Source organism: Astatotilapia calliptera, chromosome 1 (genome assembly GCF_900246225.1).
Source record: "Astatotilapia calliptera chromosome 1, fAstCal1.2, whole genome shotgun sequence".
In the NCBI taxonomy this organism is placed as follows: Eukaryota; Metazoa; Chordata; class Actinopteri; order Cichliformes; family Cichlidae; genus Astatotilapia; species Astatotilapia calliptera.
The window spans coordinates 24,202,375-24,343,027 of record NC_039302.1 but is presented as its reverse complement, the minus strand read 5'-3'; the positions used below and the strand labels follow the sequence as shown (position 1 = coordinate 24,343,027).

Genomic DNA, 140,653 nt, shown 5'->3' with positions numbered 1-140,653 from the left:
TCTAATACATGTGCAATATTTTGGCTATTTAATCTAGACAATTCAGTGTGTGCACTGCTTACTTGAGCCTGTCAATGAGCTTGACCTTCCTCTTTGCCAGACACTGTTTGATCATCATCAGTAGAGTTGATGCGTTGGAGGGAGTCAGTCCTGCAGAGAACAGATCTGCCCGTGGGCGCAGGCGCACCAGGCACAGGTGATCATTTGGAAGCTGAGGAGAGGACGAGGGGAAATGTCAGTGCGCCCCAGGGCAGCTGTGGCTACAATGTAGCTTGCCATCACCAGTGTGTGAATGGATGGATGACTGAATGTAGTGTAAAGCGCTTTGGGGTCCATAGGAACTAATTAAAGGGCTATACAAATACAGGCCATTTACCATAAATATAAAATACAATCAAGGTTACCCAATTACAGTTATTGAGCCTATTCCCTTCCTTACCTTGCCTTTAGAGCTAGGTACGCCTTGCTTTGATGACACCACAAATGACTCCCACGGCACCTACACAGAGACAAAAATAACAAACATTTCTATAAAACATCTGTTTAAATCACTGGTTTTTGCCCAACTGCATTAACAGAAAGTGCTCTGCCTCATACTGTACCTTATGCAGTAGCTCAATCTCACAGGCCATCTGCCAGAGGACGCCAAAGGCTCTGTAGTACATCATTTCACCAGGGCGCGCCACCAGTTTCTGATGGAGAGATAACCGTTGTTGGATATTTTACACAAGGATTAAAGAAAGTCAGATTAATGATTAATGAGTGAGCAGACACTCGTCGCAACTACAGGTTGTGTTATCAGCATAAATATGATAATGCAGGGAAGACTAGTACAGATGCAACTTAGCTTAAAGCTGCCCCTGAAAAACATCAGGAAGTACAAGAATATGTTTAATCTACATCATCCATCCAATTAACACAAAAATACAGGCTAATTTGTACTCTAACAGTCATTTCTACACAGCTTAAAATACTGTTGTTCAATTACCAGGTACTCCTTCTCGCTTACGAAGAGGTTGAGCTCTATTCTTCCATATCTGTAGACAGACAGCCGCTCAAACAAAGCATAAACCATCTTCAGCAGCATGCCACGCTCATTACGCTGTGGCAGGATACCCACCACCTTCACTGGGATGTCTAGACAAAGGCATTTTACCAAAAGACACACTTTAATGGGCTGGTACAAAACTCATGCAATGCTGTAAAATGTGTTAAAAGCTGTAAACAAAGTATGAGCTTATTCCTTTTTTAAAAATATATATTTCAAGACTGAAAAAGTTCCTGTTATGAAATTTTTAAATTTTGTCTGCTCCAATTAGGATTCAAGGCACTATTGAGCACAAAAGTAAGTAGTTTGCAGTGAGAGGGGGAGGGATAAAAATCCTTTATGTTTTTCCTCACCATCAGTCCAAGCAGATTCTGAGATTCCCAGGTCAGTGAAGAGTTTATCGGTGAACATAGCTGGGGGTTTCACATTGCCAAGACCAATGGGGTCTAGTTTAAAGTAGTCACAGTGAACTACTTCCAGCTGACCATCAAGCCGGCCTTCTAGCTCCTAGAAAGGGGAACATTTATTTGTGTGGATTATACATCAACGAGAAATATTAACTGTTGACATATGACACTTTACAATTTTTAGGTTAATACAAGGGACTTTGTAAAGATACAAAAACCAGTATTATGAGATGGAGATGTTAAAGTTACCTGCAGGTCATGTAGAAAAGACCTATCACCTTCAAGAGCAACAACTCTCTGAGCTCCAGCATTTAACAGAGTCCTAGTCAATACCCCAGGACCTGAAAAAGACAAGCACAAATGCATCAATAATAAGAAAGTATAACATTTGAATATATCAATGTGTTTAAAAAAATTACAAAAACAAACAAACAAAAAACACTAAGTTTGTCGTCATCATCTGTGCAGAGATGGAAGAATGCTGCACAACACTGTAGAGATAAACCCATACCTGGATTACATTCAAAGATAACAGTTTTAGCATCTTGTAGATCAGGTCCTAGATGCTGTGCTACCAGATTAGCCAGGTCCGGGTCCACTATGAAGTGTCTGATTTTTTTGCAGCCCTGAGCCCGTCGTACATTCTCCTCTACCTCCCCAAGGTCCAGGAAATCATACTGGCACAGAGGACGACACTGGCCCTGTAAGAACACACAAATGCACACAGTGGGTGAACAGCACTGTCAGTATAAAGAGCTCAAGTTATACTAAAAAACCTGAGTTGTTTTCAGGGCTGAGTTGTTTTTCATTATTTTATGAAAAAAACAAAACAAAAAGCAACTGATGTATGCATGCATTTTCCAGGAACGCATACTTTTTTGTACACATTGAGTGGATCAAGTAGCCTTAAAAAGCTACAACAACCTCAAATCCAGCAAAATATGCTGATTTTGTGCAGATTGTATTGTACCTACAGGAATGCAGATACTGTCAGATAATAGCAGTAAAAAAATAAAGTTGATCATAGACTACAATGCTACATATAAGTATAATAGATACAAGTATGAAAGTGAAACATACAATTACAACCAATATAAATGCAGTATACGGCTATCGTCTTCAATCAGAGCCGAAATAAATTATCTACCTGTACAGCTACAGCAGACAGGTTCCTGTGTGCGAGTGCAGAAGAAGGGGACGTCCTTTCTGAACGGGGCTGTTGAGAGTTTGGACCAAGTGAGGGCCGACCAGGACCCAAAGACAGGGAGTCCAGACTGTAGGCCCTCCTTTGAAGCACAGACACACCAGAGGCACAGAGGCTAGAGGGACCCACAGGGGTCCACACTGCCTTGCTCAAACAAGATTGACCTCTGACAGTATGGCAGCAAGCAGAGCGGAGCAGTAGCTCCACCACTCTGCAAATCTGGGTGGACATGGTGGATGACCTTTATGAGAGGCTACAGCACAGAAGGAGAAAAGAAGAATCACAATAACTATAATGACATGAAATATTATTAAAGGCAATAACACATTTGATTTTAGGGCACACTCAAGGTCACCTTATGCAGAAGAGTTAAACACATAAGTATAAAAAAAAAGAAAATATCAAATCAATAAAACAAGTTAACATATAAAAAGGTGGAAGACATTAAGAGTAAATATGCTCGTTTAAACAGGTGCATTTTCAGACAGGAAAGGGAATGGCATGGATGGACTTCAGAGGAAAACCAAAGTAATGAGTTGCAGTAATCGATGCCAGACGTTTCCAAGGTGTGAACACTCAGGCTCTTAACCCCACAGGGATGAAGGAACTGAGAAGTTTTCAAAGGGGAGGGAAAAAGTGTAACATTTGGAAAAAAGTCGGATTTGGTGCCTATGAGGGGAACCTCTCAAAGACGCTGGAGAACAAGGATTAGATTTCCTGAAGGCAAATACACTGGGGCGTGGGTGAGAGACCGGTGGGAGGTTTGGTAGACCGTTAGAGCTTTGTCAGAAACATAACTATGGAAATTGATATTAAGTTTAGGGAAGATGAGACAATAAGGGGAGAAGAAAACAAAAAACATACGTACAAACACGAATACGTTGTAAGACTAAATGTCATTTCTCACACATTCTTCTTTTACCTACTCTTGCTCAGCTTGGTGGTCAAATACCCAATTTCAAGAGTGTATAATAAAATAATCGACCGCTAGCATAGACAATTTCACGATTGCACTGGCAAACACCGGTGCACCCTAGTCAGAACAATCCCATCTGATAGCACGTGGGTGGGTTTTCATAAGCAAGCACACGTGCTGACTATTACTTAACCTTATCAACATCACAGTAGAGTTTACAGTGGAGCTCACACATATTGTTTAATTGTCAAAAGGGCGCAAAACAACCTGAACCCGAGAGACATTTTTAAAACCTAAAGTTGTTAGCCGAGAGGCTAGCAGTGCGCTAGCTACCTCTCTTAAAGCTATCATATCAAACGGTTATGTAATAGTGAAAAACGCGAGCATACCTCACTGCAGATTATCCAGCAGTTGCTTCAAATCTGAAGACATCCAGACTTTAACGTTTACTCTCGTCTATCTGCTCGCTGGAAAAACTCTGTGACATTGAGCCCACCGCATCCTGACCTAACCCTGCGTGCCTTGTTTTTGCAACACTCGTGGTGTTAAAGACGCAGCTGCTTTCGTCACTGACAGGCGACTACTGCGTAGGCCAATCAGAACACTCGCGGAAGTAGTCGGCCTAATATGGCTAGCGTAGAAACACTTTCAAAAACAGGAATAAATCAATATAAGTTACACATATTTCGCAGAAAACTAAACAATACATAGAATTTTGTCCTAAATATAATATAATAACTCCAGTTCCTTTGGAAGAAATTGTTTAAACAGCTAAAAACTCCCACTGCTGTCAATATCTACTAGCATATTAGCATATTATCCTGCTACGGAAGTAGACCAAGGAGCGCCGTAAAAACGCACGCAGTCTGCCAGGCTGTCAGACTGGATCCAGGATCCTGGTGCAAGGGCTGCAGGTGTCTGTGCGAGCTTGTCTGCTGTCACTATGGCGCGTGTAGAAACATCTTCAAGCAGGCCGTACCATCTGGTTATCTTCGGAGCCTCCGGGTTCACGGGCCAGTTTGTGGTGGAAGAGGTAGCCCGGACGGCGTCCGAGGGTCCAAAGGGGAGCTTGAAGTGGGCCGTGGCCGGTAGGAGCAAACAGAAGCTGGAAAAAGTTCTGGAGCAGGCCGCCGGAGCACTCAGTATGTATCCGATTGATCCCATAAGCTGTGCATATACAAGCAAATAGTCACTAAAATAAGGGTATTCTTGTTGACTTAAACATTTTAATTAAATGAAATGAAAATTAAAACTGGAAAAACACAAATCCGTACTTACAGACTGTTTACATAATAAAATAAAGATATAGATGAAATGCATGCACTACTTCAATTTGTTACCGTAAGAAGCCTGAGGAGGAGAAATGAGCGCATATGCTTATTGACGCTGGGATGTCTTCACAAAGGGTTGTTTGTGTTGTTTGCAATTTAAAAATAATAATAAAAAATGCAGGGCTACAGTTATTGTTTTCTTAAAACATGGTTACATTGCCAGGGTTACATTGAATTTGCTGTGACTTTGACCCTCAACTCAAAGTACAGTAAAGCTGATGTTGCAACCAAAGGTTAATCCTTAATAATTCTTCTTCTACTATAGATAAGATACGTTACTCTGTTAAAATTCAAAATCTATGACTATATTTTGTTACATGCTTAAATCAACTTGCAAATAATCAAATGAAAGTGTTTATGAAGTAGTTTTGCCAGTTGTTGAAACAGTAAGCTGTAAATTGTTCTTATCTCAGCCTCTTATTGCTTGATCAACTAAATAAACATTATTTTAATTAACATTTCAAACAAAATAGTGCAGTTTAATTCCTTCAGAGGAAGAAACTAGGAATGCATCGCATGATTATTTTCTTATCTAACAGAATGTCTTATTTTCCCAAACAGAAAATCCAAGTAAAATATCATCAGTTTATATGTCAAATAATCAATAGCACGTGGAATTCTGCCATTGCTGCTGCAGTCACAGAGCAGAAATAGAAATACTATTCACAGGAATATATTCAAAAATGTGGTGTGGAATAACAGATATATACTAAACATATTTAGAATGGCAGTAAGTTTCCAGGTTGATGATTTGTATCTATGCAACACGCTAAACATGGATAATTGAGTCCATCACTAGCTGAAGATCAGGGAGCTATTCTGTTGTTGTTATAGTGATTCAAGTTTCCAAAGGATTAGATTGTTATTCTATTGTCCAATCCTCTTCGGCTTTCTCTTCAGGGAGTGTGCAACAGCTGATGGAACATACCAGTTCGCTGTACTATCCCCGTCCATGACAGCACTCTAGTCCAGCCTCTCAGTGAGCACTGAAGATGGCTTATGTGTTTGTTTGTCTTCTAGAGGCTTTCTATAGTTACAGTGGCACATTTTAAAATTACTCATGCTGTTTAATGTCTTAGTTATTCAAGATATTTCTTCCAGCCTGTGCAGCATCTGCATTCTTTTACACTATGTTGTCCTCGTTTTCACTCGAATGCTGTACAGAGTTCTCACACATTTGCACGTCTATTGGTTAAAACTCAAACTCAGGAATAACAAAACAGTATATTTTACACATAAGTAATATTTTTCATCTTCATTCTCCACAGATGTGTGTCTGTGACCACTTGCTCTTCTGTCAGACTGTAAAATGACTTGGGGCTTTTTATATTCATTTGACTAAACTAGGCTAATCTCATCAGGGCAAAACTTTTAATATTCCTTTAGGAGGCTGGCTTCATTTTTTTTACCTGTTATAATCATTTACAAGTTCATGTTTTTATTCATAGACTTTACTAGAGTAGCTTTTTCCTGATTCCCAGTTAACACAGTTCATGTTCTGGACCTTTATGCAGTCCCTCATTTCATCCAGTTTGAAACAATCATCATAGCTCCTTGTAATTTTAACAGTATGACAGAAAATGTTTACACAGACAAAAATAAGTGACCGACTTTGCATATTTGCTCGGATAGTAGTGTGATAGCTGGGGTGTAATAGCACTGCCTGTGAATATGCTGCCAGACATATTCATTGGACTTCCATATAAACCAATGAAAATGCTGTTACTTATGTGACTTTGTGTGTGTGTAGGTAAGCCTGAGCTGAGGGCGGAGGTGGACATCATCGTCGCAGATGTCGGGGAACCAGACTCCCTTGCAGCCATGTGCAAACAGGCTGTGATTGTTCTCAACTGCGTCGGGCCTGTAAGTTGACAGTTCCACAGAAGCTTGTGTTTGTGTATTATTACTTGCTCCATGTCATGACATAAACTAGTTTTCTCTCACACAAACTGCCAAGATTAGTGTGATGGCATCCTGCTTTGGCATAAGAATAAGTTATCACCCCCATCTCTTTCTCTTTCTCCTTCTTTGAATCTCTGTCTTTCTTTCTCTCTCTCTCTCTCACACACACACACACACACACACACACACACTCACTCACTCACTCACTCACTCACTCAGAGCAGCGTTCACTTCAGCTTACATTCACACAATGAAGGCTACTGACATGTAGCACACAATAGCTAGCATTATGTTAAAGTTGGAATGAAGAGTGGGTTTCCAGCACCACTGAATTGCATCCTGTGCATCATTCAGGTTTGTTTGTATTATTTAATCAAATTCTTCGACTACAGTAACCACAATTGTAATGCACAGCAGCACCCTGCCAGCTTTCTTCAAACTCAGACACAGAAGCCTGTTGTTTTTATATTAGGTTTTGCTTGCGTATCTAAAATAAACCAGTGTGTTAACACCTGGCAACGAAGTGAACACGTTCAACAGGATTTGCTGCAAATTGTTTTTGTGTGGAAAGCCAGGGAGGGATCGTTTCATGTTGAACAATTAAGGGGAGCAAAGACACTGGTACCTGAGAGCAAATGCTACGTGATGTGTGTTGGAGACGATGGATTTTCACCTGTGTAGCACAAGGATTTCGCAGTGGGGAAAATGGCCAATTTTTAAAATTGTGAAAATTAAGTAATTCAATTAGTTTCTGTCTGTGTTTATAGTACAGATTCTATGGGGAGCCAGTGGTCAAAGCCTGCGTGGAAAATGGAGCACACCATATTGACATCAGTGGGGAGCCTCAGGTTTGTACTGTAATGTATGAAGGTTTCCTCGGGTTTGATGTTGGCTTGAGGAAAACACAGACACACACACACACACACACTGGTAAACATGATTTAGAACTGTGCACTAGGGGTGGGGGAAAAAATCGATACTGTGTAGTATCGTGATATTTTGTTTGCTAATAATGTATCGATACAGGGACAGCAGAAATTGATATTTTGTTCCAAAAAGGTTTTTGTGCTCTGACTTCAGAGCATGTTGATCCTTTTTCTGAGCAAGAATCCTGACATTCCTTCACTGTCCAAATGTGTTTAACTTTTTTTTGGCAGCAATAAACATGACAGTTTACTTATTTTAAATTAAGACATGTTTTATTTTAATTAAGTTTAAAACTTTTTTATTTAATGTAAAATTATATTTTGTTTTAATTTACTTTCAAATTCTTCAGTTGCTGAATGGGCTGCATAGTTTTCATAAATAAATAATAATAATATAATATATTAAATAATAATAATAATAATAATAAAAAAATAAAATTGCAATAATATTGTATCGTGCGTTAAGTATTGTGATAATATCGTATCGTGGGATGTATGGTGATTCCCACCTCTACTGTGCACAAAGCTAACATTCAGCTCTTGTTTAGAAATAAATGGGAGATGTGCTGAGTTTGATGCTGCAGCTAGTTAGACAAAATTATTTCTCACTGGGTCCCATGACAGCAACAGCTGCCTTACTGTCAGGTGCTCATGTGTGACGCAATAAGTCCTACTGCAACACAGATGCAGACGCTTTGGTGATCCGAATTTAGTTTTTATTAGGTTTATGTGTATTCCCTGACTATTTATCATTTCCAAAAGGTTGCATGAAAGCTACATGAAATATAACCCTCCTTAAGAATTGAGAACATGGTGTTTTTTGCATTTGTAAAAATAAAAAAATCTTTCCTCCAGTGACAGTATATTTAGGTGTTTTTGGCAAATTGTCTTGTTCATGCTTTAATTAAGAAAATGCAAAAAGGTTTTTAAAAAAAATCGTAGAAATGTAAGACTTTTTGTGCGTGCGTGCATGTGCATGCGTGCGCGTGTCTGCGTGCGCCTTAACTTGAGTTTCTTTCTGCTGTTATCTAGTTTCTGGAGGGCATGCAATTGAACTACAGCAGCCAGGCAGCTGAAAAAGGTGTGTACATCATTGGGAGCTGTGGATTTGACTCCATTCCTGCAGACATGGGGGTCCTCTACACCAGAGACCAGTTCAAGGGTATGCAAATAGTGACACAGTCTACACATTCAGTATACATGTTCATATACACAATATTATTCAAATTTAAGCTCTCTTTGACAGGGCTATGGAGTTAATGATTTAATGATATAAACTTGTGTATTTGTTTATCCACAGGCACACTGACTGCCGTGGAGAGCTTCCTGACTGTCAGTGCAGGAGCTGAGGTATGAATCTGTGAACCAGCTTGTTGTTTAAGCTTCATTACACACGTTCTTCTGTACTTGTGCTCAGTAATTCTTACGTATGGTCTCCATATTTTCTTATTTCACGTGTGTGTGTGCGCGTGTTTCTGTTTTCTTCTGACAGGGTGGGTGTATCCATGATGGCACATGGCAGTCAGCCATCTATGGATTTGCTGACAGCCAGAAGCTTCAGAATCTTAGGAGAAAGTTTAATCACAAACCTCTCCCCACGGTTGGCACAAAGCTTAAACGCAGGTACACAAAGCTAATTTAAAGTATTTTTTTGATTTGCATCAAATTGCCTGCCTCAGAGTAAATATTGCAGTGGATGAACATAAAAAAAACAGTCTGGAGACAGTATGAAGGATGGTTGTTAGAATTTTATTCATTCTTATGTCAATACCAGTACTTATCAGTACTCCGAAGCTGATACTATTCAGCAGTATGTGTTACCTTGACTTGAGGCTGAGATGGCTTCATGTGGAGGTATGAGGCTGCATGGAAGATGCCGGTACAGCATCCATGTTCAGATATTTAAAAAATGCAGTACTTGGGGCGTTTCTACATTTATTGTGTGCAACTACATTTTTTCACAGAGGATACTAAATACTTCTGTCTGCCGCACAGCATCTTTAAATGTTATCGCTCAACCATATCATAACCATGTTAAATGAATTAACATTACATATAAATCTTTAGCAACACCATTTGGATAAGGGATTAGCAATACTTTGGTACTGATTAGTATATACCAGTATTAATTTGTTACCTGTCCCATTTCAAGAGCATAGCTGGCAGCAGTTATGAGCCACTGTGTGCATGCAAGCAGCTAATAACACAGATGTAATGATCCCACTGATAGGATGTAAACTGATGTGTAGATGCATATATGAGCGTGTGTTTGATATAACAGAAAGATCATTTCTGTTAGATTCTACAGTCCCATAGTGCACAAATGCATGTATTACACCTTGCCCCACACATAATTTTGTGTAATCCCTGAAATGCTTGTATTTGTAGGGGAGCGCTGTTCTACTGTAATGAGCTCCAGCAGTACTCTGTGCCCTTCATGGGCTCAGATCCCTCTGTTGTGAAGAGAACTCAGCGCTTCCTGACAGAGGAATGTCAAGCCACTCCGGTCAGTCTTTTATTTATTTACTAGCTAGTTTCTCTTTAATATCTTTTTTTAAAATTTTTTTAAATTAAATTTAACATCCGGGGACCGCTTTACACACATTGTACTTGTGTTAAATGTCTGCTGATTCACTTGTAAAATCTCATGTGACGACGTGGTGTCCAGGACACAACAACTTTGTTTTTTCACATTTGTGCCGCTTGTATTTCACTGCCTCTCATCATAAACTGCAGGTCCAGTATGGCGCGTATGCAGGAATAGGAGGTATCGGAAACATCATCAAAATGTTGTTTGCTGGCATGATGTTCTTGTTCTTGGTCAAGTTCAGTTTTGGACGGAATCTGCTCATCAAAGTAAGCTAACACAAAATGTGGTTTACTGCATTTATAATATCAGTCGACTGTAACTGTACAGTATAAAATACATCATGGGTGTTTGGAAATGCTGTGACACTCATCTGTTTTTAATCTTTGCCTTTAGTACCCGGAGTTCTTCTCCTTTGGAATGTTTTCGAAGGCTGGACCAACTAGGAAGCAGGTAAAGCACAAACAGTCTACAGTTAATCTTAAATCCATGTGAAAATAAAAACAGAACAAAAAAGGTTATGTCTGCTAAAGAAAGTGTTCTGTTTTCTGGCATGTTTTAGATGGAGGCTTCATCCTTCCAGTTCACCTTCTATGGAGAGGGCTACACTGAGGAACAGGACACCTCCCAAGAAAAACCTAGCGCCAAAATCCGCACACGGGTTCAAGGACCAGGTAATCTGAAATTAAGGGTCATCAAAGACAAGATTTTGTCTTTGATGCAATCACCATGCAGCAGACTCTTAAAAGTCCTTGAAAACAGGAAACATGGCACCGTTTCTCTGGAGTGAAAGGAATACAAATTAGCCCAGGTAGCCAGCCTGGCCTTTCTTTGCAATCCAAGTCTAATCCAAGTAATTTTTCTTTCTGTTATTCAGAGGCTGGATACGTGGCCACGCCCATCGCCATGGTTCAGGCTGCTCTAACCCTTCTCAACGAAGCTGCAGCCTTGCCTAAAAAGTGAGTCAACACTCCCCCACATCTACCGCCTGACCTGGATGTGACTTCACACTCAATTACAAAGCACAACATTCATCCACCCAACCTCCCTCTCCAGCTTATAAAATTCAGGGTCACAGGGAGGGGCTTAAGCCTATACCACCTGGCATAGGATAACTAAGAGAGACAGACAACCATTAATAGTCATATTCACATGTAAGGTCAATTTAGAGCACATGGGGAACATGCAAACTTCGCACAGGAAGCAGTGCAGCATCACTGTGCTGCTCACTCTCTGTGATAGCCCTGCAATAGACTGGCGATCTCTCCAGGATGTACTCTGCCTTTATCACATGACAAAACATCAAGTATATCTTACCAGTCTATGTAAATAATAATTTAAACTCACTCCCAAATAAAATGGATGACTGAATTTACTCATAAACCAGATGGAAGTCTGCATGCTGTTAAATGCTGCTGTGAAATGTGAGTGTGTATTAGTGTAAAACGGCTTCAAAGTTCAAAATGTGTGCGTGAGACTGTGAAAAATGTCATATATTGCTTCACCATTTGAGTCACTGTCATGATTCAATATTAGTCAATGCACAAGCGTAGTGGTTTTATGTATAAGTGAATCTCACTTGGTGACATTTCTGGGACTTGGTCTAATACAGTTAATTTTGTACATTCTCCAGGGGAGGAGTATATACTCCAGGAGCTGCGTTTGCGAAGACCACACTAGTCGACCGCCTCAACAAGCACGGCATCCAGTTCTCTGTCATCTAAAGTTTGTTCTCTCCCTGCTGCCGTTCTCCAGGTTTTTGTGAGCACTTACTAATATGCATAACAGGAAGTAAAAAGTTTCCAACATTGGAAGAGAGCTGTTTAATCACAAGACAGATGAGTTTCAGATGAAGTCCTGGTATTGTTTTTTGGGGTTTTTTTCTAGTGTTATTTTTGACATTTATTCTTTTCACTTAGTCAGAAACTTGCCTGTCTCTTTTCAGCTTGAATGTATTAAAGTTCTGCTTGCAAAACAAAAAAGCACAACTGTGGCAGTGTTTTCTAGCCAAGGGCAGTAAAACAAATGGGTTTCGCATGGTCCTCCACTAACACAATTTCTGGCGACTTGAAAAAGGAATTCTGGGAAGAACCGGATTTACTTCACATCTTTAAACACAAATGGTAAAGAAAGCATGTTAAATTATAATCAGACTAAGAGAAATTGGTTAGACACATTTTCTATGTGCAACAAATGGAATAAAAAGAGTCTTGTTTAAGTTGCCACACAACTGGGATTCACTTTAAACAGAATGGGACTAATTGGACACGAGGAAAGGGGAAAAACTGCATGCTCCCTTCAGTTTAAAACAAAGTATTACTATTTGCAGTAGATTTGTAATGATTTTCAAGGACTGCAGCTGTTGTGAACTTCATGAAACACCTCTTTCTTGGAAAGTCAACTTCTGCACTCTAAGCGTTGTAGCATACAGTAGCTTTATATGTACAGCAGTAATACTAAGTAGCATTAACATGATAGCTGTACATATTTTGCTCTGGTTGTGTGAAGTAAAGCCAATAGTAGAGGACAGAGACCTGCTGTGTGTTTATGTACACGCCTGCCTTTCCTGGCCTGTCACTGTAGATAAAATCTTCCTTGCTTGTTGGACTAATTGCTTGTTTTATTTTTTTAAAAGGCTAGTTCCTTTTAGCCTGAATTTCCAGGGGTTCACCTTCAAAACGGTTACCTTTGAGCATTGTCAGAATAATGAATCCAGCTGCCTGTGCATCAAACAGCATGAGTTACTCCATGAAACCAAACAGGGCTTGTAAACATCTTTTCCTTGCTCCTTTGACTGGATTAGTTTCACCTGCAGTGATGATTTTTGTCAGCGTAGACTTGTTTTTCATGTTTGGGCGTTATGTGCACGTGGCAAGCTGTTTTGGGGTTGTTTTGGTGTGCTTTGCTCAGAAATAAAGCCAACTCCGCAAATAATTACAAGTCTTGTATCTTTTTCATGCGTCACAGAAACATCATCTGCATTTCCTGTGAAGTCAGTTTACATTGTAGAGTATGCACTAGTAGTACAAGAAAGTTTAAGAGCTCTTCTACGAGCAAGTCCTGCCACTTGGCAACTATCGTGAAATGTCTTGAGATGCCTATTTGGGCAGTTAAGTATTTTCTAAATTACATTTAACTTCAGAGACTGGAATCACAAGTGAATCCTGATTTTAAAAAAACTGAACTGATACCACCACACTTTGGAGAGTTCTCTCATAGACTATCTTTGCCACACAAGTTCACTGTCTCTCTTGTGTATCTGGAGGTTTAGTTACATACAAAGTGATCAGTTTTATTACAGCGGTCTTCTAGTACACAAACATCCCTCAAAAACCTGAAATAATGCAGGTGATTCTGATGGGCTTTAGGTATATTCAATTATTTTTACTATTGGTACAGTAATGTCTAAAATATGTATTATGATTGTTAGAAAAGCAAAGTTTTCATGCAGTAAACCTCATGTGGTTAACTTTTTTTTTTTTTTTTTTTAAATTTAAGCAAGACCTGAGCTCAGTGCTGCGTACTGTATTTAATGTGATCTGACAGATGATATTGGTATTAACTAAAGAAAAACACCCCTGACAGGGGAAAGGAGATGACAAAGCTCATCTCCTTTCTTTCTGTCCTTGCTTCAGATGTCTGTCTTGTCAGCATCTGTTCATAAGAAACCGGACAATTTAATAAGAAAACCTCAACAGGACTGTAGCTTGTGTAGTGATGTCAGTGATAAAAATCTAATGTGGAGTGGGATTAAAGAGAAAAGAAGTTTGTGCGATTTCAAACACCTTAAACGGCAAAAGGTTTAAACAAACAATCACAAAAGGCATTTATTCATAAAAAAAATCCAATTATCCTGTTTAAACAGCGACATATTCACAATTCCAAATTGTAGGAATGTGAATTATTTTACAAACATGTGTTCATCTCAACTATTGCTTCAGTCAAGGTGGAGCATACAGTTTTGTACACGCCACCTCACATTAGGCGGTTGGTATTTCAGTTTGAGCCGTCTTCCCTTGATCTTTTTCAGACCCATGCAGTCTCTGGGTTCAGCAGCTGATGAGAGTAGATGGCATCTTCATAGTGGTATTTTTCTGCTATGGCCATGATGGAGTCGTGGCATCTGATTGTACTCAAAACCTTTAGTAGGTCAACCACAGCAGCCCTATAGCAGAAACACATGATTCTGATTACAACATTTGTTGGGTGGGGGTGGGGAACATCTGCACAAACGTATGAAGATAATGACTTTATAGAAATATTGCTGTCACACAGCAGGAAAGTCTCCAATAGCTTGTGTATCAAGTGAAACAAAAAAATCTAGCAATATAAAATTAATTTAAAAAGGGCATCTATTTGATGTTGACTTATCTTACTGTTTTCTACAAAAACATGCTTTATTACCTGGTGTTGGGATCTGTGGGAGGCTGCTGTTTACAGATGGCATGAACTTTCTGAACTATGTGGTTTCTGAAATTGTGGAGCTGAGGCAAACAGGTGCTCTCCCCTTTAAACCAAGACGGGGGTAAACCATCTGCTATCTGAGGAGGGAGCGAGGAGTGATAAAGCATCATTATCAACGTCAAACTAATATGTAGAACACCAACAACTGTGATGCATTCAAATACCTTTTTGCATGCATAAACAGCATTGTTGGACAACGTGTGACTGCACAGTGTGGTCATGAGGTATCGGTTCAACAGCTTGTCCAGCATCAGTTCCTTCAATACAGACTCGGGGAGCAGTAAATCCCACTTCCCCATATTGCCTAAGAGCTAAATGAAAAGCAATGCAATTGATATTAGCTTGAGAAGTTTCAAAATACAGTCAAAATCTGACACAACACAAATGTCTGAGCAGTACTTTTACAGCTGTCCAGAACCGCTGATCTCTGAAGTGACGCTGAGGTGAAGACGCCTCTTCAAGAAACCTGAATAGAAGATCAGACAGTATAAATAAAGTGCAAATACAACAGGTTTAAATGACCATATCTGACTATTATCTGACAATTTTATCTAATGACTGAAGAGAGTTTTAGATACATTTCCTTATTTAATACGAGGAAGTACTATACTTTGTATCAAATAAGGAACAAAAGGATACAAAATGCAGGTGTTGTACTCAACACCTGATATTCATTTTTAAACACATCAAACAGAAACTCACTTTTTGGGGTACAGGGGAATAAAGACATCTTCATCTACACAGCTTCTCAGCCTGCGAACCAGAGCCTCTGTGAATGCCTGAGTGGGAGACAAATACACAAAATATGTATCTGAAAGTACGACCCAGTAAATAATAGGCACGTTTTAAATGGTAAAAGACAACAGCAAAGGTGAGTTTTGTTTTGAAAAATGTGTAAGTGTTGGCTTTACCTTGACTGGCTTGCTATGCTCTCCTTCAAAGACAGAATAGTCCTCCTTCAGACTGTGGCACACATCAGTCAGACAGACAGACTGTTGGTGGGACATGGGATCCCACACCAGCTCCACATAAGCTGGAAACAAAGACACACAAAGACAGGTAGGGTCAGTATTTGACACATCTCGTGTCTGTAGTTGAGGTCATTATAATGTGCATATGGATTTTTCAAAGACCAGCAGAGAGCAATCAATATAAAAGGCTAAGAGGAATTCAAGGCAAACCTTCGTTCCAATATAACTATACCAGGCAAGGGAGACCACTGTAAAATATTAGTTATAGGCAGAGTGACTTGGTAATTCATTTGGTATGGACTGTTAATTTTGCTGCATAAAGCTATTCTAAATCCCTAAGACGATTCATACATTCTGGACCTAAAAAATGATTTAGATTTGATTATCCACAGCACCTGAAAAGCTGAACCAAAAAGCAAAGTAAAAGAAAAAAATGCTCAGATAATACTGCCTCAGATTAAATCATGAAATGGATTTTAGTTTAAAAATGAAAAAGCAATGACCCCTATGCAGTCCTGTACTTGGATGTTTTTGCTTCTTAAATTATGGGGAGCACAGATCATTGAGTCCACAGTACCAGTCATTTTGGGTACGACGGTCCTCTCTATGACGCTGGACAGCGTCTGTCTGTCTGTGTGCTCCAGCTCTTCGTGGCCATGTCCATGACAAAAGGTCTCCACTGCTGTGAACCATGGGAGGTTTTCAAAGTCTCCACTGGTATCCTGAGACACAACAATAAATCTATGGTTATTGCTGCATATTATAACATCATAACTAATGGCAGCTGTGTTTACAGTTCAATTCCCCAGACATGGATTAAGCCTAGTCCTGGACCACAAACTTTTTTTTTTTCTTTCTTTTTTTAAATGCAGGTCTTAGTCTGGGAGTAGCGTTAATCCATGTCTAAAACCTCAAACCCTCTGTATGCGTACACAAGTTCAAGTACTTTTAAAGGGTTCCACGCCAGCAGCTGATGCCTGATGATGGGGTTCAGCAACTTGGGCAGACACAGAGAGATATAAGCATTGTGGTAGGACTCCGAGTAGCATTCCCTCCATTCTTCAAAGCGAGACAGAATCTTTTTAACACTGCAGAAGTCTTCTTGGACATCAGAAAATACTGCCTTAGACCTCAACAGTATGTCAGCTGGAGCAGACACAGAAAGGGGAAGAAAAGAGAGACAGATAAATACACAGGCATCAAGCAAATCAGGATTTTCTCAAGTTTATAGCCTAGAAACTAAAAGAGAAAGCCACAAAGAGAGAAGAGAGTTGCCGTAATAAATAGAAAATATTTATATTGCAGTCTTGCAGAATTTAATTGTATTATACTTCACTGTGTTTAAGGTACACCATTTTAGCAAAGCCTTCGCCTACAAATTGATGCTCATACAGAGAGCTGAACAACCACGCCTCACCTATGTTCTTCTGCAGCTGCTCCTGCTCTTCTGCTGAAGGTTGTGTGTCTTCAGCCATATCAAAATCTTCCTCAGTTTTAACACCGACGTTTACCTCACTGGAACACAGAGACAAATATTAAACCCATATCTGTGCAAGACTAGAATGGAGTACCTGCTCAAATGCATGCATATACTTCCTTTTTCTAATACATGAACAGAATAAATTAGAAAAGTAACAAAGCAAACCAGGAAATGTAATCTTGAAAGGTATTTCATTACACTCACCACTGAGTTTCTGATCCATTGGCTGAACTTGCACTCTGCTCTGCTATGTTATCTACAAATTACATCCAGTTAATTTAAATATTACATCCTGAGACACACTGCACAGTAGGTTTTAATATACGTGGAGAGACACACACACACACACACACTTCACTCACAGCTAAGCTGCTGCAGGTGGTCTGCCTGCTCCTTAATCTTCTCTCGTCTCTGAGCCAACAGCGCCTCCATCTGGTCAGACAGCAGAGTGTGCAACTCCAGCTCCAGAGAGTTTATCTCAACAACCTTCAGCAAATAAAAGGAGAGTCACCTAAATTATTGTGGGATTATTTATCTGGGATAATTTAGTCAAGTATTGAGAAAAAAAAAACAGATAATGCTGTACTGGTTTATATCATATGAATACACAGTAGAACAATTTAAAGCTTAAAGATAAACTACTCTTTTTTTCAGTTGTTGCTTTAAATGTTAACTTTTCTTTTCTGACCTTCTCCTGCAAACACTCCACCATGTTGTGGGCATAAGTCGTCATGGTCCTGTAAAACTTAAGCTGCTTCTCTGAGGAGCTTTCCTCCAGATTCTCCAACGAGGTTTTAGCACCCTCAACATCGCCCTCCATCCTTCTGAGCTCTGCCTGGCGTGCTCTGTACACCTCCTTCAACGAATCAAGTCTAGGAAGAAAAAAAATATTACAAAGTGGAGGAGTTAAGTGTACAATGGGGGGAAATGTGTGTTGCATGTTTTGGCAGCATGCAGTAATAAAAGCACAGTGTATAAATGTAATGTTTATTGGCCTCTGGAATCATGCTAATAGGAATTACTACTGCTGTACAGTGTATCATTTAAACATTTAATCCTAATCTGTTCTGTCATTAATATTTTAAATCGTTATAGTGTGTGGAATAAAGAGCAAACTAACTTTCCAGCGATCCTTCTCTTGACCGTTGAGACAGTGACAGGGGGAAGCATCTTTGGAACTTTGACTCCTGCAGATTTCTTCTTCTGTCTTCCTCTATCTCGCCTGCTTATGCTACTGCTGCTGTAGCTGCTGGACTCACTGCCAGATGGGCTCTAATGAAAAATATCAGGATAAAAGGAGGATAAAAAGACAAAAAGCAATGACAGCAGAACAATGCAAAAAGACACGCATAAAGGTATAAAACAGGTGCATAACTTACAGTAACAGCATTTATAGATATGTGCTAACAGAATAATAAGAATCAAAAACAAGATGTTAATTGGCCCTCATACCTGCTCCCCTGGTCGTCTTTTGACTCCCTTCCCAATTTGTGTCTCTTCCCAGAGTTCCTGCTCCTCCCCATCAGTCCCTGACCGACTGCCATCACTTTCTCCTAAAACACACAGAATAGGACAATTAAAATTCACGGTTTGGTTAAAATCCATACGAACTATTCAGACAGGCCTATTATGACAAATTTCACCTTTCTTTTTTAACTTAAACAGCTTTCACATTTTCATGCTTCCCCACCGTTCTTCTTCTCTCTACACCTGCCATTTCTCTCTCTCTTTCTCACCTCCTCATACTATTTTTTCTGTATCCCGCCCTCTCATACCAAGTTTCTCAGCAATTCTTTCCCTGATGCTCCTCATCCGTGGGGCAAACTCGATTCTCCTCTCATGATCATCCAGCTCATTATCATCATCATCGACTCTGTCATCTTCATCCTCCCTGCTGTAGTGATCTGGTGTGCTGCCAGCTGAACTCTGGCCATCTCTACTGAGGGGAATGAATTCTTTCTGGGTTCGATTGGCACGACGCCGTCTCTTGGCTGCCTCGATCTCTCTAGCATTGGGGATATTTACTGCAGGCACAAACAAAGCAGAAGAAATTTAAAAACACAGCCATGAATCCAGATTAACAACTGATGATTTTAATCATATCATGTAGTCCTAACAATCTGAGAGTCCTTCTCTTTGACAAAACATACCGGGCGTATAAGAAGAACTGCTAGAGTCTGAGGCTGAGCTGGCTGAAGGAGATCCCACTCCACGTTCATCGCTATCACTGTCATCATTGCTCCCATTATCCTTGTCATCATCATCATCATCTTCGTCGTCATCATCCACAGAATGTGGTGACGCCTGACTGCTATAATCTTGCCTGGGTGAAGCAGATGATGAGACAGCACCACCAGCCCCTGAAGGTGGAAGAGAGAACAGGAAGCCATTGATTTTAGCTAAAAGGCATAAAAATGTTTATTCTGTCTACTCACCAAAAATGTGTTCTGGTATACATTAGATATTGCAAAGAATCTATATATGTAAACCCTTAACAGTATAATCTTAAGATTAGAAAGGATTAGAAAAATAGTCATTTTGGTTTATTTATGACCAAAAGGGATTTGAAAACACATCAATTTCTGTCAAATAAGTTATCACAGCCTCATTGCCTCTACCAAAATCATCTCTAAACTGCAGAGACTAAACCAGGAAAAAACCTGTGAACACATGGATCTGTTGCTGTCACTTCCCTACTCATCACCTCCTATGGAATGGATGCATTCTTTTGGATACACATATCACACCTGTCCAGTGAGTGTATTTAATGCACATATACTGTATTCAAGATCTGTTTCTAAGAGTTCTTGTTCCCATCATGGACCTACCTGTGCTGACGATGGTCTTGGCAGGCGGAGCCTCCTTCTTCCTAATTTGGAACAGAACTGTTTTCTCAGATGACTTCTTCAATTTAAACGTAGACTCCTCAGCTATGAGAAGGTGAAACAAACCAGAATTATATGCCGTTACATTGGGCAATCACCGCCAACCGCCATCCTCTGTTAGGATGATCAGACCACTACAAACTAAATGTTGGGTATTCCAGCTGCAGCTCTGTTAGATAATCCTCACTGGGTTTCAATATGGATTCCCCCATAGATCAGCTTTTCTTCATAAGTCACACGTTTTTAGGGGGGAATCGTATGTTTTTACTTTTGCAAAGTAGAGCCACACAAAATGTGTGACATTGTCTCAATATGTGGGAAATGGTGTCTATTGTCACCTTCGGGTCCAATAAAGTAAAACACATGGGGTTCAAGAGGCATCTGGGCAGATGATGTGGACAGATGACAGGGAAAGCACTGACAGTGGATAAAATCATTTAGGAACTCTATGAACTGTCACTGTATCTTTGAGGTTTAGGTTCTTCACCTCTTTTACCAACAGATAACAGGAGATTAATATTTCCAAATTCCTAACGTTGCTCTAAAGTTGTCAGTGAGCTGAGGAGTCAAAGATATTTACCTTAAAGCGCCTCGTTTACATTTACTTACCTTCCTTATCATCGGAGAAACTCAAAACAGAGGTTTCTTTCTTTTTGGTCCCCTCCTGGTCTTTCTTTCTCTCTTCTCTTTCTTCTGTCATTTCCACGCTCTCCCCGTCTTCTCCGTCACTGGAATCCGGCTTCGGAGGCGTCGCTTCCCGCTTGGAGCTGCAAGTGATGCCGCGGCTCTGCGCGGCTTTAAGGGGCTTATTTACCACAGCTGGAGCGGTTTTCTCCGGGTTTTCCTCTCCTTCTTCGCTCTTCTTTGGCTGGTCCTCATCGTCGCTGGAGCAGTCTTTTCTTTGCCGAAAGTTTCTCCGGGGTTTCTTGTTGAACATTTTGCTCCACTCACCATGGAGGTAGCGAAGTTGTAAACTAGCCGTAAACCGCGAAAATCGTTTGGAAATGTCGCAAAGCTGCCGCAAGTACGCCTCAAGGGAATATGGGTAATAGAGTACATGTTTAGTTTTTCAGAAGAAAAACGCTTGCACATTATAGTAAACTAAACACAAACGATGATATTCCACAGAAATAAATAATAATAATTAACAATAGTTAGTCATCTCATTAAAATTACTACATAAAGCAGCGCTCTGTGGGAATAAACTGGAGTCAAAACAGAACCTGGGATGAAAATAGCACTTTTTTAAAACTTTACTAGGTTAGAGGAACCACACGGACACAAACAGAAAAACACAAACTATTGACAATGTGTAGCAGTGAATGATATACACAGCATCGCTATTATAGTTTTGTATTATTTATTAAGTTTTTTTTAGATATCAGTTAAATAAAAATTCGTTGTACTTCTTAGCTGAGTTTTCCATGACCACAGTAACCAGTCATGTTCTTGCGTATATCCACTGAAGCAGTTTTAAATAACATTACATGAATTAATGTTAAAGAACATCACATGAAGTAAAAACTATTGGTTTAACTGTAGGTGGAAAAATATATGTTTGTAGGTTTTAGAAGATAGACTCCTTATGTCCTTCACAGTGGTCCACTGCCTATTATTCCCCATATTTTGCAAACGATATACAAAAGACCAGACTATAATTCATTGTCTTAGTTACTTAGTTACTGGGATTAAATCGTGTTTTTAAATGCAACTGCTATATCAGTAGTGGGCATGTATGGTACGTAATGAGTGTTCATGGAGGCAGGAGATCTGTTAACATTAAAATTATCATCCACTGAATTTTCTATAATTTAAAAAAAATCTCTTTGCAGCCATCATGCATTCCCTCAGAGCTTGTGATCTCGTCCCACTGAAGCAGCCAAATCTGGCCAAATTACAGTCCAGGTAAGTTACTAAGAAATTTCCAACCAGTTTTGGAAATGACTGATTGCTGGACACCCAACTGCCACCCACATTAAACAAGATGTCTAATTTAAGGCAACAGTGTCCCTTCAAAGTCTGGATTATTTGGGTGTTATCCCAATTCTGAGCTTTGGAAATTTACACAGCTAAACCCGGTTAAAAACAGGCAATGATTTGATTTACCGATCTAATACAGTACATTATTAGTTGGCTATATAGGCTGATCCAAATTTCCAAAGTGAGCTACTCTTTGTGACTTTAATCGCAGAGGATTTCTGAATTGTTTCTTGCAAATGTGCAATTGTGTAATCTCAGAATATATGACTATATAATCTCAGAGTGTATGGCTGTATAATCTCAGAACACATGACTGTATAATCACAGAACGTGTACCTATATAATTTCAATATATATGACTGTATACTGTCAGAATATCCTTATCTCATAATTTGTCATGAATAATCTCCAAGTCATACAAGGATTTTAATCTCTTCTCCATTATTCTCCTAGTCTGGCTCCATATTGTATAATATTACCCTCACTTGTCTCTTATCTGCCTCCCATCCCATCGATTGTTCTCCTTCTCCATCTGTTCCACTTTTATTCCTCCCTTTCTCTCTCCTCCCACTTGCCGGACGTTAGCAGCGCCTCACAGGCTCCAATCACTCGTCGTCAGCCATGTTGTTGGTGTGACACACCGAGCTGTCAGCAACAGGTTCTCTTGAGCAGAAACGTTAACAAACTTAACATATCTCCTGAAAACGGCAGCTCTCCGCGGATACTAAACTTTGAGAGCGTGTGTGGGAAACCGTCCAGAAGTGGTGGCTCGTCATTTGCGGCCTCTCGAAAGCTCAGAAGTTGATGTTTTTGAACCGTAGCGGTGAGAGAGGTAGGCAAGCGAAACTGCTTATCTAAGCATGGCCGTAAGTTTGATGTTCTCATAATAATCCTTTATAGACTCCCTGTTGACTTTTCGATATTTTTAATGACTTTTCCGTGTTCGTGTTTCCTTGTGTACCTTGTTTAATTTGAAAATTTGAAAATATGAAAGGAAAAAGTGTTCAGAGGTGATGCTTCACCGTGGGTGCCAAACAACCTGGGACCGTCAGAGTTGGGTTAGCTTGCTAAGTTGTGTGTTTTCATTAAATGTTTTTTGTGGACAATCAGATGAGGAGTGTTTGTTGGCGCTTATTTTATGGCGAAAGTGTATCTGGGAGGTTTGTGAGAGCAGATTTGCAGGAAAGTCTCCTAAATTCCTTTTGGTTCAAACTAGTTGAGCAGGTTGCAGGCAGGTCTCAATGACTGGTGACAAGTGATCAGGGAATGCGACTCTTTCGGTTTATCTAGAGACACATAAACAGAGATGAAGGTTGTAAATGACGTTACCGTCCCCAAGTGGAAATGTTTGTATGAATTATTGGCCTGCTCGGTCTCAATTGTGCAAAGTGACCTAATTGGTGAAAGCCGAGGCCCACACAAATATATTTAATGAGCTGACAGGGTTACTTCACCATATTTATTATAGGCTACTGTAGATTGGTGCTGCTGCACCCAATCGTTCTTCCCTGCGAAATCTCTGTTTTTACAATTAATTAAGACCATGAACAGTGAGCTTGGGGGGAGCTAACTGAAATAGTATTGGGATTGTAGAAAACTATTATCCACACATCTATGCATTTTCTGAATTGCTTATCCAATTCAGGATCGTGGGGGTCCTGGAGCATGTCCCAGCTGTAATAAGATCAGCGGTGGGGTGCACCCTGGACAGGTCGCCAGTCTACCACAGGGCTAACATTAACACCTACAGCCAGTTTACAATCAACAATTAACCTAACATACAAGTCCTTGGGCTGTGAGAGAAAACTCACGCAGAAGGGTCCCAAGCCTGGAGGGTAATCCCATTCCTTCTTGCTGGGAAGTGCTAATCACTGCACTACTATGCCGCTCACTAATAATAAAAATTATTAAAAATTAAAATATAATGAGGGAAAATTCTTTTAGTTTTTATAAGTCTGGTCAAACTGGGTCAACAAAACTTAAACCAGGAAGTATTTGTGCATATGATCAACTATAACTAAAGTGAAGGTAATAAAAACTTAATTGAAATAAGGGAACACAATGTGGAAAGTAACTGAACTGAAATAAAAATTAATCTGGAAACATGATACAATCTACAAATAATATGAACTACTGTGAGTGATGATTGCAAATAAGTTTAATTAAAAAACTTGGGGGGGGAAATGCAGGATAACATATTGCAGCATTTATCTTTCTAACTTGGCAGGATGTTGTTTAAAAACCACATCAGCACAAAAAATTATCATCATTTGCTCCGGTGCTGTCTATTTCAGTGCAAATATTTTGTTATTGCATAACACTGATAAGTTGAGAGATAGTTCTTTTAGCTTTTTTTTTTTTTTTTTTTTAAAGAGTCTTTTACCCGAAGGCCAACCTTATTAGAGAGTTGCTTGGAAAAAAAATAAGTGACAGAGATTTAGAGAAAATGCTTGAAAGGTCTGGAATGAAGTGCATGCTGAGTGTATCTGCTGTTCTTTTCTTTTGAGAAAAGCAATATTCCACCAGTGTAGCGTTTATCCTACCAGCACTGGGTAGTCATTTTGTTCCCCTAAATTGACAGGAAAATGCACAAATGTCTCTCTAATAAGGTAACAAAGACTTATGGCCTTTAATATATGTGGGCACATCATGTTTGCGTACATCATCACCTACCAGAGTTCTGTTGTAGGCTATTAAAACCCTGAAATCAGCAAAATATTAAAGTGGTTAACATGCTGAGTTAGTACAGGGAGGAGTCTTACCAAGCTGCAGCTCTTTGTGTCCAATCCTAACTTGATGCTTGTCATTTTAATACTGGACACTAAGCAGCAGCCTACCGTTTTCCTCATCCAACTTCCATTTATTATATAAATATTGGTCCGACATTAACTTGTCAGTCAAACCAGACTCGCAGTCTTTTTTAAGTTGGCAGTGGTGAAGCATTGCCATGTTCCCACTGAGCCACATGCACAAGCCAAACAACAAATTTAGAAGTGTACGTTCTCCAGCCCTGTCATATTCAGATAGATGGACAAATCAAGGTGAGTCAAACCCAGGCTAAAAGAGGGAGAGGTGTGCCATGCCTCTTAAGAAAACAAAATCTGGCATTGCAAACATAGTTAATCAAACCCAATCTGAAACGCTGCTGGTTTGCTTTGCAGCCCTGAGCGTGGTAGATGGGTGTTTACTGCAGAGCGGGTGGATGCTGAAGTATCACTTTAATAAAACTACCCGTTAGTTGTCTCTGTATTGTGGGAAGGAATTGAAAATACACATTAAAAACAGCTGAAGAGAAAGCTTGGGTAATTTTACTGTACACAAAGGAGGACACAGAGGGGAAGAAAGGGTGTCATCGGGCAGAAACAGAACTGTGGATGGAGTTGATGTCATTGGTGTGAGGTCAGTGAGCGAGGCGGCAGAAAATCAATCATTCCTTAGAACGGCATTCACGCAGTGTTTGACCCTGAAAAGAGCAGTGATGATGACAGGACTGGCAGGGTGCAGTTTTACATGCAAAGTTATGAGAGTTGGTGAGAAAGTTGGGGGGGGGGGGGGGGGGGGGTTGCTCAAAAGATGGTCACGAATGAGGAACTTGAGCAAGGAGAATATGTTTCTGTTCTCAGTCTCATCCCTATCCCTGACAGTGTTACGTCATGTTTGTTATTTCTTGATTCACTCTAAGCAAGGGTGGAATGGCAGTGAGGTACACAGTAGCACAAAGCAAAAGGTATAAACAGACAGAAAGAAAGGCACATATGGTTCAAAGTGTCTACTGAAGAAGCTAAGGTCAGAAACAGTCATGCCATTTATCCAACAGGTTTCACTGTTGTGTATGCTAACTGATAGACAAGCAGGTCCACAGCAGAACTCCAAAGAGCAAATTGATATGCATATAAACACAAAACCTCTTGATTGTAGTTTGTAAAGAAAAGCTCTTTCCGCAATGGAATTTAGACTGTTATGGTCGAAGAAAAATAAGATCTAATGTCCCACTGTTCATTTTGATTATTTCTTTCAGTATACAGTGGTTATGTGGTGTTATGGACATCAGTGTTACTGTTTTGCTGGCTGTTAGCAAGTATACTACAGTGTTTCAACACCTCTCCACCATTGTGAAAGAGCTGTTTCATGAACTGCAGGTTGGGACACTGAGTCACATGTCTATTTATGTACCGAACTATGACAAAAGCAATGGCTATTGCATGTGTGTTCACACCAAGATGAGTGGACACATTAGGCAGACTTATGTGTTTTGCTACCCAGGGGTTTATCATATTTTCCACTTCTCAGAATTCTAGTTATACAGACAAGCTGTATAACAGCTGTTCTTTTTTGGGTTGTTTTATTTTTAAATCCAGAACTACACAAGGTTTTTAAAAAATATTGTTCATGCACACACTGTAACTCAAAAACAGCATCACACACAAATAGAGCTAGAATTAGGAGGAAGTCAAAGTGTTGGGCATAGGAACATCAGTAGCTTGGATTCTTGCTGTTATTCAGATTTGAAGACATGCATTGCGGTTGCTGCTCTATTGTCATTACAGAGAGCTTCTGTTCACTACTACTGTAGTGCATTCAGAGGTTTTTAGACATTCAAGTTTTTATTTCAGTTTTTTTACAGAACTATGTACATTACGCCACACTTATTGTAAACTTTGGTAAATCAATGAAAATATCAAATTTTCTTTTTCATTTATATGTTGATTATAGCAGCAGTAACAGCCTCAGTCCTTTGTGGGAATTATCACATATGTTTGACACACCTTTCTTTTGGACGTTTCTACGTTTTCTATCGTTTTTCAAACTCAACACAACTCATAAGGAGTGTTGGTCCACAGTAAATTCACAGTCTGAGAGCTTTGTTGGGTTTGTGCCCAGATTGTGGCAGGGTCAGTTCAAGATTGTCAGTGGGGAGCCACCCTGTGTTTTCTTGGCAGGATCCTTAAGGTTGTTGTCTTGTTGAAAACCACAGATCCTGAGCGCCCAGTCTCTGCCTGGTGTCTCCTGCAAATGCTGTTGGGAACTGTGGCTTTATTCAAAAGTTCATATTTCAAACCATAGACAGTATAAAAGACCTACCAGGATGTCACCTTTTGAAGTTTTGTTTTGAAGCCTTGAGATGAACGTCAATAAAGGTAGCTGTTTTCCTAATAGACCAGGGGTGTCAAACTCAAATACACAGTGGGCCAAAATTCAAAACTAGAACAAGGTTGCGGGCTAACATTAATATTTATTGAAAAATATCTTCCTCCAGATTTAAGAATGAATCTCTTCTTATGGACTCAAACAAGTTTTGCTGAAAAACTGAATGTGGAACAAGCAAAGCTTAATACTAAACAATGTATATATTAGCTGTATAATACCAGTAGGCCAGCTCTAATAGTAATTTGGTATGGCTTCGCGGGCCAAATGTAATTAGGCTGCGGGCCAGAGTTTGACACCTATGTAATAGACTTTTATAGGATTAGAAGTTTTTTGCAACTACAGCTATCGCCATCTGGTGGCCACTAGGTAAAATCCACATTTTTTTTTAGGGGCTTCTTATTTTTGTAACAAGGAAGCTATGTCCATCCTCTTTATGCTCTCTGAGTTAAATTCAACAAACATAAGTAGAATAATATATAGCTCACTTAACTTGTCACGGTTTCCATTGGATCTTTTTTTCTTTTGGTTTCACAAGACTTTTTTTCAGCTTTGCGAGTTTCTCTTGTTTGTCTGGTACTAAGCTCACCACCTTTCACAAATTGTATCTGCCTGCCTGTCTCCTAAATGTAGTTAGAGGTGCATTTTTCTGCTTTCGTATTTGATAACTATCAGCACATGGCTTCTAGGTGAGTTATTTCGCCTGCTTGCAGTAATGGCACATTCCATCTACAAGGCAGCTGTCTCCTTGATAGAGCGATTCAGTTGTGTCAAAACAGTGCATCTAGCTTAGAATCTGTTTTTGCTTTTCCTTTTCCTACTTGTTTTTAGATGTTTTTAAAAGGTTCTGTATCACTGGTTAAGTATAGATGAGGTTAGTTTTTAAGTTAGGTGGAGCTCTGGTTGTTGATCTTCACTCTGATTTTACCTTCGGGGAGTCTATGCAAATGGTGGAGCAGAGGTATTCATTTAGCAGCACAAGGCTTCTACTGAGGCAGTGTGTATTTATGTGGAGGGCGACTCCAGAAGGTATTTGCATGAAGTTTGCAAAGCTGACTCTGCCACTGAGGTCACTCCTTTGTGCTAGCCAAGTCCGACGTTCAGTCGGTCAGTTGGTCAGGCAGCCGCCCTGTGAGGAAAGTTAGACTGCTTGCTTACTGTGGAAACAGTAAACCTTAAAGCCAACAGTCTGCTGCTTTCTTTCACTTATTCATTCAGATTCCTGTAGTGTTGGGTTACCAGACATTAGATTCCATGACTTCAGTGTCAGTGGCTTTCAAATACCTCCATAAGTAAGTACATTTCTTGAAAGGAACAACCAAACCATCCATTGTCACTGCTGATGGCAATATAGAGAGTACAATGATATGCTCTAAATTCATTTAAAACTAGTACGATTGTATTTGATGCTCTCCATCTAAACAGCTAGGAAAATAGATGGGAGAAGCAGAGGAAAGAATGGATGATCAGAGATATCGAATAAGAGTATGGTCTGACTCGGGAAAGGAAGGAGAGAGGGAGAGTGACAGATGGCAGGCAGTAGATTAGCCCTCTCTTGTTATTCTCTGCCCTTGTAAGAGTGTCAGCCAGGCACTTTCTTTCTGTTTTTTTTCTCTCCCTCATTCATATTCTCATGCACAGGCTTCTTGTCACCAGATATGTCAGTAATCACCTATAAATGACTCTTTAATCTGGAATACTGTGTCAGTTTCAACCACAGCTCTCACGCTTATTTTTTAGGACATTAAAAGCTGCCTCTCTCTCGCCAAGATCTGTGATCACTTCCTGTCAACTGATGTTGATTAAGGAAATGCTTCTGTTCGTAGGTTAGGCAGGAAGTGCTGAGCGGAATGATTAGAATTTCTCTCCTGCTTTTCCTCCTCCACCTTCATCATGTGAATCTGAGCGGCCGATGGCAGTGTGATGATAACAGGGAAAGTTGTCATTCTAAAGATGCGAATATGAAATGAAAAGAGAAAATGTGAAGAAAATAGTTGACGTACCAGTCGGACAGTTAAAGATTACATCTGTATTCAGTGTTGCATTACTACTGTTATTAATGGTTCTATAAATAAGTTCACACGACATTCATAACTGTCTCAGATCTAAACAATTCTGTTCTGTTGTGCATGTTGTAATGATCATTTAACAGGAAGAGTGCTACAGCAGCCACAGATAAGACCTATAACTATTTCTCCAACCCAGCATAAAGCTACTTACCGCCTTCTGTCAACAAGGAGTTCATATGTGATACATGAGACAGAGTCTGCTACATTTACCCTGTTATTTACATTACAATCAACCCCTGTGGACTGTCCCTATATAATAATATTTTAGTCTGGACCAAAGTACTGGGACAGACCTGCCTGATCACACAATCACATGCAATTACTTGAAACTTATAAACCCCAACCTTCAAGAAGAAGCTGAGCCTCCTACTACATAAAACAGGTTTATGCAACAATAGGCCAATTCCCACACTTTGTTTGCAAGTGCATGACTCAACAAGAGCGGTTTCAAAGCCTGATGAGATAGAGAAAGAGTCATAGTCACTGCTAACAGGAAGGCAGGTTTAAAGTCATTGAGAGTATTGGTTTGTCGCTTTAGTGTAGTAGCTTGTCTTTACTCATTTTCAACAGTTGAATGTTGAGCTACAACTTTACTCTAGATGGACATATTGTAATCGTATCTATAGCTACAAATTGTGGACAAAGACTGAAAGTGTATAAGCAGCAAAACAACATCTGGGCTTAGTCTTAAAGGGCGTTCACACAGGAAACAGTGTGCTTGTTGAGCGTTGGTTTGTTGCTGAATATTGGTAACCAGTGGAGTTCGTTTTGTGGTTGTCTAGGTAAAGCTCGAAGGCAGGACTGGGTCATTTTCCCCAGGGGTCACACAAGAAGCTTGCACCATTGTAGAGGATAAACTCATTCCTGGTGGATATTAACTTTAAAAATTAATTACCCACCCCTGTGCTAAGGTGTCTTTCACTGTCGTATTTCAACTAATGCTATTCTTTGATTAGACTGTTGCCTTCATGACCTGGACCCACATAAGCTTTAGAAAATAGAGAGCTGGAAATATCCTAACAGGATTGATTCTTGTATTGTGAAACTTATAGATTTTTCAAGAGTCTACAAAAACCTTTCTTCTATTGCTCTTAGGAAAAAAATGTAAATGGTTGTAAGTTTAACATTTGCTATAATTAAGTAGTCCTATCATGGACTGCAGTTGAACAAAAACTTTGTGTCTATAATAATAACTTGATGGTGTTTGCATCACACTGGGGAATAAACATGAACAAAGTATAACATCGGTACATCAAACGTGGGCAGTTTTTTGAAGAAGTGGTGTCTGTTTAACACCAAAGGGCTGTAGATCCTTTGTTCAGTCTACATTAGCTGATCAAACAGAACTGAACAAGGGTTTGTATTCCTGGACACAGTAAATGTTAATAAGTGCGTGTCGGTTTAGCTTTAGTAGTAGCATGGATTGCACTCTGGCCGCTACGACGTCAGTGTTGATAGTAGTGAAAAAAGTCCATGTGGTTGAAAAGATTTGGGATGCGGCCAAAGTGAACAGGAGAAGCCCTGTTTGACTCTGCTGACCGACCAGAATCGCTCTCTCTCTCTCTGCCTGGTCTGTCTCTGTACCTCTCTCTGCCTTTTTATCTTCCTGCTCTCTATGACAGTACTGTCCTCTCTTAGCTACAGTATTGACTGATTACTGGACCGTGCTTATGTGTGTTTTGCAGATGGCTGTGAACAGTAGCTGAGGACGTCACTGGGAGTTCTCCACCTGCGAAAATGAATGGTAAGATCACTGCGTTTTGTGTGTATAAAGGACAGTGTTAAATCTGTGTGGAGAATGAAAGAAAGAGGGGTGTGTGAATGTGGCTCTGCAGAGCTGCTGAGGCCAACATAAGGCTAGTTTTAGTGATAATTGCTGGGTTGTGTTTGGCCTACGTTTGTGTACATATTCTTGACCAGCTTCTTTATAGTTTGACACAGTTGTGCTAATTTTGAAGTCTGGTCCATATATTTTCTTTTCTTTCTTTCTTTCTTTTTTTTTTTTTTTTTTTTTTAAACCCACCAGGTTTACTGATAGCTTCAGTGACAGGATTAAAGTACCCAGATTAGTATATTTTTGGTGTTGGTGCAGGTTATATATGTTGTAGGGCTGTGCGATATGACCAAAATCTCATATCCCGATATAAGAATTCTATCGTCCCGATAACGATATAAATCACAAAAATGTAACATTTTCTGTAAATTCTGTGAATCTCGGGCAGCTCGACTTGCGGGAAGTGTTTCCAGCTGCGCGTCATGTAGCTGGAGTCGAGTGTTTTAATAGATGCATGAAACTATACATTTTTAGATATAAGTTGTAACGGCCGCTGTTTTCTTTGTGAGTATTTATTACACAGCGTGCTGCGGGGAAAAGCCTGTTCTAACGTTTGAGTCTAAGGTTTATTTTTTAACACCTGGCGGCTCTTTTTTACTTCTCTTCCGTAAATAATCTGCTCTTTCACGTGATTCAGTTTATTTTGAAAAGTCTCAACAGGATCTTGAGCTTTATTGTGAAAGGTTTATGTGGAACATAAACAAGCGGACACGCGATGGTGTTACCGTCCTTGTTGCTAACCACAAGGCATAAAAACAGGCGCTTGTCCGTCTGTAGTGTGGTTATATTAAATATAAGAGAAAGAGAGAACTTTAAGAAATTAATATAGCCACTACAGTGACCATCAAAACGATGAAAAAATATTGCGGTAAACAGTTTATTTTGCAACATCACGAAACAAACGATAGCGTCAAATGAAACGATAGACGTTTTTATATCGTCATCCGATATATATCGTTATATCGAACAGCCCTAATATGTTGGTGTTGTTGATATATCGTGGAGTAAACAGCCTTGGTGAAGAGCAGTAAAAGTGTCTTGTTTTGCACTTAACAAAGTGAAATTTGAGCTTCATTATCACTTTGTCAATACTGGTGGATTCCCAGTGTCTGACTGCTGCTGAGGCTGACGTCAGGGTACTCTTTATCTGTGTCAGTTGGTCTGTGTGTGTGCACCTGTCTTCCTGTTTCCTTTTTTTTTACGCCTGTGTAATCTTGTGAAGTGAACTGAATATCTGATAAATTAGCTGACATTAATTAGAAAAATTAAGCCTGCTACTTCTTGGGGTCTATTTGCCTGGTATTATTTAATCTCACTGGCTATGACTGAAACTTTACATTTCCTTGCCCCCCTCAGGTGGTCCAAGTGTGTGGGCAATCTCCCCAGAGGAGAGGGACAAACATGATCAGATGTTTGACTCCCTCTCCCCAACGATGGGCTACGTCACAGGTACAGACATTTAAACATGCTGTTTGTCCATGATTCACACAGTGACTGGATGCTGGTTTTCAGAGTGCTATTTTATCATGATGAAACTGGAAATTGCAAATGGCTGTGACTCAGTTGGTATCCCTAATCCCCAGCCCCTCCCCATGCTGAAGTGTCCTGGTGCAAGACATTGAATACTAGGTTCCTTCAGATGGCATGCCAGTGCCTGTGTATGGAAGTAGAAAACATTGTAAAGCGCTTTGTAGCACCAATAAAGTTGAAAAGTGCTTTATTAATGAAAACATGTGGTCCGAGGACCAGAACCGGCCTGTGAGCCATCTCAGTTTGCCCTGCAACATCCTAAAAGGAAAAAAACAGGTGGCAAGATGCATATAAATTTTGATGAAATATTTGGATGGAATTTTAGTGAGTGTCTAAACGAGGGTGGCCTGCTGGAGAAAATGTTACCCACCTGTGATTTACAGTAATAAACAGACACGTACAAATACAGACGCGACGAGGCACATGTAAATATAACCAATATAACATATGTATTAAAGTCCAGATAGTGATGTACAACCTCATACTTGTAAACTGACACTTTTTTGTTTTCTTCCCTCTCTGTCTTTTTATAGGAGACCAGGCAAAGAGGTTTTTCCTTCAGTCAGGGCTGCCTGCATCAGTGTTGGCTGATATATGGTGAGAGAAACACAGACTCACAGTGGATAAGATGCTGTGCTTGAGAAGATCTTCCTGAGAACCCATCACCGTTTCCTTGCTTATGTTTTGTGTTCTGTCTCCCAGGAGCCTGGCCGATATGAATAAAGATGGAAAGATGGACCGGCTGGAGTTTTCTGTTGCTATGAAGCTTATAAAGCTAAAACTTACGGGTACACCACTTCCCTCATCGCTTCCAATCATCATGAAGCAGCCTCCAGTGCGTGCTCCCACCATGAACAACCCCACCAACCCTGCCTATGGTACGATATTATTATTATATCGTACACTATAGCAGTGAATTTGTTAGAAAATTAACATTTTACTATTGGCAAATATGTGGAGTTTTCCTTTAATGGACATGGCCCACAAAAACGGGAAAGAACGAGCTGCTATGGCTCCTAGGTAGAAGCGAAAATATGATTTTTAAAAAAAAAAAAATGTTTAAATGAAGATCCTCCATTCAAAGATTTCGGAGCACTTAGACTAATCTAAACTGTGTCTGACTGATTGTTTCCATGCATGCATTTAGTCACTGTGATCAAAAATGGTGTATCTAATTGTGTCATAGGAATTGGCTCTATGGTGCATGGAACAAACCTTGCCATGTTGACTCCTATGGCCGTGTCACCTATGACACCAATGACGGGCCTCAGCCCAATGGTTCCTTCATCATCAGGAATGAACCCACTAATGATGTCCACTGCCCCCACGCCCCTGGTTCCAATTATGGGAAATACCACAGTACCAAATGGCACCATGGGTCTCCTCCAGCCAATTTCTTCTGGAGGTTTGAATACTGGTATGTGTAATTCTCTTATCCATTAATCAGTTAGCTGTCATTTTTGTCTTTTTCATCTTGTATCTGAGAGACTTCTAACAGGAAATCTATTAGGATATTATTAAATATGCTACACTTTAAATATTCCAGGTTATCATAGCGCTTTGTGTTATCTGATCAATGTTTATCATGCTAGTTGATCAGGTTGTCACGGCTGAAAACTAACTAAAGAAGCAAGTCCATGAAGCAGCAGAACTTTGTTCTGAAGATTTTCAAAGTTTTTCTGTTTTAAGAGAAGGTTTTGTCCAACAACTTGAACAACTTTGGTTTTGTTTATTTTTTTTAAAAGATTAGTACATTTGGAAAAAAGTGTATTAAATATTCTGTCAGCTTTTGAACATGATAAACTTGCATTAGCTAATAGTGAGCAGGATTTGTATGCAAACTTGACCTGGATTGGAGTTTGGCCCAAGCAGCTTGGTAGTGCTTAAGTTTTGGAGTCCACTTAAAACTAGATCTAGATCCACAAATTTTGCATCACGTCGATGCTCTTAAGAAAATACCTCAAACTAATCAGAAACTAGATATTGGTTGGGGGACTCGAATAATGCATGTTATGGAGGGAATGTTCATCTTTGTGTGTGATCTGTTAGACAGCTCTTGTTTGTCTTTTTGGTTATTGCTTTCTTGATGCTTATCTGCTGTTTGTTGTAGTATGAAAACTGCTGAGGAGAAATGCTGGCTGTTCTCTCATATTAAATACTGTATATTTGCTGACAATGAAGCAGTTCTGGGTATTTTAAGGGAAAACCAGGAAAATGGAATGGCTCCTGTCCTGTTTTGCAGAGTCAGGTTTCTGTCTCATCTCCATACAAATGGCCTCCCTGTCCTTGACAAGGTTACAACAGTGATCACAGTACAGGCATCTGCCATTTAAGAAAACTGTAAAGACAGAACCCTCAACTTTTCCACCAAGTGAAAAAAAGAACATCACATTTTGTAATTGTGGTTAAGTGTGTGAATAACATTTTGTGCCCTATTGTTGAAATATGATTAACGCGCATGTGTGTCTCTGCTTCAGGCCTACCTCTATCTGCGACCTCTTACGCCTCTCCGCTTGGACGCGCCTCTTCGCCTGCTGGTATAAACATGGCCCCAACACTGCTAGACCTGGGATCTGGCAGGTAAGACCTGCACATATACGTAAGCATGTCTGGGCAACCTCTGACTTGTTTACCTTGTCAGTTTCTTTTAGCCCTTTTCAACTAGTACCTGCTCATCTCGACTGGGTCTGTAGGGTTTCCATTAAGTGTTAGAACTCGGTTCTAGGTACTTTTTTAGTAACTACTCAACCAGGGTCCCAAGTGATCTGAGTCGACACGAAAAATGTGACAACAACAGCAACAGACTGCCTGCCACTGACTGCCGATTCAATGGTGTCAAAAGCGACTACTCACAAAAATCCACTCCGTGATGCATACAAATGACATTACAGGACTTCTGGCTGCATTGCTATATGTCAGAAAAATAAAATTTCAGAAATTGAGTTGAGTCAAGCTGAGTAGGTATTAATGGGAAAGGGCTATTATCTGTACAAACATAAACATTTGGTGTATTGTTTTTCAGCTCCGGTTCTTCAACCCCATCTGTGATGTCCCCCATGAATGCTGTTCCCAGTGACTGGGCTGTGCCACATGCTTCCAGACTTAAATACAGACAGCAGTTCAACAGCTTGGATAAACAGATGATTGGATACCTCACTGGTATAATGCATTTATGTGTATGCTCACTGTATAGGTTATATAAAACCAAACTATTTATGGAATTTAGGTGTGGAGACAGTCACTGATGACTTCATTTTCCTCCCTCTTTTTTTCCCCTGTATCAACCTTTAGTTAGCTTTAAGTAGTGGAGGCTATAGTAGCGGGTGTGTTCAGTCACAGTGTTTCTCAACACACACATGCACACAGTCAAGTATTTGTTTGTCCTTTTGTTCTGCAAACCTTGTAAAACCTGTTCTTATGAAAAAACAAAGATTTATTGAAATGACAATGAAGGTCAGATTTTTTCCCCCCAATTTTCTTAGTAATGCAACTTGACTGTTATTACGCAGTCTGTATGGTAACAAAATTACACAAAGGGCTTCTTTTATTCCTTCAAATTTTGTGTCCTTGTAGACCTTTGTAAAAAGCTGAGTGTTTTCATGCTGTCACAGACTGTTTACCATCATCTGCTTTTTAGAATTTTGAAACTTTGTACAATGTCACTCTAGGAAAAATTGGTTATGGTGTTGCAACTGCTTCCTGTCTTCACCACACGTTATATGTAGATTAATTCATATATCATCAGCCACTGTACTATTTCACACACACCACTCCTTTCTTCTTCCACACCCCCACACCTCTGTGCTCCACAGCTCTGACATTTGTTCCTCTTCTTACCAGGTCTGCAGGTGAAGGGTGTGATGGAAAGTACGATGCTGACAAAAATACAACTGGCCTCCATCTGGTAGGATTATGTGTGTATTTTGGTGTGTCTGAACATGTCTTTTGATTACTACAGTCAGGTTTGGCAGCCAGAAGTATGAAAGGTCATGCAGTTGTATCATTATCACAATACCGCTTTCATTATTAAGGAAGTAATTGTTTTTTGTTTTAAGAATGCTGTTCCCAGTATCTATTACTTGTTAAAATGGGTTAAAAAATCTGACAATAGATTTGCTGGTTTTTTTTCTTTGTTTTTCTTTTGTTCTACAATATTTTTTACGCAACTGAATACAGCAGGATTTATCAAATCAAATGGACATGTTTTCTACAGTTAGCTACTTAATGCTATAACTGTTAATTGTTTTTATTGAATTTGGTTGAGTTAGTTTTATATGATCATGCATCTTGTGCTTCAACACCTAGTCTGGTTATGTCAGAGCAGCAAGTCCAATAGCTGTAATATTGATGTTGTAATTGTAAATATGAGGTCCAAATATTCCTGAGTGACAATATTTATTTCCCATGAATATTATTCTGCTGAATTTAAGTATGATAAGTGTACATTATGTTCTATAAAAGTCCAACTTGCAAATTTCCTGCAGGAATTTAGCAGATGTGGATAAAGATGGCAAGCTACAAGCGGAGGAGTTTATTCTGGCAATGCACCTCGTGGATTTGGCAAAGAGTGGTCAACCACTGCCATTAACACTGCCAACTGAGCTGGTACCACCCTCACAGAGGTATGTGGACACACATGTTCTGCTTGACCAAAACCTCTCCAACATTCTCTATATATAAATGCGTGACGTAACGTTTTTTGCACAAAACCTTGTTATTATGTGAGTGATGTTGCATGCTGTATTTTCAAAGAAACTGATTGAAATCTGTATTGCAGGAGTGCCACGAATGGCCTCAGCTCTTCCCTGATTGATAACTTGGAAATTGAACCGCCACAGAAACCAAAAATGAACAGTCAGTACTACCAATAAACACAACCAACTCACACAGGCAGCAGCCTTTTTAAACTGAGGGTTCATGTGCAGCCAGCAGCTATGGATCATAAATATTTATTTTATTTTTTTGAACACTGAGAAATACTAATATAATGGGTGTAGTTTGAGTTTCCCCTCTTCTTGTAACTGCATTTCACATCTCAGCTTTAACCCTCTTTTTTTCTCTCTGTTTCCTTGGTTCACTACTATGGACTTCAAATAAGATGAGTTACAAAACTTGCAGCTCATCTGTGTGTTTCCCATGTAGTGCATAGATTTGACTACCAAAAATACAAAAGAAAATGATGCACAGATTAAAATGATTTTATCATAAATATGAGAGAAGCTGCGCATAGTAAAATGGAAACAGTCGGTCAAACTCTAGTAATAAGTCTGAGTCTTTAAAGAACAGCATCTGGAATGTGGTGCACGTATTGGTGACTTAGGCTACAAGTAGCAGCTGGAATGTTTGGACGTTGTTAAATGCTAATCCTCCAAATCTTATAAAAATCATTCACAATTTTTTTTTTTTTAAGACATGATCTCAAATAAATAATCAGTATTTAGTCACATACATGTTCACAATTCTTTTCTTAATGTTACATGAAAAGTACAGTGATCTGTCATGTCTTCCTACTTTATTTTTAGTATCATTTGAAGATAAATTCAAAGCAAACTTGGAACGAGGGAATGCAGAGTTGGAGAAAAGACGACAGGCCCTACTGGACGCTGAGAGGAGGGAGCAGGAGCGGCGTGCTCAGAAAGAGAAAGAAGAGCGAGAGAAGAGAGAGAAAGAGGCTTGGGAGGCTGAGGAGAGAAGGAGGAAAGAGGAGGAGAGGAGGCTCGAGCTCCAAAGAGAGCTGGAGAGACAGAAAGAGGAAGAACGGCAGAGGGAGATAGAGAGAAAAGAGGTGAGGTGAACGTCTCTGAATGAGTTGGTTTGTTCGCAGTGATGCGTGGTGTACTTACTTCTGTGTGTCCGTTTATTCTAGGCTGCACAGCGGGAGCTCGAGCGTCAGAGAAAAGAGGAGTGGGAGAGGAGGAGGAAAGGAGAGCTCCAGTTAAAGAAGGAACAAGAGCAGGATGAAATCACCAAACTGAAAGCTAAGAAGAGGAGCCTGGAGTTGGAGTTGGAGGCAGTGGTGAGTGCTGAAGAGACATTTCAGTCCAACATAGAGCAAAAATACTTTCTGTCTACATGTTGTGGAGGTTTTTTAAGCTATCTCATCTCTGTTCTTCTGTCTCTACCTCTTTTAGGGTGACAAGCACCGTCAGATCTCGGACCGCCTGCGTGACTTTCAGAACAAGAAAAAACTTCAGAAGACTGAGCTTGATCTTAACAATCAAAGGAAGGAGGCACGTCAGCAGGATATTAACAATCTGCAGAAACAAATTGAGGTCTGTGCTTTTTTTCTTCCCCATTTTTTTTCTGAGATCATTTCTGAGTTTCATTCAGTTCCTTGTGTATTTCTATAATATCCTAATATTATGACATTTAGTGCTGAAAGTAGCAAGGATAGTTGTTTAGTAGTTTACCTATGTATATGAGTATTGCTTTATTGAGAGGGTGTGTGTCTGTTAATCTTTTTTTGAAACTCCGCCCCCCTCCAGTGATGCTTTTTTTTTTTTCTTTTCTTTTCTTTTTTTTTTTATCCATTAGGAGTTCCAGAGAAAGTTGTCCCACTTGACTCCGGAGCAGAAAAGACTGACTGAAAAGCTGAAAAATATGTCTCTGAATAACCTGCCTGGTTAGTAGTGAAAAATTAACATGCCAAGCTTTGGACCATCAATCATAAAAAAATGGAAAATAAAATGAAAAGAATACCTCTTATATGGCAAATTGACTCATTTTAATTATCACGGTTTTCATTATACCTGTTGTAATTATAATTACTTAATACATGCAACCAGAAGAAGTAAATGCAAACAATTTATGGATTGTTGTCTGATAGATGTACCACCAGTTACCGCAGTGACTGTATTTTATCTGCTTGTAGCATCGACAGTGTCCACCCTAAAAGTGAGCATGACGGAGAAAAAAGGGACGTGTATGAAACTGCGAGAACAGCTTGAAGTTCTGGAGAAAGAGACGGCTGCCAAACTAGCAGAAATGGACCAGTATAACAAAGACATGCAGGTAGGAATCTGTCACTACTTCAGTCTGCTTTTTGGCCAGATGCGTGTGGAGCAGCAGCAACACAGTAAATACAGGTAGAAGGTGCTGTGTTCTCGTCTTGTGGCTAATAAACTAAGCAAGCCTTAGTTTATTTTACAGCTAGTAGGTACAGTTTGTGTTCTTTGCATGTGTGTGGTACCGAGTTATGTTGGATTTAAACGGACTAAACACTGCAGGTGTGAAAACAGCCTTAGAATACTCTCATGAGAAAATGTTGAATGCTTGTTTTTGCAGTCGTTGAGGTTCATGGCAGCCGTGTCAGGGAACAATAGTTAATGTCTTCTTGCAGTTCTTCTGGAATGTGTAGGATGGTTTCCATCCTTGATCAGTTAAGGGCCAGAATCTCAAGCTCTGTGGATTATATTATTTTTTTGCACTTATTCTCAGCAGTGCAAAATCGTAGAACTGTAAAGCTTTGATAAAAAGGGGCTGCTAGTTTGGATCGACTTCCTTGAAACATATTTATTTAAATTTTTAAGGAGACTGTTTTCCTAATATAAATTTAAAAGCAGTGATTTATCAAATTGAATATTAGACTGTGTCCTTTACAGCTGATCACTAATATTGCTTCCTGGCCCTTGAGGCCTTTTTTGTCTTTCTCATTCCCTGCCATACTTCCTACTTTGGCATCTGATACGACATCTTAAACTTTGATTCCTCTTTTTCCTCGTCTTCTGGACATTTCTGCTCTTCCCTACACTGGATCCTTTCCTCTCTTCCCATTCGCCCATTTCATTCCCCTTTTCAGTGTGTGGGTGCTGAGGAGTCAATACTCCAGGCTCTCCTCTCTCTGCTGGCCTGCCTCCGTAACCTCTTCTACCTACTAAAGGTTTTTGCTTTAGGTCTCATTATTGTTCTTGCCTTGTTGTATCTTGTGTTTTGGTCCCCTAATTTATCTCTTTCTTTTCTACTTTTTCATAATATTTAGTCAGGTGTTGGATGCTGTTTGTTTATAGGCCTTAGACTGTGCCCATGTCCGTCTTGCATCCTTTAATTCAGCCATTTATCTTTCAGACTGCTAGTAATTATGTGAACTATCTTTGTTTACACCAGGAACTGAGAGAGAGCCAAAGAAATCAGCAGGCTGCACTGGAGAAACTGCGCAGCATAAAAGAAGACAAACAGCGTGAACTCATGCGAAAGAAGGAGCAAGAAGAGGAGATGAGGAGGAAGGAAGAAGAGAGGAAACGACAAGAGGAGGAAAGGAGGCGCAGGGAGGAAGAGGAAGAAGCTCAGAGGTACACTTTGAATTTACATTTGTGTGTTATAAATATTAGTCATCAGTTATACAGCAGATGCCATATGCTCTTTTTCCAACCAACACAAAACGTATTAAGATGTTATTGAATACTGGATATAATTTGTTATTCAGTCAAGTTTGATGATGTTGTTTACTTAAAAAAATAACCTTTTTTGTCATGATCAAAAAGATAAAGAGACCAATAGAAAAAAATGTAACAACTCCATATACTGATAATTCACACAATTCCGAGATGAAAATAATGTCATCAGTTCAAAAAACAAAACCCCAAAATAGGCAGGATCCATATCGAACAATTTACGCTGAGATTGACACTTTAGTACAGCGGTCCCCAACCTTTTTTGCGCCACGGACCGGTTTATGCCTGACAATATTTTCACGGACCGGCCTTTAAGGTGTCGCGGATAAATACAACAAAATAAAACTAGTACCGGTACCAAAAAAAGAAGATTTATTCATAACACACATGAAAAGACCCAGGAAAACCGAGTTAATGATAAAAACGATAACAAAATAATGCTGAAAACCGATAAAAACCCTGAAAACCATACATTTCACACCCGAGCCCCAACTCTCGCGGCCCGGTACCGGTCCGAGGCCCGGGAGTTGGGGACCGCTGCTTTAGTAGATCCAAAACTTTTAGCCTAGAAAAGGTTCCCGTGCCATGGCCAGCGTCTTCTGTTTGTCCTCAGACGTTTTTTGCAATTATGTTCTTCAAACCAGTTGAAATAGCTTTGGATTAATTTTTGAGATATTTTTCCTACATGGCCTCTTCTCAAAACATTTAAATCTTTCTGCCTTTTCTTCAGTTATCTTTATATCAGTTTAACTTAGTAATAGTTAAATACATAATGACCAGTTAATAGTGCGTTAATTTGAGGTGTGTATGCCTTATAAACTCAACTTTCCAGTCCTCTGATCAAATTCTTCTGGGCTGGGGTGGAAGGTGTGGTGCACCCTGATATATTGGTTGTTTTGAATATTTTCTCACATCATCACAAATAACTTTTTCATTTTAATGTTCAGACTTTTAAAGCTTGTTTTTTTTTCTCATTTACAGGCGTATTAGGATGGAAAGGGAGCGTCAGAGAAAGCTTCAGGAAGAGAGGGAGGCCAAACAGAGGGAAGAGGAGGAGAGACAGAGACAGGCTCTCATCCAGGCTGCCAAGGAGCAGGCAGAACGAGAGCTCAGAGCAAGGGAGGAGGCAGAGCGGAGAAAACGAGAGGAAGAGGAGAGAAGGAAAAGAGAAGAAGAAGAGCGCCAGCGCCAAGCAGAGAGGCGGAGGCAGGAGGAGGAGAGGCGAAAGCTGGAGGAGGAGAAGAGGAAGCTAGAAGAAGAGAGGAGAAAACTGGAGGAGGAGAGGAGGCAAGAGGAGAAGAGAAGGAGAGAAGAGGAGGAACGACGCAGAAGGGAGGAGGAGGAGAGGAAGAGGTTAGAGGAGGAGCGGAAAAGGTTAGAAGAGGTGCGAAGGGAAGAGGAGCGCCGAAGGGAGAGAGAGGAGGAGGAGAGGAGAAGACAGAGGGCTGCTGAAGCAGCTTTCCGAGACGCAGAGGAAAGGCGAAAGCAGGAGGAGGAGGAGAAGAGGAAGCGGGAAGAAGAGAGGAGAAGGCTTCATCAGCAGCAAGAGGAGGAGAGGAAGAGGCGTGAGGAGGAGAGAAAAAGGGCAGAAGAGGAGAGGAAGAGAAAGGAGGAGGAAGAAAAGAGGAGGAAAGCTGAAGAGGAGAGAAAGCGGAAGGAGGAGGCGTCTCGTCAGCAGAAGCAGCAGCAGCAACCACCTAAAACAGGAGGGAAGATTGATATTCAAGCTCTGCTGAGAGGGCTGGAGGAGCGGAAAGGTGTGAGGGACAGTTGCATGTTTTGAAACCTTTATCAGCTTCTGTTGTCTTTGTTTTATAGATCACTTCACTTTATGATGTCTGATTTGGTGCTACAGGCGGGCAGCCGAGGGCCAAGCAGCACAGGAAGTCAGCATCGCTCACATCCTTCAAAGCAGTCTACCCATTTACTGCACGAAACAACGAAGAGCTCAGCCTGGAAACAGATGACATCATCGAGGTAGGAATAAAATCAGGGGTTCACTCTTTTCTTTTCTTTTTTTTTCTTTCTTTTTTTTTTTCTTGTTGTTGTTGTTTTTTTGACCCTCAGCTTTTAACTTTCCTGTCTCAAACCTTCTCTCCTCTGCTCAGGTTGATGAGACGACAGAGCGAGAGGAAGGCTGGCTGTATGGCAGCAAGCAGGGGACGATGGGCTGGTTCCCAGAGAGCTACGTCGAGAGAGTGGGCCCATCGAATACAGCTGATAGCACTGCTCCTGCTCCTCCTGCTAAACTACCGCTGCAGTCACAGCTTAGTAATGCTCTTAAGGCTGCCAAAGTGTCCGGGACAAAATCCGCCTTCACACCAACACATTCTCCAAACCCTGCAACTTCTGAGAGTCAGGAACAGGTGAGGGCTTCACACAGCACTTACTGCTCCTTACAACTGTATAATTATTATGTGGATAGGTTCAACCTCTCTGTGCTGTTATCTTTTCATCAGCGGGTGGTGGGTACCCTGTTAGCCCAGGCGCTCTGTTCCTGGACAGCAAAGACAGATAGTCATCTGAACTTTAATAAGGACGATGTGATTCAGGTATTGGAGCAGCAGGAGAACTGGTGGCTGGGAAAACTGAACGACGAACAGGGCTGGTTCCCCAAAACATATGTGAAACCTATTGGAGAAGATGAGGGTTCAAAGTAAGTACTTGCTTATGTGTGGATCTTTACTTTTTCTAAGACATCAGCAGCTTTTTCCTTCTTGGATTTGGATTCAAAATCTCAACAGTCTTTTATAGCCTTGGAAATGGAAACGCTTACTGTTATTTTAGTTTCTGATAATACTAACAAACCTCATTGAGAATGATTTTTTTTTTTTCCCTTTCCTTTTAGGAGACACTTTCTTCCTGAAACTTTACTGTAATGAAATACGCAGCTTAAAGAGTAATTCAGGCTGCAAAAATGTTAATATTTGGTTTATTATGGTTTACTCTTTAAAAATGACTCTTATTACTATATCACTCTTATTACCATCACTATATATATGTATAAAAGGGGAAAACACATCTCTTCTTGTTTAACATTAATCATTTTAGCATTTTAACTTTTAGTTTTGAAGCAGATTTAATCTGAACTTCAGCCTTCATGACAATCTGAGGTTGTACACTTTGTATAATTTAGACCTCTTTTAGACCACTAATAAGCAGAAAATTCCTGTGTGGATGAACATTATTCACTACTGACACACGGCTGAATTCAAGTCTTAGTGATCATGTGAAAAATACAGTTTTTCACCTTTCACGTTCAATCAAATGTAAACATAAGGAGATATGTTTTCAAGGGTTGGCCAGCCTGATTTAGTCAGTCTGTTGTATGGTGGGAACGTTGGCTTTGTGTACTTATGTAAAATCAGTAAAACAGAAAAACATACTTCATTGTCTTTTGTTTAATTAATTAATCTCCATTAATTTGCATAAACTCTGTAATCCTGTGTGCCTTCCATATGTAAACTTTGGTGCCATTATCTCAAACTAAATCAGTCAAGTCAAGCCGCATGATAACATGACCAGTCACCTACATTCACAGGTGCAGCAGGATATGCACTTTGATTCCAGCTGGTATTGTAGGAAACTGAGCCTGAAGTTTAAGCTCTTGATTTACTAGTCAGTCAAGTGCAGGTTCATCTGTGTTTGTGACATTTGGCTGGTGACCAAAACAATGAGACAGCAGGTTTACGAAGGCCTGAGCAGATTCCCCAATGACTAGAAAGGTTTGCATTTCTTTAGTTAAACTTTGCGTGTGGCGTCATAAGTTTTGGGAGATGCATGGGTGGATTGCCAGACTACTATGCATGTATGTATTGTAATATTGTCTCTGTCTTTACAGTGTGAAGAGCTCCTCTGCTGATGCTCCTGATGGGGATAGCCTGCAGCTTGAAGGTAAAGTAAAAAGTCTTGTGAAATGTAAACTGCGCTTCCTGATATTGAATACAACTAAGAGTCCAAACTGTATGCAGTCTGTTTGACAGTCTGTTTGAGGAAGTCACTTGGATAAGCAAAGAAACATTTCTCCCACTGAAAACTCAACGTCCAGATGAACAGAATCAACTTTTTGGGATCATATTTTAACATTTTATAAAGATTAAATGATTGAACAGCCTAAACTACACAATTTTTCCCTCCTTGATGTCGATTTGTTTAGCTTTTCACATTTATTTAGATAATATATGCTTCATTCAAAATTCAACATTACTGTTCATCTGCTATCATTCAGGATTTGTTGACTCTTTTAATTGGACTATGATGGAGGTTAGTTTATCGATGTAAACAACACGTGGGCCTATAGCTGTATTGTTGTGTTTTAGTCTTTTTGATTCTTTTTCTTTTCCAGAATTTGTGGCCTTGTACACCTACGAGTCTCCACAGTCCGGTGATCTGACATTCAAAGAGGGAGATGTGATCCTGGTGAGCAAGAGAGATGGAGAGTGGTGGAACGGCTCGATAGGAAACCGCACGGGCGTCTTCCCCAGCAACTACGTCAAACCTAAAGAGACAGATGTAAGAACACTCAACATAACACACACGGGGCATGAACTGGTCTGCTGCAATAAATAATTTGGGAAGGTCTTATTTAAGACTTCAGTTTGTGACAATTTCATAATAGATTGCATTATAACATAAAGGGTTATAAAAGAACACATACTAAAATATAAACCCATCTTTTATTTTCAGACATCGAGCACATCTGGAAAGAAAAAGCAAGGTAACGTTCTAAATTTCAAACATGTTTTGTTGAAGTCCTGATTGTACATTTTTCTGAAATAAGTTGTTTGTGTTTTATGTCCACAGAGGTCGCTCAGGTTACTAGACCTCACGCTTCTACTGGTCCTGAGCAGCTGAATCTGGAAAATGGCCAGCTCATCCTCATCCTCAGCAAGGATGTCTCAGGCTGGTGGCTTGGTGAACTGCAGGTCAGCGTTTAGGGGTTTTTAAAGTTATAGTCTTTTTTTTTTTTTTTTTTAACTAGGCTACCACAAGCCCAAAACAGATTCATCCTTGCTGACACAAAGGCACAAAGACAACTCGAATGTCTATAAGCACGAACAACGGTGAGAAGCCCATTAACCACAGGTCCTCACAGACTGAGTGGATTGGTCACCGTATAACAAGCACACTCATTTATAAAATTCCTCATTATTTAGCTTATAGATATTTCACACACACATATTCCACTATGAGTACATATTTCCAACATATAAGAAGTGTTTCAGTCACTCATCTTCCTCTTTCAGGCCTTGCACTCAACAAAGTCATTGACAGCACTCATCTCCAAAGTTGTGGCTGTACTCATTCTGCCTACGTTTCTCCTTCCTCCTTAGAGAACCACTTTTATCTTTTTCTTTGCTAAACATAATTTATTATACTGCTGGACAACAAACACACAATGATCACACAAGCTGTTGCACTGTTGACTTCAACAGGTTCCTGCACATTTTCCACATTCCTGCACATTAGAATTCCCAGCATGCCCATCTGCCTTGTTCAAAGATACTTGGTATCTGTGATACTGGGCCTATTTACTTGGTTCAAATCAGTACCAAGTTTTGCAGTATTGTACACAACTAGTCGCTGGATGTTGTGTTAGTAAAATGAACTGTGCAGCAAATCACATTATTTGTCAGATAATTTAACCAAAAGCTTCTAAAAGGTACCAGCAGTGAAAAGCAGACTGAGAGGTCTGTTTTATTGACTCTGACTAGCAGAGGTGTTTTTTTCTTTGGGAGAAAAATGAAATGATTATTTGCTCGGACATAAACATTCCTTTTGTTTTGGCATAACACTCAAGCAATCATGAACTTTGGAAAAAAAATTGTGAGTCTGATTAAAACCTCACTGAAAGCCAGTGACTGTTTGTATTTTCTGACTCCAGGCTCGTGGTAAAAAGCGTCAGAAGGGCTGGTTCCCTGCTACTCATGTTAAAGTACTGGAATCCAGCAGTGGCAAGTCCACACCAGCACCTCAACCAGGTAACGCAGACACACACAGACACCACTTTAAGTCACTGGGGGAGGACAAAAGTCAAAGCAGCATGCATTTTACAGCATTAATAAAATACCAGCGTGGACTAGGCAAAAATAATAACCTCACTGTCCTCTTCATATTCAGTCTGCCAGGTGATCGCCATATATGATTACACAGCCGCCAATGGGGAAGAGATGAGCTTCTCTAAAGGGCAACTGATCAACGTTTTAGACAAGAGTAACCCTGACTGGTGGAAAGGAGAATCCAACGGGGTTACTGGATTGTTCCCCACCAATTATGTTCAGATGACCACGGCGGACGTTGACCCCAGTCAGCAGTGTATGTAAATCTCTCTTCCATGTTGCTTCAAACCTGTATGACTAACTATTCTTAAGTGTTTGTTCATTTACCCGTACCTGCCTATCTGCGACCCTTGATAGTTTATTATCAGCTCGTCTGTCACACTTTTCTTCACACTGACCGTCTTCCCCCCCCTCCCAATCTGTATTTCTCCCTCTCTCTTGTTCTTCGTTTGTTTCTCTTTTTAGGGTGGTAGAAAGACTCTTCCTCCTCCACCTCTTCTCCCTCTTCACCTCCCGACTTCAGAGAGACCCACTATCACACTCTGCTCTGACGGGCTGAAGTGATTGGACACTTATCTTCTAACTTCTCCCATTAAGCAAATTTCATTTTGTTCACTATATTTAAGACAACCTCAAGCAGCAGGTGAAAAATTAAAAATGAGGGGGGCTTGAGTAAATTAACTTGGGAGTGAAGCTAGTTTTTCATGACTCTTTGTGGTGATTCTGTGACTTTTTGATTCCTTCGGTTTTGTTTTGTTTTTTTTTATTGTAAAAGTTGACGCTGAGTGATAGTGGGTTTCTCTGTGGCTTCTTCTTCCTTCGGTAGACACATTTCCTCCCTCATTCAGCCCAAACCTGTCTCTGTCATATGTTTCTCTTTTCCGTTATTGGCTCTCCAGTTTCTGGAGTTCTGCTCACACAAACCTAACTGTTCCTCAGAGATGTGTCTTTAATCAGACATGATGGTAAAGTGTTACTGCAGCTGCCTTAACTCTTGTTTCATACTAAAGATTGAGATCATGATAAACCTCAAAAATGTGAATAATTTTGAGGAGGATTGAAAAGGTCCGACTGCTGTCCTTCCAGTGAAATGTTATAAAGTCTGACCTGCTGTCTTAATGAAAGTGATTCAAAAAGGGAACAAAGAATCCAGTATGAGCATATCTGCATCAAACTTAGACTACAGCAGCAAACGTTTCTAGGACTTGCCTCACCGAGGTGCATTAGATGGTGCAAACTGCAAAGCTGATGGTGGGTGTCATGTTTCTACCTCCTGCATGCTTTTTACAGGCAGTTCACTCACTTAAATCACACCAAATATGGACTCATCTGAAGAAAAATATTTCCTGGAGTGTGCCATATGTGAGAAAGGAAAATATTCTGACTTAATTCTTGCTAAATTTCCCAAAGTTCATGTGGGAAAACAGCTTTAGAGTGAGTAAACCATTAAAGACATGGCCTGTTGTCACGCATGAACTCCAGATTGAAATGTTGTCCCTTGAAGTTTTCTTTCTTTCTTGTAGCACACAACAGAAAATGTTTCCTTCAGATGTGTTTGCACTGTCTGTTATCTCTCTGCTGGTGTTATTCCTACAAACATCAAGTGTCCAATCACATTTTTGTGATGTCTCGGTCTTGTAACTGGGGAAAAAGTTTTTTTGTTTGTTTGTTTGTTTGTTTTTTATGGGTTTCATTTGTTTGTTTGTTTTTGGTTTTACAATGCTAAACCGGTTTGTTTATCCTAAACTTAACCAAAGTGTGAAACTAATAAGTCCATATATCTAAAAGCAATAATTTCATGTTTTCTTTTGTTTTCTCAGAGTTAACTAGTGTCAGTTTAATCCTTTCAATGGCCACAACTTCATCTTTAGATGTTTTTTGTCAATACTTTTTCCACTTTATTGATTCAAAGTTTCAGTGTCATAACAACCTGATGATTCATTTGCATTTAAGGTGTTACAGGTGTTTTGTTTCAGTTGATGGTACAACCATCTGGTTAAAGACCAGTTTATGTTCAATCCAGCTGCATTTGGATTTTGCATTTTCACATAGTTAAGGTCTAGAAAGGTTCAGGACTGCGGTGCATGTGTAAAAAGGGTGTTACAGTAAGCCTTGTTTTTAGAGGTGATATTTAAAGATGAGTGCTGCACTTTATATTAATGAATGCTGCTTTTCTGCTGCTGCTCAGGGTGATTTTATTGTGGAAGGGAGTGAATGCATGTCTGCTGATAGTGTTAACCACAGGTTACATATTAAAATAAATAAAGAGGTACTGGTTAATGTTGGGATTGGGGATAAATTCAGATCAATGGGTGAAAGACTTTATATCCTGTGGATGCTCTCTTGGTGCACTGACTCCAGGGAGAAATTAGAAATGGTACAAAAGAGTTTGATGACCTGTAATGCAAGAAGAGCTAATCATTGTTAAAGGGTTTTTTACGTTTTTGGGAGTGGGGAGAGCCTGTATTTGTTTTATCACAGTTTATTTGTTGGGATTTCAGGTGAAAGGCTGCCATAGAGAACAACACTAACAGTGTTTGCACAACTGACTTTAAAGATATACCAAACATTTGTGCTACAAAGGTGATGGAAGATCTGTGTGGTATATTTTCTGAATCTGAAATAAAATAAATAAAATAAAGATTGTGTGAGTTGTGCTCAGTGTTTACATGTTCAATAAAATCCACACGATTAAGATGACCGAATAGATGAAAACCATCTCACCTTGTTTTTGTGATTTTTTTTTTTTTTTTTTTTTTTTTTTTTCTCTGTTTACATGCATGGATCTGATTTGTAATTTAGTCCCAAAGAATTGCTTCTTGAATAGTTGGGATTTGTTTCTCTGCTTTTGTTTAATGTTATCTATGTGACTTTGGCCAACCTGTACTGGGCTACCTTATCTAAAAACATGTGAATATCCACAGTTTTATAGACTTATTAATGGATGAAGGTGCAGAAAAATAGGAGAAGGTCAGGTTTATCCACCTTCTCCCCCCCCCTTCAATTCAAGGTTGGGAAAGAAAAAAAAAAAAAAGACTCCCTTTCCTGTTTTGGTACAAACGGATTTATCCCAGCAAGAAGATAACGGCACAGAAAGAGCCAAACTTGACAGGAGAGACAGAGTACAATCACACTGAGCGAACAGCCAGACAGCTACAATCAGTCGTAGCAATGGATTCACAGAACAGATTTCACTTTCTAAACCTTTGGGATGACACAGCAGATGAGAGTGAAACAAGAGAGGGAGAGGAAAGAAAGGAGTTTATAGGGGATGAGCAGTCAGTTTGCATGGGATCCTCACAGTGGATGAATGGGCGCCCTGTATCAGGTAAGTGTGTGTTAGACGGTTGTCGTCTGCCACCTGCTTTTTTTTAAACCTTTCTGAAAGTAATGTATGAGAGGGTACAGAGGAGGAATCATTTTTGTTTTCCTGTGCAGACACTTCCAGCAGGAGGCAGTAAACGCAAACCTGGGCTATCGGTACAAGCAGTCATTTGTGGGTTTTGTTGAAGTGGATGGACTGGTTGGCTGGTTTTCTTTTTCATGCAAACCTCTCCTCTGGGTGTTGCTCCTGTTTTGCAGGGTGTGCGGACTTGAACAGCCTGGATTCACTGAGCCCTCAAGAGAAGAAGAGGCAAGGTTACATCCATGAGCTGATAGAAACTGAGGAAAAATATGTGGAAGATTTGCAGATAGTGCTGGAGGTAATTTCACACAAATCTGCTGAATAATACATGTAAAAGCAAAAAGTAGCGTTCTCAAAAATCACACCAAGAAAAGTTACACGCTGCAGTTCTTACGGTGTTGTGTGTGTGAGTTGGGACTTGGTGTGTTTTGTAATATTTGTGGCTTTTTCCTCTGCTTGTGTAGGTTTTCTGCAAGCCCATGTCTGCGTCGGGCCGGCTGAATGAGTCAGAGATGAGCATGATTTTTGTCAACTGGAAGGAACTGCTGGCCTGCAACTCAAAATTTGTCAAGTAAATACCTTGTGGGCAGAGAAGAGGCGACAGTGTTTCTGATAGCGTGAGGAAATGCTGTGAAGAGTGTTTGTGCAGATTTCTTTTCAGTGTAAAAAAGCATGTTGGGGGTTTGTCTTGTGTATGTGTGCAGGGCGCTCCGCGTTCGTAAGAAGACGGGTGGAGAGAACAATCCAGTGGGGATGATTGGAGATATCCTGGCTGCCGAGCTGTCCCACATGCAGCCCTACATCCGTTTCTGCTCATCCCAGTTCAACGGCGCCACACTGCTGCAGACTCGCACTGACAATGATTCAGACTTTAAGGACTTCATGAGGGTAGGAGGGATTCCCACATCCTGTCCGCTTCCAATGAGAGCTTCATGTTTTCCATTTAGAGTTTGGGAATTTTAGGGGTTCCGGTTTTGTTGAAAGACAAGAATGTATCTGTTAATCTTTTAATGTTGTCTTTTTTCTCTTAGAAAATCGCCACAGACTACAGGTGTAAAGGAATGCCGCTGTCCAGCTTCCTGCTGAAACCAATGCAGAGGATCACTCGCTACCCACTGCACATCAAAAACGTAGGCCATCGTTTTCAAGTGTGGCCTTAACTGGCTGCATTTGACTTTCTGGTTGTTTTATAAATTCTGTCATAATTGTATCTATTATTTTATTGTTAGCTGTTTTAAATATTTAGACTCACATTAATATACAAAAACAGAATTTATAAGGGTGTGGAGAGTGACGGACTATGCAAGCGCTTTTTTCCAGTTCTACGATACTTTTACTTTAAGTATGAATGTTCTCCCTGGAGAGTATTTTCAGCCAGAGCTTTACATTCAGGGACGTGATCAGAAGTTATCACGGTAAGCTCTCATTCTGCACCAGGTATCAGCTTCCACTGCCAGAAGTAGTCAAAATTACGCTCCAATATCTTTGCAGTGCATGTTCATCGACAGAGTATCCAATGAAAGACACTCTTCAGTGACGGAAAATAGTTGTTAATAAAATTAACGTCAAATATGAACACGATTAGCTTATTAGTGTATTTACTTGTGCAGATCCTGGAGTGCACTGCAGAGGGTCATGCTGACCGAGGTCCTTTGAAAGAGGCGCTGGAGAGGGCGGAGGAGCTCTGTAAACAGGTTTTTATGATCATCATTTCCTTTATTAATGAACCCAGTGAGTCGCTTAATTAGAAAGTCTCTGTGTTGTGGTTGAAAGAATCTGATGTGGTGTTTCTGGGCGATTACCTTGTGCAGGTGAACGAGGGTGTAAGAGAGAAGGAGAACTCCGATAGACTGGAGTGGATTCAGAGCCACGTTAATTGTGACGGTCCTGTCGAGGTATTGAGATTTACGGTTTTTCCTTCATGGATCTTTGTGTGAAAACATTGAAACGTTGTTTTAAACTTTCTCGCTTTTTACAGCATTTGGTCTTTAATTCCCTTACCAACTGTTTGGGCCCCAGAAAACTGCTCCACAGCGGCAAGGTGAGTTTCACTGCAGGTTCTCATATTGGCTGGCAGGATGGGGCATAACGGATGATGAAATTTGAAACTTAATGGTTCAAATCCCAGGAAGTAGTGTTACTGGTTACAAGCCTCATACCACAAAGTAAAATCTTCAGACACCAGTAAGCTTTAAATAATTTAAAGTCGTGTTTTGCTGAAGATTTGCGAAAGTAAATCAGTTAATGTTGTTAGTTTTTTAAGTGTTTAATCATACATGTGCGGTTGTATCACTCTATCGTCACAGTTGTACAAGGCAAAGAGCAGCAAGGAACTCTGGGCTTTCCTCTTCAACGACTTCCTGCTTTTAACGTACGCGGCTAAACAGTTCACCTCATCTGGACCTGATAAACTGTTCAGCAACAAGAATAACGTACAGCTAAAGATCTACAAACCAGTAAGAGATGCACACGAGTGGAAATCTCCTTTGAGGCAACGTTAGACTTTGTGTTTGTGCCCGACCGTGTTTCATCTTGTGTTTCCTGTAGCCCGTCCTCCTGAACGAAGCTCTGGTCAAGCTTCCAGATCCTTCCAGCGATGAGCCCATCTTCCACATCTCACACATTGACAAAGTCTACATGCTCAGAACAGACAACATTAATGAACGGTATGTGCACACGTCGGCGTACGCACAGAGAAATGTGCCAGTGAATCAGTGGCTTGTACGAATTCCTGCGTGTTTGTGTTTTTTCAGGACGGCGTGGGTTCAGAAGATTAAGGTGGCGTCTGAGGAATTTATTGAGACTGAAAAGAAAAAAAGGGACAAGGTTTATCAAGGTTTGTGTCTACACTCCAAGAGCCACATTCGTGTCACCTAAACGCGATAATCTCAAATAATCATTTAAGCTTTCTGTGCACGTGTTTACAGCACGCTCTATGAAAGGCAGTGGAATCGGCAGACTGCTCGTCACCATCCTAGAAGCCACTGAACTCAAGGCAGCAAAACCCAACGGTGAGCATGAATGCACTAAAAACAAATCATCAGCTTTTTTTTCTTTTCTTTTTGTTTCTTTGTTTTATACTTTTACACTTTTATTTTTACTTCTTCCTTTTTTTCCTTGACTCTTCCTTTTTCTTTTTTTTTTTTTTGATTATCTGAATCAATCCTCAACTTGCTTTCTCTTTACCTGCTCTTACATCCTCCTCATGCCTGTCTGCTGTCTTTCCCTCCTGCAGGTAAAAGTAACCCTTACTGTGAAGTGACCATGGGAGCTCAGATCTTCACATCCAGAGTAATCAACGACACCCTGAACCCCAAATGGAACTTCAACTGTCAGTTTCACATCAAAGACATCTACCAGGACGTCCTCTGCATTGCCATCAACGAAAAAGACCAGTTTTCACCAGACGGTTAGTTACCGGCTAATTACATTATTTCATTTTATTAATATTGCTAAAGTTTGTTCAGAACTCTTTCCTTAAAAGCCCATAAAATAGTTAGATTATGGTGTAAATGTATACAAATTAAATTATTATTAACACTTGTTTGTAAGAAAACAGTGGAGTTCCCACTCCAGGTTGGGAATGAGCTGCTGCTCCAAGTGCAGAAAAGTATCTTGGGGGTCTTGTCTTTGAGTGAGGAGAGGGTGGAGTGGGAGATTAGTGTGGATGCTGTACCGGTCTGTTGTGGTGAAGAGAGAACTGGCCGTGAAAGTAATGCTGCTGTTTTACACTTCAGTCTACATTCCCACCTTCACCTACGGTCACTATCTCGGAGTCACGACTGAAAGTTTAAGGTTGTGGATAGCTGGAGCTGGTTAAGTCGTCTGATTAAGTTGCCTCCCGAACACAAACTATGAAATGGAGAACCCAACACATGTCATGGAGCAAGCTAAGTATTTATTTACGGCAATTTTCTCTATAAATTCATCTACAACTGAGTCACTTTCCAGCAACTCTCCCCTCTGAGCTGGGTCGGCACGCTTGTTAGCATTAGCTTCCTGTCTGGACTGCCCTCTTCTCCGGGTCACGGCATCCTCCTGAAATAGAGGAGGCATGATTAGATGACGATTACTGGCTGTTCCCAGCCTCCCCTGACACTCTCTGAGCCCACTGCTCCACCCCTCCCTGCAGCTAAGCCACAAACCACACCCCGCCACAGTGAACTACCAGGACGTAGCCCCAGGACAAACCAAGGACACAGCTGACAGATTATTTCTCTGCTCTGGCTTGGGAATGCCTCACATAAGCTTGAGGAGGTAGCTAGAGACAGGGGGGGCTAGGTGTGCCTCCTGCCCCCATGACACGAATAAGCTGTAGAAAATAGATAAATGGTTATTTTATTCAGTGGCAGAATGACAAATCCTCTTAAGACATGGGTGTAGGGTGGGAGTGTCAAACACGAGGTCAGAGGTCCACACCAGCACATGGATCAATTGGGGGGACTGTGTGAAATTAGTTGAACACACTGCTGTGGGGTTTAAAAGAAATATTAAAAGAGCATCCCATGTGTCACTGAAACTGTCTCAACACCCCCACTGGTTAAACGTTGGCTGTTGTTGGTGAATATTTTAGTTAAACTGTACACAGGATAATTACAAAAAGTATAAAAAGTTAAACATGGTTTTCTTCTTTAAAAACAGAAAAATAAATAAATATAACTTCCTCCGAACTCATGTGCTGTTCTGTTTTCTCGTGTCAGAGTTCCTGGGCCGGACCGAGGTTCCAGTGGCGACCATAAAGAAAGAGTTCGAGAACAAGGGACCAGCGACGCGTCGGCTTCTGCTGCACGAGGTCCCAACAGGGGAAGTGTGGGTCCTGCTCGACCTACAGCTCTATGGACACAAGTAGCCGCAAAGGAAGAACTGAAACAAGAAACTACATCCTCTGTAGAGACTTTCAAATAAGAACAGTTAACCAAATTTTAAAAGGCTGCTTGTTTTCACATTAACAAACTAAGATGGTTTCTCCTCTAAGCTGTAAGGAGAGACGGTCTCATTCATCAAGCCTTAATTAATTTAATATTAACCAGCAGTAATAATACCTCTTCTGATGTCATCCAAGTCCTGCAGTAGAGATGGCCTTACAACAATTCAAGCCACGAAATAGGAATTGGAGCTCATCTTTTGTTCCTCGGGATGACTTTAGATGGAAAGGGAAACTTGTTCACCTGCTCAGTATGGAGACTTGGTGTGTCCCACAGTTGAATGCGAGTCCTATGTAAAATTTACAACCTTCAGATGGATTTAGGACCAGACAAAAGCTGCTGAGAAGCAGATAATTCAAAGCAATAAAACTACATGTGCTCTCCTTTAGACTCTCAGAGCTCTGTATCTCAGTCGGTTTTTATTAAGTATTCACTTTGCCAAGTCTGCTCAGCCGAGGCCATTAAACGAGACACTGAACTAACTAGTGTTTTATCTTAACTGTCAAGAGATACAAGTTGACTCTTTATATTATTTTCTTCTTCTTTTTTTCTGAGGAGATCATGACTGACTGCTTTTTAGAGACTTTGCTGGCCTGCTTTGTGGCTGTCGCCAATCATAAACTGTCTGGGCTCACTTCTCACAGTGACATCAGAGACAGTAGATGGCAAATGATGGACAGTGACAGCTTGGAGAATAAGTCTGTAGAGCTGGTCTGAAGTCAGTTTACTACTGTAGATCTCAGGATACGTTGTTCTGGGTTGAGTCTGTGTCACTGTAGCAACACTGAACACTCGTTTTGTTGTTTTGTGTGTATGTTGGGATTCGTGAGTACATATCTTTGGAGAATAGAAGTATAACGATAGAGAAGCGAACAGATCCTGCAACTTTGGGAGGATACAACTTCTTGCCTTAATAAAAGTCATTTTTGACCTTTTTTTTTTTTTTTTTAAATATATGATTAAAATAATTTACTCTTCATTGGGATGATGCTGGGCTTGACTGTAGACTATTTTTGCTTTTTCTTTAACGTGTGAAATCAGCTACGGCCGAGTAATTTCAAGTGAGTTTAAGATGATTAAGGTGAGAGTTTTGTGTTTTTATGCAAACAGTTTTGATGGCGTTAACTTTTTGAAGTAACTCAGATCGAGAGCAATAACAAACAGTATTTTCCCACTTGTATTTTTTTATGCTTTTTCAAACTGCCGACACATTTTAAGGCTCACCCCTCTCGTCCCTGCCTGCTTACAGTAATATTGTGACCTCAAAAAGTTAAAGTTGGCGCGTACGAACGTCAGCCATGAAGACGCTACAAAGATAAAGGGTGTAAAAGCTGCGTATTTGTGTTGTTGTTGTTTTTACTCAGTGTGCTCAGATTATTTTCTAACTCTGCATTTAAACGAAATGTGTTGTATTTATTTCTTAATTTATGCGTGTGACTATCCAAAGTTTAGAGCGCCTTTCTGTTTCATCGTGGAGAATCGGTCGGTAATCGCTGAGTTTGTTTTGTGAGAAAGCCGGCTCAGTATCTTAAGACTTTCCACACATGAACTTCTGAGTCCAGTCAGAATATTTTCCACAGACTTCCTTTCTCACATGTAGCACACAGCAGGAAATGGTCTGCTTCAGATCCATTCGCACTACTGGAAATGTGGAAATGTTCCTTTTGGGTCAGAGGTGCAAACTTCAGTCCAGCGTCACATAGACTTTTTACTTGGGAGCACACAAGAAAAGTAAAGACGAGCTAACGTCTGATCCGACTGCATCAGATATTTGTGTTGTTCATTCACCTCTGCTGGGTGATGTCTAGACGTCCAGCGCTGAAGTGCATGTGTGGAAATGGATTCATATACATTTTTTTTCCCCCTTGATTGATTGTAAGGAGACGAAGTTGTTCATTGTTTTCTTAGGTCTGATATTTTGTGCTCTTGTACTCCACTGAGTTGCCCTTTTTTTTTTTTTAATCAACGAGGTTGTTTTTAAGTCTTGTTGTTAACTCCTGTTCTTTTTTTTCTTTTTCTTTTTTAATTTGTGGAAGGTGTGAGACTTCCTCGTCTGCGTAGGGCTGTGAAAGCTTGTTTTCCTCTTTCATTTTCAGCCTCCTGCACTGACTGCTGAGTTTATGACCTCTCTAACCCTGACTTGCCTGTTCACAGCTGACCGGATTCTGTAACCTGCTGTTTGTACTCACCTTGGCCTTTATATGGCACTCGCTGTATCAGGGTTTCTTAAAGCAAATTAAAGATATTAAAAGTGATCAAACTGTCAATTTAATTGTCCGGTCAAACAAAAAGGACCAATTAAAATAACTAAACTGTGAGCGAACATCCTCCTGCAGACTATGCAGTTGAGCACACCATCCTGCTGTTGTGCTTTTTCCAACTACAGTGTTATGTGCAGCATTTTTTACTAAACTACAACAGATTTTACAGTTTTCATAAAGCCGGACGTGATTTGAAGATAAATTCTCATGTTTGAACAAGTGAAATATATATTTTTGGGTGGTAGTTAACTCTTGGTTTGCCTGGTTTCTCGTAGTGTCCGGCCACAGAGTCCGTAGAGTTCAGTGCAGAGTTGTCAGTGCGCACCAATAGCTCTCATTAAGTCCTTCTTCACCCTCCACTGGCTCTGGGGCCACAGGAGCAGCAGCCATTATGTAACCACGCTGAGTGGGTCTGTGAAGAGATGACAGCAACACACACGGCTGCGTGACTGGGTCGAGAAAGTCAGCTGAACTCTACCTACTAATGCATTTAATGCAGCGGGATATGTGATGATATAACTAAAGGGATTAAATGTAATTTATACTTATTTAAGTAAGTGTCATAGCATTGCCTGAAGATTTTTATTTATTTATTTTTAAATACAAATACGATTCACTTGAAAAATCAGTCAAATGTTTGCATTTTGTGACAGTGGCGTTCCACATCTTAAAAACCTTGGAACACCTAACGGTGGAAATCCCAGAGGAGACCCAGAACTCAATGGACACGTACATTGACTGCCCTGTGTACTTCTCCCAACTGGAGAGTGTGGCTGGGGTTAAGGATGTCTGGAATTCCTTGCCTTAGCATGCTTCCAGCACGGTCCAACCTCAGATAAGCAGAAGACAATAGACGGAATGTGTTTAGTGAAGGTGACCCAATTTAAAATTCACATATTCAGTAAAATAAAAGAAGCTGTAATAGCTTGCCAAAATGCATACACTGACGTTTGTGGTGGTTCTTGCTGTCGTGGGTATCTCCAGGTCCTCATTCTTGCCATGATGGCACAGACTAAGAGTGAAAACAATAGTGGATAAAATAGTTTCTGTCCAAACAGATTCACTGAAAAAACATGTTATGTTGTTTTTTTCTCTTCCCTTAAGTCTCTTAAAGGAGGCTTTGGGCTACAACATGGTGCCAGAACAGTTGCAGTGGGCCTTGGTATTGATTCCACAAGTCTTATTCTGTGTTTTCATTGTGATGGGAATGAATGCTGTCGATCAGTCCAAAATCTCCCGCTGGCATTCTTCTGAAGGTCATCGATGAGTCACACTAATCAAACCATTCGGTGCTCCCCATAATAATGTATACAATCATTCAAAACAACTTTGTATGGATTTGAAGACAAGAAACATGCCAGAGAAAAAAGTCCTGCCACAGCCTGTGTAGGTACTGCAGGTTGGCCAAAAGAAGACGTTTACAATAAACAATTTTTTTTTTTAATGTTTACTTAAATTTCTAAATATATGCACTCACAGGTCACCTCATTAGTTACACCTCATCAGCTGCTTGTTAACATATAAATCACATGGCAGCAAGTTAAGTGAATTTGAATATTGGATGTTTGTTGGTGCCAAACAGGCTGTTCTGAGTACTTCAGATGATCTACTGGAATTTTTCCACAAAACCATCTCTAGAAACAAGAAAATATCCAGTGAGCAGCATTTTGTTTTGGTGCCAGAGGTCACAGCCTGCATGAAGCTGATAGAAAGGCAACAGTAACTCAAATATCGCACCTCTGAACACACAACACTTTAAACCTTGAAGCAGATCGGCTACAGCAGCAGACAACCACACCTGTAAGTTCATGCAGGAACACCAAAACTGAACAATGGAAAATTAGGAGGCCGCTTCCTGATCTGAGGAGTCTCAATTTCTGCTGTGACATTTGCATGGTCAGGTCAGAATTTGGCGAAAAAACACACAAGCATGGCTCCTGCCTTGTATTAAACGTTCAGGCTGCTTTTTATGCTTCCCATTTCCATCTCTATGACCACAGGGACATGGTGGAACAGGAGTTTGTCATTATGGGTGTGCAGCTGACAAATGTGCAACAACTGTGAGATGCAGCCATGTCAATATGGACCAAAATCTCAGAGGAATGTTTTCAGAACCGTGCTGAAACTACTGCATGAAGAAGGAAGGCAATTTAAAAGGAAAAATGGGGCACAAGTGAGTAGTGAGTGTATGTCAGCTATGAGAAAAAGGTCAGTCATGAGGCTGGTTTGACTTCAAGATACTCTTAAAGGATTTTTTCCTTATAGAAAAAGGTATAGTAAAGGTTCAGAGGCAGACAGAAATAGAAATGGCAAATGAAGAGCCAGAGGGAGAGAGTGTGCATGAGACAAAGTGAAAAAGAAAAGTGCAGCAAAGCAGAAGAAAAGAACAGTTTAGAGGTGGGAGGAGAAAAACAGAGACAGAGGAGAATAAACACACATGGAGACAGAAAGAGAGCGTGGAGGGAGAGAGTGACATCTGCATACAGGATGAGTCTGAGAGGCCCTCAGTTCCACTTGAGTTAGTCATGGGAATGATTTGATTATCACCACATGAACAGTTGTCTTATGTAACACACACATACACGCAAATACCCTCACAAAGAAAACACAGAAATAATGAGGGATTTGTGTCCTGACCAAAAACCTACACTGAGTAAAGGTGCCCTGAAGCAGCAGACAGACAAGAGGGTGAAAGAGAAAGACCACGTCCACGTCATACAGGTCTTTTCCTAGACATTAAAACACTGAAACTCTCCACCAAAACGAGCACAAATCAGCTTTTTGCTATTGTGTTGATTTCTGATCATGTTCATCAGAACATGACGCCTAGCTAAAAATAAAATAAATAAATAAATTGAGGACTCACCTCAACGCTGTCGATGAACTGATGTTGAACTGAATTAAGGTCGTGATTGTTATTATTATTTTTTTCAATCATTACCAAATTTGAACAACAAGCCTCGCAAAAGTTGTCATTTTTCCATCACAGTGGGCCCAAAATCAGTGGCACACCCACAGAAACGCATAAAAAACGATAAGCAAACTTTACTTCACGGCAGGTTATTTTTTCTGTAGTGGGAAACGATGAAACTGTTTCCACAAATGCCTTTAAACACATCAGTGCAGCACTCGGTGAGATGTTAATCTGTTCCAATAACTTACAAACTGCTCAAATGTGTGTTAGTGCACATCTGAAAATAGTTCCCACTAAAGCTAAGGTACCCAGCTGTTTTATGAAATTGTTTAGTCATTTGTAAAGCTGAAAGTACAGATTTGTGGCCCATTTGGGGTTTAAGGTTAAGAGCCAAAAGACCGCTGAATATGTCCAGGTTAACCAAAGCCAGCACACGCGAATCTTGGGACATCTTTAGCTTGGCCGACTTGTGTTTATATTGATCAGTAAATATGAATTACTCCCATCTATGATGAAGTTGATGGTGTTTCATTTTGCTGATGTGCTGAGATGAGATTGCCTACACTGACCTGAAATTTCACCCCTGAAGCTTCTTAAATAATGAAGTGAAGCACCAGTGGAGCAAAAACCCCAGCGTGGCGCAGACCCAACGTCCCCCCTCAGCACCTGAAACTCACAGCTATTTCAAAGAGGGTTGACAATAATTCCTGACAGAAAACACTCCACGGCTTTAAGAGAGTTAATATTTCAGCACCCTGAGCAGGAAGTGCAGAAATACATGCATTATGGATTTAAAGTGGTCTGTGTGTTGTGTATTCTGCAAAAAGAACAATGTTTAGACATTAAAATCGCAAACATAAGGCGATGCTTGGTTTATTTAATATCTATTAACCTTAATTCTGCTATATCAGCGCTATAAATAACCTTCACATGTGGCAAGGAAAAAAAGATGCGTGGATTCATTTTATTTATTTCTCTCCAGTAATTGTGCAAGAGAGGGGAGTTTGCATGTAAATGTGCTGAGATTTCAGATTGTGCAGACCTGAACACAACCAGTAACACAAGGCTTTTGTGTGATATTAAGTGTTAAACAAGCCATTAAAGAATTACAGAAATGTGAAGATGCTGATTTAATAACTTGTGCACGTGTGGGCGTAGAACGGAAAACGTGATCGCAGTTTTACAAAGAGCAACGGAAAGATCCAGCAAATTTTCGACAACACGGTTGTGTCAAATCTGAAACAGATATTCCTGACAGAAGTGGAGAAATAGAAATTAGATTTTTTTTTGTTTTAGATGTGAAACCACAGAAGTGAAACTGAGCCTATCACATGTGTAAGTGCAGAGCTAAGGCCTGTAACAGTCAGCACTTGGACTAAAAGACAAAAAAAGCATAATCCACTGTAACATCTGTTTGTATCACTGAGAAATAAGTTCGTAAATGGTAAATCACACCTAATAATACAGGTGAGTGTGCGCATGAATGCAAAACATACATGCAATAGACTACAAATATAAGCTCAAGCTCTATGAAACGGGATGTTGTGTTGTATCTAAAAAAAAAAGGTTATGCATGGTCAGTAGTAGGCCTGAGGTAGACACACTCACCCTCAGTGCACACTCTTTCTTTATGAAAACCAGCTTATGTATGGAGAAAAGCTGTAGGCATGCATTCTGTGCATGCACATCATTTATTCATGCAGCTCCTGATGATGTAAAACAAACATGAAGAGACAAACAGACCAAATAAAATGAATTTTAGTTGTCAGTTACTTGTAGCCATGTAGGTGCTACCAGGCGTTCCATATCTTCGCTTCAGACCGAAATGCCATGAAACTTTTTCACGTCAAACTTTTGTGGATTCCAGGGGATCAACAGCATTTTGGACTGTTGGATTGTATATTGCAGCACTGGGTTGATCTTCAGATTTGTAACAGGTTTTGCTGATGCATTAACATTTCTTCCGTTTTTATCTTATTTTGACCAATATTCAGGCCCAGGGATCAAAATACAACAGGAGCAATTCTGATATTTCCACCATGAAATATTAGCTTATTAACAGCATCACAGACTGCATATAAAAGTATAAAAAGGATCACCCAGTGTTTTGCAAAGTCCTGTTTGTGAAGACTTAAACTTTTTTGTGGTATCCGCTTTAGTTTTTTGAAACCAAATGTCACAAGGGTGTGGTTCACCTAACGAAAACCGAAAAACACAGAATTCCTAAATGCAGCACATGCAGATAATTTGAATGAAAAGCAAACTGTTAATTGGTTGTTATCAACACCTCATAAACAAAAGAAAACATGTATTTAATAGTGCGAGGGGATGGATGACAGAAACACTGGGGAGAATACTTCTAAATAATATTAAAAGAAGAACAGAAATAAAACAGAAAACAAGGATCCAAACAACAACATGACAGTACTTTAAGACTTCCCTGTGGAAGCACCTGTTTTCCCACAGACACATGTGTATTAATTAAACTAGTTGTGAGAAATACTCTAAAACTTCTGGGCTCTTTTTCATGTCTGCATATCTGACCTGTCACATCCTGCTTTTGGTCTCCAGCTGAGACCATAATTTACAAAGAGTAGACTTTCAATTCGCCCCCTGCTGGCTTTTAAAAAGAACCAAGGTGTAGCTCCACTCACATATCTTTTATATACGGTATATGGTCAGCATTAGGTGGGGGTTCACAAGACCACTGGATTGGCTTTTAGTGATGATGTCATTATCTGTAAGCATCAACTGCCTGTTATTTATCAATGATATAGTCATGACCTTCTGACCTTTTGCAGGCAGTGGTAGAAGTTTGACTTCTGGACCTTTTCAGGTTTCTCTGGTCGATTTTAGGCAATAAAACTATGTAGCATGAGGTTTAGGATGAGGAGGTCATGGTTCAGGTTAAAGTACACATCTTGGAGAGCCTGTCTGGGTGAAAGGCTTAAACCATGTCTGCACAGACACGCAGCAAAAGAATGAGCAAAATACTGACAGCTTAAATATACCTCAGTGATTTAATGGGTGTGTAAGACTAGTGTTGCAGTGAGATGAGTGTCATATGAGTGTGCAGCAGCGCACTACAGCTGGCTGCCTGAACAAGTTTGAGTTTTATTGTTTACACTCAGAATTGTTTTGCTGCACGTTAGGAAGTCTGGCACCTTTCTGAAGAAGTGAAAAGCCAGCATCTTTGTCCAGAGTTAACATGACTAATAGCAGTAACAGTAACTTTAACTAAGAGCAAAGGTTTACCAACGATACCACTGCATGTTTTTATTTCCCTACATACCTGTTGAGTGCTTAGTACCTTGTTTAACTCAGTCACCCTCCCCAACCACAGCCCTCCAGGGTTTTTCAAACTTTTCCCCTTGCGTAACATCAGCACAAAAATAACCTGCCAAGCTGATGGGGTAGCTAATGAAATTTTCATCAGTGTTAATCTGATATAAAGTTGTTTTTGATCTTTTAGAAAAGTGTTGATTTGGTGCTAAAATATCAGCTATAAGTATTACTGTAAGGGCACATGGTCCGACTGCAGTATAAATAAATAATAATAATAATAATAATAATAATAATAATAATAATAATAATAATAATAATAATAATAATAATAATAATAATAATAATATCCAAAGTGTGCCCATGCAGTGAGAAGGTGACTTCACAGGTGACTGAAATCCTCATCTGTCACAGCCACTCACTGTCATCTCTGCGCATGTGAAACACTGTGCTGCTCAGTTTTGAATTTTATCTCATGCCTCTTTTACTGATTAGTGACTATATATACAAATATATATATATATATATATATATTTACACATTTAAAAAAAGCTTAGCTTTACAGGGTGCAGGCGTGATGTGATTTTCTGAAATTTCATGTGATGCGTCTAAATTATAGCACTTTTTTTTCAACACTGCACATGAAATATTGTATTCTGCTTGGTTTCCTGCCCCACTGTCCCCCTTCTTCTCCTCTCCTCAGTGTTTCTCTCTCCTCCCTCCTGCTGAGCGCTCCACATGAAAAACAGACCAAGAGCAAATGAGGAGAGGCAGCGAGTCTTCATTTACAACTGCACATGTGTCCTGCTGTGTGTGCGTTGTTGAGCGAAAGAGGAAAAAGCAGCAGAGTCAGAGAGGAGGGCATGCAGACGTTTGGGAAAGGGAGAGAGAGGAGAGAGATTCGGCAGACCTGTCGGGGTCTCTCATGTCACATTTCTGCCCCGAGGAGCTGACCTATGTCTCGCTCTAAAAAGAAAACTAAAACGGAATAAAGGAAAGCTGCACTCTGGAAAACAGTCGGAGCAGTGTACCTTCTCCTCCTGCTGCTACGGCATTAAAGAAAGAAGAACTGAGGGCATGAAAGGAGAATGACTGACATTTTTAATTTGTATCTACATAAGAAAGAGAAGAGGAGACGGAGGCTTTTGGGCCTGTCTGACAACTGTGGGAGGGCAGAGGAGATTTATACTTATAATTGTACTGTTAGTCTTCTTTTGGTATTCTTTGAGAGAAAGGCAAAGAGAAGAGTGGAGATAATAGGAGAGGAGAAAAAAGGGGAGGAGAGAGTCGAGCACAGAGTATTGGAGTACCGAGAGGAGGAGAAAAGAGAAGACCAGAGTAAAGAGGAAAGGAGGAATGAGAGGACAGGAGAGCAGATGGGCTCTTCACATTATTAACATGTAAGTAAAAACATTTTATTTACATGTGCTGATAACTGCTCATGGTGACACCACTGCTGGTTTTTATATCTGCTTGTAATTATTATGATTTTGTAGGAAGTCTCAAATCTGTCTTTCTCACTGCTCGATTACTTTTCCCTCCATATAATTACTCTTTGTGCCGCCAAGTAATTTTTTTCCTTTCTTTAATTTTCTGTCTTGTTTCCGTTTTTGTTTTTTTTTCTAAATCTGCGTGCACACTCTCGCTCCGGTGCAGCAGCAGAGGGAAAGGCCAGTGTCACGTTAGATTAGTATCAGCAGTCACACACACGGGGGAAGAAATATGCTTAAAGTGTGATGAGCATGATGTGGAGGATTGAGCCTGTGCAGGAAGAGCTTTTGTATGTTCTGTTAGTGTCGTGGTGGACTACACCACGGGTCGGAGGAACTATATAGTTTTCTCAACCACATGGAGGAAAACAAAGAGCTATTGTGCCACATAAGAATTTGGCCAGACATGCAAAAAAAGAAAAGAGAGAAGAGCATCAGTGTGTATGAAAACAAAGGCGCAACATGTTTTACACCTCGGGCTGGAGTGTAGGAGACTTCACTCGAAAAAAATTAATACATAAGGAGCTTGATATATGCCTTTATTGCTTTCATTGCAGTGATGGGACTAAAAAGATTTAAAATATAACCCTGTGGACTCTGGATAATATCTGGGAAAGGTATCACATGTATGGACTGCAGTGACACACAGAGATGTGATCACTGAAACTTTGCATCCCCATAGAGTAAATGACTGAGCCATAGGTAGCCATTGATTGCCACACCTATTCTTACAAACTGAAGCATCATCACCGAACAAAGCTGGGAATAACTGCCCAACAAAATACCTGAAGAAAAGCACACTTTATTCTGCCGGCTTCACCTCTGTTATCCAATACTTTGGGCAAAAATGTTCAAATGTTTAGGAAAATAAAAAATGGTTCACATAAAGTACGACTAGTAATAAAATATTAGTAAAATAATAGAAGTGACTTAATATGTGAGATGATCTAAACTGTAGCTATGGGAATTTCAAAGCATTTCAATAAAGACTTATGTGTAATTGATTTTGCATGTTTTGAAAAGAGAGCGATGGACTTTTGATTTCTTAATTTTCTGTATTTTAAAATTAGCATTAAAGCCACTTTCAGCTGCTCCCTTATTCATACGGGGTCACCTCAGCGAGTAGTTCTGCGTGTTTAGATGGTCTTACACCAGATGCCTTTCCCGACGCAACCTCAGAGAGAGTTCTGTGTCCACCGGGGATCGAACCGGGGTTCTTGCTAAAAATGTACATTTATACATACAGTATAACAAACCACACAAACTTTAATCATATCATTGCAAAATTTCACGTTCTCTGAGCCATAATCCTAGATTATGCAGACCCAATTTAAAACAAATCCAGCCAATCTAACATATGAGATATAAACTTTTAGCATTCGTGAAAACCCCTCCAAGCAAATTCATGAGTTCAGTTAAAGTTTAAATATGTGTTTTAAATTTCTTGTTGGCAAAACACAGCGATTAGAGCCGCCCTTGTAGGTAATGCCTGAGTTCTGCTCCTGAATACAGTGGGAGCAGATGTGGGCATCAAATAGGTTAAAGTCGACCTATTTGAGGGGATAAAGCTGAAACCCAGTCAAAGCAGTGAAAGCATCATGGACATCCAGTAATCTAAAAGGAGATCAAGAACTCAGGCATGTACTGTTTAAAAAGCAGTGATGGCCAACCATTGCTCTTGTGTGCCAGATGACCAGTCCTTGGCTAACTCCACTAACTCCTCTGTCTGGGAGGAGGGAGCTGTGTCCCAGGACATGAAATATGCCAATATCATCACAATCTGGAAGAACAAGGAGGACAGAGGGAACTGCAAAAACTGTCATAGCATATTCATACTCTGTATGGTGAGTAAATCTTTGCTCACCTGGTGCTGAAGAAGCTCCACGTCTCATATTTAGGGTCAGTGTGCATTCAAATCTGAACAAGCTTGGAAACGGTTGGCAATCATAGGAGAAGTAGCAAAAAACAGGGACTCTACTATTACCGTCATCGGCTTCACAGAGCATTCAACATAGAGAGCAGATACAATATTTCATGATCCTTGAGAAAAGCCAGCGAACTCCTTCAGTGACAACATGAAGAAGATCTGTGACTGCGACATGCCCATCAGAGTATGCAAGACTATACAAACCACATCTTTATTTTGAAATTTCAGCTATTTTGAATGTTCTTTTCTGGTCATTTGGCCACTTTACTGCGGTCACCTACCTCCACAGTGAAGCCCACAAGAAGCTGTTTGACCTACAAAGGTTAAAAGGTCAAAAAAGGCCTCTTTGCTGATGACACTGCTGTTTCCACGCACGATTGCCAAAAACTGCCTCCAATAACTGATGGACTGGTGTCCTATCTCTTGCACTGCATGCTGTGGGGGTCATGTAGGCACTTTATTCTAACGATCAGCATCAAAAAGATAAATATCCAGGGCTGAAATGTTGAATGTCTCTAACATATCAGCATACAATTCAATAAGTATGAAAAAAAACCTTGCAAGGTAAACAAAAAGTGTGGTGAGCACATGAACCTCACATGAACACTTCCACATCAGCAGAAGGAATTTCATGCCTTGTATGTGCACTGCGTTCATTGAGTATTCTGCATTTCTTGGAAAGAAAAAGTTCCCACCAGAGATGTTTTGCCCTAAGCAACACTCTTCCAGAAACTAGGCTTTCTCTGATCATGTGCACCATACAGAAGATGGCTGAATCCCCAAATACCTCCTCTGTGAACCTTGAAGAAACACTCACCAGGGCGGCCACACCATCAGCACAAAGACATATTAGCTACAAACATGCTCATAAAGCCGCCAATATTGACATGGTCACTTGAAATGCTTGAAATGTAGTTGGGTCAGGAGAGCTTCAAAGAAAAACATCTGCTTCAGTGGGATGAAAAGAGGAAAGATGGCACGCACAAGTGCAAAAAGCCTGACTGAAAGACCGGCCACTGCCTAAATCTGTGAACAGTGCCCAAAGGACTGCCACGCCTTTGTACGACTTCACATTCACATGCACACAAGAGCACTGATCCAATGGTTCTGCAGGACTTCGGGTTCCCTACGGGCTTCATATTTATTGGACAAACAATCAGAAAAAAAGTGCTTTTAAGGAAGAAAGCAAAGAAGAGCATCGCAAATCTTAGTTTTGCAGTGCGATCGACCGACTGTGAAGTACAGAGTGAGAAAAAGCCTTTCGCATGTAGTTGAGTCATCAGAGTAAACAGCTTATTATTTCTAGACTGCTGAACAGAGTGTGACTGACTGTAATGAGCTGGCAGCAGGCCAACCGTCTCATACTAATGTCATTACATAACTGTGGCGATCAGCTGGCTGATAGGAATTTATTGCATGACTTTTCATTCACCACTCAACTCTAATACTGATGAACATCTGCTTTTTGTCCCGCGGCTTGTTTGTGAAGGTAGATAGGTGTTACATTTTTTTAAAAGGTGTGATTAATACCCATAACTATAAATTATTAATGATGGTATAATGCTATTTTTTTTTTTGTAACATACAGGAAGCTATACTGTCATATTTAAAGACAGAAAGAAAGAGTAAGCAGGGGAGTGGGCGAGAGAAGGGCAGTCACGTCCTGCAGCATTTACACACAACATCACAAAATGACCCTGACAGTCAGTGACTTTAGAAGGGCTTGGAGGTTGTGTTATGTTTGCTCGTGTTATGTTGCACTTTAATGAAATGCGATTTGCCTTTTTTGTTTTTTTTATTCTTTGCTTCTGTATGTCCCGTGATGACAAGTTGCTTTTCGACTCTTCAGTTTGTTTTCTAACATAATTAAAAGCGCGAGGTGTGTGTTTTTTATGCCTAACAGTAAGTAAGGAGGGGACAAAAATGACTCTCGCTTGGCCCATATTTCCAGAAACGTGACAGATAAAATGCAGATTTGTTCTCTAGTGTCCTCTTAGTTTCTCCCGACAGGTCAAGAGCACTGCGCTTCAGCGTTTTTACAGCTGAAAACATCCAGAGAAATTAGGCCAGTTTGATCTTCTCTCAGAGCTTCATCCATTTTTCATCTGTTCAAGTTTAAATTTCAATGCCGTGTCTTTACAGCTGTGCAGCTCAAGAGCACAACATTCTGTATTTGGCATCTTTGTATTTCTACACAGTTCAGATTTACATGTTTAAAAGTGTCATTGTTCATTTTTATAAACGCTGCCTTTTCATAGGCTGATATCTTTACTGTTGTTTGGCATTAAGAAAAGAGTCTTCGTGAAGTAATCTGATGGAGAACACACAACGTGTATTAAATCTGTGGGGAAATCACATTTATGAAATTAAATAAAGTTTATTTACAGCGAGATTTTATTTGAAGAAGATGCTAGAAAAGAAAAGTCTTTCTGAGGTGCTTTGCACATTTTCTGTGTAAGCATTAAGCATTGTTCAGATTTGATATGTCATTTCTGGAAATTTTGCTTAATCATTATCGTCATCATTTTTTGCAGCTACAGAGAATAAGAGTATCTTAGGACACAAGTTTTCATTTATCTCTAACAAGACTGTAAATGTCTGCAGGGCTGCGGGTGTTAATGTATAAATTCAGTTTTCTTACACTCTAGGATTATCTTTAGGAAGAGGGAGCTTTTATTAGATGGCCTAGCTGATGGGGACAGGTTTATTCTTGGTGCTGTACAAGTAAAGTCATTCAAACTCCATCATACACATTATAAGAATCATGTGAACCATTAAAACTGCAGTCTGCAGAAATACAGAAAAAAAAAGAAAAGAAAAACACTGCTGGAATAGACAGCCCACTCGTGCAGTCATACTTCTACGCTTTAAGCAATGCACGTCCTATATATGTGTCCTCCATATGTGCTAGGAACATGTCAGAGCTGATTTTTGGCTTCACGCAAGATATAAACTGTGCTCTGAAGGTCTTCTGTTTAACCCACTGCATCTTATTTCCAACACTGAATCATAAATAATCTGTTCTGATATGAAAAGACCTGTGAGTCTTTTGTAACAGGCGAGACTGTGCAAAGTATTTTAGAAACGTCCAGACCATTTCAGACTTGAATTACAATATTCTGAAAGCTTATTCAAATTTTTTATTTTGTCCAAATGACACCAAAAGCCACTCGAGCTTTGAGTTCAGTAACACTGATAACACAGGGGCTATGAAATTTAAATACAGAACTAAACTAGTTCAAACACAATGATTTGTAATTTAAGCTGGTTATTCTAAAGAGTTATTGTTGTATTTCTTCTTACTATTAATTACTATTAATATTGCTTTATTGTAACTTAATAATTTCTCCCCCTGAGATTTAGCTGCTCATTTCAGTGTTTAATAATCATCACTTACTGTATATGACACCAACCATCATGTCATACTCTTTATGCTTGAGCTTAAAGAAATGCCCCGGATAGTCTAAGTTTGGATCTTTATGTCCAGACCAAAGGCCGTATATAATACACTCTATTCTGTGGCCTAGATAAAAATAAAAATAAAACCCCCCTTACACTTCTTGTTAGTGTGGGTAATTTATGACATTGTCTGAAGCCCGGACTTGATGGACTGTCTCTCTGAAACAAGCACATTTCCAGGTCAGCGCCAAATGTGCGCATGTTAAAAACCACTTTCATGTTTTCAGCTCACTGACAAGAGACGCTAATAAACCGTAGAGTAAATGTAGACAATTTAAAGGAACAATTCACCACCACTACATTTATTTTTGCTCTGGCTTGTAATTCCTATGCATCCGGCTGAACTGTTCTTCAAAGCAAACAAAAAATACATGTGGGGGAAAATAAACTTCCCAGAAATCGGTTACTCAAAAACAAACGTTGTTGTAAGCCCTTTCATGTAGAAATCATTTTCTCTGTAAAAAGAAGCGCATCTGTCTGTGCGAAGAGACTCATGCTCATGACAGCATGACAGGAACTAAACATTAACAATGTCCCCTTCGGCTGAGCTGCAATATTAGGTAGCAGCAAAGATTTTAGCTGGAGGATGTAGTTCAGGCTGATACACTAAAACAATCTAAAAGCACGAATAGCACTGTCTGCAAGCCAAAAACATGAGCTTGATTCTAGGCTGTGCTTCTTTTAGGCTTTAAAAGGCACAGCATTAAAGCTGAAAGTTAACGTGATTTAAGTTACAATTCAGTGTGCTCAAAGCCAAACATCCATCTATGCAGAGCTACAGCCAAGCTGTTTAAGTCCTGAGACATTACTGCAACCTTCTTATGCTTTTATTTTCTTTCCACACATCTGCATTGCAACTTTAGCACATTTGAAATGAGCGCTTTTCAGCACTAAAGTTGCTTTGTCAGTTATAAGCTGGTGCACGGCAGCATGTGTGCTTGAGTCTGTTGCCAGGTTCGCAAAGTCTTAATGGGAAGCCTTGAACTCCTGAGCTTTCAGCAACACTCGCAGCTGTTTGTTGCCACCTAGTGGTCGACAAAGTAAGAAATTATTCTGAATCAAATCCTTGATGTTCAATCTTCACGTTTAAAACAATGTCCACGTCTATGAACTGTTTTGTGTAAAAATACTTGGTTTTGAAAATCTCCACGCTGGCTTTCCTTTACTTCCAAACACCCTCTCTCAAGTGAATGAGCTCTGCACTAAATCGTGTGTGTTCATGTCTGTGTGCTGCACAGATATTGCAAAACTGACTTAAGTGCACAAAAGAATGTGTGAATACATGCGTGTTTTTTGTGCCAAAAACAAAATATTATCTGAGGTATGGATGCCTAATTATTGTTTTTTTTTCCCCTTTTAAACGCTGCAGGAAAACAGCTCAGGCATGTTGATAATGATGGTGAAAACTGGGAGGGAGGTACAGATTGATGGGTAAGGCATCAGTGTTTTCAAAGTCCTCTGTGATTAACTTTAATTTGTTAAATGACAGTTTAACCACTTTGACTTGTCTCCATAAAGCCACAGTTTTGATTGTTGATAAACTGAAAAGGGGTTACCAGGGGTACCTTTATTTTCCACCCTTCCCCTGTACTCACTTTAATGTGGACAACTGGCTCACATGAACGTGTGAAACGTGGTAGATTTGCTGCTCTGCTTGGTACCATTGTTCTATTTCATGATCCATTTGTGGCCAGGATTTAGGGCTAATTATCACTCCTCCACCACCGTGCTTGACACATGCGTTGTTTGCCCTGACATGCATGTTTGGTTTTCACCAAGCATGCTATTGTACATCATCTCCAACTTTGGTCTCTTCTGTCCAAACAACATTGTTTGTTTTGAGGTTTGTTCAGGTGGGGCAAACCTAAGCCCTGCTGCCTTGCTTAGTCATTTTCTAACTGTGTTGTCACAAAATGTAATATCATGTTAACTGAGGCCAGCAAAGTATGAGCTGTAACTCTTTTTTTGCAGTTTCACTGAGCATTGCATGGCCTTCGGTGAATTGCTGGGACCTCCACACTTGGGAAGATCGTTGCATTGTGTTAGCACTCATTTAAATGCTCTCAACCAGCAAACTGGCAAAACTATAGCGGTGCTCACATTTTCTGACGATCAATCATGTGCATTTGATTAGCAACACCTATTTGCTACTTTCCCTCTTAATTCCTGTAGTGAGGGTATACTTGTTTTTTCTTCTTCTGAGGATTGCATGCAGTCCTGAGAAAACAAACTTTTTCACATGAATGTAGTTTAGCTTTAGTACATGACTTATTGAAGTTACTTACGCTATTCATTTTCTAATTTGTTTCTCATTCTTATGTTTTAGGGTATTTACAGGTTTAAGAATTCAGAGAAAATCCTCCTTATCATGAGGTGCTGAACTGACTTCTGCAGGAAAAATAGTAACCACAACATGAGCGCTCCAACAACAGGAAGCCCAAATATGGAAGTGAAGGTGGTGTCCCAGGAGATGGCATTGCTTAGCAACATACTGGCTGCTTACACCTTCATTGCAGGTACAGTAGGTCCAATTGAAAGAAAGAAAAAAGAAGCTTTTATGTGGGATTGATGTGATGAGCAAATATTATGTGCTAATTTCTTTAACTTAGCACATAATATTAGCACATAAACCTACTAGGGGTATGAAACAAAGAGCAAGAACAGGTCTGTTAAAAGTTTGACATCTGCCTTCAGAACATGTGAAAACTGCAGAAAAAAAGGAATCATTTATCACACTTTGACTGTATTTTCCCACATAGGATGGATTGTGTATCAAATCATGAAGAAAGGATTAGTTCATGAGAGTGTTTGTCTGCATTGTTAGTTTAATCTGAGCCACATGTTTCACAGCTTTCTACACAGCAAATCCAGCATGTCCAAATTAACACTGTCGGATTTGATTTCAACACTATTAAAGTGTCTATATGGGTCCACACCAGAGAGTGTTAATTTAACTCTTTTTGGAGAGCTGGTACGTTAACTCTGATTTAGTGTTAAACACCAAATCTGTCTGCAGTTGATAATTTAACACTTGGTGTTAAGAGTTTATATATTAACTCTCAAAGAGTATTTTAGTTTAACTACGTAAGAGTTATCTTCTAATTCATTCTAAAAAGCGGGAATTTTACTGTTCTGAACTTCTAGAAATTTCTTTTGGAAATAAACATTTACTAAAAAGATGCAATGGTTTTTGAAAAACATTTATTTTGAACTGTGCACCACAATTTCAAAACATTTTCTGAAAGATGTAACAGTATACATGTTCTCACTTTCATTAGAATTTTGTTTATCAAAAGGTCTGACATGGTAAATGCAAATAACAGCATCTCATCACTTATTTCTTCAATACAATATGCATGTCCTTCATTCATCCCTTTGTGGAACTTCAACGCACTTCTGCTCTCCCCCATATTCCATCTTCACAAGCATATCCTGTGCGGAGATCGAATAAAAATTAGTTGACACTAATTAATGGCACAAATAATCCAGTAAACAATTGCAGCACAGTAAAAAAAAAGGAATCCTCTTTGAGCCAGGTAATACTGAACTAAATGTAAAACTTTTTCATTTTTACCTAAACCGTGTGCACAAAACTCTGGAGGGATCTATGCTAACGTAGAATCCAGTCAGGACGTCTGCTACTGCTGTTTGCTCGTTGTTTTTTTTTATGGGCGATCGTTTTCAGGCTTCAAGTAGCACCATTATACCAACATTTCACATTCTAGATATTGTTTTAGGTGTATTTGACCAAAGATTTGACTGAAAATTCACATGCAAGCTTTTTTTCAAGGCTGTGGTATTTGCCCGCAAACAATACCTTTCAGCTAGCTAAAACAGAATATTATGCTATCACCGAGCAACATGGCTAATGCCTTCCACACAGCTTTGTCTCAACTCCAAAGAGCCACAGAAGTAAAAGCTCATAATAATAATTGAAACAATCTTTGAAAAAATGACTTACCAAGCATGGCAAACAACTCAAATATGTAGAGCAAAATGTTCTGAAACGGCTTCACTTCAGCTTCGATTGGAGCCGTGCTGGGGGCGGAGTCTGTGAATTTACTCTGTTGGTGTCATAGCCCCTCTAGGAGTTCAGAGTTAAGAGGTCAAGAGTTAATGTTTCCATTGTAACACCTCCAGATTTGACAGAGAAACACTCATTTTTAACACTCGATTTTAACTACCATCATTTTACACCTCAGAGTTACATTAAAAGAATGTGACTCTACTTAGAGTAAAATTAACTCTACTTTTGCAAGAAGACTATTAACACCAAAAAATTTAACACTTTTGAATTTGCTGTGTAACTGACAAAAATATTACTGCTGCTCTGTTACATTACACTGAACCAAGATGGTTCTTTGATTTACGGCAGTAATATTTCTTTGTAATAACAGTAGACTGACTCATTTTGAAAAAAGCAAGACCTATTATTGATTTCTTTTTTCTTTTTACATGGGAACATACATGCATTTTTACACTATATAAAAGAAGGAAAAGGTTTCACTGGTCTGATCTTCTAGAGACCAAACTAGGGGCTTTAGGGCCCATGCACTAAAATTAATTTGATCTAGAAAACACAAAGCAGATACAAACATGTCAAACATTTTTCTGGCATTGAAAGCTGAAAAGGGATCAGCGACGTTGGCCCACTGGCTCAAAGACAGATGTGTGGAGGTCAGAAGGTGGAAACAGTGTAAAGACAACAGACAGGTGAGGGATGTCTGAAAACGTAGTACATAAAGACTAAAGACTGTGCAGGGAGGGACTGAGAGAAGGATGAAACAGCAGTTAATTTATTTGTTAATTTATCCTGCCTCTCTTACAGACCAGCCCGAGAGGACAGCGCTTGTGTTTCTTGGCGGCGTGTGCGTTGGCCTTCTTGTCACACTGTGCGCCATCGTCTTCCAAATACACTGTCGAGCAGACTGCCACTATGGCAACACTAACAATCTTCCCCATCGCCCAAGGAACAGACTCCAACATCGTCGGCATCACAGCTGTCACCACCATCAGCCCGCAGACAGTAACCCAGACAATACTGCCGTCGTCCCCTCTGGAGAGACTGGGCCCACTGGGGAAAGTGAGTCTGAGGACTGGGATGACACAACTGATCCATCAGCCCGGAGACGCAGACGCTTTGAGAGATCCCTAATGCACGCCACCATGTTCACATCGGCTGAGGGTATCTGTGGCAGACACTGACGCACACCAATGTCACCATCCACACACTAAGACATCATTCACACATCCAGCAAGCTGTTTCCTTTAAAATAAGGTCTCCTAATTTGATAACCCACACATCATATGACATCATAGTATTGCTGTGATTCAGATGATCCGATCCTTTAGATATGAATCATAGTCCAGTGAAATGTTTTAATAAAAAGCAGTTTTGAAAGTACATTTACTCAAATAGCAGACTTAACATAAAGTTATTGTGTTGTGCTTCTTTTAACACATGCTCCTCTGTATTTATGATTCATTATGCATCATTTTACTGCAACACAAACATCAGACAGGCATGTACTCCTAAATTTTTCTCAGCTAGCTGCATGGCAATTTGATTTATTTATTCATTTTATTGGTGAAAACAAGCTTCTATAGGACGTAGACACATAAAGGCAGACTCGGTGTTTATAACTTATTGGTGGATTAGAAGCCCAATAACATAGTCCACAAACTAGCTAACAGAAACCCAGACATAACACTCATCTGGAAAGTGTTTACCAAAGTCTACAAAAGACTCATTTTCTCATAGACTTCAATACCAACAGCCTTCTTTTGCAACCAAAGGTCACCCCTGCTGGATTAGAATGCAAGTTTAAAGCACGTCTGGTTTCCCCTTTCAGACCTGGAAGCCATCTTTTATATACTGTTTGTTCACCCATGTTGCACAGTGTCCACAGCAATGAATTAATTAGAATAAGACTGCTGAAATCTCACACTGTGTTGGTGTGACGCTCTGGTTATGTCTCTATGAGCACGGCAGCCAGACATAATCACACACACATGCTCCTATCTTCAAATAGAATAATAAATAAATAATAAATCTGACAGTAACATGAATGGACAGTGTCCATAAAACTTATTCTGTGTGTGTGTGTCATCAGAGCTGGACCGGGCCCAGAGGCTAGAAGAGCGGGAGAGGATCCTCCGAGAGATCTGGATGAACGGACAACCAGACATCAGTACAGTCACTCAAAGTCTTAACAGATATTATTGAAACAACAGTAAACAGAGAGATGCGCAGACTGAGATACAGACTGAAAAAAGAAGGAAACAAACATACAGCTGATGGATGGAAACGGATCTAATAGCTATATAGGTGAATAAATACTATATGACATGAATAGCCATCAGCTTACTGGACTGATGTATTGTGCCAATGTGACTCTTGTGAAACTGTCACTGACAGAAATGCCTGGAGAAGTCCCTCTACTGTGTAAATTAATGAAAACATATGAGCTGCGATAGTTCAGTCATCCAACAAGAGACAGCAATGACATTTTTGGAAGAAGAATGCCCCGAAACATCAACTGGTAGAGACACAAAGAGCACAGATGACCACCACTGCTGCCAGCCGTAGCAGATATTTCAGAGAATCTGCGATATGTAGCTGCTGCCATAAAGTCGCTGGGATTTTCTAACTTTTCTATTATTAACAAGTGCTTTGAGAAGTATAGCAAACAGGGGGCATAACAGAGGCTACAGCTGTGTGTGAGTGTACAGTCTGAAATGAAATGATGAGATTAAGCAAGCTTTTAGCTGCTTTCTTATTCACACGGGGTCACCAAAGCAAGGATCTTGGCTTGTTAAACTGATCACAATCCAACCATCTGTACTGGAAAGTATCAGCTTTTTAACAGCCACTTTTCTATCGGTGCATTAGATTACCAATTTACTAATGGGAATGTTTTTTATTTATTCTGTCAACTTAATTTAATGATGACTGAATTTAAACAGAATCTAATGAAAGATTTTAAACAATAACTTATTGTTTAATTATTGTCAATACTATTCTCTTTAGTACTTTGTTTTAAGGCCAAATAAAAGCAAAAACATTTGCATAACATTTGGATTAATTTTCAATCAGTGGTTCTCAAATCTTTTCTGGCACGCCCCACTTAATCCTACTCCACTAACATTGGGTGATTGTCATCCATGTAACTATAGTCACATGATTTTCATTGTATTGCTTTAGAGCCTTTTTATAGGGTCCCCATGATACCTTTTTTCGTTTTAATGCAGTAACTCAATGCCCCACAAGTGGCATCTACCCACAGTCTGAGAACTACTGTCTTAAACACTGGTATCAAGATATGGTCCACATTTTAGAGTTTTTGCACTTTTCTCATCTACTCTTATTTGTTTGTGAACCTGCTATAATCCCACTGTGAGTTCTGGAAACTGTAAAATTAAAGGCAACAGAAGGGAAAAAGTGTAAATGTGGTGAGATAGATGTAAAACTTCCACTCTACAGAGCAGCATAATAACTCGATGCACAGATGGAGATATACTGGTGCTTATATTGCTAGAATTCTGAATCTCCTAATGACTGTGTACTAATAATTATGACAGAAATGGCTTAGGATGGCAGCTAATCAGCTGCAGATCTTTCTGCATATCACACAATGTATTAGCAGCTCATGCTCCATTTAAATCTGTGTTGAAGAGTTGAAAAAGTGAATAAACTTTAATTTCAGTGGTTTTTTTGGTCTGTTTTGGGTCCGTGGTACACACCTCTACTAAGTTTGTTGGCAGAATCCATGATGGTGAGGGTTACAGTTTGAATGTACACTGTTGAATCGTGCCAATAAGAATAACATAACGAGGGCATGTGGTCCGGGGAAATGGTGTGTACAGTCACCTTTAACGACTGGAAAGAGTCTAATTGTAATTTGAACAAAATAATTTGAACAAAAATTTTTTATGTTCCTACAGTGCATGAAATTAATTTTAGTTAAATTTATTATTGTTGAGATGATACGATCTAGCAAGGGTGGTTGGTGATTCTAAATTACCCATATGTGAGTGCAAGAGGCCATACGGTGTTACTTGTGATAGACTTGTCCAGGGTGTATCCTGGCTCTCGCCCTCTGACAGCTGGGATAGGCTCCAGCCCACCTACTATTATACTACTAGTTATAAAACCATATGAATTTTATAAATCCATTAAATTGGAGGGCAAAAGATGTCCATGACAAGTTTTATGTTGACCAGACTATATTTTGTTGAACACTCCAAAAAATAACTCTTTAAATGAACCTAAAATAATCATGGAACAGAGTTACACTTTAATAAATGGCTTTCTATTCTGGACTTGACTGCAGCAAATAAGTTTATTCAACATTAATCGATTAAGTTGGTCCAACTCAAGTACATTAAGTTGGAATAACAGCATTGCATGATGGTAAAATAAAGCAATTTAATCATGTGGAAATCCTTTCCATGATTTTTTTTATGTTCATTCAAGTAATTATTTGAATGAACACCAAAGCCCAAACACCACAACCCTCGGCTTTGAGTGTAAGCCAAGGGTTGTGGTGGACAGGGAAGTGGTTTGACAAAGAAGAAAAGCTCTGAATGTAGGGCATAAAGCATGACAGAATCACCTATAGAAAGGTTTTGACCTTGATATCGCCACTGCAGGTACCCACACACTTAGTTGCACAAAAACGTGATCATTTAATCAGTGGCGTGTCTAGAAAATTTTTGTTGGGGGGGCCAGGTAGGGGCACAGATTTGGAGAAGGGTGGCAGATTTAATTGGCAGATAATGTTTTAAAAAAAAATTCTACCAACCCTTAACCATAATTCAATAATCCTATAAACCTGATAACCAAATGCACTTTTAACTCTTATTAGAATGAGATTTTAACCACTACGGTGCAAAGTTTTTAGATACTGCGTTGATAAAGTACAAGAGATACAATCAGTGCTTTGTCAGTGTTTACTCAGCATTCAAGGACAGCAATATTTGCATAGTATTTTTACTGACATATACTGCACATATGTTTTGGGCAAAAACATTTTTGAATATTAAAATACGAACATTTGTAGCAAACAATTGACAAATTAGCCAGTTCCAATGTAAAACTTTCTCTGCCTGTTAAAAAAAGAAGATCATCTTCTCACAAACTGGTGTTTGATTTTGAAACAGGAAAAAAGTGGGGAAACAACTGAAAAGACTAATATTTGAATAAAACCTGAAAGCAAGTAAATACTTTCTATGCTGCCTTATGGTAAACTTTGGTAATATTGATAAAGAACAACACTGGCTGATGATGAAATACATTCAGCTGGCATGGTGACACTGCCAGTATAACCTGCAGGGCTGGACTGGGACAGAAAATCGGGTATTTTGACTACAGACCGACCCACCAGGTATTAAAGCCATAAAGCCTTTGAATGAAAACAAACCCTGTTGTGACAGTGATGTACAGTCTTTTTGGTATATGTATGATTTCTATACATTTTACGTCAGATAAAAACTTTGGTTGTAAGATTTAGATAATTATTTAATAAAAGCTAGATATTTTAAATGAGAATAAGAAAGAAAAGTATTTCTTTGTGCCCCCTTTCCCTGTTAATGCCCTACCTGGCCCCCTGGCAAAACTTTGCTAGACCCGCCCCTGCACAGTTACCAGCTGTCAGCTACATAAAAAAGGATCCTGGTGGGTGGTCTTCACGTTTCCCTCTCACCAGATATCCAAACCGACATCATGACCAGCAGCTTTACAGCTGTGGCTCCAGCAAACATCAGCTGATACTAGAAATTAATATTAAATAAATTCTAACAACAGCCGATCAAGCTTAAACGTGCTGCTGTTGTTTAGCACAACATCTGCTGGTTTCGTCTTTCTGGCGCAAAGTGGGCGATAAACAAACAAGAGAGAAAAGCCGATCAGCTGATCATCGATCAGTTTCATGATTGAAGTAGCAACAGGAGAGGCAGGATGAGAGAAGAGGCAGCTGTGCAGCGTAAAGACAGAATAAATCCAGCTTTGTGTCTTTTTCCATTCTAGCTGAAGTTCGGGACAAACGTCTCTTCTCAGCTCAATACGAAACGTGTAATATTTTCTCTGATTGAGGGACCATTCCATTTTTTTAAGGAGCCGTTGGCAACTCTACTAACTAACCTTATGAATAAAATAAAGTTCACTATCAGTAACATCATAGCAACCGAACAGCTGTATAAAAACTCCAAGCTGGCTAGAACGCAGTATGAGTTATTGCAACTGACAGTAAAAAGTCAGCACAACGAAAATAAACTCCACCTAAACTTAGTTCATATCTGACCCAGATAGACTGCAGGTCATAACTTCTTACCTGAAGTTCAGTTCACCTGACACTCGGACTGGTGGCTGCCTCGGGGCTCTCCTCCTGCCTCCCCTTCCCTCACCCACCTGCTGCCTCTGTGGAAGCCCCGTCATAGCCACCACCAAACAACGGAGTTATTTCTACACATCGACCTGCATCTGGCCAATCCACCACCTTTCATTGTTCATGCCATTACAAAAAAAATAAAAAATAAGTCAAATAAGCCCGATGGCCAGTCCAGCTATGTTAACCTGCAACCAAATCTGCAGCTCCATACAGCAATGTTACGACTTAGATTACATCTTATAACCCATAACTCTTATGTTAGCTCCCCTCAGTAGCATACTGTCTGAAATATTCCACGGCTGCAATAATTCTTTAAGTGTTATTTTTTCCTTGGTATTCTAATTTCACCTTAGTTTACTAAACTCAACAAACTTAATATTACTTATCGGGACATTTATTCTGTCCTCATTTTCTTTCACCGAAAAATTGTTTCCTGCAGTGACGTTTTCGTGCTTGGCTCTCCTACCTTTGCTAACGTGATGCACATAGCGCAGAAGCCGATGCTGCATTCACTTACACTCGGATATCTGAGCGTCACCGTGAAAACATAATCGGACATTTGATATTTGATTGAATTTTATTGTTTTGCCTTTGGGGTGGCACCTGGGGTGGCCAGTCTGGTTGGGGGGGTGGCCTGTGCCCCCCCAGGCCACCCCGCTGGACACGCCATTGCATTTAATGGACAAAAACCAGTGCAAGCAGTGTACTCTATTATTTACTGTGACGCTGTCTCTACTGCCATCTGGTGTCCAAAATATGCCTCTGCAGCTCATCTTGGAAAACTCAGCCATAACCATTCACCCCATTATTTATGTACAGCTGTACAAATGTAATAAATAAATAAATAAATAAATAAAGTGAAAGGCAAAATTAAATTAACCCAAAACAGGATAACTGTACAGTAAGCTGAAAAATATATGTCTAACATAAATGCGCAAAGCTATCATTTCACCATCATAAGATCACCCTACCTAATGCATTAATTCAGGTCAAGTGGCTTTATTGTCATTTCAACCATGTACAGTGGTAGAGTACACAGTGAAGCAAGACAACGTTCCTTCAAGACCATGGTGAAACCTATAATCTATAACAGACGATCAACACAGGACTACACAAAGTGCAAAGACAGTGCAACACCAGACAGAACGATACAGACACAAGACACAATTCTTGACCTATGAAGTTTTATGTTTTGAATGACAAAATGTCAAAACAAAAATGACTGAGCAGAAGATTGCAGGGAAAAATCATTTCGCTTTTACAATTTCAGTCCAAAATCTTAGCTTAGAGAACAACTTCATATTTATCTGATTTGACTGTATAAAAATCTAGGCAATACCAATGCATCTTACTAAGTCCTGAAACATCGGTGCTATCGCTTTAACGGGACGAGCGCTGACGCCGGGACGGGGACACGGGGCTGGGAGAGCGGGTTGCTGCAGCTACACTCCCGACCGAGACCAGAACAGCACGGACCGGCCTGAAGACTAGCACGCTGTTATTCCCGAAAACCTCCCTTTTCAGGGTTTAATTCCACGATGCGAGACTATTCGGCCACCCCCAGTAATGGAGGGGCCTGCATGCCGTGCTGCCAAGTTTGCGTCTTCTTCTTTACCGCATTTCTCCTGGTTGCAGAGAGGACGGCGCGTGAGTCCTACCTGGGACACATACACCTACATCCATACATGCAAAACATATGCACACACACACACACATAACTGAGCATTATGCCTCAGTCGCTGTTTTGGCCGATTGTGATCACCTACCTGTGCAAAACGCTGCCCCTTTTTTTTTTTACTTTATTGTGTGTGCGTGCGCGTTTGTGCGTGCTTTTCTGGCCACGGCGTGTGGATGTGCAGTGTGAGGACTACAGTGGATGCAGAGGGATGCCTGGATGAGACAGGGGGGGTTAGGGTGACATCTTGTTCTACGTTAAAATACAAAGTTGTGCATTTGTTTTTACTTCAGCGTCTCCGTTGTGCTGTCATGAATAATAGAGCCTCAGCAGAAGTCCGCAGTCACAGCGTCTCTTTCCTATTTTTGTACACCGCTCGTTATGAAATCCTGTATGCGGCAGGACTGCTGACTCATGTCAGACTTTTCCTATAATTTGAACTGTGCATTTTCTTGGTCTGGGTGATGTTTTCTGCATAAAAACAAAGGGGAGCCATGTTGTCATATTTCAGCGCTCTTTTTTGGAGGTACATGAATGGACGGAGGGGATGGGCGTACCCCAGGACGGGGCCTAGTCTGTCCGGACAGCCCGCCTGTTTCGGAGCTGAAACGATTCAGATTACATGTATGCAGGGATGGAGGGAGGCAGAGCTGCAGAGCCTCAGAGAGTGTGATGTGGAGAGGAGAGGCATCAGCCGGCCTGTTGTCAATGAAACTTGGATGGGATGAAGTGCACAACAGAGGTCAATGAGAAAGTGTGGAGACACACTGCAGACTGAAATGTGCATGTTTTGGCAATGATCCACTGATCACATGCTTTAGGTTAGTCCTGACATAAACAATCCTATAGAAGAGAGTGCAACGTTTGCATTAACACATGCACACAATATATCTAAAATCAGAGTCAGTGTAATGCCAAGAGATCAGCTGTTCTTAGAATGGGTGTATGTGGGTGTATGCGCTGCAGTAATGTTGTAGTTTATGAGGTTGGTATAATCACTCTGCCCTTCTATTCAAAACTAGGGTGGTACAGCAAGCAACAAAGCTGCCCCCAAAATATGAATCCCAGCAAAGAACACAAGAAAAAAACAACAACACTGAACCATTATTCTGTGTGGCAAAGATTAAAATTTATTAACCAAGTACCAACAAAGAGGATCCAGCAATGTTACAGATGCAAGAAGAAAGCAAATGCCATGTAAAAAATAAAAATAGGAATTTTCTTAGTATTAGAAGTTCAGTTATCTCCACAAAACATTTAAGAAAGTAATTAAAATAAATGGGAGAGAATCATTACAGAGCTTCCTTAGCTTTATTAAAAAATAATAATAATAACACTTGCAAAAACTGGAAACAGTTTGAAAAACTGAGCTTCACAGAGCTGCAACAGGTTACCTGCAGGACACATAACTGTAGTAAAGCAGAACAAACAGAAAGCTCAGCGGCACAATGAGGAGGAACACTTGATCTCAGGATTTAGATGCATCTCCACTGCTGAGCAGATGGTGTTCAGGTGTCTGAGATCAGACAGTCAGTGAATGCAACAATCATGCTAATCATATAATTGCATGTGCTGGTGAGGCTCATCCAAATAACATCTGGTTTAGGCAGTATCACTCACTCATGTGAAAGTAAAGATATGAGATTTGAAAGGACAAGGACATGGGGAATTCTACTTAATTAAATGTTTCTTACATGTACTTATTACGCCGGAGAGCAGAACCATGTTACTGTGCACTGTGTTTTGTTTCAATGACCATTTGAATTTGGCAAAGTTGATCTTATTTTAACAACTTTCTGTACTGTTTGATTTGTGAGTTAGTTGTTATATTTTATAAAAAAAAATGTCAAGCGTGTTGTGTGCAAAGTCATAATCAGCTGAGTGCATGTTCATGTCAGAAAAGAATTTAGGTAGAAATGGATCAGTATACTGACCAGTGATGATTGATTGGCTGATGTTGATATAATGGCCAACTGGAATTCTTTTACCAGTATTTATCTGTTCTTTCACATTAATTTTGCTCTGGCCAAATATTCAAAGAAAGGAGAAGAAGAGATGAATGCTGTGAAAACAAAATAAGCAAAAAGGGAAAAATATTGGTATTTTTATTTTACTGTTAGGTCTGTGGGATAAATTATTATTTTTAACATCTAACATCCCTGAGTTTCACAGTTTCACAGTTCATTGTTAAACCTAAGAGCACTTTATGTCATGTTATGTAAGGCCACTGTGAGATGTAGCCTATTTTACAAAACAGTTTATTTAAGTAACACTCTTAAATATACTTCACTCACTACTTAAATAAATGCATGTAGTGCCTGCATGTGTATTTCAGGATGTATGGCAAGTTTTTTTTGTCTGAGTGTTTGCAGCCTGTAAGCGTGACATGCTATAGGTAACATCTTTCCCTTTCTCCTCAGTGATCTACTGCTTCGTGTACTATCTGTGGATCGGTCACAACTACAACTATGGCTATCTTGCTGGCTTCACTGCCCTGTTCCTGCTGCCAGGTGACAACATCTACAACAAACAGATCAATAAATAACTCTAGAAAAACAAATTGTTATTCATTTTTATAATTCTTTATGATCAGGTTGGGGTCCCCAGTGGCTGAGTTACCTTTGGTACCTGTCAGATGGACGAATTCGCAGGAAGTCTCTCACCTGGACACACATACTGCATCTGGGACTTTTCAAAAGGTAATAATTAATTAATTTAATCAGTCAGTGTCCAATAATCAGGTTTAAGTTCCAGATTTGTATGATCATAAATGAGAAAGGTCTCTCTCTCTCTCTTTGTATAACTCTTAATTTATTTTCATCTTTGGTTTTCACAGGCTGTGGGAGTGCATGCGCCTGCCAGATGAGGATACGTACAGTGAGATCATGCAGCAGGCTGATGCATCTGCCATACGTCTGTTCGAAGCCTTGGTCGTCACCCTCCCCGAGACGCTACTCCACGCTTATGTGCTAATTTGTACTGATATAGGAGTCAAATCTCCAGGTAGTCAGAAACCAGAAAGCGTGTGTTCAAGTTTGATAATAAGATCAGAAAAAGGACATTTAATTAAACTTTAACTCTTTATTGTCATTGCACAGTCATACTTTCTACAATAGTACATGGAGTAGGAGTACTGTCTCAGATTGGCGGTAAAAGAAAAGCAAGTAATAATCACAATAAATAACATATTTACAGAATAGAATGTGTAATATGTGCAGAATAAAATACACAAAATATGGATAGATAAAAATATATAATGAAAAAATAAAAGGAGGTAATCAGTTGTTGTAAATTTGGATAGTATTTGTTGGTGGTGATGTTACTGGCTACCAGTAACATCACCACTTACTGTCGGAGTGTACCTATGCCTATCTTACAGCAGTGGATAGGTTCATAATGCCTCTCTTATGGCCTTTGGCTATGCAATCAAGATGAAATAAAAGTTTAATGTGAAAGTGCTGCAACAGGACTAACAACCTTCAGCTATAAAAAAATCTCAGTGTTGGATAATTGTTGTAGTTTTTTCTAGCTTAGTCTGCCTGTTCATTTTTTTGTATTATTTCCAGATGGAACATTGAGCTATTAGTGAAATAAATCCAGTGTGTGCTAACTACTCACTGCTAAGCAGCGGATAAACAAATTTACTCTCAGATAGTTTTGAGAAGATGGTAGGGACTTAAATTAAGATGAATAAGAGAGACCTTAGCTGGCTGTAAGGTCTCTCTTATTCAGAGAGTTTTTGAGATTAATGTAGTTTTTTTTTAATAAAAAATATTCAAATTGTTAGCTTTGAGAATAAAGAAAGGTGTGCAACAGGGCTCTTTTCTAGGACCACTTTTATTCTCAAGTTAAGTGATCTAAGGTTAAATTTAGAAAATGTACAGTTTAAGTGTTGCTTCATGGTGTAGTCATTTACACTTTGGCCTATCACATCAGAAAATATCCCCAGTTCCTGAACTGGAGGAGACAGATTCGTTAGGGGTTAGATCACAAAGAGCATGTGCTCTAAAAGTCATCTACTATGATCTACTATGGCTTGTGTATAAGGGAAGAGCTGAAATAAATCTTTAAATAAACAGTGTCATTTAGTTTTTGACAGTACCCTCAGCTGACCAGGTAGTTCATAACATACTTGTTTTGTGATTTATTTAAAATAATAATGTTAAAGTAAATGTTAACAGAGAACTAATTCAGAATATACCCTTTTAACTGGTATTGCTGCTGTAAATCTGATTCCAGCATTATGCCTGTGACAGTTTTGTATCTTGAAGTCTTGTGTGATTCAGTATTTCAGTGTACTCATATTTCTTGTCCTTGTTCTCTTTCTCTCTCTCTCTCTCTCTCTGTCTCACTCTGACACACACTGTTTCTCTCTCTCGCCAGCCTCAGTGTGTTTTGCAGTGTGTTTGGTTTCTCTTGGCTGGGCCTTAGTGCTCTATGCCAGAGCCTGTTCACTCATCAGACCAGGACACTTGCAAATGACACCAGCTGCCATGCTCTGTCGACTGCTGTGGAGGGTGGGCATGTTTAACAGCTTTCGCAACAAGCAGTGTTTACAACATAGTATCTAACAGTATCAGTAATGCTACTGCATCTGTGTTTGGCATGTCATAAGCATGTGTTTTGTTGTTTTGCTTGTGTTTTTGGTACACGTATGGTTTCTCTTTCTGCAGGTCAGTATGTTGGGATCCAGGTTTGCCATTCTCATGCTCTTCACACGTATCTTCAAACAGTGGATCCTCGGGGTCATCGGTGAGTCTTCACAGCCAGTTGTGGGCAGCTAGGGATAGCCTCTGTCTTTGACATCACACAGAATGAACAGTAGAAAAACTGTTTGAAACTTTGACCCTGTTTAATATGAGCATCCATCACTGTAACAGTGTACAAAAAAAAAAGAAAAAGCATAAGAGGACTGTGTCTGTTTCAGGTGTCCACTGGCTGGGAGCAACTTTTTGGATGGTGTCCCAGCAGACAGATATCATAAGGTCAACAAGCCGATGGAGGCTCTTCAATCTTGTTCTGGGAGCTATTCACATCTTCCTCTTCCTCAACGTGAAGTACGGTCAATCTAGATACCGCATGGCTGGGTTTTATCTGGTATGTGTGTTTGTGTTCACTTCAAGCTTGTCTGCTCATGATATTGTGGGTTTAATATGCCGGGGGCTCTGACAAAACAGAGACACTGTAACAAATTACATTTGAAAAAGAAAAGCTGTAAGTTTAGTACATCATCAGAAACCTGAAAGCATACATAATATTTGAAAATGACTTTGAAAATGATTGCATTTCAGCTGTGCAGAGCTTTGCTTTTTACTTTAGCGTTTAGGTGGAATACATAAAATGCTGAAAATTTCACATTAGTACTTTTTTCACAGACGGCTTTTTACCGTGCTAACAAAGATAGTTACTCGCATTATTGGGATCATAGAGTGTTTTTCATATTATTTGAGGGGAAAAACATCCAGCAGATGCCATGCATTAGCTATAAACGATTCAAATGTCAAATCAGTGTAATCTTGATTTGGGATTGGATGTCTGTTTATTCTTCCTCAGGTTATGTTCTTAGAGAACGCTTTTCTTCTTCTGGCATCCTCCTGGATGTTTGCCATGGTTTCCTGGGATACTGTGGGAATCCCAGCTGCAGTGTTCTGCAGCTTCCTCATTGGTGAGACGCAGAACATGTGCAAATTCAAGTTATAAAAAGGGAACACAACAACTTTTTCAAGGCCTCAATGTTCCTCTTCCTGACACTTGGTTTTTTTGTCTTTAGGAGTGATAGCATTGGTGCTGTACTATCGTTTCCTCCATCCAAAGTCTTTTGAAATCTTCCAGAGTATTCGTCACAGGGGAATAGCCGGGGCCTGCATGGAGCGTGGCTCTACACTCTCATTAGAGGAGAAAGTCACGCCCACTTTTCATCGACATGCAACACTGTCTGGTCTGTTGCTATCTATCTATCTATCTATCTATCTATCTATCTATCTATCTATCTATCTATCTATCTATCTATCTATCTATCTATCTATCTATCTATCTATCTGAAGAATGACTGTGCATCTTCTGTTAAGGAGGTGGGACTCTCATGGACCTTCCTATCCAATGGGAGGGCTGGAAGCATCACCACTGGCTGCTGATTCGCTTAGCTCTGAAGACAGGGGATGTTTCAAGGATCTGGTCTGCATATGGTGAGGGGGGACTGGCTGGACTGATGGGTCTGTCTGAAGAAGTTCACTCCCCTGATGACCTACGTGTCCATCAGGTTAGTTGTCTTTTTGAGTTTTACATCTTAGTAGCTGGACTTCCTAAAACTTACTGTTTTGTTTTGCTTTGTTTTAAGGTGTGACTTTGATCAGTATGATAAAATTTTGTTTTTCCAAACCTGGCCCCAATGCTAAGAAAATGTGATTATATAAAAAGGAGTTTATTTTCATACTTTTGATGTGATTTGTCAGATTCCACCAATTCAGCCACAGCTTTCTTACCACGCACAACCAGCTTCTCAACCTGCTGCTGCTGCTGCTGCTCAACCTCCTCCTCCACCAGCTCCTTCACAGGTTTCAGAGGCAAGAGTTTTGTTTAACATCTTATCTAGACCACCACAAAGGGGGACTGTGTCTATTCTAAACTAAGAATACAGTACATTGCTTATTTAAGCCACTTATGAGCTGAAACCTGGTGGGTTAGTTCAGTAGGACAGTAGGCATTTAGTGTGGTCATGAGAATAAATATCAGGAGTATCAGTAGACATCAGGATAACTACTAAAAGGCTTGTTTTTCTGTAAAGGATACATTATGTTTGCTTGTTGTAGTCTGAGGCTCACGTGTCTGTAATGTATCCAGGTGAGAGAGGTGGTCCAGCCACCAAAGCCAGCTCACTGCACTATAGTGGCCCGACCAGTGAGAAAAGCTCCTCCCACAACTATTCAGGATATGAGAAGGTTTCCAGAGATCATCCCAGTCCAGGAGGTCATCTTTGAAGAAACTGCAGAAGAAGACTCTAGCGTGGCACTATCAGAGGGAAAAGGTTAAATTACTTTATATTATACACAGTTTTCTATGGTTTGTCTTCAAAAATCAAAACAATAAACACTTTCTTCGGGGACATGGGAACCTAGGTTGGCTAAGCATTTGACTTGACCTTCATTGTTAGTGCCCAAGGTCGAAGTTGACCTTGAAAAAAAGTACAAAAAGCCATATCAAGTAATATTTCATATGAAAAAGCATGGACAGAGCTGTACAACAAACTTTCCTTTTTCTTTTGCCCTACAACACAAAAGTGATAATTATGCCATAAATGACTGTATTTTAAAATTTTAAGTAACAGCTTATAGAAGTTAAAGATTTCAGCCAATTCTGCTCCAATCACGTGGGTAAAGATGATAAAATGCACCATTTTAGTATGTAATGCATCAAGGTCAAAGGTCAGACATCAGCTTGTTAATCTAAAAGCAGGCTAACGTCAGCATGTTGCAATACAGACAGACTGACGTCAGCATGTTGTAACAAAAACATAATAAAACATCGATGTTTTAGTGTAGTCTCTGCGCGTTGGGGAATTTTGCTCTAGAGTGCTTCTGTTTTCTTTTGTCGGAGGGTTAGATCAACTCTAATGACAAATATCGATCTCTTTAGCAGCTCAATGCTCTGCTGTGTTCACTGGCAAGCGGAGCTATTATAGTTTTTTTTATTTTTGTTTTTATTTCAGTTTAGTTTGTGTTAGTTTCCACAGTGGGTTTTCTCATTTCTGTTTAGTTTTTATTCTTTGAAAATTTCACCAAACTGACCTGACAACGACTAAAATTAAGAACACCTCCTCAATGTTTTCTTTTTATTTTAGCTTTCTAAGATCCCAAATGCACATATTTGTTTAGTTTTTAGTTTAGTTTTACGTAACTATAAGAATCTTGCCAGAAAGTTAGTAACAGTGTCTGTCTGCTGTTTGGAGCTGAGCAGAAAGTGTGCAGTAGTGTGTAAAGCAGGAGAGCAGTGCAGCACTCTGTGTCTTTGTAGAGTCAGATTTCTCTACACTATGTCTATACCCTGAACATACCAGAGTTACGTTGTTCATTCTTAGCTAAAAGAAAAATTAGGATATTACAGGCATTATAAGCTATGACCTTTAGTACAGTGCATTTATTATTTATCACAGAGACAGCAAATATATAGACTGCACTATGTTTCTTACCTCTAGCACTGACTCCCCTGCAGTATACGTGTGTATTGTTTTAAACTGACTTTTCTTTCCAATGTTTTATTTTTTTAAGGTGATGAGGAGTTCCAAAGCGCTGCTTATGGCTCACCGTCGCTCTCGTCTCCTCAACAACCAGGAAGCCTCCGCCACATCGACAGCAAAGAGGCGTCTCTGACTGAGGCCTCTTCGGTGGGTTCTTTAGACATCAAGACTCCCGGCTGGTCACCTGAGCGGCGTTCCCCCCTCCTGATTAGTTCCCCAGATAAAAAATCAGGGGTCCCTGGAGAGTCAAGCACTACATTGTATTTTAGTGCAGATGTGCAGTCTCCCTCCAGTGGGAGCTATCTTGGCTGGGGCTCAGAGCTGTCACCCATTTCCACCTACCGAAGTCCCTACCGGATCAGGGAGGCCCGATTTGTCACATCCACACCCAGATTGGAGCCCCGTGTAGAACAAGAAAGCCTGGGCCCCACCCCTGTCATCGTCATCCCTGCCACTCCTGGTACAACACCGGGTGCTACCCCAGATGGGACCCCTAGTGCTTCAACTCCTGTAAGTTCAACTACTGCAGCATCAACTCCTGCGGCTTCGACTCCTGCCGCTTCGACTCCTGCCGCTTCGACTCCTGCCGCTTCGACTCCTGCCGCTTCAACTCCCGGTGCTTCAACTCCTGGTGCAATTACACCTGGTACACCCATTGTTCCTCTCACTCCAGTTATCTCCCACGCTCGCAAACAGATGGTCCAGTTTGTGGACAGCAGAGAGAGGGCAGTGTAAGTAGGATGGAGGTACAAGGAAAAGAAAAGCCTGGGTGGAGGATGGTGTATTTTCCAGTTTTGCTGTTCTCAGCATTAGAATCTTTTAAGTTAACTTATAACTGTCATAGAAAGAGATTGGTATAATATTGCTCATGTTTTCCCCTTGTGTGCAGCTAGACAGGAAATAATTGCTGAAAGTGTGTCACATTGACCAAAATATCAATCAAAAGAGACAAATCTTCAGTTTTAATAGCAGGACTTTGAAGGATTTGTATTAAAGTATATTCCTATGCAAGCCATGAGAGCAATTTGAGGAAACATCTGATATGTGAGAGGGTGAGTTGAAATTTTGTAGATTACAGAAGTTAAAATCTGGACTACTTGTCAAAATAAAATAATAATCCTTCAAACTACATTTTTAACTATTACTCTATAAAAATAAAAAACCTACACCTAAGTGTCAACTGAGGTAACCTTGGATAGGATGTAAGAGAAATCAAAATGACTATAAAGTAGCTATGGCTTGTAATTAAAATTTAAAGCATGAGCAGTTATTGAGCTGTTGGATCCTTTATACCAAAAGAAAATACAAAATCACCAGTTTACAATAACTCAACATGCTGTCTGCCAGGCTGCTGTGCAGAATTTGTTATAACATGACACACCAATGCAAAAATCTTAATGTAAATCAACTCAGCTTCAGGCAAACATTTACGTTTCTTGACGTTTCTTTTCTGTCTTTCCTTTTCTTAATCACAAGGCGATTGATGTTGGATGTCTCATCCACTTTTTAAGAAACTACTTATACTTGCAGTGAAGTACATATTAGTATTTACCTACATCACATACACACTGAAACAGGCCAATTCAGGAAGGGAGAGTAATTAGATAGAATATTGAATGAGTAAAATAGTGATTATGAAGGGATTATGTTTCATTTATTAGATGCATTTAATTTTTTATATAACTTGCTTTTGGGTTTTACTAATCAAATATCTTTGTGCACTGATTATAACAACACTTTTTGAGCTCTGAACCTTTGCAGACGAAAGAAGGGAAGTGCGATAAAATATGTGTGACGCAGGATAAGGAACTAGAGGAAACTTTACCATTTCTGTGCACTGTTAAGATCAATGATGAAGAAGATATATTTTCTGTGTGGGAGTTAAACTTGCACAGTTCGAGCTAACACTTCAGATTAATACAAGTACTTTCAAGTTTTACATTTTAATTTCAAATCTTAAATCTCGCTTCACTGCCTACTTATTAACTGGTGTAATATCAAAATGTACTGTGTGCTGTCCTGTGGAGTGTATTCAAAATGCAAGACAGATTATGCGCTTCATAAAAGGGTACACAGTCCTTGTTAGCAAAGACCCGCTTTGTTATGAAATTATACACAGCACTGAAACTAATTTTTCATACCTGTCCTGTACAAAGGATTAACTATATCTAGTAATCTGTGTCACTCCTCAGTCTGTCCATCAGTTAAACCACCTACCTCAATACAGTTGAACTTCCATGTTGCAATTTTATCTTAAAACATTAAATAATGGACAACCAAATCAGAGCAGTGGTGAAGTCCAGTTTTTATCATTTAAGGCGACTGGCAAGACTAAAATCTTTTCTTTCGAGGCAGCACCTTGAAACAGTGATCCATGCTTTTATTTCTTCCCGCCTGGACTACTGTAACTCACTTTATGTGGGGGTCAGTCAGTCATTGCTCTCACGTCTGCAGCTGGTTCAAAATGCGGCTGCACGACTCCTAACAGGAACTCGAAAAAGAGAGCATATAACCCCCGTGCTGGCCTCTCTGCACTGGCTGCCTGTGTCTTTTAGAGTTAATTTTAAAATTCTTATGTTTGTTTTTAAATGTCTACACAGTCTTGCCCCGCCTTACCTCTCTGAGCTTCTTCATCCCCACATACCCTGTCGGTCTCTCAGGTCAGCTGACCAGCTGCTCCTGGAGGTACCGAGATCCAGGAGGAAGCTCAGAGGGGACAGGGCCTTCTCTATTGTGGCTCCAAAATTATGGAATAATTTGCCCATGCATGTTAGAGAGGCCCCTTCACTGTCCACTTTTAAATCACATCTTAAAACCCACTTTTATTCCTTGGCTTTTAACCTCAGTGAGACTTAGTTTCTTTTTTAATGCAGTAGTTATTTAATTAATGATTTCACTCTTCTTTTATTTGTTTTTTATTTATATCTCATGTAATTTTATTTTACAGTTCCAATGTACAGCACTTTGTGTCAGCTGTGGTTGTTTTAAAGTGCTTTATAAATAAAGTTGATGATGATGATGATGAATGTAGCTAACAGAAGAAGAAAAATTAGCTGTGGCACAGTCAAAAGTAATTCGAAATTATGCGCTGCTATTAGTCTGAAGTGGTCAGTACCTGTATTAACGTCATGAAACCTGTGTGCGAAGTTAAACTGTAATCGCAGAATAATGTTTGTGACTATGTCAGTCTTCCATGTGACTTTATCTATTTTTCTTTTTTTTTTTTTACTGTGCTGGATTACTTTTATTGCTTTGTGTCAAAACAAAACAATAACTGTGCAGTAGTAACTATGAGGTCTGTTAATGTTTTTCTTTAATGTGCAGGAAGGAGAGGAAACACAAGCAGCACTTTAGGATACTGAGAAACTGAGTTCATTGAGCAAAGTAGTGATTTTAAAACTAGAAACTTGATTTTGGTAGAAACTGCTTTTTCAAACTGGTGTCCATTTACTGCAGCTTTCTGATAGTTAAGTCACTGCATGATGCTCATTCATACAGGCAGACTGAGAGTTATATCTACTCCCATAGAAAAAGAAGCACTCACATTACCTACACGTTACTTAATGTAACTGCACATTACCGTTTTTTTAACACATGCTAGAATGTATGTGTACGCAACAGCAATAAGCTAGCTAACGTATTTAGTGCACTTATGAAAAAATATCCACACTCATGCTTTAAATGCGTCATCGCTTTGCCTTGTACGAAGACAGCTTTAGCTGCCACGCTTGCCTCATGTATGCATATCGCTTTGAAATAGAAATAACATGCTTTGCTTTGTGTACGCGATGTATATGATAATATCTACTTGTGTTTGTAATTTGATTCATTTTGTACTTTTAAAAGGTTCTTTTATATTTGATCACATTTACTGTTCATGAAATGATCTGGACAAGGTTTTGTGTTAAAGTTTGAGGATGTTTAGAGAGCAGATAGTTATCACTGACAGACTTGAGTTAGTTTGCTGATTCATTATAACCTCGTCACCTTGTCACTGGACGACCTCCTTTCATTAGTACAAATCACCTCATCTCTGAGAGGATTTCCACAAAAGAGCTGTGGATGGTAGTCGTGTCATTAAGTGTGCTGTTGATATGACAAAAATAAAGCCATTTGCCATGATCAAAGTCCAGTGTGCTGGGTTTTATTGCTTACCAGTGATTAATTTATCATCACTATGATTCTGAGAAATAGACACATATCAGTGGAAGTGCAGCAGCACGAGCTTTATCCTAGCACATCTCTGGAAACTTTCTCAAAGGTCATCAAATATAAAGATCAAAACATCTCATACACTCATCAAAGCATTATAAATAACGTGCAAAAGGCTATAGCTTGTTCAAACCTTTAATTTCATGTGTCAAAATCAAGTTTTGGTGCCAAAATATAAATCACTGCTGCAAAATGAAACATTTCTTTGACACTGTGTAAACAAAGATGCTCAAGATGTTTAAATAATTCATCAGAATGACAGCAGACTCAAGAAGTGCAACCCTTGAGTGCGTATTTTCTCTGAGAGTGCATACCTACTGTATCAGACTGTTATTTATCTCAGGCTAACCCACTGCTGTTGAGCTTTACAGTGAATACTTTTGAAAAGTAAAAGGTTTTACTCTCTACTTTTTAAAGAAATAGAGCGCTTACATTTTTTCATAATGGAAGGGCCTACGGTGTGTAGTCCAGTTATAAAACAGATTACTGGACAGCCTGTTTCTGTTATCTCTCTGGACACTGACCAAGTCCTCACACAGTTTTGTACCTTGTAGCCTAGCATGCACGCTATTGCTCAATAAAATGGATGTTTGAGTCGCTCCTCAATGCACCCAAATTGTTGTAACCCTGTTGTAACACAAGAAGGATAACTATGCTTTACAATACTCATAGTCCTGACATACACCCCTTCAATGAGCAGGTTTTTTTTTAACTACATGAATTGTTCTTTATGTGCAGACTTATAAAATAAAGCAATGCTGGCACATTTTGGAGTGGTCTCTATTTTGCACTCAAAGACATTTGTAAATATTATTTGTTCAAATTGTGGCCAATTTTACTTAGTCATTTTCTAAACTTTTCTTTTTAAACTTCAAATTGTTGTAAAATATTTTACATAAAGTTCTAAAAACTTTGGCTGTCATTCAAGAATTTAGCCAAAGGAGCTGAGAAGTGAGATCTATGTCAACAAGCAGTTCCATAATAGACGGTTTCATCATAATATCATAAAAATATGATTGCTCTGAATTATTAATGCACAAAAACATAATTATTTTCAAAACTAGATAGTCCTTTGACAAACTGTAACGTGACCCTAGACTGTTACTTAATACAGTCTAATATTCCTATGTGAAACTGAGTCACCTGCTCTGGTGAAAGCACTTTTTTGTTAGAATTAGGATGTGCTCTTACGCCACTTGGTAAAAAAAATAATTACATTTGATGTGGTGTGCTTGCGTTTTTTTTCCCAACTCATCACTTTCAAAGTCAGATGACAGTCATAAAAGGAAGAGAAAGCAGCTGGACAATCATCTCTTTCTCTGTGGTCAGTGATCAAAAGCACAATCAGGGTCAAATCACAGGACACTACTCAGATGAATAAAACTAGATGTAAAAATCACATGAAAACCAATGTTGGCTCAAAAACACATCCACATGCAGTACAGAGATAATATAGGGGAAAAAAGATAATTTACACAGTCTGTGTATTTATTGCAGACTTTCTTAAACAGATAAATAACAAATGGTTATTTGAGCTTGAAAAAATCTCACTGGTCCCAGTTAACTGTGTTTTGACCAAATGTAATCATCTTTTCCTGATACCAGCACAGCACCAAGGTTTCCTGGGCCCAGTACTCTTTCTCTGGAAATTATATCACAGTTTTCAGTTCAGTTTTTATTTGACCACCATGCACATCTCCATTAAAAGTTTTGCGCAGCTTGCTTACAAATGCATTACAGTTATATTACATTTCATTTTCATTTAGATTGCAGCTGTTCTACTTTTTATTCCTGTAGCACCTTGGCAGTACTACCTTTATATATAAGGATGATAATTTGGGTGTTTTACTATACTACACAACGCAAAGACAAAGACAAATACCTCAAAACTCACAAATCACTTTTATGTCACATTGTAATACCATGATATAATAAAGGTATATCAAAATCAAAATCTAATATCGAAGTCAGTTTCAGTTACAATAAATAGAATATCATCTAAGTAAAAAAAAAAAAATGCGTCCAAATAAATTTTTAAACTGCAGGGTTTTCATTCTGATTAAGTTCCAAAAAAAAAAAAAATAACTAACACAGCACAACCCAGCGGTTCTTCCACATTTTCATTAATAAAATAAAATAAATAAATAAATAAATAAATGCATATATTAACATTAAAATAAAAATATTTATATTTATATATCGTTTTTCATGGATTCTAATTCAGATGGTTGACTTTATCTGTAAGAAGTCAGGACTGGTTTAAACTAACGGAAGAGCTCGATGACCGCGTGGATGACGGTTAGATCACATGCTTTGAGTTCATGTGATCAGTTCACGTGCTATCAGGAGTAAATAAAAGCTGAAAGGGGCCGTTTTAAACGCCCGAATACTCTTTTGTACTTACGTTAGCCGGCTGAGGTTGGGGACCTGGAGCTGTAGAGCTGATCAAACTCATCGGTTGAAAAACATACTGCCGGTAAATATTTGTTGTTATTTATTGTTTTCTTCCGATTTTAGCCGCTACATCGTTTACACGGAGAGCTGACCGCTAGCTAAATCGGTCACATAAACTCATAGAAACCAGGTTAAAAAAAGGCCAAGTATAGCTCATATTTTCATCACTAGTCGTCACCAATAACATGCTAAAACCGATTTTGAGCTTCTGGGTGCCAGTTAGCTTATTTGATTGCATGGATTGAATGTTGTTTATGACTGGGTGACCCGTTTTAGCTTCACGGTCAGATGTTTTGAAACGGGTGAAGCCATTTCCCCCCCAAAGAAACACACATGACTTATTCTTATCATTCGTTATTGATTATTCTGTGCGTTTTGGTATAGGCAGGCAGTATTTCGATAACATAAAAAGGGATTTTGGGGGGGTTAGAATATTGTGTAATATAATCCTGAATTCAGTCGGGGAAATGGAAAGTGAAACTGTGTTTCATAAGAGCGTCCTCTGAGCCATCCTTTTTCTTTCAAAAAGAAGAGGAAAAAAACTGGAAACAAATTATATACTGAAGCTTTGTTTAGTTAGTTGTGAACATGTGAGCTGCATACAGAGGCTCCCAGGTGGAGGGGTTAACCAGAGAGAAGTGAAATTATTCTAAGGACTATAGCGGTGTATTGTTCAGAACAAAGAAAGGTTTACTTCTACTGTCACGTACCTCAAACACCTCAGCGTTATAGGAAGGAATAAGGAAGTGATCAAGAGTAAAGCATGTAGTCCGATATGTTTGTTACCACACCTTGTGGGCATAAAACTGTGTGACAATTTAAAGGAAAAACCCACAACGTTTGCTCCCCCACTAGTGTGTAGATCTGGTGGCTCAGTTATCGACAGGGGAAAAACTACACAAACTAGTTGTAACTGAACACCTTTATACTATGATGAAATGTTATCCTATAATTTCCTTCCAGGAAAGCAATGCCCCTGTCAGATTGTTTGAATATGAAAAACATGAGTCGTATGCTTTGACCTCCAGTAAAATCTCGCTATGTCAACAGCCGTGGCAAGTTTTGGACCTGCACACTTTAAACAGTAGGAAATGAAATACTATCTTTTGAAAGGGTGTCGAGGTACACTAACTATTCCAGCAGCTTGGTAAAAGGACCTTAAGAAGGCCATAAGTTGTTTTTTTTTTGTTTGTTTTTTTTAAGTTTAAGTAGACAAGAGGGAGCATAAATAGTTTCAAATGATTGAATTGCCTTCAGAGGTTGGTTCTTATCTAAAAGGAAGATAAGAAACTGAAGAAAAGATTTAGAAACTAAAGTTTTCCTTTCTCCTGTATGTCTTTCGATGGCTTTGGCTTTGACTCATCAGTTTTTTTCTGTCTTTCGCTTAAACCACACAGGGGAACATTTATGGCCTCTTGGCCTTTAACAATGTGTTAATATCAACGCTAAACTGTCATCAAACTTAATGTGGAGGGTTTTCTTTACATGAACAGAACTGTGCCTAAACAAAGGTCTCAGTATGACTCAGCAGCTTAACTCAACTGTGGCATGAGTGCATTCAAAGGTACTGACTTAGTACTTGGAAAAGACAGCTCAGCGGGTTTCTCATCCACTTCCTCAAAAAAAAAAAAAAAATCTTTTGATAGAAAGAAACCACTTCTCTAGAGAATTAACCAAAAAACCATTTGGTGTCTTTCAAACATGTTCTACCATTCAAATTTGTCTTGTCCTTAATAAGATTTTTGTGTGTGTGTGTGTGTGTGTGTGTGTGTGTGTGTGTGTGTGTGTGTGTGTGTGTGTGTGTGTGTGTGTGTGTGTGTGTGTGTGTGTGTGTGTGTGTGTGTGTGTGTGTGTGTGTGTGTGTGTGTGTGTGTGTGTGTGTGTGTGTGTGTGATATTACACTGTACTTAGTTTGCACACATGGAATGGTTTCTTTAGCATAACAGTTATTGTTTTTATAGCACATGCACAAGAATTCAAAATAATCCAAAAACTGGAGGACACTCAGAAATCTCTCTGCACATGACCTGTAAACATGCTGTCTTTTATTGAGCAGCAAGGCAGTGCTTTGGTGTGATCTCAGAGCGAATGTGTCATTCTGCTACGGGAAACTGCCTGTTCTTACTTCCTTTTTGATATGCTTTTTTTTTTTTTTTTTTTTTTTTTTTTTCATAATCCATCATGTGATAGAAACCAGCTTCACAGAAATTCACATGTTCTGTTTCTCAAGCAGGCTTGTGGTTTTGTTTTTAACACGGGACCTGTCTGAGCAGGTGTGGGGATTTCACGTATTCAACAACATAACTGACTTCTGTTTTCAATGGAATGTTTACTCTGGCTTACTGGCACAGTAAGCCAGAGTAAACATTTTTGGCTGGATGCATTCATGTACAAGCCTTTGTTCTTTACTTTTGCTTGTAAAATAATTTTGGGGCACAGTCTCATCAGATTAAATAGTTTGTAGTTAGATCATCTGATCCCAGAAGAAGCAGAGTGTCTGCACTGGTATTGATTTCTCTGGACTTCCTGCTATTACCGAGCACTCTCCACTCCTCTTTTTAGTAGGCTACGTTATCTGTCTGTAATGGAACTAATTTCGGCCTGTATTATTCACACACTGGAGCCAGTTTCCTGTATCGTTGGTCCTGTCGTCTGTGCCATATGAACTGAAACCCAGAATCTTTAACAGTGGGGGGAGTGCAAAGGAATTTTTTTTTTTTCTTCCTTTACCGCGTGGCTGCTTATCAAAATCGACTAAAATCGTTGAAATCATTGGAGCATTTGCTGAGGCAGCATCTTTAACCACTGAAGGGGACTTTGACGCATGACTGACTCTAAGAGGTCTTTCTCCGCTCTCTCTGCATCATTTTTTTTTCCACTCGTAGCTTCAAGCAGTGTGATGGTGTTCAATCAGCTGTGACCTTTTAAGTGGTGATGTAGTTTCAGGAGTCTATCTTAAAGGGTGAATATCATACTGTGTGTAGCTGCAGCAGTGTATTGACTACAAATGTGAAAATCCAGCAGAGCTGGAGAACAGCTGAGGATTTTAAAATACAAATAAACCTCTACTTCCTGTTTTTGAACTCTAGCTAGACTTGTGAATGTTCAAGAAAATCAAAAGGCTCATTTAGCCAGTTACTGAAATGAAGTCTTTGTTTATGACATGATGCAGTAACAGAATAAATTACCACAGCTAAACCAAACTTATTAACTTGTCTTTCAGGCAAGATGTGGCATGCAGCCTTCCTCCTGTTGGCTGCCAGCTTGTCAGTGAGCCTGGCCAGACCCCACCTCCATCCACTGTCTAGTGAGATGGTCAATCACATCAATAAACTGAATACTACCTGGAAGGTGAGTGAATTGTTTTTTAATTTAATTTATGACAGACCTCTGAGAGTAAAAGTGTTTGACTAAATCTCCTCCCTGTCTTGCAGGCTGGCCACAACTTCCATAACGTCGATTATAGTTATGTGCGCAAGCTGTGTGGTACAATGCTGAAGGGACCCAAACTGCCAGTCATGTGAGTCTTAGTCATATGTTCTGTGGTTGCGAAACAATTCCTCTAACGATCCCTGACATCAGAATATTTCAACCTACGCTGACCACAGGATAGTTGACTGTACTTTCACATTATTCTCAGTGTCACTGGAAACTTACCAATAGGGCTACATGATTATGGCTAAAATGCTAATCACTTATTTTGAGTAATGAAATCAAAATTATTTGTTTTAATTTTTACATTGTGCCACATTCTTGTTAAATAAAACTTCTTTAATAAAATTAAATAATGTGCTTATTCACCTGAGAGCATCTCTTGGAAGCTGAATTTAAAGTCTTTCACTTCATTCATTGTAGCTGCATAATTAAAGTGAATATAAATCATAGTACTCGACAGCTGTGGGTCCCTTTCCCCTGGAGTGTTTTTCATACAGCGTGGGTATTTCCACTGCTTAAGGCAGTAATCTTTTGTTTAGTAAGGTAACTGTTTTCTTGAAGCCTTCAGTACTCTCTGTTTATTGGACAAGTCTGTGGTGATTTCAGTATGCCTTTGTGAGCCGGAGGAATAGGCTTGTTGTTATGGATGTCTGTAGGATGCAGGTCGATTCACATTAGCAGCTCTTGCATCACATACAAGTCTTCCTGCAGTCATTATGCTGCATTTTCTGATGGGTTTTCAGGGAGTTGAATAAGTTGAGTTGTGATGCAGATACAACTCTATGGCACTCGCTGCATATGAGTTCTTCTAGTTAGGATTAGGGATGGGTATTGATAAGATTTTCACGATTCCGATTCCATTTTCGATTCTGTTTAACGATTCGATTCTCTTATCAATTCTTTTTAAAAAAGGAGAACACTAAGGTCGATTAGCTTAGAACTTTGTTTTATATCTTCTCTTTGAACAAGATAGAAATTTAGGAGTAACATGGCCTTACAAACCCAACAGTGAGATCTTAAGAGATCCAGCCTACGGCTCTTCAATGGGGTGTCACAGGGTCCCCGGAAAAAAAAATTGTAAATGTAAAATAATAAAATCAATATTCTTCTGTAGTAATAACAAAGTATAACATAAATTATTCTGTAGCAATTACACAAGAATATCCAGTAATGTCCCTGCCTACAATTAAACACATTCACTTACCGTAAATCGGGGCATCTGCTGTGGCAAATGGGTGCAAGCCTTTTACCACAAACTTAGTCACTGCTCGGTGACATTCGTCTATCCTGGCCTGAAAGGAGACGCTACCGGTAGACTGCAGCGAGAACTGCCAGCATCTGAGCCAGCCAGACTCTGTCTCTCTCATCATGGTCACCTAAATGCACAGTAATGGCAGGTTTTGTAATAAGGCAGATCGCGCTAACATAATATGCACTGTTAGTTGAATATTTATCTGCCGCATTAACGGGAGAGGATGTGCAAACGTTACCGCTGCTGCTGGGTTGAGATTCACGAGTCCAGAGCGGAATTAAAAACATGACATTCATTTAAGGTCATCGTGTGTTTTGTGAGCAAATGCTTTTGCATATTCGTAGTGTTTCCTCCCTTAAATGAAAGATCTACTTTGCAAGTATTGCAAGTTGCTCTGTCGTCATCCGTTCTCGTAAAGTATAATCAAGCGTGTTTGAGCCGCCATGTTTCCTGCCAGGTAAATGACGCTCCGCAACGTGGTGATGTCATTCAGGGCGACTGGCAAAAATGGCAAACAATTCCAAGGAATTGAACCGGTGGGAACCGGTTCTCAACAAGAACCGGTTTTCGATACCCATCCCTAGTTAGGATCACCCGTGCCAAACCCAAAATGTTTCCAAAGAGTGTATGATCTGCTTTCAGGGCTGAGTTCTGGAAGGCATCTGACTTTTCTTGCATTTATATTTTATTGTGGTGTTGCTCGTCCAGAGTAGTACAGTCAACTTTAACCTCTGCAGTGCAGGGAACGGCTGTGATTGGCTCATGTAGGCACGTATTTAAGCGGTGGTTTAGGGTATGTTTAATTTGCTTTTGGTTGGATTGATGGAGCATGCATATTCAGTTTTGCACAATCATTAATTGTGCAGCCCTACTTTACTAAAACAATAGTAAGTAAAACTTCTGGTTTCCTCTGCAGGGTTCAATATGCTGGAGATTTGAAGCTGCCAAAAGAATTTGATGCTAGACAGCAGTGGCCTAACTGTCCCACTCTGAAAGAGATCAGAGACCAGGGCTCCTGTGGATCCTGCTGGGTGAGAAGCTGCTCAATGTCACCACATGTAGCTAGACTCTTCAAGAGCTCTGTAATCTGAAATTGCCTAAGAAACTTAAAAAAAACAAAAACAAACCCTCATTAAGGAAGAGAATGGAGCTCAGCTCTTAGGACAAGAATGAAACCTTTGCTTTTCAAATTTTGCGATGATCTGTTTCCCTGCTTCATGTCTTTGTTGTTGTGGGTCCAGGCGTTTGGTGCTGCAGAGGCCATCTCTGATCGTGTATGCATTCACAGCAATGGGAAGGTCAATGTGGAGATCTCCTCAGAGGATCTGCTGACCTGCTGTGACAGCTGTGGCATGGGGTGAGCAGTTCTTACCCATCAGATAACTGAAATCACTAAAATATTAAAGATCAAGCTATTAAGATTATAATTATTTACCAGGATCACTGAACTTTGATAATTAAATATAATGAACCAAACTATGACATAAAAACCTTAATCTGGGGAAAAGAGCAGCAGATATAGATGATACAATTGGTACTAAGAGAGGGAAAGAAAGTTTGGCGCTTTCCTTAAATAAGTTCATTTTTAGTAAGTAATGTTTTGTTTTTCTGTGTGTGTGTTTTTTAGATGTAATGGTGGCTACCCTTCAGCTGCCTGGGACTTCTGGGCAAATGAAGGGCTGGTCTCTGGGGGTCTCTATGATTCCCACATTGGTGAGTGTGTTTCTGATAGATTGATGCAGTTATGCGCATGTTGGGTGTGATTACAGTAGAGACACTATATCCTTGTGTCTGCAGGCTGCAGGCCCTACACCATCGCCCCCTGTGAGCACCATGTGAATGGCAGCAGACCTCCCTGCACTGGGGAGGGTGGTGACACACCAGAGTGTGTCCGCCAGTGTGAGTCTGGATACACACCAAGCTATACACAGGACAAGCACTATGGTAAGAGCAGCAGAAAGAAATGTATATTTATCATAAATAAGGTTTGTAATATTGTCTCAGTCTGCATAATTATGAGTAATAATTGCAACGTAACAAAACAAATTGTTATTGAATTATAACAAATGGATATTATATGAAATCTGAGGGAACTCCTTATCCTGATATTCAAATAGCTATTGTGCAGATGAACTTTGATTTTCTGGTTGTTGTTTTTTTTTTTTTTTTTTTTTAATTACACATATTATAAACTTCTACATGCAATATTTTATTATTATTTTTTTTATGTTGGTGAACAAGGCTGTATGCACACATATCTTGACTCTGTGTGTTGCAGGTAAAACATCTTACAGCGTGCCATCAGACGAACAGCAGATTCAGTATGAGATCTACAAGAACGGCCCTGTAGAGGGAGCGTTTACAGTCTATGACGACTTTGTTCTGTACAAGACTGGTAAGAACACATGAACTCATCACACATGTAATGGTCACCCTGCCTGCCATTTCACAAATTCACTTTTACTTTGTGGCTGAAGCATAAGCATATAGTGTGGGATTGTGTCCTCTTAACATTGATTTGAACTGAAGCTCCTCTTTGTTTAGCTTTTGCAGAGGTTTGTGTGTGAAAAGTTAACAGGCTTTCATGCTGGAAATCTCCAACTGCAGCTAGATGCAGTTTGATATTCTAGTATTTAAGGTGCCTTGAATGTGACTTAGTATGAAATAGACACTATTAGAATACACACCCAGTCTCTTCACTATATTGTACTAAAAAAAAAAAAAAACAACTTTAGGTGAGCTCTAATGGATTTGTTCTGTCTTATCCAGGTGTTTATCAACATGTGTCTGGTTCTGCTGTCGGTGGTCACGCCATCAAGATCCTGGGCTGGGGAGAGGAAAATGGCACTCCCTACTGGCTCTGTGCCAACTCCTGGAACACTGATTGGGGTGATAATGGTGAGCAGAGGCAGTTTAATACTGTTAACACACGTAGTCATCATGCTATGCAAGGGGAGTCACTACTGAAAATACTACAGTATAATCCTGTAAAATGGAATGGGGAGTCTTATAGCTGAATCAGTATTTTGTTCAGAATCACAAGGACTTGATCTTCATTAAGACAGATGTATTATTTTTAATTATACATTATTTATATCAGGAGCACACACTTCTATATTTGACTTTATTTTACATGTAAAACAGACTGACTTCATGACACCAAAGCTGAAACCCTGTTCGCTCTATTTTTTTTATTCATTTATTTATTTTTTTTAAACAATAATCATTAAATGCTCTGAAAGGGGGTCTTTACGTCTTTAACTTTTACAAATGTTTTCTTGACATTGTTCTAGCTCGTTTACACAACTCTACCAGTAAATGAGAAATTCTTCTCTTACAGTAAATTATAGTAATACTCCCTCACTCAAAATGGGCAAATGGTGCTGTTTATAGATGTTCACGTGTTTTCTTCAGTTTAGGAAATTGAAGTAAATTCTGTTTTTGTTTTTTGTTTTTTTGTTTTTTAGGATACTTTAAATTCCTGCGTGGTTCAGATCACTGTGGTATTGAATCTGAGATTGTGGCAGGGATTCCCAAATAAAAACTAAGGTAAGATGGTAAACAGATGGATTTTATGTGTGAGATTTTTTTTTTTTTTTTTTTTTTTTTTTTTTTTTTAATTATTATTATTTTTAAGTATGGATTTAAAAGATTATTCATAATGTACTTCTGACTTTTCTTACATGCATAATCCAGAAATGGATTCAGATTTTCTTCTGCTGTCAGTTACATGTAGACCCACATTAACTCGATGCAAGTCCAGCAGGCTGGTGTGCCAACTTTAAGAGTCATCCTTGCTTTAATTTCCCATTTTTCTCCTTTTGTACCTGCAGGTTTTCAGCTGTAGCATCATTACACTATCACTAGAGGGCGATGCACTCCACTGACCAGAAGACACAGCTGACAAAATTAACTGCTTTTAGTCCTTTTTACCTAAAGCGCGCTGATCACTTTGCACACCGGCTTTAAAAACTAAAGCGAGGTGAATTTGCAGATGGGATGTGACAGAAATGTGATGAACCTGAGGAGAAAGTGCTGGAGTTGATGTTTTCACCTCTTAGACAGACAGGAGAAATTTTATTTTAGACAGGCATTAGCATTTGGTTGCTTCAAAACAGGCTATTACTGTTGTAGAAGTGATTAAATTTATTTTGACAGCATGGATTGTTTTAGAACAGCGCAATGTCATTTTGACGAATGTGTCTAATTTGTAATGATCACAGCTTTTATATTGAATTTATAATTTCTCAGTGCTACTCCATAATGTCAGGATGGACTGTCACAGGTGCCAGTTAGTGTTTTTAAACTTGGTTGGAAATTAAATGCAGTGTTGGCTGCCTGTTATAACTATAATATTGGCGCATAACTGTTATGTTTTGAAATAAAAAAAAAAAAAAAAAAAAAAAATCTTTGTGTGTGTGTGTGTGTGTGTGTGTGTGTGTGTGTGTGTGTGTGTGTGTGTGTGTGTGTGTGTGTGTGTGTGTGTGTGATTACAAAATCTTTTTCCTGGATTAAGCAGATAATAGAGAAACTTGAGCTATCACAAATGTAAAGTTTTGATGTTGTTAATTCTCAAGTGATTACACATGACAATATGATTCATAACTTTCCACCAGTAACTCTTAAATGATTTATTATTTTTAATGCAATTATGACTCCCTGCATCTCGGTTTTGGTTGTAATTTATATACCAGAAAAAGCAACATCCAATTGATTAAAAATACAAAATTTGACAATCACATTTTCCGTCCCACCAATGAATTTGAAGCAAAATGCAAAATTATTTGTGTAAAATACACACTTCTGGGACAAAATGTAAACCTAGTTGTTAAAGTTATTCCAAACCATTTAAAATACAAAACTGCCTTACAAGCATATCAATTAAAGTTGGTAATAAAGGTGCTTCTTTCATATTTGCTCTGTTTACACATCTCTTTTAATTGTTAATTCTTTTAACATTTACATATAAGATCACTGCACTGCAATTTGTCTCAGCATACATGAAATGCTCTTACCAAAACTTATTTTCAAAAAGGGTGGCATGGCAAAAGTGTGGGTTTTTTTTTTTTGTTTGTTTGTTTGCTTTTGTGTGTGTGTGTGTGTGTCTGACTGACTGGATTCAGTGTCGCTAACAGCACAGTGTCACTAACCAACTTTACCAAAAGAATATGGATTCATTTCAATGTTTCCTTATGTGTATACATAAAACTACATTTAGCCTTCATTTTCAGTCCATTACTTTCCCCAACTTGGATCATTTTCTGAGGAAAAAACAACAACACTAGTACCAATTTGCAATCCTGTGGACATCCATATGAAACAAATATTGCATATATAAGTAAACAGTATTAACATTTGTGGACCTGAATATTTATTTGTAATAATCTACAAACACAAATGATATATTTATCTATTCTACTCTGATATCATATGCAACTCTGCTATTCAAATTTTAACAATGGCACCATATAACTTTTTATAAAATAGTTAGAAAAGTATAATTTTGATTACTTATTAATTTTCTTGTCTCCATAACAGAAAATTATAAAATAACGGATCCATTATCCAATTCATGAAGCTTTTTAATAGATTTGGAAAAAACATATTTAGGATCGTTTTCGCCGCAATAATTGTGTAGTGAACTTTTAATCAAAGGCTAAACTGTTAAACTGAAAAAAGACAAACGAGCCACTTCCGCCTTGTCAGCAAAAACAAACCCGTCCACGTCCCTCCCCTCATTAGTTTTCCACGTAAGCGTTTCCCGTTCCCCAACTAAACAGCACCTCTTAAAACAGAATTTGAAGCGACGATTTTGTTTGTTTGTTTGGTTTTTTTTTGGGGGGGGGGGGGGTATTTGTAAAAGAGACAAGAATGCAGTTGAAGTGATTTTTCTTAGTATCGCAGAAAATCCACTGTTCGGTATCCGCCCCATTAAGGTACATCCGGGACACTCGGGCGACCAAAACAGACAACCTAGAGCACAGCTTTTCAGCGGCAGCGCAGGGGGAGAGAGCGCTTGTACACAGAGCAAGAGAGCGAGCGATGGAGGCGGGAGGCAGGGTACCGTGGGTGAAATATGGGTCTGTCGTGTCCTTATTTGTGGTTGTGTTGGCCCTCTGGTTCCGGTCACCCCAGAATGCAGTGCTGGACGACCGACTGGACACAGTCCTTTCCTCCCTGCTCCGGGCTGAGCAGAAAGTGGGGATGAATAACGTCGCCAGACCCAGAGTAGCGATTGGTAAGCGTTACGAGCTAGCTAACGGTGGCTAGCCTAACCATAGACTGTATGAGTGCAACCTAATTTCAGGGGTTTGTGGATTAATGATCGATCAGGTAAACGGCGCCAGAATAACAGTAACATTAGTCACTGCCCGCATTCACTAACAGAAAATAAGTTGTTAACGCAGTGGATAATATTTGCCTCATATTTAATGTCAAACTTTAGTAAACTGAGAAAAGTACATTTAGGGGTTTCTTATGGAAATAAATAAGGTTGTGTGTTGAAGCCTGAATAGATGGTGCGGAGGGGCAATAACCATGAAAGGTGGTCACCAGATAAGATGATTAGTTCCAGCTTAGAAATAAAGTCTCAATGAGTGTGCTCCGGGTTACAGGTTTGGCGTTTGGCATATAAAGGAAAATATATTTAATTAAAATACAACTTTTCCACTTTCTTTTAAACAGAAGATCAGTTTTTTTGTGTGTGTTTTAGCTGTTTTCCTGTTTGGTAATTATCTTCCAGTAAGGATGCATCCAATGATTTCAACAATGACTTGAGCCAATTATGACATTCACTTCAGTAATGTGTAAGGTGGGGCAGTATCTGCAGTTATCAGTAATATATACACTACTTAACTAGCAAAGGAAGCTTAATATTTTTTGGAGCTTGGGGGTTTTTTTCTGGATGAAAACAGATGGTTTGGGGAGATTATGAATATAATGACAACTTCTCTGCATGACATTAAGGAAGAGTGTTTGTGTTATCTTAAATAACACATGTCTGTCCACTTTCCTCTTATTTTTGGCCTTTTTATAATAAAGATATATTAGAGTATTTATTTATTTATGCTTGAGTAAACAAACCCCACTTAGAAATAAATAGTTAAGATGTTTTGAACAGTCTTGTGAGTTTACCTGCCAGAAGTTTATAAGCAGCAAAACCCTTGGTTGTACTTTGAACTTCTTAAAAACAACTGTGCAGGCTCATGTGATGTAAGCTCTGGTATTCTTATAGTAATCCAGTGTTTTGTCTCGTGAGCAAGTCCTAAAACCTTGTGCTTTGGACCATCGCACAGACACTCAATAAGAATCAACTTGTCTGTCCAGCCTTTACCCAATAGGTTACCAATAAGCTCAGCAACAGTACAACCTGATGTAAATGCGATTATAAGAAATTTCTGCCAAAAGATCAGAATCAGCCTTGTTGTTGCCTTGTTGTTGTTTTTGTTGCTGTTGTTGACTAGTTGCATGTGTTTGTGTGTCACATCAAATTAGAACAAACTATAAGTAAAAGCTTGTTTTCATGGTGCCAAAAGGGTTCATAAATAACCAGAAAAATAAACAACAACATACTGGCAACATGTGCTGTATTTAGTATTTAGTATTTTAGTATTTATTTATTTATTGTCATTGTCAAGAACAATGAAATTGCGTTTGGGGCTTCCATACAACCCAAAAAAAAGAAGAAAATAATAAATACCCCTTAAAACCCAAGTGTACATATTTAACCCAGTGTGACTCCAATGCAATAAGACAATCCTTAGCAATAATGTTCGTAGAAATTCAGACAAAGACCTGAGAAACATGACAAAATACAACAATGCAACCCATTCAATATTATTGTACTGTGAGATATGATATCAGATATGGTAGTTATCTATTTAAGAAAGAGGGGGAGGGCAGGAGGGGGAAGAGAATAAAGATATGATGCACCAATGCAGACCAGTTCATTGCTATTAAGAAGTTGGATATGGTTATTGTCTGTGAGAGGGGGGCAGAGAGTTCAGGAGCCTCACAGCCTGTGGATACAGGCTGTTGGCCAGTCTGGATGTTCTGGCCTGTATAGACCTGTACCTTCTCCCTGAGGGCAGCAGATGGAAAAGGTGGCGCGCAGGGTGATGTTGGTCCCGCAGGATACTGTGCACCCTCCTCAGACAGCGAGTGGGGAAGATATTACTGATCTCTGGCAGACTTGTTCCAATAATTCTGCCAGCTTCTTTCACCACCCGCTGGAGTGCTTGCTGATCGGCCTTGGTGCAGCTGGGGAACCACACTAGAAATCCATACGTCAGAACGCTGCTGATGGCACAGTTGTAGAAGTTCAACATCAGAGATCTGGGAATGTGTGCGCTCCGCAGTCTCCTCAGATAGTAGAGGCGCTGTTGGGCCTTCCGTACAACTGAGGTGATATGGTTGCCCCAGGACAGGTCCTCGGTCACAGTTACCCCCAAGAATTTAAAACTGCTCACCCTCTCCACCGCCTCACTGCCAATGAAGAGAGGCAGATGGTTGTTATGACCCCTCTTCCGGAAATCTACAATGATCTCCTTGGTCTTTTTGGTGTTTAAGACCAAGTTATTGTCGTGGCACCATGACTCTAGTTGTTGCACCTCTGTCCTATAGTTTGTCTCATCATTGTTGGATATAAGTCCGAGCACTGTAGTGTCATCTGCAAACTTAACAATGAGATTGGACGCGCAGGAGGAAATACAGTCATGGGTGAAGAGAGTGTATAGCAGAGGGCTCAGAACACACCCCTGAGGGGCACCGGTGTTGACCACAAGGGTGGAAGAGGTGTTCTTACCCACTCTGACACTCTGTCTACGGTTAGTGAGGAAGTCCACAATCCAGTTGCACAGAGAGGAGTTAAGTCCCAGTTGGTGGAGTTTGGGACGGAGTTTGTATGGCCGGATGGTATTAAAAGCCGAGCTGTAGTCTACAAAGAGGAGCCGTGCATAGGTGTTCCTGTGTTCCAAGTGCTTCAGTAATGTGTGCAGCACTGTGGCGATCGCATCCTCGGTTGACCGGTTCTCCCTGTATGCAAACTGGTGCGAGTCCAGGGATGGTGGAAAAGCAGCTCTGATGTGTTTAATGACCAGTCTCTCCAGGCATTTGGCGGGAATGGGGGTGAGTGCCACAGGTCTGAAATCGTTCAGACATGTGACATTTGACTGTTTTGGGATGGGAACGATGGTTGCTGCTTTGAAACAGGATGGTACCAGTGAACAGGACAACGAGGTGTTATATATAGAGGTGAAGACGTCCGCCAGGTCCGCAGCACAGTCTTTTAGCACCCGGCCCAGCACTCCATCCGGCCCAGCCGCCTTCCTGGTGTTAATGCTCCGGAACACACGCCTCAGCTCATGAGTGCTCAGGACCGGAACAGGGTCGGTTGAGGGGAGAGGGGACAGGACAGGGTCGGTGTTCTCCCTGTCAAAACGGGCATAAAAGAGATTTAGATCCTCAGCCAGAGTAGAACTGTCGGCTGAGGGTGATGGTGTTCTTCTTTTGTAGTCCGTGATAGCCCTGATGCCCTCCCAGACCTGCCTTGGGTTTGTGTTGTTCTCAAACCTGGCCTCGATACGCCTCCTGTGCTGCTGCTTGGCAGTCTTGATGCCTCTTCTCAGGTTGGCCCTGGCAGCACTGTATGCCTCCTGGTCCCCGGATTTGAAAGCGTTGTTCCTCGTTCGAATAAGTTGTTGAACTCCGTGTGTCATCCAGGGTGGATTATTAGGGAACACACGGAATCGTTTCCAAGTTGTTACATTGTCCACACAGAAACAGATGTAGTCCAAGACAGTGGAGGTGTAACTGTCCAATGCGACACGATTGTCAGTGTCCTGCACCTTGAATACATCCCAGTCTGTGCAGTGGAAACAGTCCTGAAGCATCGGAATAGCATCCTGCGGCCATGTTCTCATGGTTTTGGTTGTAATCCCAGTGCTCTTGATCTTTTGTGTGTATATTGGGTGTAGCAGAAGGGAGAGATGGTCTGACAGACCCAGGTGGGGATAAGCCTGGGCTCTGTACGCATTCGCCATGTTGGTGTACACCTGGTCCAACGTTCTATCTCCTCTGGTAGCACACTTCACATTACGGTGGAAATTGTGAAGTACAGATTTCAGGTCCGCGTGGTTAAAATCCCCAGCCGCAATAAAGACACTGTCCGGGTGTGCTACCAGGCTGTTATTGATGCTGCTGCTCAATTGTGCTAACGCTAAATAAAGTGCTGGAGTCTGTTATTTTGAGCACTCGTATCAGAGCAGAGTTGGCCATGAGGGATGGATTAACGTTTATTGCTATTAGTTGCAGGATTGAACAGTACAACATAAATAATGGCTTACTGACACTTAACCTGAGCCCTGACCCAGAAACAGGTTTGACAAATGCTAACTCTAAATTCTGTCTTAATTAACTCTTTGAGTTTTCAGCTCCAGAAATAGATGAAACTTCAACCATCAGTTACCCACTCTTGATTTTTCATAGACAGATAAATGGTTAAAAATGTGACCAAATATGACATTTTACATTTCTTAAATATAATTATTCAGCTGTAAACTGACTTTTGGATTTCCACAGCACAAGGAAGACAGATTTTTGTTGATTTAGTGGTGCAAATCCTTTTCGGATATTGCAGCTTTTCAAAATGTTGCTCAACATCCAGTCTTTAGCCTGTTTTTAAAATCTCACTTTAAACTGCATTTAGTCCCATTTAAGAATCTTAAGTGGCGCAGACAACAACAGTAGCATCATTTATTCCAGCATGAGAAATTATTGATCTTTGATCTTTTTTGGCTTTTTTTCTTTCTTTTTTTTTTGCCTAAAGTGCAATAAAAGTTAGTTTTATTGTAACAGGGATTACAAAATGTGCAGTGCAAGTTAACTAACAATTGGGCAACTTCTTTATTTTATTCTGAGCTAATCCACAGTGCCCATTGATGTCCACTGTTATCCTTACATTCATGATTGATTTAATAAGAAGATTAACCAGCATTTAACTGTTTGTAAAGATGTAAACAGCTTTGACATTGACTGTAATAATGGGGGAAATGAAATGGTGTCATAGAGATGGTGCAGGTGCAGCATGAGGGAACATTCAGAGAGAAGCTCTGTTCAATAAAATATATAGGGGAACAGGTTAGGTTAAGTTGGCTCTGTTTCAGGAACAGTAAACTCACTCATCTCCTCTCAGGGTTAACAAACTCTGAGTTTCCACTAAACCTGCTTTCTGTGACAGGGTCCTGAAGGACTATAAAATGCACCATATTTATATTAACCTTATGAAAGCAAATCTAACTGTATCCCAAAGGGTTATTTTATATTTTTTATATGAAGCTACAGCAGGAAAAAAAGATAGGGTTGCAAATTCAGACAAAGGAGCATGAGTAAAGTTTACGCCAGCGTCATGCAAAATTTATTCAAATCTTAAACAAGTTGCCTGCCTGCCTGAAGCGTTGGCCCCTGTTCAGACATGACCGGCATCTGTGAAGCTCAGAGCTTCTATATCTGCTGATGGGACATATGATTGATCCAGCAGCTGAAACTCTGACAGTGTGTCACTATTTCAGCTGTGATTGGAGATAAATGCAGCCGTACTGGGCACAGCAGCTGCAGGTTGTGTGGATTTCTCACTATTTAGTATGTTTTATTTTCAAACAAAATTGTATATATTTAGCACATTTTGTTTCAGGCGGAAAAACACACGTACTTCATACGGCATATGCTATCACAGAAATCGTAGCATGGCACCATGTTTATAACGTAAAACTTCATCAATACAAAAAAACAGCAATGATATAGTAAAAAGGAAAATTATTATTGTTATTATAAACAGTGATAGAAAAAACAAAAAACACTGGTTATAACCTGTAAAAGGAAGAGAAATGACACTGTCAAGTGTAGTCCAGTAACAATAGAAAAGGCCTAAAATTTAAAAATGAATTCAACCTGCAACTAAACTCAAGGGCTAAGCAGGAATGTTGTCTAGTTTGCTTTTAAATGCTGATGAAGTTGGGGCACACCTTACATGATTTGTGAGGTTATTTTAGTGGCTTTGGAGCACAAAGGTAAAAGCAGTGTGACTAGTCATACCAGTGTTCTCCCTGTCCTGATTTCCAAATGAATATTGCCTCTTTGAGTTTCTTTCTCTCTTTTTCATTCACAGGTTTTGGAGGTTGTGTTGACCTGATAGTAGACAGTGTGTCACTGCTTAATAAAACAGGCATCCAGCCCACAGACCAGCCCCTGCATCATGACTACCTAGAAAATGTGGAGCAGCTGGCTCAGAGCTTTGCATATTTCTTTGCACCAGGAGCAGCTGCAGAGTAAGTGATGTCTGTGTGAAGATGAGCCCATTTAAAAGTAGAGGTCCAGATCTGGAAGCAAATTTTGAGTATATACACATAGATACACATGTACTTTGAATAAATAAAATTGTGGCTATTCAAATATTTGCAGTCCTATCGGTGCTCTGAGTTTTTTCTTCTGAATTTTCCTTTTAATCTTAAACTGGAATTTGAGGTGTTTGTACTGAAAGTTTACCATTTTTTTTGTTTTGTTTTTTTTTTTCATTTTTGCTGCTGTTTAAAAGGCTTTTTAAGTCTTGAGAATACAGTTGAATTAATCTCCCTGATCTGCTCAGTCATTGCTGACTGCTCGTGTTCTGGCGCCTGTGAGCTCTTGTTCATTGTCTGGAATAAAACACCCTAAGGGCAACAAGACTACAGAATCAGCAGGAACCCACATAGAAAAAGAATGCGCGCTAACATGAATTAAGACTTTTCTGTTAGAGACAGAAACTGTGTCTTTTTTAACATTTAAACTTATTTCTCTGGTCCTTATACTGCCCGTTTTGGGGATTGTACGTTCTTAATGGCAGCCAAATGACTGAATGTATTTAGACTTTGTGTAAATACCATGCAGAGTCATTCTGAAGCATCTAATCTAAATGAATAAATGTCTAATAATATGTTCAAAGAACAAGAGAAAATTGTTTTTTATCTGGGTAAAGATGCTTATTTTGAAAGGGTGCTTTGTTATTACGGCTGTTTGTTCTACCTATCATTGGAGATGTGCATTTAAAAAAAAAAGTTTTAACAAGTATTTATATTTGTGACTTCAGGCTATAAGAAAGCTGCTGTGTGAGCGTTAACTCAGCAGTCCCCAACCCCCGGGCCACGGACTGGTACCGGGCCGCGAGAGTTTAGACTCGGGTGTGAAATGTATGGTTTTCAGGGTTTTTATCGGTTTTTAGCGTTATTTTGTTATCGTTTTTTTCGTTAACTCTGTTTTCCTGGGTCTTTTCACGTGTGTTATGAATCAATCTTTTTTTTCAGTATCGGTACTAGTTTTATTTTGTTGTATTTATCCGCGACACCTTAAAGGCCGGTCCGTGAAAATATTGTCGGGCACAAACCGGTCCGTGGCACAAAAAAGGTTGGGGACCGCTGCGTTAACTGATAAGCAAGAATGAGATGCAATTATCTGGCAACCAAGCCGAGTCCTCATGCTGTTTCATTCTGATATCCAGCATTCTGGCATCCTGAGGGTGATCATATTGTATGTTTAGTGAGGGTCCTACTGCACTTTTCTTTATGATCACCCCACTTTTAATGCTCAAAAGGATGGATATAGAAGTAATATATTTCAGCCTTCGTCTCCCACTGCATTGCAGCAGTGGGAGTACTGGGAGTCTAGGTGTTTAGGAAGAGAGAGGTGGCATAGGAGGTGGAAAGGAAAAGATCCAGGTGGAAAGGATGTGCACTGTTTCAGGATTGTGGAGGATACAGATAGAAATGTACTAATGACTGAAGAGAGTGTGTTGAAGACTGAAAGAGGTACTTTAAGGAGCAGAGAGAGAAGACAGCAAGAGTGTGTGGGGAATTGCAAAGGATTAGTAAGGAGGAAGTGAGGGAACCTTTGAAGAGGATGAAGAGAGGAAAGGCAGTTGGTCCAGATAAAACACTTGTGGAGGTATGGAGATGTTGAGTAGAGATGGCAGTGGAACGATACCAACTTTCAAGAACTTGGCCGATGTGTAAAGCTGTAGCAACTACAGAGGGATAAAGCTGGTGAGCCATACGATGAAGCTATGAGAAAGAGTTCTTGAAAGTGGGTTAAGATGGTGATGATCAGACAGCAGCAATATCGTCTCATATTGACAGAGAGCACTGAAGATGTGATGTTTGAGAGTGTTGATGGAAAAGTATAGAGAAGGTCAGAATGGGTTTCTCTATGACTTTTGGGATGCCAAGAGACTTATGTGAGGATAAATGGTAAATAGGCTGGTTCTTATATAGAGCTTTGCTAGCGCTGGAACAATCAAAGCACACTCATAAACACATTCATACTCCGATGAAATCATCGTAAATGGTAAATGGCCTGTATTTGTATAGCACTTTACTAGTCCCTAAGGACCCCAAAGCGCTTTACACATCCAGTCATCCACCCATTCACACACACATTCACACACTAGAGCACTAGATCGTAGAGCAACTTGGGGTTCAGTCTCTTAACCCAGGGTGGTGCAGGACATATCAATATGCAGGAAAGAAGTTAAGCGATCATATTAGTGGCAGATGCTGTTGTTTTGTTTTTTTCATTCTGTGGAAAGTTAATTAATAATGTAATTTAAGCACCATAAATCACAGTAATGTCAGTTTTCATTTTCACAGTTTAAACCAAAGTTTTTTTTCTTCTCCCACAGGCGTTTTATGCTAAATGAAACCCTCTTTAGCGAGCTGGTCGAGGGGGCCCGTGACTTACCTGGAAACAGATGGTCAGTAGGCGGCAATGCTCCAGTAATGGCTAGTCGCATGGCAACCGAGGGATGTGATGTGTTGCTAGGGGGAACTTTCAGCACCGATTTTACTGATGTCCTGTCGCAGCACATTACAGGTACTCGAAATAAGACAAAGTGATGCATCCATTTTACTTTGAATGAAATTTCCGTTTTGTAATTTTTATGTACTTTGTGATATTCCTTTTATCTCCTCAGTGGCAGGTAAAGTGATAGATGAGCCAGACATTCATCTGATTCTGGAGTATCCAACTGGTGCCCGCTGGGGGCGCTATACCTCACGTAGAGCCAATAGGTAGGTGTCATACAGATGCATCAGAAGCGTGGAGTGCGTGTGTACACGGTGCTCTGAGGTGATAGTTGTTCACTTTGTTTGTGTGTTTGTGTTCTGTAGATACATCATTCACAGCGATGCCAATAACCCCTACCTGTCCTCTATGGAGGAGTTTGCTCAGAAACTTATAGACTTCAAACCTGACCTACTGGTGGTGGGAGGGCTCCAAATGATGGACAACTTCCCTTTCCGGTCAGGTAAGAAAGGTGTTCCCTTCTTTCTGATGCACAGTTGGGCTCGCTGACGTTGAACGTATTATCCTGGGTTAACCAAAGCAGTTTGAGGTTAGCGTTACTCTCTCATATCACCTGGAGATTAAAATTCTACTAATTGTAGTTATCAAAAGGAAAGAGGTTTCACCTTAAATATGAACTCTGGACAAAGTTGGTAGATAATTTGGGTCATTGTCTGGAGTTGAGATTGTCAACTCTCACTACTGGAAATGCTCAAATTTGTTTACACGAGGGTGGTGTCTGAGTAGAGTGTGCTAGAGGCAGGACACGAAATGTCCCAGCTGTGTATCACTGTTACCTGGAGCTGTTCTCACAGTGACGCAAATTGTTGAGGGCTTGTAATCAGGAGATCGTGGATATATGATCCCATGCACCTTTATCAGGTAGTGTCTATGAAAGCTCAGGGCTTTAAGCATAGTTAAGCATACTGACCAGTGACACTTGAAGTTGGCTGGATTTTGGCCACATTTGGTGATAGCTGTACAGTGGGGCAAAAAAGTATTTAGTCAGCCACCGATTGTGCAAGTTCCCCCACCTAAAATGATGACAGAGGTCAGTAATTTGCACCAGAGGTACACTTCAACTGTGAGAGACAGAATGTGAAAAAAAAAAAAAAAATCCATGAATCCACATGGTAGGATTTGTAAAGAATTTATTCGTAAATCAGGGTGGAAAATAAGTATTTGGTCAATAACAAAAATACAACTCAATACTTTGTAACATAACCTTTGTTGGCAATAACAGAGGTCAAACGTTTACTATAGGTCTTTACCAGGTTTGCACACACAGTAGCTGGTATTTTGGCCCATTCCTCCATGCAGATCTTCTCGAGAGCAGTGATGTTTTGGGGCTGTCGCCGAGCAACACGGACTTTCAACTCCCGCCACAGATTTTCTATGGGGTTGAGGTCTGGAGACTGGCTAGGCCACTCCAGGACTTTCAAATGCTTCTTACGGAGCCACTCCTTTGTTGCCCGGGCGGTGTGTTTTGGATCATTGTCATGTTGGAAGACCCAGCCTCGTTTCATCTTCAAAGTTCTCACTGATGGAAGGAGGTTTTGGCTCAAAATCTCACGATACATGGCCCCATTCATTCTGTCCTTAACACGGATCAGTCGTCCTGTCCCCTTGGCAGAAAAACAGCCCCATAGCATGATGTTTCCACCCCCATGCTTCACAGTAGGTATGGTGTTCTTGGGATGCAACTCAGTATTCTTCTTCCTCCAAACACGACGAGTTGAGTTTATACCAAAAAGTTCTACTTTGGTTTCATCTGACCACATGACATTCTCCCAATCCTCTGCTGTATCATCCATGTGCTCTCTGGCAAACTTCAGACGGGCCTGGACATGCACTGGCTTCAGCAGCGGAACACGTCTGGCACTGCGGGATTTGATTCCCTGCCGTTGTAGTGTGTTACTGATGGTGACCTTTGTTACTTTGGTCCCAGCTCTCTGCAGGTCATTCACCAGGTCCCCCCGTGTGGTTCTGGGATCTTTGCTCACCGTTCTCATGATCATTTTGACCCCACGGGATGAGATCTTGCGTGGAGCCCCAGATCGAGGGAGATTATCAGTGGTCTTGTATGTCTTCCATTTTCTGATGATTGCTCCCACAGTTGATTTTTTTCACACCAAGCTGCTTGCCTATTGTAGATTCACTCTTCCCAGTCTGGTGCAGGTCTACAATACTTTTCCTGGTGTCCTTCGAAAGCTCTTTGGTCTTGGCCATGGCGGAGTTTGGAGTCTGACTGTTTGAGGCTGTGGACAGGTGTCTTTTATACAGATGATGAGTTCAAACAGGTGCCATTCATACAGGTAACGAGTGGGGGACAGAAAAGCTTCTTACAGAAGACGTTACAGGTCTGTGAGGGCCAGAGATTTTCCTTGTTTGAGGTGACCAAATACTTATTTTCCACCCTGATTTACGAATAAATTCTTTACAAATCCTACCATGTGAATTCATGGATTTATTTTTCACATTCTGTCTCTCACAGTTGAAGTGTACCTCTGGTACAAATTACTGACCTCTGTCATCATTTTAAGTGGGGGAACTTGCACAATCGGTGGCTGACTAAATACTTTTTTGCCCCACTGTATGTAAGAACTGATGTCAAAAGAAGAACAAAACACAGAGGTAGTATCATAGGCTGATAACCAGCTTCCCCCTCTGAGCCAGGCTGTTTGCACAGCAGATCAGCTGTGTGTTATTTGATCTGACAGTACCTTTGTCTTCTGGTCTGCTGTTTTCCCCCATGTCTCTGCTGTTTTTCCACTCTTTCATTACCCTTTTGTCTTTCCTGTTGAGTTGCTCCTTCCTTTAACATCACTGCACCCTTTCGCTTCTCTTTGTTTTTGTTTTTGTTTGTTTGTTTGTTTGTTTGTTTTGTTCTGTTTTGTTTTTGACACCCTGCGATCTGCCTGACAGCGTCTACAACTCTTCTTTAATCTTCCACCTATTTTGGATCATTTCAGGTGAGAGAGAAGCCCTCCTCTCCCGTCTGGGACACCTGCTTTCCTCCTCATCCCCTCAAATTGGAATTCATTTTGAAATGGCAAGTTTTGTGGAAGAGAGCATCATGGAAGACCTGCTCCACTACGTCATTCCCCATGTATGTTTGACTGATCAATGAGCAAAATGATATCACCAACACTGAAGAAGTAAAATGTTTATTTACAGAAACAGAATGAGTCAGCTTTGTGAAAATAGATGGATGCCAGGAAGATTTGCTTAGTTAAACTCAAAGCAAAGCAGGCTGACTCAGTGGGAGCTGTATTTGCTTTCCACTTTTGCATAATCATATTTTGAAGAAATGCGATGTTCTGCTGCTTTCAAAGGTGCAAATTTTGCCCCATAATCAAGCCTCTTCAATACTGTAAACACATAATGAATATTGTTGTGGCTAGACCTCAAAGCCATGGTTTTCTTTGTGCACTCAACACAAAGGCTGTAGTTTATTCCACTCAGCATAACAAAGCAGCCAACACACATGTGCAGACCTGATGAAAATGTAAAAGTAGTAAATAGTAAAATCGGTTTTAACGAGTTACCTTAATTCTGCTTTTCCAGGCGGACTCTTTGGGGATGAATGAGCAGGAACTTCCAAACCTGCTTAGCTCGCTCAAAGGCTCCAACATCACCGTATTGTCAGACCCAAACCCTCGTGTAGCTACTGTTCTTGACCAGATGAGGGAGGTCTATCGCATTTTGAACCAGCGCCACAAGGAAGCCAGTGCAGAAAGTCGGGCAAATGGTGCCCGAGCTACAGTCAAACCACTGACCCGACTCCATGTCCACACGCTGGCTTTTCAAGCCATGATTGTGACTCGTGGCTCCAAGTGGAAGAACACCATGTCAGCCACTGCCAAGGCTTCGCTCACAGCTAACCGCCACGTCTGTGGCTCTAATGACATTGATCCCAGCAAGGCGAGGCTCATAATGGACGACTCTTTCTCCGTTAGCCGACAGGAGGGAAGCCAGCGTATCCCTTTACAGGAGACCAGGCCTGTCAGCTGTTGGAGTGAAGAGGACTATGACATCTGTGTAGCACCAGTGCTGGTGTGCACTGAGGTTTATCAGACTGCAGGTGGAGGGGACAACGTCTCAGCTGCTGGCCTGGTTCTGCAAATCTAGAGAAGGACAGACACCAAGTGGTCTGTCTGTGTGTATGTTTGTGTGTGTGTGTGTCGTGCTGATCAGATGTTAGTGAACCGCGTGATTCTGGAAACTTGATCTAGGTGTGATGCACACTAGCCTTCAGAAACTGACGCAGGTATCAGGCTGATGAGTCGTCCTTTGTGTCTCACAGCCTGAGGTGCACATTAAGGAAAATTGTTATCCTTCATAGTTGGAGTCAGATGATGGAGAACAGTGGTTATCTATCAGGTTAGGCCTTCAAATGTTTGATTTTTGAAAACGATACAAAGAAAAGGCAATCAAAAATTATACTTAAGTAATTAAGTGAAATATCTGCTAACTAGACTTATTGTAGTTTATCAGTTAGGTTAAACCATCACTGATTTAATCTCTCCTTGTCTTTTTCTGCGTGTGAAACCCATGCACATCACCTCAATTGGATTTCTTTTTTCTTTTTTTTCTTTTTCTTTTTTTTTAAACAAAATCAGTCCTGCTGTTTCTTACTTGGATTTCCATGTCAACTCATCCATCATCTGACTCCGTTGATTTTAAATCAGCTGCCCTCTATTTATCCAATGCCTTACAAGAAGATGTTCAGTCAATATGAGATAAAGAGGAACGAGGTATGGATAAAGTCAGATGCCAAACTGTAGGTTGTGGAGGGTTTTAAGTTTCTTTTTAAATAATACAGCATTTTTAGTAGCCTTTTTAATTGTTTTGCACAACTTCTGCTGAAGGATAAAATCCTCCTTAAGTCATGTAAATGCAGGGCTTCACTATGCAGAAAACGGATTCAGAAGAATCAGAAGTAGGTGGATCTTGTCAACCACTTGAACTCTACAACTCAGACCAGTGAACAAGCTTTAGACTTCACCTGCCTTTGTGCAACACACATTTTCAGATGAACTTGAACCTACCTATGACTGAAAATATCTGAAGCATTTTAATGAAAAATTACGAAGTTTTTTGAAACTAGGACCAAATCTGCGGTCCTTTGGTGTAGTAGGGATAAAATATATATATTGACCGCTAAATAGCTGCAAAGTAATCCCAGGTGCAGGTTTAAAGACACCAAAATGTTCTTTTAATGACAGGCTATCCTTCCTCTTCCCCCTACTATTGCATTAAAAAGGCAAAGAAAGGCCCTGTTCCTCCCTGTGTATGTGAAAAGTGTGCTTAGTGGTTTGGGTGTGTTTGTGTGTGGATTGTCATTCCTCTGTGGTTCCGTTGCAGTGCAATAATGCAAAATCAATGTTAAGAGACCACTTTTGGTAGCTGCACATGATGTCAAACATCTTCCTCTCTACCTCCATGCTCTGATTTTCCTTTCCTTTTTCCATCTCCTGTCGCTCTTCTGTTAGTTCGTCATACCTGTTTTACATCCTCTTTCTAATTATTTTTTGTTCTTCTGTTTTTTATGGCTCTTTAAAGACCAAATAACCAGTGTGGACTATCCTAGCCAATGTTGTTGCAACAGTGAAGTTCCTGACATGTGTGTCACGTGATATGACTGAATATAGTGGAACACTTGTTATTTAAAGGGGCATTAACAATCTACTTGAATCCATGCTGTTGCGCATCATGAATACCCCCAATGTCTGGAATACTGGACCACTCAAATCATATTTTCTTCATGTAGTCTTTGCGTCACGTATTGGATTTAGAGTCAAGATATTAATCCCTGTTACTTTAAACCCCCACTGAGATGATCTTTTGGTGAAAGGGGGACCCAGCCTCTCCACAATCATCTAATTACCTTCTGGGATTGGACTCAAACCTGTATTTACTGATGCAGCTGGAGTTAACTGGGATCATAGCCAGCTATTTTTCTCTCTCTCACTCACACACACACATATTCCTTCCACAGATCCACCTTCACTTTCACAGGTAAACTTCAACATGCAAGTGGACTTTTTGTCATTCTTGATTAATCTATTTGTTCGTTTATCAATTTTACCAAACATGCTTTTTTTTTTTTTAAGAGGAACACATTTATTTTGTTACAGAGTGTGAAAAAGGGAAATGTAGAGAACAGGATATCCCTTTAAATCTTTTCTCTGTATCACGGCTGTAATGATTTCATGGTGTTTTGTTATTGATTGATTGACCGAAAGATAATGAGCCTTATTCTGTTTTTACATTTGGGGTTTAGCGAAAAGGGAACCTTTAATACAGACTTTTTCTATCACTATAGGCTGATCTTTCCTTATGTCTTAAAGAGTAACGGGTTGTGTTTTTACTGTGAATGGAAACCATAGCATGTGTTCCTGCTCACATAGTGAAGTGGTTGTTTTCACCACCGCATTGCTTATCTAACCTCTAGATAAGTCATGTCATCCATGTTTCAATGTTGTGTTTAACTATTTCATGCATGTTTGACTATTTGATGCAGAATCGCCTGATAAAATGCTGATTAAGCAATCATTGATTTGTTGTTTTTATTTTTAGGGGTCATTTATTGAAAATGTTCACAATCATTTTGGCTGCAAACTACATTTTAGACAAGAAGATAATCTACTTCTTTCTTTAAAAAAAAAAAAAAAAAATCAATTCTAAGAACAGAGTCTGCTGAATTCAGAAGTTATTTTAGACACTAGTTAACAAATACTGTTGGATGTAACATCACAGCTTCTTTGTCACAACATAATTCACTGCAATGAAGGTTTTTTCCTCTCCTCACATTTAACACATTTCATTTCATTTGGTATTTAAACATTATGCTTTCATATTTTGTCCACTGGCTGCACCAACAGGCCCACATTTAAACAACAGGCAAGTTTAGCATGGATCCCGCCTGGTACCAAATGTTTGCTGGTGGCGCAATGACGTGGAGGATATTTTCTTGGTCCTAACTGAGCATCATTTAAACTCCACAGACAACCTTTATGACTACAGCGTACCTGTCTTCTGATGGCTGTTTCAGCAGGATAACGTATGTCACAAAGCTCAAATCATTTCAGTTCTCTAATTTCTTTAACATGACCACAAGTTCACTGTACTCAAATAGCTTCCCCAGTCACCAGATCTCAGTCCGACAGAGAACCTTTGGCATGTGGTGAAACAGAAGAGTCACATCATGGACGTGCTGCCAACAAATCTGCAGCAACTGTGTTATGCTATCATATCAATATGCCCAAATCTCTGAGGAATGTTTCTAGTGATTTAATGAATCTATGCCACAAACAATTAAGGCAGTTCTGAAAGCAAAACAAAGTCCAACCCAATAACTAAAAGGTTTCTGTCTATGAACAAATGATTAAAAATGAATGTTGTCCATGCAAAAGAAGTGTTGCATACTTGCAGTCCACTGCAGAGATGGTGAGGAGCCTGTGCTATTTTTATAACCCAGCATGTTCCCTCACCCTCTATTTTGGGCGCACGTTCTGAAAGCAGCAAGCCTTCAGCTTTCTTAAATACAGCTTCTTCAGCTGTAGCTCATTTCTGTAACTCCAGATTACCTCAGAAAATCATTTGAACAGCACCAGTGGTACCATGATTTCTTTTATGTCTGCACAGAAACCCAACATAAGCCATTTTAGTGATTGTTTTTTTAACATTCACAGAGACTGGAGTGCATCACACCAGTAATTTCATACTGTACTGGACTTTCCTTTAATGTCAAACTGGAGAAACCTTTTAACATTTCTTAAATAAGGAACGAGGGCTTGAGCATTCAAACTCTTATGGTATTCTTATCTGAATCCAGTTGAAGTATGCACATTTAATTTCTTTATCACAACAGACATAAAGATTATATTGTATAACAGTTTTGGTGACATACAGACTGCCTACATACATTTCATTTGGCATTTGTACATTATGCTTTCATACTTGGCTGCACCAACAGGCTGATTAAGCAACCTTTGTTTCGCTGCCTACATTTTACGCTCTAGAGTCAGATGTGGGATAACATCTTTATAATAGATATGTTTCTTCTCTTCGTCAGTGAACGCTGTCAGCATCTCATCCATCTCCTCCTGAGTGAACGGCTCACCTGATATGATATGGAGAAAAATCAAGTCACAAACGTGCTGATCTACCTGAGAAAAAACAGATGTTTGTTCCAATCTACACACAAACACCAAGCAATCTGAACACAAAATTATTTTACAATTGTGTACATCAAAACTGGTATAAATAATTCAACTTAACAAATTCAAACAATCCGTGCATATCAAGTGATCTGTACACACGCAATTAACATTGTGTAAGTAAAACTAAATGGAATGCCAATTATTTTTAAGCAAACATAGGAAGCCATGGACCAATCTATTGTATTTACTGTGAAGTACACACAAATTGTTGCCTACATTGATTCAGTTTTATTCATATAGCACCAAATTACAACAGCAGTCACCTAAAGGTGCTATATATTGTAATGCAGAGGCCCCAGAATGATATGCAGAAAACCCCAATTATCAAATAACCCCCTTTAAGCAAGGACTTGTTGACGGTGGGAAGGAAAAACTCCCTTTTAACAGGAAGAAAGCTCTGGCAGAACCTGACTCAAGGAGGGGACGACCAGTGGGATGTTAAAAGAGAAAGACAGGATTAAAGAGAGGGATGGAAGAGAGGCACAATCTGATATCCTCGTGTTGGTGTTGTTCCCAGATCAACATAGTAAATGTTGTTCCAGGATCAACATTGCAAGTGACCAATCAGAATGTTGTGACGTCATACTTTTGTGACTTCCAGAAAAACCGCCATAAAACAAAAAACTGTACTTAAGCTGCGTGAAACCGCCTCTGTCCGCCGATCAACGGACCCTGACCCTGACCCTTTAATAAACACTAAGCACCATTGATATTGTCCTTGCAACATTGGAATTTCATATATGCACAAATGGCTTGGTGTGCCAAAGAATAACGTCACAAGAATGTGATTGGTCACTTGCAATGTTGATCCTGGAACAACATTTACTATGCTGTTCCAGGAACAACACCAACACGACGATATCAGATCATCCGGAAGAGAGACAGAGTTTAATAATAACTAATGAGTCAATAGAGAGTGGTTGTATGCACATAGTGAGTGAAGCATTGCAGCGTAATTAAGGGGCACCTGGTCCAGCCCTAACTATAAGCTTTAGCAAAAAGGAAAGTTTTAAGCCTAATCTTAAAAGTAGAGAGGGTGTCTGTCTTCCAAATCCAAACTGGGAGCTGGTTCCACAGAAGATGTTCCTGAAGTCTGAAGGCTCTGCCTCTCATTCTACTATTAACATTATCACTTCAATAATTATCACATTTGTAAAGCTGATTTTTCGCTTGCAGATCACATCATTTCTCAGTAAGAAATCTCTATTGCTGTTGTCACTGTGTCATTGTAATCTACTTCTAATTGCACACAAAAACAAAACCCTCAGTTTTACCTTCCTTTGTCATGTAATTTGTCAGCTCCTCAGGCTCAAGGTATCCCCTCTTTTCTTTGTCTAGAACCTGCAAACAGAGTGTAAGTGCCTTTGTGTTTTAGCAAATATCACATGCCTATACTGCCAGACTAGCGTCCCTATGCAAAAAGTGGACAATATGAGGAACAAGGAAACAGCAGGAAATTTCACCTCAAAGGCCTGAAGCAGAAGCTCATCAGAGATGGGAGGGAACCTAACAGACAATAACACAGCAGTAATGAAATGATGACAAGCCAAATACTGCAAACAGTGAGTTTAATGTCCAAATCATTACATCAGTGATGTAGCACTGGCTGTTCTTTGCTTCTTTGTTTAAGAGTTTAAGGCTAACACTGGTCTGAATCTAAACTTCAGCAGCTTCAGGCACAGAAAAGCTCACGTGTAAAAGCAAGAGATATAAATTATTTAAACAAGGCTGACATGTAGTATTTCCTGAGTGGTGAACAAACCCGACCTGAAACACCACTGATCAAAAATAGAGTACTGAGGTTTACACAATGTTTACCAGACTGATCACAAAACTCTTAGTAATGAAATGCATTCATGTGTGCCTTCAGTATAAGAGAAAAATACATTGTATAATAGATAATTTGATTTAACTTAACTCCTATTTGCATCTCAGCCTTCTTCTCATACACAGAAATCAGAAATTTCTTTATACAATGATATAACTGAACTGTCTTACTTGTCCTCCAGTAGTACTTTAGTCATGGCTGGGAGGAATCTGTCCCAGTGGATATATCCTGAGCGCTCATCTTCCACCTGGTTGCACAGGAATAGGCTGTTGGGGTTTGCTTTGAATTTTCTAACAAAAACAATGCTTCTAATGTTACCCAGGATTTTATAACAGTCACATAATGGCACAGGAGATTCTGTAACATTACTGAAATGCACAATGTCAGAACCCTGTTTGCACACCCCATTACTGATCTTCCAAAATAGAACCAGACTACGGGAGGATGCTGTGCTGACCTCAGATGTGAACTTCTGTAGGTCTGCCTGAGTGGGAAAGAAACCTAGTGAATAGAAGATGGTGCCAATCTCCCTAGAAAACAATGACAAGAAGTGCATTAAAAGTATTTAAAAGGACAGTTTCAGTTAGTTTCACTAATTCCTGTGTGCTATGAACCATCTCACCGCAATGTCCTACGGCCCACTCAGCCAGTGGAAAGCCTTGAGACAAACCACAAACTTTATTTCTCACAGCCAGTGTCCAAATAACCCACTTCAACCAAACAATTTACCAGTGGAAACAGCTGCGTAATCTCAACTGCACAGCATTTTGTATGTCTTGAGACTGAGTCCCACATTTTCATTGCCTCTAATATTCAGAAGTCCACACTGCAGGATGGACACCTATGCTATATCTAACAGGGAAACTCACAAGTTATGTAGATCTCAGCAAATGTGATGGACATAAAAGAAAGAAAAGGAAGTGTGGCTACAATAAAGACTGGAATCCTGGCTCCAGGAGTAGTCAGCTCTCAGAGATTGGGCCACTTGACTTTCAAGTTCATGTTATTTATGTAGAAATGAAGTTAGAAACGCAAATACTTGTTTTTGTCAAACTAAATGCCAAATCTCTAACCTAAATAATTCGTTTTTCCCTGGACAGACCAACAATTTTAGATTAGCAAAATGTCCTAAACTGTCCAAGTCCACGTTTAGTTTGTCAGACTGTATAAAAGATATATAGACTGTTTATATACAGACATCGACTTGGATCTGGTTACTTTAGCAGGGAGGACACATTGTGTGCAGTTTCCACTCTATTTAAAACCTCCAGTGAGAAATTCAAAAACTTACAGACAGGAAACCTACTGAGAGCAGATTTAAATAAACAGCTGTGTTTCGACCTTTCTGCATCTGCGTAAGTTAGTAAAAAAAAATACCTAGGAATTAAAGTTGCTGTGACCTCTAATAATGCTAATTAAAAATATTCTACTCTACCATTTAGTTTAATTTTACATAGAAATCACACACTTGGCTTAGAAAACACGCTGCACTGTCGCTGAAAAGAAAGGACATGCACATTTGTTTGCCAGATGTTTTCATCTGTGTGGCTGATTAGAGCTCCTCAGGTTGCACAAGGCTCTGGTGAGATTTTAAGGATATTTCTTACAGCAATTTATTGAAACATGTACATTCATAAGTGGAAATAAAGACACTGTGTAATTCTCTCTTGAAAGTCAGTGTTTAGTATGACCATTTTCATTCTTCAGCCTGAGTTCTCTGTGGCAAGCATTCTTGTAATTTTGTAATTCTGTAGTCTTCAGGAATAGTTCTCCAGGCAGACAGTGTTTCATTTTGTGTTTTTCTATCCAGGTATGCTGTTACTGCATCGGCTGTGTTTGGGGTTAGACTCGTTGATGAAAAATGGGACCTCTTACCAATCAGATGTTATTCCATGTTGAATCAAAATCTGTCAGTACTTTTCTTTATTCATAATTTCAGGAATTTTGCCACTGACTGAAATACAGCTGTACTTGCTTATGATTGCCACCGATGTTTGGCCCAGTTCTTTCAAAAACATCAAAAATATCTATGGCACTTCTGTTTTCAAAATAAAACTAAGATCCCTGTTTTTTTTGCTGATTCAACTAAAGAAATGGGAAAAACATTATGTGTTTTTGCAACAGTCTGCTAATAAAAGGTGACCAGTAAATTTTAAAACAGGTTCTTTGCTGAATTGTTTTGAGTTTGCTGAGTTCTTTGGTGTTGACACAACACTGGTCTTGTCCCTTGAGGGAGTTGTCTTGTTTATGCTAAAGGCAAGTGTTACGTGGGGTGGCAAAAAAAGTGCAACACTGGAATAAAAATGAAAGAGCTATTGCTAAAAATTAACAAACAACAACAAAATGCAAAGAATTGAGGGGTGGCTCAAGATTTTCTCACAAAACTGCATCTTGTGCACTTGTTAAAACGTTTAAGGTCCTTTGGATTTTCATAGTAATCAGCTTCATAGTACCTATTAAGTATCTTTACAGTAATAAAGTAAATGGCTTGTCTTGTTTTACCCACTTGATATCCACTGTGTTGTCAGACTTTGTGTCAAACGCTTGAAAAGCGCCTTTGAGCTTCTTGAGGACCTTGGTATTAAGCACGGTGGCCTCTGGCAGACAAAATTAAGAAAACATAGAGAAGCATTAGCTTAGCTGGCTTAGTTCTGGAGAAAATAATGACAATACTTTCATCAAAGATCAGCCACTATGACGGGTCACCACAGAGTTTCAGCTAGACTGAAACTTTCACTGTGGTCTCAATATTTTCAATTTGTAAACAAACTGAAAATGAAAGTTACTATTACCAACCTGCACTTTTGCTGTTCTCCGCCATGTTTGTCCGGTCGCCTTTCTGTTGCCCAGCAACCGTATGGCAGGGCACCTATTCAACGCCTCTGACGTTTGCCATCTTTTTGTCGCCAGAAACCCTTCATTGTCGAATTACACAGAGCTACTAATGACACAATATTAATTAGTTAATTTCTTTTTTTCCGTCATGCTGAAGAAGTCGTTAAAAAAAAGCCTTCCAACAACGTGACCCCGTCAGAAGTTCCTGACATAATGAAGCCACGTAAATGTATTTTCATACTATAACGGTTTTTTCCCAAGGATTTTGTTACTATTCTACGAATTAATCTATAAGTATCACATTTAAACATAAGACAGACTGAAAACAAACAAAGAGAGCAGAGAAATACTTGTTTCTTATTTATTTTCTTCCGCCGTATAAATGCATAAAATGGTTTTTAAAAAATTAACAAAAAAAAACACTTTTTTTTTTTTAAATTAACAAATAGTACACTCTTTCACACTAAAAACATTTCAAGTATGTAGATAATGATAGCATTTTACATTACTTTTCATTTTATTTCAATGGGGCCACCATAAAGATTATTTTCTTTCATACTCCTTGTCTAGTGAATTCAATATGTACTCATTTTTCTTGCTGATATAATATTAAGGAGAGCGAATTTTCATTTCAGCTGAACTAACTGTGAATCTGAAACATTAAAAAAAACCAAGCTAAAAGTGCAGCAAGTCCACCATCCACATGTACGTGAATCCACAGTGCCTACTGACATCTGGGGAGGAGGAAACATCCATAAACTGGTGGTATAAAGCAAACAAATGCATAAAATAATCATGGCAGAAAATGGTAAATAAATGGTAAATAAATTCAATTAAAGTAATAACACATTTTCCAACTTAGAAAAAATGCATTAAAAGGTCTCTTTTAATCATGGCTTCAGTTTTATTGTTGCAACTAATATTACATTCTGCCTTTAACCCCTTAAAAGCTCTGGGAATCATTGAGCATCCCAATACAGTGGCAGGAATATTTTGACCAGAAAGACCTTTTGACCACCCATCTACATGTTTAACAGTCCAGTGAATTGTGCATTAGCAGAAACTCAGAACTCAGATCCAGAAGGGGACCATTTTTGGGGATGCTGATTAAGAAGCTCTCCCATACAGTACATAAGAGACTGAGGCCTAGATGACAGTGGTGTTTTCTCCAGTGTGTTTATGTGTGTGTGTTTTATATCTCTGGTTGGCCCTGATGTACAGGAATATTGTGGTCCTGCCCCAGATCTTCTATTGTGACTTCTGGGATTTGATGTCTCTCATATTCATCCATTTGCTTTATGGGTTCAACTTCCTTTCCTTGTACGTCCTCTTGAAGCTGAATCTCTTCATGAATCTGTTCCTTTCTCTGCTCCACTGCTCCGGCACTGTCCACGTTAGCAATAGCGTTTGATAGCTGTTCCTCCACTACTGCTTCCTGCTCCTGCTGAGGTGCATTGTTGTTGCTTGGGTCCTTTAAGGTAGAAAGTTATGATGAGGTGTTGTTTTTGCAGCCAAATATAATGAAAGTGTGAATAAAACGACATAAAGCTTTAACAGTATTAACAGTATTTCCAATACATTTGCAGTACCTGTGTGTGGGTGATTGAAGGGGAGAGCAGTTCAGATAGAGCCAGCAGACCATCCTGGTTTAGATCCTGAGTCTGTAGTAAGAAATCTACCATAGAAACCACCTGAAAGCAACATGCAAACATACACAAATATCGCCGACTGAATGAAAAAGGCCAACACCTTGTCAGTTCAAATACACACATACATAGAGTCGCTCCTGCTAACCTGCTCACTGGCCTCTGCTCCAGGTATATGATGGGAGTTAAAATCTGAGAGGAGCTTCATCATCTCCAAGCCATCTAAGAACCCACTGCGATCATAATCATAAAGGCCAAACAGGAAGAATACCTCTGGAACATAGCACAGCACAATTCACAATTATACGATCAAATAAAAAGACTTTATTAGATTCTGACTAATAAAGGCTACATTATTTGGCAATGGTGATCCTAGTCAGAACCCATCAGTGTAATATCTACTGGTAAGAGGCACTGTTTACCTTGCTCCCAGGTGGTGATTTCTGGTCCTCCTTGTCCTCTATTCTTCAGGCTTGATTGAATGTAACTCTGTCTCAAACTGTAGTACACACAACACAAAGCACAGTTTATAAAAAATGTTACAAAGCAGATTGGTAGTGCAACTGCCATGTGCTACAGACTCTTTCCACCCTTGTGCCATCTGGTAGAGGGTATAACACTCAAGCACCCTGTGCCAGACTCTTCAAGCTCCTAAACCCCACGCTCCCGTCTCCAAAAACTTGGACTTCACTATTTCAGTTCAGATGCACACAGACTTCTGCTCACAGAGCCTGTTTTAGCTCTTTAAATCATTTATAAGATGTTTAAAAGAAGTTAAAGATCCCCTTCAATCATGTTCAGTGATGTACAAAACATCTTGTGTCTCATGTTGTGAGAAGAGGTTAGAAGAGAAATCAATACTTCTATTAACTGCTTTAGATGGCAGCTGATCGCAGGTGACACAAGGTGAGATGCAGGGTACACCCTGGATATAAACAGACAGATAACCATAAACTTGCACAGTTAAAGGACTGACAGAGCGTGAAGTCATTAAAAGGTGGGGAGCACCAAAAAAAAGAATAAGAAAAAGGAAATTAAGGAAATTAAACAATGAGTTTCCTGACATCACTGTACACACTTTTATTAAACTTCAATTCAGCTCCGGTTCTTTTTTATTGTTAATGACTGATGAAAAATTCTGCAATGTGATTTTTTTTCAATCAATAAGAATAAACTAATTAACCTAAAATTCATGTTGCTGGACTGTGGAAGGAATTTGGGGCCAAACATATGATTTTCTTGCTGTGAAACAACAGATGTAGCCACTGCGCTACCGTGTTGCTCGGCAATGTTATTATTGACACATATATATATTTTTTAAATATATTCACCTTGCTGGAAAGAATATGAAAAATTCATCCATAGAAGTCCAGTAGCACTGTTTTGTTAAATCAAGGCTCTGAGTCTTTATATTACACTGGTTTAAGCTTCTATTACTTTTAAAATGGTTGTGAAGTGAGAAACGTTCATTGGCACATGCCTTAAACTCATATTTTAGGTACATGTGCTGTGTACTTGTATATGTAATCTTAAGTAAAGCAGATGGCAGATGTGTACTTGTAAATGTTTTCCTATATTTGTAAATAGACTCTTGACAAATAGTGAACGTGTATTAAACTGGTTACACACGCTTAATATAATAATAGAAACTTCTTTACATTCTTAACACATAACACGTCGTAGCAGTGGTTCTACCTTTCATAATCTTACATGAACTAGATGGTAACAATGACAAAATTCAGGCCAAAGGTGTTTTCTTTAGAGCACAACTGAGGTGCCTTCAACACAGCTGCTTCAATCAAAATCTGTCACAGATCATCATCAGCTATGAGTCATGAGCTTTACATGAGACTTAAAAGGGTATTAAGGCAAGATCTGGTGGTAAGAACTGAGACTACTCTCGGGGCATCATTTGTTTTAACATCTTAAACTTCATGCACTCCATCACATACCATAAATGAAGCAATGTTGCAACAGTGAGAGGTTCTAAATGCTTGAATAATCCTTTTACAAATGTTGATTCAGCACAAAGGCCTGCTTTGAGCCAACATGTATTATTTATTAAGGGTGGTGTAAATTCCAACTGCTATTCCATACAGCTAACAAGCATTTATCTGGTCTTTCATGCAATACCCTTAAGATGAAAGTATGATAGCGTGTACACATTATCTTAATCTTACCAACAAATGGAAAGAAGCTGCATCTGTCGTGTGGTTATATTTCTTCTTTTGTTCTCTGAACAATTTATTACAGGCAAGTTCAAACTATTCCAGTACAGTAGCAGCTATGTGTGGTGAGATAATATTTGCAGTATGGTAAGGAGAGCCCCATAAAGGAAATTAATGCAGCATAAATGAGCTCTTAGGTACATGTAATCTTATCATTTTATAGTACAGGCCACATCATTAGCGCGACGGAGGAGCCAAAGTCCACAGCCAAGTCAGAAAGCTGCTGTTGAGTGAAATGATTTCAGATGTTCAATAACAGCAGACTGTACATGTGCCACTCACCTGCGTTCCTCCTCTCCAGAGCCAAAGGGATTGGGTAGTGCTGCAGAAGGGGGATGGGCAGCTACTGATTCCTCCCTGTGGAATAAATAAGCAAACAAATCATTCAAAGAGCTTCTTCCTGCATCACTGCTTTTGTTTTTGGTTTAATTTCTTTATTTTGTTCTGCTAAACAGCAACAGAGTGTATCTGCTAGCCTCATATATAACATTTATATCCAATGGGAATAAGGAATAATCAATTATAGAATAAAATCAAATCAAGCAGCATATTTATGAAAGCCTGAGAATATTTATGCCTTTATATGAATTAAAAAGAAGAGAAAGTGAAACTTGATGAGAGAAGGGGCGTTACCTCTGTGTTCCTGGAAGACCTGGTGCAGCCAGGCACAGGTGTACCAGCAGGGTCAGAGACAGAACACGCGGAACCAGCTGGTCCAGGTGACACTCCAAGAGCACACCTAAAATTAAACAGCTATGTTACTACCTTTGTGCAAGCTCTTCCCAAACCATTTCATCACTGATTTTAATTCATATAAATAAGAATGGTTGAGTTTTTACAGTGCACAGAATTACTAATTCTGATTGTGTTAATGAAACTAGAGGAAACTTTTATGGGCATTGCAGTGGTCACACAATGCAGCAATTGCTGCCTTACAGAAAAAAAAAACACAAACAAACCTCACAAAAACCAGTCCCTTCAGTAATATTGCAGAGCTGCAGTCATACAGCTTTCACTCGTCACATAGATGAGAAACTTCCTGGTCCATTATGGAAAAATCATTTGAAATCTTTCTATCTATTTATAGCTCATTGCAGCCCTTTCATGCTGTCTCCATGAATCATTTCTCTGTGACTCGCCAGACCTTTTAGACCAGCAAACATTAGATTTTTGAACTAAAATTCGTTGCTGTGAGCTGAATGGCCTGTTTAAGAGATCCCAGAGATGCGCAGACTAATAACCGGCAGCTTCCTCCTCCTGTGGAGCAGCAGCGATGCTAGTCTGGCACAGCACGCAAGACTACACCATCAACTCATTGTTACTGCCTGATCACACAGCCTCCTTTAAAGGCACGTTGACATCACAGTCTTATATTAAATAAAACACATTTATAAAGAAAGCTGTGAAAGAATAGTATCGTTAACTAAGAAGCGCATCGTAACCGCTGCAGCTGATGAAAACAGCTCAAATCTCTCCTCACAGTGACAACGAGCCTACCTGTCTGCATAGTTGATGTATGAGCAGCAAAAGGCATTAATTCCGACACCTTACGGGTTCATATCTGGAGATCACCTCTATCCCGCACCGCCCTGCTCGCGCCTCCGTGTGGTCTGCACTGCGCAAAGGCGACTGCGTGCGCGCCCCCAGGCTGCCACGGAGTACAGTAGTGTGTTTTGGTCAATGACAGGGTCCACGTGGAAGAACTCAGCCGCTGTCGTGTCAGTGAGTTTGCGCAAGCTTTGTCGATCTCTTTGTGCTTCTCCGTCCGGTTTTTCCGCCACGCCTTGTCCACGTCCTCAGCGATCCCAGTCGTCGGGGTGGAGCAATCACTCACGGCGTTTATAGTCAGGGTTATTTCATGTTTCGTGTCAATGAGCCGCATTACCTCATAAAGGGCTGGCCAGACCCCAGTAAAGAGTATGTTTGTGTGGGGCGTTAAGTTAAAGCTGAAAGACGGTCTGAAGTCTGATAGTGTGGCTTTCATCGTATGAAGGGCAAATACTTTATTTTACATTGCTGCATTTGTTTTCCCAACAAACATAAAAAGGAAGTAATATATTTTATACTCCTATGCGACAGGCTTATATACCGTCTTTTGCAATAACTGCCAATTGTTGTTTCAGCATCCATAGATAAACTTGATCCAGTCAACATGTGGTTAAATGTCTTAGTGTTTGGGTATTGGCAATTGTTTTATTTCCAGGCTTAGTGCAGCTTTATCCAACAACAAAACACACACCTCCAAATACTGTGTAAAATTAGGAAACCAGCTTTATTGCATATTTCTGTTTAAAACCTTACACACATCAAGCAAGACACAGTATAAGCCACACTATTCACTGCACTCCTGGTATTTGACCACAAGATGTCACTGCAACATTTTATTTTAATTGATTCTTATGATCCTGATGTGATGCTTATGATATATAATATTAATAGGCTATTAAACATCATGATGAAGGAGAGGTATTAAGGTATTAATAAAAAAAAAAGATGTATTAACGTAGTGTAAAAAATAAAAACATTATATATTTTTTAACCCCTGCTTTTATTCAGACATGTTCAGAGTTGATATTATGGGAGGATGCTGAAGATGAAAACAGGAAAGTGGAGGTTTATGGATGTGGTGACAACGTGCAGGTGGTCAGGTGGTTGGTGCTGTGAAGATGGAAACAGATCATCTCTTCATCCTTAAGAGGAGCAGCTGTTCAGAACCCCACCCCCACCCCAAAGCGCGCGCGCGCGCACACACACACAGGTCAAGGTAAGTTAAGCAATCTGTATTAGCTGTGGGGTGTTATTGAATACATATGCCATCCATCCATCCATCCATTCGCTTCCGCTTATCCTTTTCAGGGTCGCGGGGGGCGCTGGAGCCTATCCCAGCTGTCATGGGGCGAGAGGCGGGGTACACCCTGGACAGGTCGCCAGTCTGTCGCAGGGCCAACACACAGGGACAGACAACCATTCGTACTCACATTCACTCGCACATTCAAACCTAGTGGCAATTTGGATTATCCAATTAACCTATCCCCACAAGTTGTATGTCTTTGGACAGTGGGAGGAAGCCGGAGTACCCGGAGGGAACCCACGCAAACACGGGGAGAACATGCAAACTCCACACAGAAAGACCCCGGCCTGATGATGGAATTGAACTCAGGACCTTCTTGCTGTGCAGCAACAGTGCTAACCACCGTGCTCCCCAAAACATATGCCTTCAATGTTAAAATGGAATTTCCAGATGTTTTGAATGATGTATTTTGCATTTAACCATCAGTTATTGTTCATCTCTGGCTCTCTCTCACAGTGTGTGTATTGCCCTGTCTTCCTTCTGAGTTTTCCTGAGTTTTTCCTTCCTATTGTCACCAAGTGCTTGCTCATAAGGGGTTGCCCGATTGTTGGGATTTTCAATCATTGTAGGTTCTTTACTTTACTATGTAAAAATGACTGTTGTTGTGATTTGGTGCTATGTACATAAATTTAAATGAAATTTGTTATTGTGTTTATTGACCTTTAAAACAACTACTTTATTACAAAATAGAGCAATATGGATTACTAACCAGTTAAGATCACACTGTTTAGTGTGATCTCAGGTGCACAATGAACCCACGCACCTCCTGTTCAAAGCATCTATTTCTGAAGTTAATACTCAATCAGGAGAAACTTGGCATAAAATTAGGACATCCTGGCAAAGAGCGACATCTAAAATAGTTTTCTTTCTAGACAGTACGTCATCTGAGGGGCTGCATCAAGGCCCAGTGTACGATCTACGGATTATTATTGAATTATTAAAAGCAACTCTAGTACCATCCAAGAATAATGTATGGAACTGGAAATGGGGAAATAGGTGTTCTTTGGAAAAAACAATATTAGTGGAAATCTGTTCTATTTCAGGCAGGATATAATTGATATAATTTGTTGAAAATACAGTGGAAACACTTTGAAGGTTTGATGAGCTGCACAACTACATCACCCACTTTTAACCTGTAATTAATCCCAGTGGGTTAAGATGCTAAAATTAGATTCATATATTATATTCATTTATCGCCCTAATATTTTGTGTGTCAATCATCCTTTGAGATGTTACACTTAAACGTCTCAACAGCTGGTTAGCCACACACGTCTGCTTGTTTCCATAATCCATTCGCTTCCGCTTATCCTTTTCAGGGTCGCGGGGGGCGCTGGAGCCTATCCCAGCTGTCATAGGGCGAGAGGCGGGGTACACCCTGGACAGGTCGCCAGTCTGTCGCAGGGCCAACACACAGGGACAGACAACCATTCGCACTCACATTCACACCTAGTGGCAATTTGGATTTTCCAATTAACCTATCCCCACAAGCTGCATGTCTTTGGACGGTGGGAGGAAGCCGGAGTACCCGTCTGCTTGTTTGCTCAGATGTAATTGGGTTGTGGTCTTACTCAACTGAAGGACGGGATGATTACACATGGAAATGCCCTCATACAAACAAACATTCCCACACCACCGGGATGTTCATTGATCTTTAAGGAGAAATCCATCTTTCTGAGGCTTTGACTATGTGGTTGAAGGACAGTATCAACCCCCTTTAGCTATTTATGCACATGTATGGAGCCTACAATGTGGCTTTGGGTCAAAACATCTGCAATATTGGCCATCTTATTTAGACGAATGCATTTGAGGGCCAATGCAAACTCTATATAGATGTGATTAATTACTAAGATAATTATGTAAGTGGTCATGTTTGCAAAGCTGCATGTTTTGACCACATAATAGGAAAACATTATCTTCTGTACATCTGTGTAAGGCCTCTGCAAGAAATGCTTCATAGCTTGAAGTATTTATATCGTATTTAAAAATACAAATTTCAGTCTCCATCACAACACACACACACACACACACACACACACACACACACACACACACACACACACACACACACACACACACACACACACACACACACACACACACAGTCCTAAATATAAAAGCAGCTAAAGTTTGTTCAAGTGGATTTTAGACACGAGAAACTCGCAAGCTTCCAGACTCGGAGAGAAAAAACAAATCTTCAAACAGAAACAAAACACACTCAATCATATGCAGTTACACACATATTAACAAAGGTCAAAAGGGTAAGTATTTGGTATTCCAGTGAAAGGGTGAGTGGAAAAGACCAGCCATAACATTACATAACCAGACTTAAAGCAGTCATAGTCATGTAAGCACATAAATAAGCTCCAACATCTCGTGACCCACTGAGTGGCTTAGCACCGTAGTAGCTCGTTATTTCACAGCTGGTTGGTACACAAACATCCCTCTGACACTCACTTACAGGAAGAGAGATTAGTGTATAATTGTTACCATGAGCTGCTGAACAGTATCTGTGTGCATGCGTGTAATTGTAATGCAATTCAGTGAGAAAGCACGTTTTATATATGTGGCAGACAGGCTGTGTTGTTGCTCTTACACCACAGAGATGGTGTTGGTGATCTTATTGTTAACACGAGTCTCCCATTCTCACTCTGTGCATTCTTTGGCTGAATAGAAAATGCATGAGTAAAAGAGTAACAAGCCCTACTGCCCAGTGCTGCTGTGTATCTGTGTCGTGACTTAGGGAAGCTGTTTGCTGTTCACAGCAGTGGCACTTACTTACTAACAAAGCAATATTTCTATATCTGTGTGATCTATTTCTATCTCTGCTCATCTTTTTAAATTGTGTTTCAAGTTTTTTTTTGCAATATCAGCCACCATTTTTCCCCTTCATATATATATTTACATATTTCACACTTCACAGAGAGGTTTTGGTGTAATTTATTGGAGGTAATAACTTTGAGTATACAGGATACAGAGTCTTTGGTGCCAAAGAAAAACGATTACAGGTCACCAGAGAACTTCAATCTATACATCTAAAAACCACAAACCAGGTGAGAAATTTGGGTGTAGTGATGGATGCAGACCTAAACTTAGAAAAACACATTAAGATAATAACAAAATCAGCTTACTATCACCTCAAGAATATTTCAAGGATAAAAGATCTGATGTCTCAACAGGACCTGGAAAAACTAGTCCATGCATTCATCTTTAGTAGGCTTGATTACTGTAACAGCATCTTTACAGGTCTACCTAAAAAATCAGTCAGACAACTACAGCTCATTCAGAACTCTGCTGCTCGAGTCCTCACTAAGACCAAAAACGTGGACCACATCAGTCCAGCTCTGAGGTCCTTACACTGGCTGCCTGTCCATCAGAGGACAGACTTGATGCTGGCCTATAAAGCTCTGAATGGTTTAGGACCAAAATACATCAATGACCTCCTGACCCAGTATGAACCTTCCAGATCCCTCAGGTCATCTGGATCCGGTCTTTTATCAGTTCCCAGAGTCAGAACCAGACACGGAGAAGCTCCATTCAGCTTTTATGCTCCTTATATCTGGAACAAACTCCCAGAAAGCCTCAGATCAGCTGAAACACTCAGTTTATTTAAATCCAGGTTGAAGACTCACTTATTCTCAGCTGCATTTAAACAAAGCACCAAATCCGCACTTAAGCGTAAATTTCAAAACTTACATTTTAACTACTGATTTGATCTACTGTTCTGATTTTAT

The 140,653-nt window shown here is 39.8% G+C and overlaps 10 protein-coding genes across 13 annotated transcripts in view; 6 read left to right on the top strand and 4 right to left on the bottom strand.

The window, feature by feature from the left end:
* The window catches only part of tfb2m (transcription factor B2, mitochondrial), a 5,546-nt gene extending 1,446 nt beyond the window's left edge, over positions 1-4,100 (bottom strand). Inside the window, exons 1-9 of the mRNA XM_026171096.1 lie at positions 3,965-4,100; positions 2,603-2,912; positions 1,967-2,156; positions 1,705-1,796; positions 1,402-1,555; positions 989-1,137; positions 603-692; positions 440-499; positions 63-211 (exon numbers count right to left, since the gene is read on the bottom strand). Coding sequence (XP_026026881.1) covers positions 63-211; positions 440-499; positions 603-692; positions 989-1,137; positions 1,402-1,555; positions 1,705-1,796; positions 1,967-2,156; positions 2,603-2,890 — 1,172 coding nt within the window. The 5' untranslated portion in view covers positions 2,891-2,912; positions 3,965-4,100. The remainder of the gene's footprint in view (positions 1-62; positions 212-439; positions 500-602; positions 693-988; positions 1,138-1,401; positions 1,556-1,704; positions 1,797-1,966; positions 2,157-2,602; positions 2,913-3,964) is intronic.
* A 341-nt stretch (positions 4,101-4,441) lies between these two features.
* LOC113024225 (saccharopine dehydrogenase-like oxidoreductase) lies at positions 4,442-13,255 on the top strand. The gene is made up of 12 exons (XM_026171108.1): positions 4,442-4,717; positions 6,657-6,769; positions 7,576-7,656; positions 8,767-8,896; positions 9,035-9,084; positions 9,227-9,357; positions 10,123-10,240; positions 10,471-10,590; positions 10,718-10,774; positions 10,884-10,995; positions 11,199-11,280; positions 11,955-13,255. Exons 1-12 carry the CDS (start codon positions 4,519-4,521, stop codon positions 12,043-12,045), a joined length of 1,284 nt encoding a protein of 427 aa, XP_026026893.1. The 5' UTR covers positions 4,442-4,518; the 3' UTR covers positions 12,046-13,255.
* An 867-nt stretch (positions 13,256-14,122) lies between these two features.
* Positions 14,123-21,140, bottom strand: gcfc2 (GC-rich sequence DNA-binding factor 2). The gene is made up of 18 exons (XM_026171070.1): positions 20,731-21,140; positions 20,065-20,166; positions 19,387-19,596; positions 19,012-19,260; positions 18,689-18,789; positions 18,357-18,508; positions 17,925-18,108; positions 17,599-17,722; positions 17,441-17,492; positions 17,174-17,271; positions 16,703-16,902; positions 16,334-16,478; positions 15,697-15,818; positions 15,488-15,564; positions 15,185-15,251; positions 14,950-15,096; positions 14,726-14,862; positions 14,123-14,486 (listed from the first exon to the last, which is right to left on the bottom strand). Exons 1-18 carry the CDS (start codon positions 21,056-21,058, stop codon positions 14,348-14,350), a joined length of 2,634 nt encoding a protein of 877 aa, XP_026026855.1. The 5' UTR covers positions 21,059-21,140; the 3' UTR covers positions 14,123-14,347.
* Positions 21,141-22,641: 1,501 nt separating this feature from the next.
* itsn2b (intersectin 2b) lies at positions 22,642-57,714 on the top strand. Of its 2 annotated transcripts, none has more exons than XM_026171056.1 (40): positions 22,642-22,933; positions 31,001-31,059; positions 32,506-32,598; positions 33,213-33,276; positions 33,382-33,557; positions 33,866-34,096; positions 35,157-35,259; positions 35,702-35,838; positions 36,520-36,583; positions 37,164-37,301; positions 37,457-37,533; positions 38,202-38,464; positions 38,546-38,695; positions 38,811-38,951; positions 39,214-39,301; positions 39,551-39,690; positions 40,783-40,967; positions 42,051-42,826; positions 42,925-43,046; positions 43,178-43,435; positions 43,622-43,725; positions 44,911-44,963; positions 45,415-45,581; positions 45,756-45,786; positions 45,873-45,994; positions 46,954-47,050; positions 47,190-47,384; positions 50,711-50,832; positions 50,999-51,105; positions 51,239-51,422; positions 51,566-51,664; positions 52,145-52,228; positions 52,346-52,429; positions 52,513-52,575; positions 52,841-52,990; positions 53,082-53,200; positions 53,288-53,370; positions 53,462-53,545; positions 53,770-53,943; positions 55,235-57,714. In XM_026171056.1, exons 2-40 carry the CDS (start codon positions 31,053-31,055, stop codon positions 55,381-55,383), a joined length of 5,484 nt encoding a protein of 1,827 aa, XP_026026841.1. In that variant the 5' UTR covers positions 22,642-22,933; positions 31,001-31,052; the 3' UTR covers positions 55,384-57,714. The 2 variants fall into 2 exon arrangements, with proteins under 2 accessions (XP_026026841.1, XP_026026833.1); XM_026171048.1 differs by having other exon boundaries at positions 43,529-43,725.
* A 7,521-nt stretch (positions 57,715-65,235) lies between these two features.
* Positions 65,236-78,501, top strand: eva1ab (eva-1 homolog A, regulator of programmed cell death b). 2 transcript variants are annotated; one of them, XM_026171023.1, is made up of 5 exons: positions 65,236-65,316; positions 72,162-72,223; positions 73,119-73,308; positions 75,621-75,977; positions 76,906-78,501. In XM_026171023.1, the coding sequence occupies exons 3-5, from the start codon at positions 73,206-73,208 to the stop codon at positions 77,016-77,018; spliced, it is 573 nt and encodes a 190-aa protein (XP_026026808.1). In that variant the 5' UTR covers positions 65,236-65,316; positions 72,162-72,223; positions 73,119-73,205; the 3' UTR covers positions 77,019-78,501. The 2 variants fall into 2 exon arrangements, with proteins under 2 accessions (XP_026026808.1, XP_026026818.1); XM_026171033.1 differs by lacking the exon at positions 72,162-72,223.
* A 4,066-nt stretch (positions 78,502-82,567) lies between these two features.
* Positions 82,568-93,389, top strand: xkr5b (XK related 5b). Of its 2 annotated transcripts, none has more exons than XM_026171008.1 (13): positions 82,568-82,827; positions 85,276-85,365; positions 85,449-85,554; positions 85,692-85,858; positions 87,239-87,372; positions 87,529-87,607; positions 87,783-87,952; positions 88,409-88,520; positions 88,626-88,793; positions 88,927-89,114; positions 89,308-89,418; positions 89,696-89,879; positions 91,120-93,389. In XM_026171008.1, exons 1-13 carry the CDS (start codon positions 82,719-82,721, stop codon positions 91,821-91,823), a joined length of 2,322 nt encoding a protein of 773 aa, XP_026026793.1. In that variant the 5' UTR covers positions 82,568-82,718; the 3' UTR covers positions 91,824-93,389. The 2 variants fall into 2 exon arrangements, with proteins under 2 accessions (XP_026026793.1, XP_026026782.1); XM_026170997.1 differs by having other exon boundaries at positions 88,924-89,114.
* Positions 93,390-97,600: 4,211 nt separating this feature from the next.
* On the top strand, positions 97,601-106,794 carry ctsba (cathepsin Ba). The gene is made up of 11 exons (XM_026170983.1): positions 97,601-97,776; positions 100,978-101,105; positions 101,189-101,274; positions 103,358-103,472; positions 103,683-103,798; positions 104,069-104,154; positions 104,239-104,385; positions 104,720-104,836; positions 105,211-105,339; positions 105,909-105,990; positions 106,275-106,794. Exons 2-10 carry the CDS (start codon positions 100,983-100,985, stop codon positions 105,980-105,982), a joined length of 993 nt encoding a protein of 330 aa, XP_026026768.1. The 5' UTR covers positions 97,601-97,776; positions 100,978-100,982; the 3' UTR covers positions 105,983-105,990; positions 106,275-106,794.
* Positions 106,795-108,096: 1,302 nt separating this feature from the next.
* Positions 108,097-123,864, top strand: adpgk2 (ADP-dependent glucokinase 2). Its single transcript, XM_026170967.1, has 7 exons — positions 108,097-108,679; positions 114,605-114,764; positions 117,146-117,336; positions 117,437-117,533; positions 117,633-117,769; positions 120,279-120,415; positions 120,874-123,864. Exons 1-7 carry the CDS (start codon positions 108,484-108,486, stop codon positions 121,435-121,437), a joined length of 1,482 nt encoding a protein of 493 aa, XP_026026752.1. The 5' UTR covers positions 108,097-108,483; the 3' UTR covers positions 121,438-123,864.
* A 1,282-nt stretch (positions 123,865-125,146) lies between these two features.
* drc8 (dynein regulatory complex subunit 8) lies at positions 125,147-130,436 on the bottom strand. Its single transcript, XM_026168978.1, has 7 exons — positions 130,159-130,436; positions 129,869-129,959; positions 127,820-127,892; positions 127,533-127,609; positions 126,998-127,040; positions 126,809-126,875; positions 125,147-125,434 (listed from the first exon to the last, which is right to left on the bottom strand). The coding sequence occupies exons 1-7, from the start codon at positions 130,181-130,183 to the stop codon at positions 125,316-125,318; spliced, it is 495 nt and encodes a 164-aa protein (XP_026024763.1). The 5' UTR covers positions 130,184-130,436; the 3' UTR covers positions 125,147-125,315.
* Positions 130,437-131,087: 651 nt separating this feature from the next.
* Positions 131,088-135,771, bottom strand: cgref1 (cell growth regulator with EF-hand domain 1). The gene is made up of 7 exons (XM_026170955.1): positions 135,569-135,771; positions 134,705-134,810; positions 134,354-134,428; positions 132,266-132,342; positions 131,992-132,116; positions 131,787-131,888; positions 131,088-131,668 (listed from the first exon to the last, which is right to left on the bottom strand). Exons 1-7 carry the CDS (start codon positions 135,603-135,605, stop codon positions 131,390-131,392), a joined length of 801 nt encoding a protein of 266 aa, XP_026026740.1. The 5' UTR covers positions 135,606-135,771; the 3' UTR covers positions 131,088-131,389.
* Between the last annotated feature and the right edge of the window lie 4,882 nt (positions 135,772-140,653).

Excerpts from the sequence above, each read along its gene's own strand:
- LOC113024225 (XM_026171108.1), top strand. The coding sequence starts at position 4,519 with ATGGCGCGTGTAGAAACATCTTCAAGCAGGCCGTACCATCTGGTTATC. Across the intron at positions 4,718-6,656 it reads GCAGGCCGCCGGAGCACTCA|GTAAGCCTGAGCTGAGGGCG; the intron begins GTATGTATCCGA and ends GTGTGTGTGTAG. Across the intron at positions 8,897-9,034 it reads CACCAGAGACCAGTTCAAGG|GCACACTGACTGCCGTGGAG; the intron begins GTATGCAAATAG and ends GTTTATCCACAG.
- gcfc2 (XM_026171070.1), bottom strand. The coding sequence starts at position 21,058 with ATGTTCAACAAGAAACCCCGGAGAAACTTTCGGCAAAGAAAAGACTGC. Across the intron at positions 18,509-18,688 it reads AAAGACGACCAGGGGAGCAG|AGCCCATCTGGCAGTGAGTC; the intron begins GTATGAGGGCCA and ends ATTTTTCATTAG. Across the intron at positions 16,479-16,702 it reads TGGCGTGGAACCCTTTAAAA|GATACCAGTGGAGACTTTGA; the intron begins GTACTTGAACTT and ends GTTGTGTCTCAG.
- itsn2b (XM_026171048.1), top strand. Across the intron at positions 43,047-43,177 it reads AAACAGATGACATCATCGAG|GTTGATGAGACGACAGAGCG; the intron begins GTAGGAATAAAA and ends TCCTCTGCTCAG. Across the intron at positions 45,582-45,755 it reads TCAAACCTAAAGAGACAGAT|ACATCGAGCACATCTGGAAA; the intron begins GTAAGAACACTC and ends TTTTATTTTCAG.
- eva1ab (XM_026171033.1), top strand. The coding sequence starts at position 73,206 with ATGAGCGCTCCAACAACAGGAAGCCCAAATATGGAAGTGAAGGTGGTG. Across the intron at positions 73,309-75,620 it reads TGCTTACACCTTCATTGCAG|ACCAGCCCGAGAGGACAGCG; the intron begins GTACAGTAGGTC and ends CCTCTCTTACAG. Across the intron at positions 75,978-76,905 it reads CATGTTCACATCGGCTGAGG|AGCTGGACCGGGCCCAGAGG; the intron begins GTATCTGTGGCA and ends GTGTGTCATCAG.
- xkr5b (XM_026170997.1), top strand. The coding sequence starts at position 82,719 with ATGCGAGACTATTCGGCCACCCCCAGTAATGGAGGGGCCTGCATGCCG. Across the intron at positions 85,859-87,238 it reads TATAGGAGTCAAATCTCCAG|CCTCAGTGTGTTTTGCAGTG; the intron begins GTAGTCAGAAAC and ends CTCTCTCGCCAG. Across the intron at positions 89,419-89,695 it reads CTCCTTCACAGGTTTCAGAG|GTGAGAGAGGTGGTCCAGCC; the intron begins GCAAGAGTTTTG and ends TAATGTATCCAG.
- ctsba (XM_026170983.1), top strand. The coding sequence starts at position 100,983 with ATGTGGCATGCAGCCTTCCTCCTGTTGGCTGCCAGCTTGTCAGTGAGC. Across the intron at positions 104,155-104,238 it reads TCTCTATGATTCCCACATTG|GCTGCAGGCCCTACACCATC; the intron begins GTGAGTGTGTTT and ends TTGTGTCTGCAG. Across the intron at positions 105,340-105,908 it reads CACTGATTGGGGTGATAATG|GATACTTTAAATTCCTGCGT; the intron begins GTGAGCAGAGGC and ends TTTGTTTTTTAG.
- adpgk2 (XM_026170967.1), top strand. The coding sequence starts at position 108,484 with ATGGAGGCGGGAGGCAGGGTACCGTGGGTGAAATATGGGTCTGTCGTG. Across the intron at positions 108,680-114,604 it reads CAGACCCAGAGTAGCGATTG|GTTTTGGAGGTTGTGTTGAC; the intron begins GTAAGCGTTACG and ends TTTCATTCACAG. Across the intron at positions 117,534-117,632 it reads ACCTCACGTAGAGCCAATAG|ATACATCATTCACAGCGATG; the intron begins GTAGGTGTCATA and ends TGTGTTCTGTAG.
- drc8 (XM_026168978.1), bottom strand. The coding sequence starts at position 130,183 with ATGGCGGAGAACAGCAAAAGTGCAG. Across the intron at positions 127,610-127,819 it reads TACAGAAGTTCACATCTGAG|GTGGAAGATGAGCGCTCAGG; the intron begins GTCAGCACAGCA and ends CTGTGCAACCAG. Across the intron at positions 127,041-127,532 it reads AAAGTACTACTGGAGGACAA|GTTCCCTCCCATCTCTGATG; the intron begins GTAAGACAGTTC and ends ATTGTCTGTTAG.
- cgref1 (XM_026170955.1), bottom strand. The coding sequence starts at position 135,605 with ATGCCTTTTGCTGCTCATACATCAACTATGCAGACAG. Across the intron at positions 132,343-134,353 it reads TCTGGAGAGGAGGAACGCAG|TTTGAGACAGAGTTACATTC; the intron begins GTGAGTGGCACA and ends TGTGTACTACAG. Across the intron at positions 131,669-131,786 it reads CTTCAATCACCCACACACAG|GACCCAAGCAACAACAATGC; the intron begins GTACTGCAAATG and ends TCTACCTTAAAG.